The sequence below is a fragment of the Limanda limanda genome, chromosome 6, assembly GCF_963576545.1.
Source record: "Limanda limanda chromosome 6, fLimLim1.1, whole genome shotgun sequence".
In the NCBI taxonomy this organism is placed as follows: Eukaryota; Metazoa; Chordata; class Actinopteri; order Pleuronectiformes; family Pleuronectidae; genus Limanda; species Limanda limanda.
The window spans coordinates 25,899,884-26,044,062 of NC_083641.1; the positions used below are offsets into that span (position 1 = coordinate 25,899,884).

The window sequence follows — 144,179 nt, forward strand, 5'->3', positions numbered from 1 at the left end:
CCCGCACAGATGGACAGTAATTCTGCCGTCTCCAGCTCTGCAGAGCAAAGGACTCAAGCTGAGGATAATGAGCAGTGCAAAAAAAAAAAAAGAGAAGGAAGAAGAGGCCAGACTGGGAGTCCTGCCCATTAGAGGCAGAGAGACCCTCTGCACAGCTGCTTCCATATTCCTGTCGGAGGCTTGGAGGTTCGCACCTCCATTAATCTCTGACACTGATCACTATTAGTCCCCTTTGATTTCATATAGGCTCGAAAAGATACAGGGGAAGCATCATAAGCAAATCAATAGCATTAATTATACATGCACCGCAGACAACTTTAAGATCTTTGCTCAAAGCCAAATCCAATTCCAACAACTCCCAAAGACTCTGATGAAGCTTTTCCCTTCTATATTACCAGCCTTCTCTAAAGTAAAATCACTAGTGTGATATTCGGAGCCACAGGACATTATCTGTGTTCAAGTGTCTCCCAATACAAATCTTAAAGGAAGCCTGTTGATTTGGGGAAAGCAGAGAGGAGAGGATATTAAATACTGGGAAGAGATCCTGTCTTACCAATGTTCACCTCGTCGTCTGTCTCTGCATCACCAATGCACTCGAACTGGAACTCCTGCAGGGACTGGGAGAACTTCTGCACGGCAACAGAAAGATCTGGGAAATCAGAAGGGTTGAGAATTAGAATAAAGCATCACACAAATGAATCACACATTAAAGACATATTCAGACAACTGATTGAATGTATCCTCCTTTCTCCACGCACGTACGCTACAGAACTACTTCCTGTAAGTCACATGAAGACTTATCTAATGACTCAGATGTCTTATCCTAATACCAGCATGTCCGAGGAGCCTTAGCTTCACAAAACCCCTTCTCACTTACTGATGAGTTTGCAGCAGGATAATTAGAAACATCCCATCAGCGATCGATGGCTTCAATCTTGTCCAGCATACATGTAGATTTTGATATTGATCCTTCCTCCTTATGTCGAGCAAGTGATACCACAACGCAAGCATCTTCGCTAGTTTCCACCTGATGCAGCTGTAATTTCCCCATCCAGCACCCACATTGTATAAATAGCAAATGCACTCACTTCCATCCGAGCGCCCTTGAATGTGCACGTGGTCAAGTGCATCGTTGTTTATGTGCTACCTAGAGGAAGCAGCAAGCGGTTTGACCAACAAAGACTTGGTCTGGAGTCACCGGTGCAGTATTTTTGTGGCCACATTATGCATTGTCAAGCTGGTAAAATGCACCTTCTACGTAGGTGAGTGCACAATGCATTTACATTCTGTCACACACACCTGGTCACATTGTGCAGCAGCAGACCTGTTGGCTTTTTAGAGGGGATGGGAGATTGCACTCTGATTGGTTTATTCCATGTTAGGCCCAACTCACACCCATGATTAATTAATAAACTAAAAGTAGAACTAGTAAACGTGGATTTGCACAATAGCAAAGTGAGCCCTGCAGTTCTAGTGTTAAGGTTGCCATTTGTTATAGTCACAAGTTACAACAACAAACCAGTGGAACTTTAAAAAGACTATTGTCTGACAGCTTCTGGGAGCCAAGGAGCAGAAGAATGCACTTTTATGATCTGCTGACTGTCCAATTCCAAGCCCACTGACATTCATACAATAGCGGGTCTGTGACTGACTGCAATATCTGCAATATTTACTCCATCACTTGTCCATTAATCACAATACTCACATCTGTCCAGAAGAATTAAGCCCAGCTGAGCTGCCTAACCTTTATGTCAGAAGTGATAAAGTACACATAGGGAGGGAAAATCCACATCTGGACACCCCCATGCTGAAAGATATAAATTTGTGCTGTTTACTGCATTCCAGGATGTAAGAAAGTGCTGTCCTGATATTTCCAGTGACATTTGACAACCTCCAGAGAAAAGGCTTAAGCCTCATCTATTCCATAAATTTCCAGCTGAGAAAGCGCATCCTGCCTTTTATTAAAATATTCAGTAGAAACGATTATATCTCTGCAGCCTCAGACGTATTTTCCTTGCTGTAAATGTGCCTTTACTGACATCTGACTTTTAATGAAATTAAAGCTCTCTGGAGAGCAGCACTCTTCCAAAAGATATCCACCAAATTTAGAGTTTTCTTGCTGGTGAGCTGCTGTCTAATCAGTCTCCGAGCCCGATATATAAGCCCATGGAGGACACAGACAGTATTTTGGGGGCTTCCGGTGTAGACAGATATCGGGGCCAAGATTCTTCAGTTTGCCGTACATCATTTACTGACAGGTTTCTTTTATCACAACAACACAATGTTAACCTGCGGGCAACCGGAGCCTTATAATGATGGTGAAGCTAGAAATGAGAACCAGAAGGATCCTGACCCTGAAAATCTTGTCCCTAACCTACATATTCTATTTATAGAGATAACTTTCTGACATGTTGGTCTAAATCTTCCATTTCATACTCATCAAACCCTCCAGCGACCCCTCATGCCATAGGACTGGGGGCACTGACATTGTGGAAGGGACAGGACGGACACATATCACTGTGGGATAAAGGCGATCACTCAGAACAACACTTTTTATTGATTTGTCGTGACCCCTCGCTCCAAAAGGGGACAAGTGGACTAACTCCATGCCAGTAAAAATGCCCCAGACGGCAAAACAGAGCCAGCAGATCCTCTCCCTTCAGGGGTCAAGCACTCAGCTCTGTACAGCCCTTGGTGTAAACCACACATTACTATGGAGGCTTTTAGTACTCGGCCCCAACCCCAGAAACACTTCATCTAATGATATAGTTGGTCTAGATGGCATTGCCCTGGCCTCCGGCACTGCCGTGAGGAGTTATCGTTGCCCAGGGTATGTCCTTTGAAAAGGCAGTCCTTGAACTTCAGCTAATGCACCATCGCCATAAATCGGGCACATCCTGTCTGAAAAAGGTGTAGAAACACACGGTAATGCACTTGCTACTTGTAGGAGGGATTATTACAGTTCCTTTTTATCTGGTTGCCCCAAAACAGCTTTCAACCAGATGATCTAAATCATGTCAGGACGATACCGACAGAGAAAGATAAAACATAGATCCTGTTTTAACTGCTCTGCATTAACTCCCTTTGAAATATACGATAGAATTTTAACTCAATTGACAAGTATTTGCGAATAAAAGAACATGAAACTGTGAAAGGTCAGTGTATTAAATAAAAATGACATGCAATTAAATAAAAAACACAATTATTTAAAAGCAAGGTAATAAAAGTTAGGTCTTACGCCGAGCTTGTCTAATTTGTGCTGGGACTACATTCCAAATGTTTGGTGCATAAAAACAAACAAGGTTTTTCACATTAAGAATTTTACAGTTTGGTTTTGGAGTCGGAGATTCAAAACCTAAATAAACAACGATGTGGAACAGTCTTTAAACCTTTTGAACAAGTACAATTATTTCACAAAACCAAGCAGCAGAGACAGCTCCTGAAATAATGAACCGCATTCCTTGGTTTCTTGTTAAAACCCTGGCTGCGGTCACCATAGTACCCTGCACACTCCCACACTCCTAGAATACACAGCCTCCTTGTGGTTCCAGACAGACACTGGGAGGAAGAACCTTCATCTTCCGGCTTCGAAACATCTTCCAGTTTGTGTCTGGGAGGGAGATCATCCTCCACATTCTAAAGGTTTCAAACTTTTCTCCTTTCCAACTGTTCTGTGCTTAATCGTCTCTCTCCTGTTGCTGCAGTCTCGATCTGTGTATGCACCCCCCCACTGCTTCTACAATCCTACCGCAATTATTATTAGTCTTCTACTCATTATTACTATTAGTGTACATCTCCATGGGGAACCTGATTGTGCTCTATTCTCTTTCCTACGCTCCCTGCTCTCTCTCTCTATCTCTCTCCCAGCCAGAGCTCGACAGGTTTCTTCCACTCGTCCCCTTTCATATGGGGGGGAAAGTCGGGTCTCTGTAAATAATATTGCCAGGAGCTCGATCTAGACCTGCAGTGATTATTGTATTTTCACCACTGAACTCTCAAACGTGCATTCATATTGGCGATGAGGAGCTTTATGTGCTGCAGCCCTGCTACAGTATCCTATCTGTGTAATTGTAAATGACCGGATCTTGCTGACACAGTCTGATCACGAACCCGCATCGACTTTCTCCGCCCTTCGGGTTTTCACGAGCATCACGGTCATCAAACGTCTGCTGTTGACCACAATAAACGACCGTGTTTACAGATGTCTTTGTCTAAATGCAGGTGTAACATTAAAGTCACTGTTGTTATTGAATCACCGGCCAGTTGAGAAGTCTGAGCATCTGCTGCCGGTGCCCAGACAACGAACCCGCTGAGATCCAAGGTCTGTTCCTCTCGCTGTCTACACAGAAAATGAGAATGTGCTGAGCCTGCAGGTTTATACCGTCTATTCCACAGCATGTGTGGATGTTAACAGCTTCATCACATAGCATACAGTGCACCCCTGTGAAGGTTGCATTTGTTTTATTCCTTTAATTAGACCGATTTGGACTACACTACCCATGATGCCTCACCAGTCATTGCAGCGCAGAAGAAGCCGGCTCAATGTGCAAATCATTCCAAGTGTTTTCTTTACGGGTTTCAATGCAGCGATCACGAATGAATCCCTGCACCAACGCTGCTGAATTGATCCAAACATGATTAAAAAATCAGAGAGAATCGATTGAGCCGTTGAACGTATTTACCAGTTTCTACGCAGCTCGATATTTGCTCTCATCAGGCTGGTGGAGCCACGGGCGGCCAAGCTGAGAAGCAGAGAAGAATGTGTAGCAGGGAGCGGTATCTCACGTCTCCTGAGAAGCTGTGCACACGTGCGTCTGCCCACTTATCTGCAGCGAGCCAGAATTAGCCGAGAGCAAATGCTCATTGTTTGCAGTGATGAGTCAACCGCGGTGTTGCATGCCCATTCAAGATCCCAATAGGGTCTGTGGAAAAAAACTAAAACACAAAGTTTTCATTTCCTGAATCTTTTTCTCGTCTAAAGCTTCTCACTTTTTCCAGTATCCAAGAAAAACATCTCAAAAACAAAAAATGTGCCCAAGGATGTCAGATATCCTGACCTGGACTTCAAGGTTAGAAAGCAGAGTCGGTTAAATGCTTAAAGTCTAATATTGTGCTGCTACTTAATTTTTACTGAATGATTGTGTTATATTCCAATCTGCCTCGGTTTGAGCATTTTCCAAAAGTTTATGTGTGTAGTATTTAAAAAGCTCAAACTCCCTTATTAGCCAACATCAACACACAGCTGCCAAGCTGCTCTAAAAACAGATTTTTAGGCGCTCAGACCGTTTTATTCTGACACAACAGAATGTAAAAGCTCAATAAAATCACTAACCCTGAGCCCTGTAGCTATTTTGAGGCATTAAAAGGCAGATTCCCCTTTTTAAATAATTGAAAACTTTCGTATAACGGCCCATATTGAGTTATGCTGCCGAATATAGCTCCAAATACAAGACAAGACAAAAATAAACCTCGCTTAACACTACTTAAATATGCATTAATGATCATTAATGATTGAAAATATAGCAGGACTATAAAAGCAGAGTAGATGCAAGCAGTTTCCAACAATGTGTTTTCATTTTGGGAGCAAAACTAATGAAGCTGTATTCTAAGTCGAGAGGCAAAATAGCTGCAGTGCTGACCTGCGAATCTGACCCACTGCATGAACCCCTCGTAATTTGATTTACTTTTTTTAAGGATGCAATTGATTTAAATTTGTTCCATAATTCAGTAACATGAAGGTCAGTGAGTGGGTCTGAGTTTCTTCTTGCTGACGTGAAAGTTACCAATGTTTGTAAGTACATTTAAAGAGTGGGATGTTGCTTCAACACGTCCTGGAGGATTTAGGACTCGGATGAATTTATAATTAAAAAGGCAAAACAAGATATAGATTCTGAAAGACACAGAGATTTGAGTTGTTGGCCGACACACTTGTAAATATACACATTTTCTTCATTGTCACCTGTCGCCTGAACGTTGCAGACATTTTCCTGTTGTGAACGCGTCTGACTCGTACATTCTCCTGCTGCGCTCTTCAAAATGTCCACACCCGTCTAGTCCATGTCTGAAAACTGCTTCCATGAATTACTCTATTTGCTAAAGCTACAACAGAATGAAATATGTGACAGAGATGAAAGCAATAGCGCATGAGAATCGCAGCTAAGGCGAAATAATCAATAGAAATATGATTGAAATCAAAAAACGCAATGTCCAAATCGCATGGAGCTGAAATAATGTCTCGCAAATATATCAAATGAAGCCCTGAGGCGCTGTAGAGATGTCTGGCAGATAAATATTCTCCAGATGTACGGAAAAGTGCTTCTAGGATACAGACGCCAGCTAAAAATGTAATTTAATTAAAGTAAATATATGTGACTCATATCTAATGTGTTATCTGTCAGAATAGGATTTATTTTACATTTAATTCAGCTCAATATGCAACAAAACAAAATCTTCACCAGCTTCAGGGACAAGTCAACACGTGTCTTATCTTCCTACTCCAACAGTAGTTTACCTAACAGGAATTCAAAAGTACAAAATGGCCTTAAAAGCTCAGAGAAATCAATGCTCTCATCTCTGCAGGAGCATAAATAGCCAGATGTAAAGAAAAGAGTTTTATTCTTCAGTGAGCAGCTTTTTCTTTACCCGACCGTCGGCCTTGTTACATCGTACTTAAGTGCAGTTTAGTTATTGGAGTAACAGAAGAAGAAAACCGAAGATTGAAAAGCACTTACACACTTCAACAATATCTCAAACGAGTATTTGGGATCACGTGTGGGTGTCGCCGCCCCTCCGAGTGCCACTGAGTGGACCTTTTCAGAAGATGTATTGTGCCTGTGATGTGCTCATATCATTCCTGACTCTAACGCTGCTGATTTCAGATCAATACCGAGCTATAGTTGTCTGGAGATGCTCGCAGGACCATCAATAATGGATGATCTTTTGACTCTGACATTCAGACAGGCCGAAACCTCAAAATACAAAGGGAAAAAAGAGAATCCACGTGATAACAACAACATAATTCTGCTTTTAAGGAACAGAATCCAGTATAATGCACGGCTGGAAATGTGTCAATAGCACAAAAATGACAAATGTAGTTATTATTCAGTTAAAATCAGGTCCTAATGAGGTTTAAATTCCGAATATATTGTAGTGTATAAGATTTAAATTACTACTATATGGTAGTTCCTGGTTAAAACACATATTTTGCCAATGCTGTGGTAAAACAACCTTTTGTAGAATGAAAAATATAACATAGAAAAACACATTTTATCATATTACTGAGAGCAAGGCACTGAAACATTTGTATATGAACTGATATTTAAAATGAACAGAGGTGGGTTTCTCTCTTATCAGATTTAAAATGGTGTCTGATACCTTTGAAAAACCTGCTGTGACACATTTAAAGATCATAAACAGCCACATTTCTCAAAATGTAATTTCCAGACATTTTACCTTATAAAGATTCTCAGATGCCGCAGCCACACGGTCGGCAGATGTGTACAAAACACTCTCAAGCAACACATGCAACTTATTTACTTGCTAATTTAGACAAAAAAAAATCATTATTTTAGCATGTTTCTTTTAAATTAGAATTTCATGGTTACAGTTCCCATTAGGCTTTAAGAGCAGTCGTGTGTCGAGGGCTGGTGGGAGATGTGGTGGACACAGCTGCCCGAGAGGAAGGTCGCTCACAAGTGGGACAGCTTTGATTCTCTGCTCTCGAGTTAAATGCTACAACATCCCACAAGCTCTGAGTAGAGAGTCACTCACCTCACATGGAGAGTGATGGTGAGCGGTTAACGTGCTGTAACCAAAACTGACCTCACTGATCGGTCTCTGAAGCTGTCTGTGTGTCTGTCTGTGTGTCTGTGTGTCTGTCTGTCTGTCTGTGTGTGTGTCTGTGTGTCTGTGTGTCTGTCTGTCTGTGTGTCTGTGTGTCTGTGTGTCTGTCTGTGTGTCTGTGTGTCTGTCTGTCTGTGTGTCTGTCTGTGTGTCTGTGTGTCTGTCTGTCTGTCTGTCTGTCTGTGTGTCTGTCTGTGTGTCTGTGTGTCTGTGTGTCTGTCCGTCTGTGTGTCTGTCTGTGTGTCTGTCTGTGTGTCTGTGTGTCTGTCTGTCTGTGTGTCTGTCTGTCTGTGTGTCTGTCTGTGTGTCTGTGTGTCTGTCTGTGTGTCTGTGTGTGTTTGTGTGTCTGTGTGTCTGTGTGTGTGTCTGTGTGTCTGTGTGTCTGTGTGTCTGTCCGTCTGTGTGTCTGTCTGTGTGTCTGTCTGTGTGTCTGTGTGTCTGTCTGTCTGTCTGTCTGTCTGTCTGTCTGTCTGTCTGTGTGTCTGTCTGTGTGTCTGTCTGTCTGTCTGTCTGTCTGTCTGTCTGTCTGTGTGTCTGTGTGTCTGTCTGTCTGTCTGTCTGTCTGTCTGTCTGTCTGTCTGTCTGTGTGTCTGTCTGTGTGTCTGTCTGTGTGTCTGTCTGTCTGTGTGTCTGTGTGTGTGTCTGTGTGTCTGTCTGTCTGTCTGTGTGTCTGTGTGTCTGTCTGTGTGTCTGTGTGTCTGTGTGTCTGTGTGTCTGTCTGTCTGTCTGTCTGTGTGTCTGTGTGTCTGTGTGTCTGTCTGTGTGTCTGTCTGTGTGTCTGTCTGTCTGTCTCTTAGCTGAATAAAGGGGCAGTTTTTCACTTTCTTAATTGGGCCGTTAGAGAAAGCAGGACTCTACCAATGTTTCCACACCAACTTAGTTAACGCAGCAAAAATGGTCCTGCAGGTTTTGAGTACTGGACAGATTGCTTCGCATTTGTAAGTTGGGATCAAAATGCAGGAAGAGTTTGAAGATAGGTGCAATATTGTAATAAACATATCGATAGGCATTGTAGGTGTGTGATCTTATTGTGAACCCCCTCATGACTGAATACTGGGTTTGCAACTGGTGTGATCAATCTCAAGATGTAGTTTTTGAAATATTTCCTTTATTGATGATTGATTGTTTGAACTCAAAACTAATGTTTCTTATACCTTCTTATAAGTCCATGGTTGAATGATGAGGAAATCCCCCTCCTGAACTTGTGCATTTCTATAAAAATAATATTAATTTGGAAATGTGGTGTATTTTGAATATGTACAGTCATAACCCAAGAGCTAAGTTTTTGAACGAATGTATTTTTGCATCTTGACTGACTGAAAGTTAGTGTCCAGGCACCGTGTCTAATTCCAGTCGTTACAAACACTTGCAGAGTGAAAGTTTGCCAACATGTTGAGGCTCATTACCGCCGTCCTGCTGTGTCTGTACCTGAAGATATGCATGAATAAATATTTTAATCAGGGCAACGCTCCAAAAAACAAAACAAAAAAGACCTGCAACAACAATTCTGTTATTTCCTATTTATATGCATTATTTACAGAGTGACTTTGACCCATTAGCGGGAAGCACAGAGAATATTCCTCAAACCGCCTCACGTTAAGTGATCACACGGCCGAGCAGCAGAGATAAATGGGAAGAGAATCAGTGGAAAAGGAAGATAAATGAACGGATAGGTTTTTAACCTGAGGTAAGCAGTAAGGGCAGAAGCAGAGAAACACATTCCACACTGTGCATCTGGAAGTTTTGGTGAAAACACTGCAAACAAAGACCCTCGGCTGTGCGGTCGTTCATCAGCTTCAGTCTCTCTCTCTTCTGTGGTCGACTCCCAAACCCTGAAGTTTTAATAACGACGATTGTTAAGAGCTTTTGATGCAGTTTGCTCGACCATCAGATTAAAGTCTCACAAGCGGCAGAGCGAACAAAATAAGTTTTAAAAAAAGGTAAATCTGTTATTGTGTACACACATTGCGCCTGAGCACCCTACACAGTGCGTAGTGACGTTTACGAGGGCTGCTCCAGTTTTCATGTTTACGATGCTCTGCACAGACTTGTCATGTCGCAGCTACTTTACAATGATCAGAGTAAACAACACTTCACAAAGTCTGATGCAACGGCAGACGCACAACGGCAGCCGGCCGGGGTTCGCTTCTGCTGAGGAACAAAGGGAAGGACGTGAGAACCGAGAGACACAAGGAGAAGAAACACCTTTCGGAGGAAGTTGGAGCGCGTCACGGGTTCTCCACATTATTCTACCTTCACTCCGCCTCCTCTGCACAAAACAAACTCAACTTTGAGGATGTGGTGTGAAAACGAAGGAGCGAATCCGAGGATCTTGTTTGCGACATGAAGTGTGATGCTGAAATTAGAGAAGACAGCACGAAAGGAGCAGAAAAGCTCAAAAAGAAAACACATGGGGTCTAATTATTGGATTATTTCTGCTCCTCCTTTCATCACACACAGGCAACACGTCATCTGCCGCTGCATGCGAGAAGGAAACAGAGCGAACAGAAGTTAGACTGTGATCTCCTCCTGTGCAGGTTTCTAATCAAACAGCGCCGGGCTCTGACCACACAGCCGGGACACGAGCGCAGGGAGCAGCTAGCCCCGGTTAGCGCCCGGTGTGTGAGATGTGAAGGAGGACTGCGGCTGTCAGTCAGCGCACAGCAAAGCCCCCCGGGTACGGCCTTTATCTCGTCTCCAAGGCAACCACGTACTACCGAATTCCATCCGCTGACAAGCCTGACAAAACACAGACGACACTGCAGGAAAGTCTGCAGCTTTCTGGCAACAAAAGCTAAAGTAAATGTTTACTTCCGCAGCTACTGGGACATTAAATATAATTTGAGGACATGCTCAGAATTCTGGAGCACCTCTCGAGTGCAGTTCTGAGCTTCTAGCCAATGTAACACTTGATAAAAAAATGTGATCTTATTAAATAAAAAACATATTTTCAATCATGTAAAATGAAGAATATGGATAGGTAGTTACATTCATATCTTTCTAGTTGGAAAAACACTGATGCTTTACAGCACAAACTCTTAATTTGTGCCTAAATGTCACACATTTCCACAGCTATGATTCTAAACTACATATTACACGTAAAGATTAAAGAGTAAGACAGAGGAATATAGCAATAGCCATATCATCATAATGCCTTGTGTTATTATATTATGCATGCGCAACATTAAATATTAAAACTTGTGTATCTCTAAAATGCACTGCAAAGACAAAGGGTGCGTTATACTGAGTTCATTTCCAATAAGCACTTGAGGCTGAGTCGTGAGGCCATTGGTCAATAAAATCTGTTGTGAATAATATAAATAATCTTAAAAAAACAACACCAAAGGGAGAAAAAGTGTTGATGAAAAGAGACGGAATAAAGCTTAAAATAAACACATTATGATGTAAAAACTCAAATGTTAAAATTACCTTTAAAAAACATGAGGGGAAGTATTTCAAAAATGTCCTGTTGACTCACACATGTTGAAACACGCCAGAATATCAGTGCACAACACTTGCTGCATTCTGTGTTACACACTCGTCACAATGCTAATTACTGAGCAGCGTTCTCACTCCTCTGGTGTTTTAACGAAGTGCTTAAACACAAACCATCACAGACCCAATCCAGTGGAAAAGCAATATGAAGAAACCTGCACATTTTCCACGCTGAAAGCTTTTCCCTTTCACGAGCCATGTATGGAACCGGGCTTTGCCTTTTTGTCTTTTTGTCTTTTTGTCGAGCCAAACACACAAGAAACAGAAAGCGTCCTGCGACGGCGTGCAGCCTTAGTGGAGACGACGGCGGCCTGTCAGCCCGAACATCAGCGGCGTGGAGAGAAACGCCACGGCGCCGCTTTCTCTCAGCGAGGACGCCGCTGATTTCAGATTACAAGGTCTTCAAAGGGGAACGCTTCTCTGCGCCGAGCTTAACGAGACACGGGGAGATCTCTTTGATGCAACAGTGGGGCGCATTGTGCCACTTTGATTCCATTTGGGGGCGGGGGGGGGCAGCCCCTCAGGTAAGGCTCCCTTGCACCTGCTTACTCATACGTTCGCCTGTCAGTCGCCCCAGCGGGTGGTGGCGGGTGGTGGAGCGGCTGGGGTGCAGCCGTGTGAGGACACTTCTCACCACCAGCAGCAGTTGCCTGAAACAAAGCCTCATAAAATAAACCCAGCATCTCACTGACGTCTGTGGTTCTGTCAGTCGGTAACTTTCAGTGTCAGTCGGTCGACCTGAGTCTGGAGCGACAGATCAGGTCTGAATAAAACATGGAGGGAAGACGCTGCATCACAGGCACTGGTCTGTGGGGAGCAGTGAGACAGTCTGAAGACACACGGACTTTATGTACTTTACAATGAGTAATCCGGTTGATCAAGATGGTGTTCTGGTATTTGGACTGATTCAATTTAACCAGTAATCTATGGAACCAGGTTACAGCTACATGTATGCCGACCACTATTAGTGACAAGTGTCAGATTCCCTGTGTACATGCTGTATAAGCAGTGGTAACATTTTTATATTGTATATACATTTGATGTGGACTGCAAATGTTAATGTTCATATGATCAGAAATTATTTGCCGATCAATATAAGCACCGCACGTGCCCATAACTCTGTTACTGTATATATTTTTATTCTTTTTTCATTCTATTTTGTTATATATTGTTGTTTTTATATTGTTGTTTTATGTTCAGTGCACCAATAACACCAAGGCAATTTCCTGTATGTGCAAATATACTTGGCAAATAAAAGAATTCTGATTCTGATTCTGATAAGGTTGTATCTATAATCCTATAGGATGCAGAGGTACCTGGAAAAATACAGTTTTGAACTACGCATTCCGTCATATTATAGGTTTGTTAGTTATTTATGACGTGATGTGAAATGTGTTGATGATCAATATAAGCTTTAGATTTTCTTTCTAGGCCATTTTAAGGCGATATCGTGGAAAATTTGTTTTTTGGACCATATTTTTTTGTTGAGATCTGTTGACCATCGGTTCCAAAATTTAAGATACCAAGCAAAATAATACTCACCCCAAGTTTGGTGGAAGTTCGGCCACGCTATGTTGAGTAAATTGTACAAACACACACACACACACAAAGCTATCCTTTGCATTGACTCCCATTCATTGTGGACAGTCAAACTAAAGCCTTATCCCTTCACGCCTAACTCCAACATTAACATAACCACAACTCACATCTTAACTTTAGCCTAAACCATTACTCATCAGGCCGGGGTACTGGTCCTCATGAGGACAGTTTTTATACTGGGAAAGTACCTCACACACACACACAGGGGAAAATAAGCCTCCTAATTTAATCCATGACTCAAATGTGTAATTCACTGATGGTGAGATAACAACAGAGAGAATAAACCTTTAACATCCACCTATTCACTGGATCTGAATTAGTAAAGAGAACGATACCGCCTCTCTTTGATATGAAGCTGATGCAACGCTTCAGTCTATTCTTCAGCTCCACATAAAAATAAAAGATCCATTATTAGCTCCTGCGATTCAGCTGGAATGAAAGACGGCAGCCAAGGCCGGCCTCCACCATTTATCACCGAGTCCACAGCCTTTAGACTGAGTTGAGAGGTTTACCTCCAGTCGACACAAAGACAACACAACTGACAGAAGCTCTGAAGGAGATGAACCAGCCTTTGACACACAAAAAGACATTCAGATTTCACATCCCTGGTGGTGGTTGCCTCTGCTTTTCCCCAAATACATTTTTTGTGTGAAGCCGTCTTGCTCTTATCGAGGCAATGAGATGCTTCTTAGACAATTAGTAAAAACAAGAGGTGTGCAGGACTCATTTAAATTAAACACCCATTGTGCAAAGACTTTGTGATGAAACTTGGCAACACACAGGGCTGAAGAGTTTCTAACGTGCCAGGCAAAGTCTGCGTTTAGCTTCTGCGTAGGTTGACGTGCTAATTCACCAACTTCCACCAGAGAAACTTTTGGTGCATCACAGGGATGTAAATGATGAATATAGATTCCTGCAGTATATATTATATTATATCCACTCAAAGGAATCAACAAAGCCTCAGCTCTCCAGTGTATGTATTATAAATGGTTTTTCCGTTGATGTCAGGTAATCAAAGCAACATTTCTTTCCTTTAACAATATGTTTATTATTTGTTTTCAGTTAATTAAGTACAAACAGACAAGTACTAGGAGTAAGTAAGAAATCATGCCAAAATTAAAGGAAAAGAGAAAGAAAGAAAAAAGAGTCAATTGAAATTAAATAATATAAAGGCATAAAATTTTTTTAAAAACAGAACAAAAAAAATAAGACAAACAGACAAAACTAAAAAGTGCATCACTAGTATACAAAATAAATTGTGATCAGTTATCAGTCATTTTCATCTTAAAAGAGACTCACAATGCTAATATTTAAGTTAATTTGTAAATGTTTAAATGCTCTAATGTCCATTTTCCTCTTTTGGCCCCGGACAAGATGAAGCCCAGTCTGCTCTGATTGGTCAACCACTCTTTTTTGTGTGTGTGAGTAGGTGTGTGAGTTTGTGTGTGTGTGTGTGTGTGTATGCCAATGTGGAGCATGAATATCGAGCACAGAGTTTTCTGTTGGGGAGAGGAACTCCTGTATTTGGGGCTTTTTATCTTGCAGAGCGAAGAAAAAATCTTCAATGCAAAAGAGAAAAGAAAAACTGAAAAAAGGCAGCATAATGTCTCCTTTAATATGAACATTGCATAACATTGTGACAGCATTTAGCTCAGAAGTCTTTGCTTTCATCACACTATTAATGCACAATTCAACACCCGGCACGTGGGAGAGTGAGTTAATATTTCATCTCGCGGAGGAGAAACACGGTGCATCTTGTGATTCCTTTTCAGGCTGAAGAAGCAGGAGCAGAAAATCCCGGCTGTGGGCGCGAGAAGGATGTGCTCGCTGTGACAATCACTTTGACTGACAGAGTGACACTTCTGAGCAGACCTCAATCTGGAGTCAAACACATTTCCCTGCACAGTCTGAGGAGGAGAAGCAGCTTTTAGGAATACAATGTGTAATCCTTCTATCAAAATCTGTCCACAAAAACAAGCCAGTCCCTTCGCCGAGCAGGGGGGGGGGGGCCTGGCTGGGCTTTACCGCTCATCGAGTCACAGACTGTACCCCGGTATTTCACTTCTGTTACATGAGTTCAAATTTATCAAAGTAGTCATAGCAGCAGCAATACATTATATATGATATATTCCTGCAAGACACGGCCTGTTCTACAGTCACAGTCAGACACACACACACACACACACACACACACACACACACAGACACACACAGTGATGTCAGCCCAAATGCTATCTGAGAGGGAGGATGGGGGATGGTTACACAAGCATGTTTACAGGACATTTCCTGTGGCTGAGCCTTGGGAGCATCATCTGTCCTCAGACAAACAAACACTGCGAGTTTCCCAAAGCCGATCGTGAAATCACTTTTCACTGAGCGTCCACACGTCACGTCCTCCCTTCAGCAGAAACAACACTCGCTAATCACGTCTAGATTAAGTCGCATGAAAAGAGCCCTGAAGTACGCAGGCGTAGTCGGGACTTTTAAGAAAGGTGGCGTTTACAGACCGGCTAAACACTGTTCTTTCTATAATGACAACCTGCATGCGTGTCAGCCGTTCATTACAGCTCGTACAGTGAGGAGGAAGCAGCGTCGCTCTGAGGCTGGAGACAGACAGCTAATATAATTATGGTCTAAGGCCCCACTCAGATTTATGAAAACATCCTTTAAAATGGGGTTTTTGTGTAATAACTTTGCATAGAAATAACCTTTAAGTGCACAACTCCCCTTATATTTGAGAGCTTTTGCATAAAGAACAAGCAGTTACTTTCTGTTTTGCAAATTTGCACAAATTATGTGTGAAGGACGGACGCTGTCGTCCAAAAAGCTGCCCACCTCTCAGAGGGTCCTTCGCTGCACTGGGACCACCACTGGGACCCGCACTGGATCAGTGACTTTCCAATTTTTTTCATACACATTTACCAATGTCAAAACAACAACAACAGCTTTTATGGATGCTTGTTTTGCTAGTAACTCTGGTTTAAACCAAATCGATAGAAAACATAGATGCAGCGTCCGTGACGTCGGACTCTTGGCATCGAGCTCACACCCGAGGCAGCTGCACGCCTGCGTGAAAAAGTGACAAACGCCAAGGAAACAAGTGGCTGGTGAGAAAGGTCAAAACGTAAAGTGAGCCAAACAGTCTCAAATATTTTCCTTGGGAGCCGGCCAGTCAATCCACGGCTAAAAGTCTAATGAATATTGAACAGTACTTGACAGGTGGTGAGAGGAGAGGACTGCAAATGGGACGCACACGTGAACCGTGGTACGTGGTGGAAAAAAATAATAACAATGGAGGAATGGAGGAAAAAAAATCATTTTTCTCTTCCACGCCACGTATTAAGCATGTGTGGAATATCATCTGTTTTCTTTAACCTTTTCAGTTTAATGTCCCGTTTCATCTTCTGGAGCAGATGGATTTATCATGTTATGTTATAGAAGAGATATCTGTCAGCCAATAGGAAAAATACATTTTGTGTGGTAATGGTAATTAAAACCTATATTTGCTCTTATAAACCACAATCATATTGTTCTGTATTAGTTTCCTTGCTGTAGTTTAATTTATCTGGTTGCTATTAGAACTCTATACATGGGATGTTGGAGTATTTTCAAATGCTTCATATCACGACACTCTCTACAACCATAGCTAAAAGCATAAGTAAGTAAATAAACCATAACTGATGAGTAAAATATTGAGAAAATGGAAATTGAATACAAATATAACTTTGTGAGGAATCTTCATGTTTTAGTTTTTGTGAAGAGAGGGCAGATAGTGGAAATCCCCCGGTGGCGTCATCCACTGTGACGGAAAGTCAGAGGCCTGAGCTCCTCAATAAAACAAGAAAGAATGTCCTTCTTATCTCAGAGTGATTAAAACAAGGTCAGAAGAGGCTCACAAATTAAGTTGATGTAACACAAACCGGAAAAATGAAAAACACAAGTTGACTAAGGCCGTGTTTTGACCACGACAACTTTTCCCAGGAGCCTTTGCATGAACAGAGACCCGGGAGAAGGGAGAAGTTAGCCAGTGCACGTTGTTGTGGGGGTGTAGCGAGAGGGCTGATGGGTGGGGGTGGGAGGTTATTCATCCAAGAAAAACAATCCTAGCTTTAATTAAAAAATCGTCTTTAGTACAAAACGAAAGCACAGGAATCTTTGGGGGTGGGGCTTGAAGTGCTGAAGATGCCTGATTGGTCCAGAGCTCCAGGGTTTTGATTCAAATGGCCAAATCTCTACAGTAGCTTGCACTGTAAAATCTATTTTCAAACATTTATTTAATCTATACAGGTGTTCAAAAACACTTTTTACATCCTCTCGTCTCTTTTCCAACAGCGACACAATCTGAATCTCCTCCACTTTCACTCTTACACACAGTAAGTGACACTTAAGGCAACCTATGTCGGCAAATTACAAAAAATACAGCATTGAAAACATAATTATTAGCCTCACATCTGTAAGAAACACTCTAAAGAATCACTGAGTGCCTTTGCAGTTCAGCACAGGGACTAATAACAGTCGGTGGTTGTTATGGACAACAGGTGAGGACAGAAAACACCAGAAACAAATAGTTAGGGTAAAGCTATTTTTACAGCATCTGGAGATAGTTTCTGTTGTTGGGCAGAGATCTAAGTTTATAACTAACATGTGAACATTAGGACCATGAGCTTCATGAGCATTAATACATGAGATAATAATAAGAGGAACAAGTAGAAAAACCTATTTATAACCATTATTCAGGATTCATACACATTTTGACCAATGGATTTCCATGACTTTTCCATGACTTTAACAACTTTAAACCAAATTTCCATGTCCAAACATTTTTGCTAAATCTCGGTGTATACATGAAAAAGTAACAAAATGTAGTATATAAACTAGCAATGAGAATTCCAAGGCATACAGTATACCTTACCTTGCTTATATTTTGAGTGTATTTCTTTAAAAACGTATGAATTATTTAAAACTCAGCGTAAATGAACGACATGAAAATATGAATATAACACATTTCCATGACTTTTCCAAAACTTTTGGGATTTTATTTTTTTCCATGACTTTTCCAGGCCTGGAAATATACATTTTAAAATTCCATGACTTTTCCAGGTTTTTCATGACTGTAGGAACCCTGATTATTAAATTTAAAAAGAGGTAAAAAGATCAAATACACAATAAGTCTCTTAACTTCATTATTTCAGCAACAACCTGGAGTCTGCGCTCCATAATACTACACAATTAGTCCTTTAGGGAAGACAGAAATAACCAAAGCTCTGTTTCTAACGTACACACACGTCTTCAAACACAATCTTCCCATTCACATACATACCACACACACACACACACACACACACCAGGAACTGCTGCTCCGTGTGGTTTCGATATGTGTGCTCCCATTTCACAGGTAATCTATTAACATGAAGTCAACCTGGGCTCAACAGGCCTCATTCTCTCGGGCAGCTCAGGCAGAGACATCAATTATACGCTTCCATGTAGAAACTTGAGATGATTGCTATTAAAACGGGGTCCGCACCAGGTCTCCCAGTAATGTCCCCACTGATGGCAGGTCATAAAGGGTCATAAACCTCCACGGCGTCCCGAGCTAAAGACCATCAATAATTTACATCCGTCTCCTCGGCTTCCTGCCCCCGACTGAAACCGGGTATTCCAGTAAAAGGGCCTCACCCCCCTTCGTCACGACCGTGGAAAGACAAATAAAACGCAAAGTTCCTTCAAACCGGCTCCGCGCTGGAGTTTCAGACAGTTTACGCCTCAGGGTTCATCACCGGTTGATTAGCATTCCTGGGTTTTAATTTTTAATCTTCCGAGAGGCCGGCCACCTGGTGGGACAAGATGTTTCCCTGCATCAATAACCCAATCAAAGACAATCAGGGTCTCATTCCGCTCCGTATATGCAGAGCACAACCTGCAGCGTTGAGGTCTTACTTGGTATTAAACTGTTTGCACGGACCTTTGACATCGTGCCACTGAGTAACCTTCGCCGCCATGAATAAACCATTCAGCAGCTGATTCCTCTATTCCACCTGTGCTGCACAACTATTTCCCTGCAAATAAAAAGAAATGAAAAACCTTGATGGGAGATACGTTCGGCCTCCTCTGCCCTGAGAGACGATTCTTTTAAATATAGTATGAGACGATGATCCCTCGGCTAAGTGCAGCTCAGTGGTTGTTGACATCGAATGTAACCGTGATATCGAAACATAGATGTGAAAAAACTTAAAAAACCCACAGCATCATTTCGAAAAGACATTTAACGACAATTAAATATACAAATATACATGTCTGTACTTTTGTATACATGTTATTATTAGGGCCAGAGCACTTTTTGGGGGCCGACTCCAAACCTCACCAAATTTCCCTTGACTGTCCGTTCTGGTGAAAATTGACATATTTCAATGTGCTCGGGAAAGTGCATCGGAAAATGGCTCCATAGCGCCCCCTAGAACTGTTCACCGAGGGTCTTTCTATTCATGTACTTCCGCCCAGAGAAATACATTTTGGCATAGATGTGTTTCAAGCCAAGACACACACACACAACACAATCCTCTCACAACTTTCCTCCAGACCAGACAGGAAGTCAGACATTTTGGATTGAACGAATTCGGTTTGATATCTTGCATTTTCACACATGCTATTAAATCCTGCTGCTCCTTCAGATTCCTTCTGATCAACTTCAAATCAGGTTTAATTCTTGTCGGTGACTTTTTGATTTAAAAGTTGCATTACCGGTGAGTTTTCATCTGGGGGGGCGTGGCCGTTGTCTTGTCATGACACTTCTAGAAGCTGTGACTTCCATGTTTTTTCACTGCATAAATGTATATAAATATATATACATACACATCTATACGCAAATACGTATACTGTATAAACATATATAAATATATACACACATATATACTAAATGCTAGACTACCTGATAGGTGAGAGTGAAAAGTTAAAGTACATTCCAACCCTGCACTAATCTCTGAGTGTCACTTTAAGTTGAACTCCTTCATCTCAAGTGAGCAGCTCCGACTCTTCCTCAGTTAAAACAAGTCTGTGCACGTCAGAGAGTCTCAGAGAAAACAGGAGGACTCACTTCGGCCTCAGAACAACTGAAGAAAGTGGAGTTTATACAACTTTCATAGATCAGAGCTCGCTGTCCACAGGCTGCAGAGAAGCATCCTCTGCACCAGGACCTGGACCAGGACCAGGACCTGGACCTGGACCTGGACCTGCAGCCCAGAGGAGCCTCCACACACACACACACAGAGACACGCACACACACGCACACACACACATGCAACTCACTCTTGAGCGCGGTGATGAGCATGTTCCCATCCTTGATCAGGTCCTTGATGAACTTGTTGGTCCTCTCCAGCTCGATCTCATGACACTTGAGTCTCTCCCTGAAGTCCGGACTGTCCACGAAGGAGTCACTGAACTCCAGAGTGGGGAGTCCCATCCTAACGCACACACACACACACACACAGAGCCACACACACACACACACACACTCTCTTCAAACTCTGAGGTTATTAGGGATCGGACTTCTCATCCCGCTCGGCTCCGATGTGATTCAACCGTCTCCAACTTCTTCTTCTCCCCCCCTAAAAAAAAGTTTCCCCTCGCTCCTCTTGAGTTCCTCACTTCCGCTTTGGGTTCTCCCACTTCACAGAAAGCAGTGGAGTTGTGACTCCTGCTGGTTAGACTGGGTCAGGTGGAAACTGCTGCTGGGAGGAACCTGCTTCTTATCTCTGTCTCTAATGACTGATCCAATGTGCAAAGGTTGCATCTCAATAACAACCACAGGTATTTATATAACAGCAGCTACATATAATAAAATACATGCATGTGTTAATTATATATTTATAGGTTATATACTGTATATTTCCACACTTTTTCCTCTGTGATTTCATATTATTGAGTTAAGTTTTATAAGCAGTCAAAGCAGGGCCGGCTCTAAAGGTTTAAGGGGTCCCTTGAAATTCAAACATTAATTCAAACATACGGGGAAGTTAATATTTATTAATAATAATACTAGTGTTAAATTGTATAGCAACCCTCATACTAGAAATGCAGATCAAAGCGCTTCACATAGAATATAGATACAAATATGTTAATAAAAATAAAAACGTGGTCAAATGTAATTCGTAAAAGAGAACAGATATGAAGTAAAATAAGAACATGTTAACATGTTATAGAGGTGTAGTTTCACTGTGTGTCTCCCATCATCCCAATCTGAACTCCACAGTAAAGAAATTAAATACTCACAGGTATTATATAATGCATTTATCTAACAGCAGCTACATATAAATAAACATATGCATGTGTTAATTATATATTTATAGGTTATATAAATATAACTCTGTAATTTCACATTTTATTAGTTTACATGGTTTTAAAGCAGTTAAAGCAGGGCCGGCTCTAGAGGTTTGAGGGGTCCCTTGAATTTCAAACATTAATTCAAACGTTGGGGGAAGTTATTATGTATTATTAATAATAATAACAACAATAATCTTAATTTGTATAGCACCCCTCATACTAGAAAATACAGCTCAAAGTGCTTCACATAGAATATAGATACAAATATGTTAATAAAAATAAAAACTTGGTCAAATGTAATTCATATAAGAACATGTTAAATGTTATATAGGTGTAGTTACACTGTGTGTCTCCCCATCATCACAATCTGAACTCCACAATAAATAAATTAAATACTCACTGCATTATATGGTTGTCACTTTTATTTGAAATTCAAATAATCATTCACGGGGAAGGAAAAGTTCATGTTCAAACTGTAATAACTTGTTCAAATTTTTTAATCTCAACTTTTGGGCAGCTGTCACATCATCTCTTATTATGCAGAGACTGCACAAATAGCTTATTGTGCTTTTGTGACTAATTTCTGCTTCGAATCCATTTGTTTTTCACAAATTTACAAACTTTCTCATCCATTTAACAGACGACTCTATCGTCTATAACTCAGCCCAACTAAACTCTTCATTTAGTGCTGCAATACTACATTTAAAAGATGTATTTTTATTTGAACACCTCCTGAGTCGTGACTCTGCCTCCGTCTTGTTTTTTTTCCCGGTTAAATCGTGTCTGTGGGTTTTAAAGTTGTAGACGGTGCAGAAAGCCTGGATGACAATGCATCATTCTGGAATTAGTGAGGATTTGAGGGGAGGGGTCTAAGTTAATACTTCGGTAAAAGGAAGTAATTAAACGGGAGCCTAATTGGAGTCAGGGGAATTTGTCACATTCTCTTCATGCAGCAGGGACGGATAGTGATAATGATGTCGCGCCCCATGTAAGTATCTCAGCGGGCATGAAGCACCGGCTCTGTCACCGGTGGCACTAAGTCTTTTGGAGGACGCTTTCTACTTATGGGACCAGGAACAGGTTTTATCTGTGGAGAAAATAAGATACAAACATCTCCATGGAGAGGCGGATGTTGCAGCATTGGCTGAAACCAACACACACAAATGAAAATGCTTAAATAATTCAGTGCTTCGCTATCAAGAGCAAAACCATATAAGCTCTGTAAGTGTGGGGGGGGGGGGCTCTGGAGGGGAGGCTTGTACCTTCTCGTCCCTGATGACTAACCAGCAACTCTTTCTCCAGATAAGATAGTGGATTGGGCCGTAGGAGGCTGAGAGATAAATCTTCGGAGACAGATCCTCTTCCTGGGCTGCGTCACGTGACTCGGGCTCTGTTGTTAGTGTGTGTTAACGTCATGTTCCGGCGATGGCCACTAGGTCTGTGGTCAAAGTGGATTTTCACTGAATTACTTTATCACTTGGTGTCCTGGATATAAAAGTGCTTTGTAAAAACACAATCTCAGCAGCATGCCCGGAATGTTTTCCTTTAACAAGCGTGTCCTGCGTCACCCCAGGGTTCCCCAATTACATTATGGATCTGCCAGAGAGAGACGGCTGTGTGTCCTGCAGCTGAATGAGACACGACTGCAACTTCACTTTTCTGACTTCCAACTTATTAATATTACATAAACAGGACGGAGCCACTTGTCTCACGTCCCAGGAATCAATGGACGCTCACCGTGGGCCGTGGACGTGAGGAGCACACTGTTTAATTTAAGATCACACAGGCTCTTAACTCAAACTGATATCAGTGTCTGTCAACAGGTTCTACAGTGTTATCACATCTTTGACTCACCATCCATTATCTCCAGTGCTTATCCTGTGCTTAGAACCAAATCCAGGGATCAAGTCCAGTCAAACCCCAGATGAACAAAGTGCTGAACAGGCTTAGAAGACGGGAATAAAAGAATACTAACTAAACACAATAAAGAGGTAATACAAAAAAATTATGTTAACATCATGATATCAAGGTCTCAAACTTAACTCAAGTTAGGAGGATGCAACAATTTAACTTAAGTGGTGCCAGCGCATTTAAAATCTTAAATACAAGCAATAAAATCCGTCCTGATTTTGACAGGAAGCCAGTGGCGAGTGGCTTTAAACCAAGTCCAGACACGACTGAGCCATCACCAGCATTTCATTACCTCTTAAAGATTATTGTACTTCCCCATGAATTCAAATAATCTAACCAAGAGATAATAAAAGCCTGAACAACTCTCTCCAAATCTGGGAAAGTTTTAGGTGAATAAAAAAGCTTGTTTTGAAAGCTGAGCTAATTTGCTGGACTGTTTTGAAGTGAGCTTTCAAATATCACACCAGGGTTCTTCACAGAAGATCGATTGCAGGATGCAGTCCAGCACCATCGGGCCCCTGCAGCCAAAATAATGATCTCACTCTTCTTTTCATTGAGATTGAGAACATTTATATCCACTCAGGTTTTTATGTCTTTCAAACCGCCCAACAAGGCCTGGAAAGGGAGAATACGCAAACTTTAAATAACCTTTTTGCTCGGAGGCGATAGTGCTATCTCTATATTTTGGACTTTGTGCTTCTGTTCTTCGACAGTCAAACAGCTGTGAGGACACGAGAGCGCCCTCTGGCTGCAGCCGAGGAACCAGCGGCGGCGGCTGCATCTGTTTCCTGCCACATACCGGAACACATTCACCGTGATGAAATCTGTAAGCTGGTAATGAAACCTGAACAGAAGCCCGTGGTGATTCATTATGGGGCGACGTGACTCTCGCCGTGGTCACCGCTTTAAATGATATTAACCCAACATGTGACGATAACCAGACAGAGGATCCCAGTTTGCCTCAGGAGAAGTGATTATTGCCGTCGTAATGACGCCCTTTGCAGGAATTATCCATTTGCTGGGATATGAGCGTGGGAACAGCGACGGTTCAGTGGACGGCTAATTCTCTGAAAACAAACCTTAATGCGCGCTGCAGTCCAGCTGCATGCAGGAATCATGCAGGAGGGTTGTCTAGAAAAATACACACCAGCAGACAAGTGGACGCATGGGTAGCTGTATATGAAGCATGGCTAATTGCAATCTAAAATAGCTGCCTGTAGAGTATTTGAGGGGAATTTGGTTTAATTAAGATGATGCTCAATAGAGAAGCGTGTCCCCGAACTCCTCTCTCATAAAAAGGCGGCTGCACATTCGTATTAGTCATGCAAACATAATTCTACCGAGAGGCCGTTTCATGTCTTTCACTGTGACTGCACCTTCGGAGACCAACAACAAAAACAACACAAAGAGACTGCGTAGGAGCACACATGCTGCAAAGACATTGCACACACAGAGAGAGTGTGACATTTTTCTCGTATCGTATATACGTGTGGGGGAAGAAATTATACGGGACACACATCTGCCCACGTCCTCTTGTCCTCGCTGCATTGAACCGGGCCTGTCTTTAGCCGTCCCTGTCCCTGTCTTTCACAACAGATGTCAATAATCCATGCAGACTAAACATCGATTAGCTCTGCGATGAGCGATGCTGCAAGTCGGGCGACTTCTGATTAGATTCCCTCTGATATCGCTGCATCACGCAGTGGGGGCGCTCGGCGTGCGCTGGAGGAGATGTCTGGTGTCCTCCTCGCGGTGAGAGAGGCGGCGGGGGGGGGGGTTCGTTGGCTCCTAACATGCCCCTGTCAATTCCAGCTCCCGCGCCATCATTCTGCAGCAGCGGCCCTCGGGGGGGCAGTTTGTTACGTCGACGCGGCGAGCAGAGAAATGTGAGACATTAGCAGGAACCCTGTTGCTCCCAGTTAATTGCCGTGTGCACTCTGCAGAGCCCAACTGGGTTACTGGGGGAGAGATGATGACTGGGGAGACGGACAGCGAAGAATCGTTTCTGCTCGGTGCACAGCGGCTCTCAATCCTTCATCTGAAAGTGCAAAAATGATTGCGTTTAACATGTTGCTCTTGACATGTGTTATTATTGACGGAGATTTTGACTAACAGCTCGGAGTTTGCCAGAGGAAGACGCTGAGAATCACGCTGAGTTTCCCCCACGGCAGCACAGTGTAGGACTCCTTCTGATACTAGCTTCCTGTGTGGATGCTCCAGAGCCACTTCACTATTATTCCTTGTCATTAGTTAGTTCTACATCATAATGTCTATGGTGCAGAGTGATTCATAGAAAACGTTACGTTCTGCAGAGAAGATTTTACAGTCAATGTATTTTAAATCAAATGAAACTGAATTTGCTTTATAACTGTTCTCTTATGTGGTTTATATATACGTTTGAATGATTTACTCAACTGGTGCTATTTTCTTTTTCAAACATTGTATGTCGGCTATTTCAGAGGTCAACTCTGCAAAATAAAAGCTTTGCAATTCAGCTAAATACAAAGCATTGCAGCAACGAGGCAAACCTTGTGCTTTTACTTTGAAGACAACTCGCAAAAGAGGAAGTCATTATTTGAAGGAAATGGCGGGAGGGAAAATCAATCAATCCCCCCTGACGGCTACGGAGACGTCCGCCTTATTATTCACTTTTTATTGATCACATGTTCAAATCTCACCAGATTAAACACGTTTCTACACCTCCGGAGATTTGAGGAGTGATGCGCTCGATATCGATGTACATTAACGATTAAAAAAAAGATGCAACATAAAAAAAGACAGGATACATAACTAGAATTTTTGTGATGCTATACCTCTACATAATATGATGCCCCCCCCCCCCCCAATTAACAAGTGACACTGCCACACACACCCTTCATCTAAATCAGGTGTTATGGTAATTGCACAATTTCCGGGTGACACTCGACTTAGTTCCAGAGGAGAGCTTCTTGAGAACGGGACCTGTCACTGGTTTTTCCCCCAGCACATGATTAATGACCCTAATTTAGAAGGTTTTTTTTAATCCAATCATGCTCTGACATTCGGTATCAGACGAGTCCTCCTTCATTCTGTCCGTTGTTTACCTCCTGACAGTGCAATCTGCCAGAGAGACACGTGCCGGGCCTCTCGTTTATAACTCCCGTGTCCAGATGACGTTTCGGGCAGTTATGCGTGATCACCTCCTCTTAACGCAGAGAGGCGTCTCTGAAGCGTGCAAGTGTCCACTGGGGTTGCGTTTATTGCTTTTTACTGCATGGAGAAAATTGGGGTTGGTGAGCTTTTTATTTCTTCCCCCAAGCTTGAAAACGCCCTGACCACCGAGTGGAGGCTGGTGTCAGGTAGAGGACACACGGACGCCTCATCTGTTTCTCTGCGCTTCTTTCTCGGCTCCAGGTAAGACGGATTGTCCTCGGGACTAAAGAGTTTTTTTTTACTCTTTTGCCTCATTGACCTTCACAGAGGTGATACCAGTCCAGGTGGACCCCAGGCACGAATTTAAGCCGCAGTGATAAATTGCACACGCAGCTCTCCCGGCTTCGAAAGCAAACAGTTTGTGTGCTTTGCTGTGGGTCTCTGGCTCTAATTTGGAGCAGCAGAAACTCAAAAGGAGACCTTTCAACCGCGGCACACCCCTGTCGAGTAGAATAAAACACTCTCTGACACCTTCATCTGTTGGCCCCACACTGTGAGGATGCTCCGGTACATCACCAATCACGGCACCGGATGTGGAAGACTGAAACTGTGAAGCTGAGCACGACGCTTAAGAGATCCCAGTGAGGGAGGGAAGCCTTTGTTCTTATTTTTAAAACCAGACGTAGGATGCAGGTTCGTGCTTCAAGATCTGGCAGCTGCTCTGAACCTCAGACAAGACTTTGATTCAATTTTAGCTCAAAGGAGAAGATTTTCAAATCTAATGCAGCCTTGGATAATGATTGATAACCTTTCTCTTTATGGCTTAAAAAGTCTTCCCACATCTGCCCTTTGACAACAGGAATTACAGTTCTGTTTGGAAGAAATACAAAAGTTTACTTTCTTCATGGTTTGTTCTTATCTTCTTACGCTGAGAATAGCATGGACACAAATCTATGCAATCGTTTTTTTTTTGTTATTGTCCAACCCAACAACAAGCTGTCTGAGCAGAGAACCTCCCGCTGGGTTGTGCATGTGTGAAAGGTAAACTGCGGGTAAACTCCGTAGCCAATTCTCCAGATTCTACCCGCAGGTCATGTCTGAAAAAGGAGCTTCTGTTATTTAAAGAAGAACGTGCACGACATGAACTGAATATCAACTTGTTCCTTCTCGGTTTCCAAGCTGTGAACTCGCATAGGAAGGAGATTTTCACTGCAGTTTGTGTCTGTTTGTCAGCAGGATTACTCAGCTACTACAAAATAAATCTACATATAACCAAAAAGGTATAAGGTATAACTTATACCTTCAATTTGGTGCAGATCCAAAATAAAGAAGCTGGATCTCATAGATATAAATATGGTCGCTGTATGGAAATAAATTTAATATAATTGTCTTTGAGGTACCAACTTTATTCTGGTTTTAACTTAAGTTTTGAAGTACTACTACAGAACTACTCTTCTCATCTCATTATTATATACCAACCAACTGTCCATCCCTTTACTGGCTATAGTAGCCCCATGCACGGACTTTACCACTACATATTCTTATATATTTATATATTTATATATGTATATATTTTTGTTGTTTTATATTTTTTATTGTACTTTCCACTCCAGCAGCATAAGAACACTTCCCTACTGGACACTGACACTATCACATAATTGCATCTTATTCCTGTATCTGTATATATTCTCAGTATGTGATTTATGTATGTATGTCAGTGAGGTGTTTAAGTGTTTAAGTGTGTAAGCTACTGGATGATCTGAATTTCCCTCAGGATAAATAAAGTATCCATCTATCTATCTATCTATCTTCATATTAAAGGCCATACTATTGGTGTAAAAGTGCAGCAGAGACACAGTAAACAACAACAGAGATGTCACAGATATAAACGGAGGCGGATCAATAATCGCGCCCTCTTGCGATGTTGTTTGTGAAGCCTGAGTTCTTCACTCGGAGCCGAACGAGCCTCTTGCTTTGCTGCTTTATTAATATTCCTGCAGCGGACCTGAGAAAGTTGTTGAAACGCTCTTCATCTGATAAATCAGCATTAAGGGTTTTCATCAGAGAGAGAATTACACCGCTCCTCCACCGCGCCGCACTTCTCCTCCGGGAGGCTGAATAACAATTGTACATTCTCCAAAAAAAAAAAAAATAAAGTTTTTCCAATCATCCTCCCTTCTCATGGTGAAATTTAAAGCCCATTAATTTAATGTCACCTGAAGTTTCCGCATTCAATATATTTCCTCTGCTGACGGAGCGATGGAGCCAAAGAGATGAACTCCAAATCAGGCAAACAATTCAAAACTGTAACAGGTGCGATACTGCTGCTTCTCAGAGGCGAGTGGGGGGTTATTATGTTTCTAGAACCGTTTCCAGATGTGTCCTCCGCAGTTCTGAGTCTGGACTTTCTGCGGAGTTTGTCTTTTACTCGTTTAGAACACAGAAATCTTCAGGTTTAGGTTTAGGCCGAACGTCACAGATAAATTCTGAGCCTCCGCTTTGCCATCCTGAGATATTTGTGTTATTTTGTTTTTAAAATTTTTGCATCTGTCTTGTGTTAGAAATGTCATCTACACGACCACATCCGGTCCTCCCGACATTCTGAGGACTTCACACTCGAAGAACCTCTGCAGAAAGTCCGGAGGCATCACTCAGACATTTTCCGTCCTCCTTCGAAGGATCTTAAGACTTCAGCTCACGTCTGGAAGCAGCTGGAAGGATAAACTCCTCCTCTCATCGCCATCGGGCCTTCAGATGTTTTTCGGTGTAAATGTGAGTGAGCTGCTGTTGGTGGTATGTGTCACATTCAGTTTTTTCTGGCCACTGCTGATGGAACAAAACTCACTGTGGAGCTCAGGCTGAATAACTGTTGTTGGGTCCATTTCACGTTTGAAGAAATATGGGCGAGTGGAGGAAAGCTCCCTCAGAAGAGATCAGTGTTTCTCACAGAGGAACTTGCTTTGAAGGAAAGCCTTAATAACTGCGTAGCTTTGGATTTTAAGGGCCACATAAGTACGTGCCTGCACTGGTGGTGATCGAAGCTTTGTTTGCAGTCTCTGGGATCCCAACAGCTCTCGGCCAGGTAATTGAAAATAGAAAAAAAAAGGTCTCTGTTATGGTCATAGAACGCTGAAAGTCAATACTGTTTTTTGCTGTTCAACACCGATATTAATAGGGAATATCCTGCGCCTCCATGCTTATAATGTATTCAAATTAACCGAGGGTTTTCCCAGTCCGTCAGCATGATGTGTAGAATATCATCCGACAGGCGGAATGCTGCCACAGAGCAGAAAGAAAGACTAAATCCTGAGTTGGCTCCGACCAGAGACAACAAATCCATAACAGCAGCCGCCTCATCAGCACTTATAATTGTGACTGGGCTCAATAGACTCTGATGCCCCACAGACCTCAGTCGCTGCGCCTCTCAATCAAACTGCTCCGGACAGAGTGGAATGAGACGAGCTTATTGGCAGATGTGGTTTCACTCTCCCAGTGACTGCTGGTGCAAAAAAACACATGCAGGAAAAACAGGAAAAAACGAAAAACTGCCACAGCTGGAAAAAATACAGACGTGACAAAATCATTTCATAACCACTTATTTTCAATTCATTAAAGTGCAGACATCCATATTTATACATATATATGTATGTGCGTGTGTATTCAATTATTCATATGGAATCTTGTGTTTTATAAACATTTATTTGACATATTCAAACATGATGGAAGTACTTAAAATACAAATAAAGGTAATTACTCATTGTTATACATACACAAACACGTGCTTACCCTTTGCTGTGAAAATACTGGCTATTAAATGTATGTATTTATGAAGAAAATTTAGATAAATCAAAGAGCTAATTCTTTAATTGTCACAATGCCAAGAAATATAGAGTTTGACACAACTTTGCAGAGAAGACTCTGCTATTCTCAATTGGATGATGTAACTAAATAGCAACCATGTGGTCAAAAATATCACATCCAGACATTTCCCACAAATTATTTTAGGTCGTCATATGCCAAGAAATATAGAGTTTGACACAACTTTGCAGAGAAGACTCTGCTATTCTCAATTGGATGATGTAACTAAATAGCAACCATGTGGTCAAAAATATCACATCCAGACATTTCCCACAAATTATTTTAGGTCGTCATATTAGTGGTCAAATCTCCGGACTCCAGATCAAGATGGATGACACATTTCGACTACCTCCTACTGTACAAAAATGAAGCCACAAGTATTTTGGGGCGTGTGACGTTATTGGAAGCCGGTCTGAGTAGAAGTGACTGTGGAGACAGTAAATCAAGACATTTCAAACCCTTTGAATATCATCAACAAGTAGCAATAAATTATTTAACGTGTATTTTGACTTTTTTATTTGGTCCACTAATATGGAGAAGCTGGGTTTATGATCAATCATCATTTACAGATCTCTTCTTTGACTCTTCCAAGTGATTTTACTGTAAAAGCAGATCAATATTAGCAATTCATTAAACACTGTAACTTCAAGTGTCACCATTTATCAAATTAAAGAAATTCACGGTTTAATATTTGGAGATTTAGGACTTTTAACAGCATTAAGAGATTAAGAACAGCAGCTGTAACGTCAGTGAAGTAGGCAGAGGGACATTTGGACGCAGCCGGTTCTCACTGCTGTCCAAAACACCCCCCCCCCCACCCCTCCCCAAAATGGACGGACCCACATTCACACATCTCTCAGCAGCGAGCTCACTGTGCAGCAGATGCCGCTCGCAAATGTCAAGTTGTTATTTTCTCTCTGTCACAGACGTCGTGTTTTCACATCGTATAGTAGAGTGAGTCTCCCAGCGTCCGTCCGGGAGCAAGGTGAGGGGCGGGACTAATGACCGTCGAGGGCGCCTGATGAGACGCCATCGAAGCTGTCGCCCATCGTCACACAGAGCTGGTAAATAATCAGCGGGGACTGGGGGACTGCAGTTGACAGAAACTCAATAATCCAAGGTCGGGGCATTTAACAGGCAAAGACAAAAGGCTTATCTAACCACTTCTCGTTTGCGTCTCTTCGCCAAACGACGTCAATCAAAGCCGATGAGTGACAGTTCCCCACTTTAAAGATTTATGCTAATCTGAAAAGTTGCAATCGAAGCAGCGGACAAGTCGGCCGCTGACGAGGAATCAGGTCGTACGAACACGTCAGGAAAAAAGAAGATACTAAAAACAATCTGGTCTGGTGCAGTCAGATGCGTTGATAGGATCATCTGTGCCCGTTACGGACGAAGCAGCCGAGCGGCCGCCACATCGACACCTCACTCTCGAGCCGAGTGGTTCCAGATTTAGTGTTTTCTTGAAGGAGGATTAAACTCTTAGCTTTCATGTGACGTGTGCTTTGATGAGGTGCTGTGGTAAACGTGCTGCAGGAGGGAGAGGATGCTCAGGTGTGATCGACCGAGCAGCTGCAGAGAATAGAGGAGAGTGTGATTCTACATGTTTAATCCTGCTGGACGTCGTGATTCGGATTCAACAGAGAGTCTTTACACTAAGTTTTATCCTTATTTGACACTGAAGATGCTGGAGTCACTATATGTGTAACATAAAACCTTCCTTGTGTCAAACAACATATTCAGTTTACACTCTGACGTGAGGAAATAAAGGTTTTACCATAAAATACAGTGAAAATATTATTAAAAAGTACATGTTACAACTGCAGTTATGTGATGTATATGTTTTATAGTTTAATAGCATTCGATGTACAAACTGTAGATGATTAGATCCAAACATGGAATGACCCTTACCCTAACCAGTTCCTAAACAAAACCGTGAATCCTTCCTAAATTACCTTAGAATTAGATTACAATAAAATTATTTGGACACACACTGGGGTTTGATCAACCTCGGCTGGGCCTCCCTCAGGTGACGGTGTCTAGTCGTAATGGCCGAAACATCCAGTGATCCTGAGGTCAACTACTGATGATGTGTTCAATCAAACTAGGAAATCAAAATAGTGCCTATAGAAAAAAATAGTCCAACCAACTCCGTTTAAATTAAACAAACAACCACCTCGTTTTAAAAAAAAAAAACAATTTGGCAAAGGGAATATGTGAGAATGGGGGGTCTTAGACTGCATCAATCATGGCAAACAAGTACAAGTACAAGATATATATGTAGTACAGTTTAATCAGTACCATAGAGGATTTTAGACATTTTGAAGTTTTTCCACAGAAGAAAATAATATGTGGAAGTTGATCAGCATCATGAAGAAGTGAGACGTTTTCAGACATGAAAGTTTCTGTCGCGTTCACACCAGGAGAAATGTGTGAAACATTCAGATGAGGGTGAAGCAGCAGGAGCCAGGACATGATGAATAAATTCTACTGTGAAAAGAACATTGTTATTTACAGCACTTGATCGACTGCGGGCCCCAAAGCTCTCATGTCCCGTGGTCTTTCCAAGTCAACATCTTCGTCCGTGTCCTCTGTATGTACGGCCCCTCTTCTTCATCCTGGGGTATTTGCATTTTTTCCAGTTTTGCGTTCACTATTGTCTGGAAATGTTCCCACTGCTGCTGTATATTATCACATGGGCTCACTCGGACTCGGGGGGGCCTGACGGGAAAAGTTCCAGAAAGAGGCTCGAGCAACTGACTTGGGTATTCCAGCCCCTCTGGAGGATTTCAGGACAATGTGTGGACGTCAGTGGAGCAGGAGACGGAGAAAAAGGTTTAGAAACAAAGTCCCAAACCAGATTTCGTCTCTGCCCACTGAGGGATGATGACATTCTGCACCCACATGTTATTTGTTATGTTCCTACTAGATTATATTTAATGCAGCTTTCTGGAAATTCTCTTGCAGTCATAGTACAACTCTTCTTTATTATTGCTATTCCTTTTATTTTTTTTGATTTCAGCAGCCTGCTTGTTGCAGCTTCAGTCTCCATCCAACCTCTCAGCTTTTACTTTGTGATGGCAGAGTGAGTTATGAATAGCAGGCGAGCGGAGGGTGTGTGTGTGTGTGTGTGTGTGTGTGTGTGTGTGTGTGTGTGTGTGTGTGTGTGTGTGTGTGTGTGTGTGTGTGTGTGTGTGTGTGTGTGTGTGTGTGTGTGTGTGTGTGTGTGTGTGTGAGTGTTTAGATGTTTTGATAATTTCAGTGATGCAGTGAACACATACAAGATCAAGCTAATGCAGCTCTGATTCTGGAATCACCTGCCTGAAAATCATAGACTTAAGAAAAATTTACGACGCATCTCTTCTTCCTGCAACTGTACAAATTTAAAGGTTTCCATCGGGGAGTCGAGTCGCCGTATCGACGACCAATCAATAATCAATAATGATGTTTTACCCCATTATAAAAACATCAGATCACTAACGAGCATGAGAATCAGTATTGAATATAGAATCAATACATCTATTCATAAGTGATAATAATAAAAAACTCATAAATATCAGTCCAGATTTTTTCCCCATCAAGATCCATTCATTATTTCCTGTGAACTAATGAAAATTAATAGAGCTGATAAATAAACCAACGGACAGGAGTGAAAACAGAGTTTATTGAATCCATTTTATTTGGCCCATCTGCTAACATGGAGGAGGTGGTGTTTATGAGCTACACTGCAGGCAGCCACCAGGGGGCGATCAGGGCGTTTCACTGCCACTTTTGTGTTTGCTCTCCTCTTGTCCTGCATGTGTTCACTCTGCTTTTCATTTGAACATTCCCACTGCCTCTCATTTGAAGCCTCTGTTCTGCAGCCATGTTTATAAATGTATAGAGTTTTCACTGACGTCTGTAGAAAATGAATAAAACCGCGGTTGTGTTCACGCCAAAAGATCCGGGGCCTCGGGGACAATCCGGCGGGGGACCTCTTGAGCCGCAGCTTACATGTGCAAACTGCCTTCTCTGAAAGATGGAAGCCGGGGGCCATGTGTCATTGTTTCCACAAACGGCCTGATCTGAGGCTCGGAGTGGTCGGCCATTGTTTGAGTAAACACAAAGACAGCTTTTGTGTGAAAATGCTAAACTGAGATTAGCTCCTGCAGCCGAGCGGCCTGCGGGCGACGCCGCGGCGCCTCGGAAGAGCGCGTCGGTAATCACACAGTCCTGGAAACCGAAACCCAGTGAACTCAAACTGCGCCGACGGACGCCCGGAGGAAAACTATGAAGATTATCCAACAATTGCACAAGTTAAGAAATCCAGCGGGATCCTCTGAAGCCCATATTACATTGATTTTGTGCCAGCGTACGATATAGCAAACATATCAGCGGCTCTATTGATTTCAGCGGCGGTGTGTTTTCGGAGGATAAATGGCCAATTTGACATCAAGCACGAGCTCCACTTTATCCCCCGACCTCTGAGCTCCTCTCCATAGGTTGAGAAATGCCACGTTACAGCTGCACTTTATTACACTCATCTATCAGCACGTGTGTGTGCGTCCTGCGTTTCCGAGCGCCGCCTTTACAATAATTTCAATTTCACTACAGTATCAGATCATTTAGATTTTTTTACGAACACAAAAAGGATTCCCATAAATCATTCTGCTGGGTGCAAGTCAAATTGTTTTCCCCTCAGCCCCTGATAAGAATTCCCGCTTGTTAAAATGGATGAATGGCCTCTCGACAACACACTTATCTGCTCGTGTGCGGCGTCGAACATGTGTGCACGGCCGTCTTAAAACGAGACGCGTCTCATTTAATGCGAGGAGTTTACACGCTGTGATGTGTGAAGGCGACGGCGGCGACAGCTCCCGCCATTAATTGATGATTTATTGTAATTCTCTGGGTTTGGGCATCTGGTTTGGTTTCAGGTTTTGTTGCGTTGCCGCTCTACACCGACCAGGGAGGAGCCGTCGAACACGCAGATCAGAGTCCGAGACGACGTTAATCAAGACGACCTCCACGTCCACGCCACCTGCTGCTGTCTGCGGCTCTCACCCCAGCTGTTTGTTGTGCAGCTTCCGAAATGAATTTGGTTTCCCGGTTCTCCGGCCGTACAGGAAGGAATCACCCCGACTCCAATTTACCATCCACGGAAACAAGATCTGCACATGTGACACGCCGGTCTGAATGAAGGCTAAAGTGCAGCGCTCATGAGAGCAATTTCCTCATTTGAGCTCTAAGTCAATAAGGTCAAACACAGGACATTAATCACCGGCGCTAGAAAAAAGAAAAGGAGATCTCGACGTCTCGGTACAAAGGGAAGCGGCTCTCGGCTCAACCTGCGAGCGGAAAGCCAGATTTCCAGCCTACAGCTCATTAAATCTGAATTGAATTTCTTCTCAGTTGCCCCGTGCTGCAGATCTGTATTCACCTCGGGTGATGAACCTCTTCTGGCTACCAATTAAAGGGAAACATTTACATGTACGCACCAATTTAAATGCACCACCATCAGAGCAGACATGCTCAATCACCTCCGAGTCCGTGCCATTCATCAGGCTGTGAGTTACAGCGCCAGTCTCCCCGTGTATTGATCCTCCTGCACGCGTGTGTGTGTGTCTGTGTGTGTGTGTGTGTGTGTGTGTGAGTGTGTGTGTGTGTGTGTGTGTGTGTGTGTGTGTGTTTACCTGTTTTCACTCAACACGCTGCAGCTCGACTGGGACTACGCCTCGTTTTGCTGTCTGTCTCCACGGCGTGTAACTGTCATACAGAGAATACAAACGGTGTGAGACATCACAGGTGAATGATTTGAGCCCGGAGCGTATTGACCGTCTGTGTCTCATTGATGTCCACATTGATTCTACAAGTATCATTGTTGTCTCCTCCCTTTAGATGTTGGTTCCCTGCAGGGAATCTGAGGTTCACACAGACCTCACCACCCGCTGGAGCTGGTTTAGTACGATGAAGTGTTCCTCTGGTCCAGGAGACGGGAGTTTGGATTAAAAGGTTTTAAGAAACTAATGAATTCACCCAATTCATCATTTTCTTAGCTCTCACTGCATTATATATATGATCGTGCTTCTTTTTTTAGACCCAGAAGTCTTAGGGATGACATATCTGGGCTGGGGGTGGGGGGGTGGGGTCACTGCGTGAACAGGTGAGAGGGACGTCTGGAACACACTTCATTACCAGATACCTCCATGACCCGAGCTCGGATATGTTGAAAAACATAATCTAATGAAGGGATATTTCTTTTTTTTAACCATAACGCCTGAATGCAACAACACTAAATCGACATATTTACATGAACAGGGATATTTGGGTATTAAGCAGTTTAATAGTCAGACTAAAACACTGTGGAAATAATGAGTAGAAGAAAATAATCACTGGTATCCACAACTGTGATATTCTGAATCTTTAGTTTTTACTGTAATTACTTCTATCATATTACAACCGCTGCTTTGTTTAACTGCTATACACTACATCCTGTGAATGTACATAACGTTACTACCCATGAAGTATTTATACATTCTCAATCCATGTTTGCACTGTTCTGGTTTGAAGTACTCTCATCCTTTCCACCGTGTGTCTTATGACTGAATACTATGTCTTACTGTGTACTATGTTTTTAGCACTTAATATGTTCTGTCTTCACAGGTTTACACTGAGGATCAGAGAGAAACTGCATTTCAATCCCGTCTATGCTCTCTACTAATGTCTGAATCAATAAAGTTGACTTTGACTTGACTTGACTTGACATTTAAACCTGATATTATTACAATCTGCCACAGAATTGACTGGTTCAATATATTTTTCAAGCTCTTTTCTTATCTCTTAAGGTCAAAACTGTAAAACGTACATGCACAAACTCATTCCATACGTCTTGTTAGTGAGGACCATGTAAATAATGTAATAGAATGGGATGATTGTTTTTTTCCTCCCCACAATAAATCAAAGAGGAATCTCAGGGGTGAGTTGAAATAACTGTAAATACCGTAAATAGACACTTGTCGTCCCTTCTGCTTTTTAAAGCGAGAGCAGATGTAATGAGCGGTTTATCTTCCACAAATCTCACAGCGCCTGTCAGGTAAAGCTTCTGTGAGACGAGCGAGAGCGTCAGTGACTTATGTGAAAAGCTCCTTCAGCTCCTTTCAGCAGCATCTTCACCCCAAAGTCAGAAAGTAAATAAATACTGAAAGAAATACAGCTGTTGATTAATTACATTTGAAAAAACACAACACTTTTCAGTCACACTGAAACAAGAGCGAGCAAAAGTGAGAAAGTTCCCCAGAAGTTGTCGGATTTTGTCGGCTGCAGAGTGTGAAATCGGCAAATATGGGGCTTCCTAATAATAATCCGGCCAATTTAAATGTGTGAGATGAACAGAAAAGAGAAGCAGCGAGATGAGGAGAGCGCTCCCTCCTCACTGTTTTATTACTCAGTTTCACTTTGAAGGAACCTGCTTCTCCTGATCCAGGTTTTTACTGTGGCCCGCCACCCTGGGAATCTTTAAATCAGGCAATATGTCAGCGCCATGAAAGGTTCGCCGCACCTGGCTTTACTGTAGAGTAGGCAATGAAGCTGTAAAAGGCCACGCGATGAACTGGATGCTCCCTTGCACAGGCGGGCTCCAGACCACGGATAAACCCTGCACTTACCTCTCCCTCCTTCCTCCGTGGCAAATGGAGGCTGGGTGGGCTGCAGCGGGGGTCTTAGTGACGGGTCAGGGAGGTTTAATCCAGTGCATTGAAAGGAACTGATGAGACTTTGATTCTTCAGCATCTATACGGGCGATGAATAAAACATCAGGTGTCACCACCAGACCTGCTGGTTATTTAGATCTTGAAAAACTCACCAAAAATACAAAAAAGGTGCAGGAATAATGAAGCTGCAGAATTTATAGACAACAGGGGACGTTCGAGAAACACAAGCAGCTGCACAAGGTCACATGTGTGCCAGTGAAAAATGACCCAGTGAGAGTTGTTTTCAGGGAAGAAAATGGCCACACACACAGACACACACACGCGCAAAAACACACACACACACGGTGGTTAAATTCACTAAAAGGCAACATAAGACACAATTAGATGTGACAAACTGCCGGCGCTGTGCAACAGCTGGGATCCAGACAAATGTGAGAAATGTCAAAAACCTGTGTCTGTGACATCCTGGTGATGAACGTCTGTTTCCACATGATGCCGAGCTCGGTCACATTCTGCTTTAACTCTTAAGACTCTTGTTCTTCACTTCGCTGCAAAATATTTGAACTTCGATAGTCACCTTCAGATTCAAGTTTCCTGGAAATCAGTCCAGTAGTTTTTGCGTAATCCTGGAAACTAATTTCTTTACAAAATAACTCAGAAAATGATCGAGTGAATTCCTTCAAATGAATGCAAACATTTAAATTGGAGATTTAATGCCACAGACATCCACGTCTGAGCAAACCAGACGTGGAATATAAATACACTTACACACACACACCCACACACACATGGATCTTTTCCAAGAGTTAAATATAAGACGTGAAGATTTAGTGGATGAACTTTTGGGAAACTGAGGATTTAGCTCTTTGCTCTGTAGCAACAGTGAAAAGTTTGCAGTGATTAACAGAAACTCTCACTGAACTCAGAGTTAAGAAACATTTTCCAACTGTATAAAAAGTCAGACAGCCCCCCTGACCCCCGGCGCTATGGCTTAGTTGGTAAAGCGCCTGTCTAGTAAACAGGAGATCCTGGGTTCAATTCCCAGTGGTGCCTCATTTTATGGGAGAGGCGGTTGACTAGTGGCAGAGTCTGGGTGGGCAATGGGCTAAACTTGGAGTATGGGCAGAAAAGGTCTCTGGTTCGACTCCACGAAACAACAAAAAGACAAACCTGGATTGACCTGTCCAAAAATCCAAGAGGATTCTCCCTACCCTGTCTAGTGCCCCTGAGCAAGGCACCTTACTCCCCCAACATCTGCTCACCGGGCGCCGTACATGACTGCCCACTGCTCTGTGTGTCCTGCACCAGATGGGTTCAAAGCAGAGGTTAAATTTCCCTCCTTGCATGAGTGTGCTTGTGCATGTCTGTGCATGTGTTTGGGACAAATAAATGTATCTTAATCTTAATCTTTAAACAATAATGTAGCTTTGATAAAGTCCTTGCGTCCTCCTCCTCTTCCTCCTCCTGCTGCTCTCAGGTGAGACATGTTCACAAGGTGCACGCTGGGTAATTAGTGGAAGTGAACTGAACAGCAGGAAGTGCTTCCTTAAAGCAACAGGTTCCTACAATGCTTTGCAGATTAAATCATTGTAGCTGTTATGCTAACACGTCGGCTGGCTCCACATTAAATCCAGGGATTAGTGTTGAATCATGTTAACACAGCATCAGCCTCAGGCCAGTTTATTTGTGTGTAAATTATGAATGATAGATTTTTGGTCTTTTAAACGATTTAACTGAATTAAAATTGAAAATAAATTAGTCAAATTGCTTTAATCATGTTTGTTTTTAATCATGTTTAAATGAACTGAACCAAGAAAAAACGATGTCGGCGTAATCCAGATATCGTTAAATTTAAAATCTGCCCCTTAATCTTGCGCCACCATCAGGCTGAATTTATATCTGCTCCCACATTGTTCACATCAGGGAGAAACCTGCTCCTTGACTTTTTACGCCTCTGTCACCAGGTCGTATTTCGTGCAGCTGCACATCATCGCTCAGGCGTCTGCGTGGAACAATATTGACTTTGGGAAGAGCAGGTAACCGGGCAGATTATAAGGTCTTGGCTGAGCTCTGCACTTTGCTGACTACTTTTTCCTGCCTGACCTTTAAATCTCCCTACGCAGCCCCCAGATTTAGAAATCCATCCCGTGATATTTCCTCACACAATAGGTTCAGCAGGAAAGTCGCTTGGATCTTAAAATTGAATCACCCCCCCTTTAATCTGTGGGGATTCGGCTGAATTCCAAATGTCTCTATAAACAAATCACCGAATGTGACTTTTATGTCCTGGAAGGAATTACACCTGCAGGGGAAGTTCTTGCAAGTGATTTATTTTTGAGCAGCATGACGCATCACATCTTTTTTGGAAAACATAGAAATTAGACATCATGTGGCAGCGTCGAGCATCTGATACCCCGGCAATAACAATTGGCTTCATGAGGCTTTCAGTATTCAGCTTTTAGTTCAGACCGTGACTGTGGACTGTTAATTCTTCTCTATAGGAACAGATCTGTGTGTGCAGCTACACCCCATCGCTCCCGTATCAAATATGGCAAATGTCTGGGGCTAGAAACAACACAAGGCCCGAACTACAAGGGACGGAAAAATGTAATCAACAACATTTGTCCTCCTTCGTCTCAGATTTACTCTTAAATGTGTCGCACTAATGAGGCCTCTCAGCAGGGGGCTCTCACTTTAATTTCTTACGAGGGGACGGCTCGCAGTTTATCAAATTAGCCGCTGTTCCTTGAAAACTTTCCCTCTAATTGTGGACCATCTGCCATTACACATGCAACAGTATTAGTTTAATACATAACAAATCCAACTTCTACAACTAGTGGATTGTTCAATTTAACTTTAAATCATGGATTTGTTTGATGGAGACTGCGTTTTAAATTCCTGGCTCAATACAATTATCATAACATGCAAATGAAGAAATAAACCAATGCTAATTGCTCATGCTAACCATGTCGGTATGAAAGGAGGCAGTTCTTTATTTTCTTTCAAACACATAAATACTGTTTCAGAGAAAACATAAAACATACGATGTGCTGAAAGTTGTCCCACTCCTCAAAGGTGAAGCCAAAATCTGTGGATTTTCCCCTAGTGGCTGGTTGCAGTATTGGTCATAAACCCACTCTCTTCCACGTTAGCAGATAAGACGAGGACCAAACTAAACCATCATAAGAGATGATTCTTTGTATTTAAGATGGTTTTCTGTTATTTTAGGTAGTTCTTATCACACTGGTGGATCATCCAGGATATCTTGACTTTATTTTGTACAAGAGGAGGAATTGGAGACACGTCGTTCGTTTTTATAAACAAAGTGTAATGCTGAGTTTGATCTAGTTCTAAATACTTGAGTTTAAATTGCTGCAGCACAAGATGGCTGCACCGGTGTCCTGGATACTTTGGCTTCATTTGAGTTTTACAGTGGGAGAAAATTAACGTCCATCTTTAAACTTATGTTATTGACAATGTTGGTTTTCTGACTCTCCTACTCGTCTTTAATTACCATTTACAGTCCATATTTATGATAGTCACAGTGTAGAGAGGATGTTTGAGAATGTGGAGCTATTTGAGTCTCTGGTTCATCCTCTTGGGAGCTTAAATAATAATGCAATCGCAAAACAGCTCATTAAATGTGTATATTTCTTGAGTAGAACTTTAATTTCTTTTCTTGGTGTGGTGCAGCAATTCAACCTTTGGGAACATGAATTCTTAAACAGTAGCAACGTTATTTTTGAGATCTTGACCAAGGTGACCTCATCATCATTTAGCAGCTCACAGGAGAGAAACAGAGAAAAACAGTCTGAGGAACAAGTTTAAATTATTATTCTGTAAACAAAGCCAAAGAAAAGACATGATTATTTATTTTCTTATGTCCTGAGAAGCTCTGCAGAACAACACTTTGTGCACCGTGACTTCCCGACGCTACTCCTCCACCACAGCTGCTTTTTAGAGGTCAGGAGACAACTTCAATTATAACTTCAATAATTACTGGACTGGTGCAATACAATGCTGGATGTTGACTCTCTCTGCAAAGCTGCTCCTTTAATCCCTCTGTTCACTGTCTTCAGCAGGAACATGGCACACTTCCCCTAATTCTCATTCTCTGCCATCCCCGCCTGCGCCGCTGGGAACCATCAGGCCGAAAATCCAAACATCCCAGAAACGTCCAAGAGCAAACACAAATTAGCTGGCTCCATCAGAATACCCACTAGTTATATATATAATATATATTTTTATATATAGCCTCTATGAAACTGGATGTTTGTACAGCGGCTTAGAAATTAGGGAATAACTCGGATGACATGCATGTTTCATTACCACTGGTTTCATATCATACATTATATTTTAATTATGCTCTGTGACTGATATTCAGACACACATATATATAAACTGAGAACAATTGAAAGTAAAATTAAATTAGGGTGAAACCATAATTATCTGAATCTGTCAGAGAATGAGAAAAAGAGAATTTCAAATGTAAAGGATCATTAGACATCGTTTCAAACATTTTTATTAGACTACCTTAAAGTTTTCAAAACCCACACAAAAATCACTTAAAACTCTGATAACATCCCATGATATCAAATGTTCTTGTACAAAATTTCCGCTCCTCTGCGTGACACGAGCCGTAAAGTACACCAATCTAAAACTTTGTTGGTTTGAAGCAACACACATTAGCCCTAAAATAATCATAACCATCTAACATACAGTAGTGGTAGTAGTAGAGTACAGTAGAGCACACACTCACTCACTCTGACATGATCCTGCAGGGAGTCGGTGTTTTAACTGCTGACACGAGAGCTTCTGGCTCTGCGAACCAAATGGGTCCCCTTGCAGTATACATAATCCATTATCATAAATCAGATGCGCCAACACAGACAGGTGCTGCATGAATAATTAAAGGTCGGTACATTAGCACTTGTGTGTGGAGGTATGTGCTGGGGCCGACGTCACTGAACGGACTAAAAGGGCCGCGAGACCCCGTCCGTCCCCATTAAACAGCCGACTGCTTTGCACTCTGCCGGCGGGATGACGCACAAAGTGAAGAAGAGGAGGCCGACCTCACATCCTCCTCCTCTGAGTGGAGCCAAAACACAAGGGGGCTAAATCCGTGGGATAGACGCAGCTCGGAGCGGCATCCGTCCTCCTTCCTCCTCCACCTCTTCCACCTCCTCCTCCTCTTCCTCCTGTGTGGGTCTATATCTGATGTGCTCGAGCCGGTTCCCCTCGTCTGAACCTGAGCGGGAGAGCCTGTTTTGCCCTGACTCTGTAATGGGAGAGTTCGGGGAGCTGGAGGCAGAGCCGGGCGAAAGGTCTGCTGGAGTGAGCAGGCTGTATGGGACCACAGACCCCCCCCCCCCATCTAACATTAATTACACTTGAGGCAAATTCATTTGGATTTCTGCCCAGCGAGCGATAAGGTTTTTTTTTTACAGCAGACAAGGCGAGAGGAGCCTGAGAGGACGATGCTCTTGGATCTGCAGCGGTGCTTTTATCACAGGAAAAAAAGTTTCTGCGGCCTTTAATGCCACGTGTGCAGAATTCAATCAACTGGAGCTTTTACATAAGACACGGGATGACCTCTCCGAGTGAAGAGCCGTCTGATGCAGCTGCGTTCAGATCAGTCAGAGAAGAAAAGGGAATTTCAAGTGATGTATTTTAGAGCTAAAGTTCAACGGTTTAAATTATTATCAAACTCTTGTGTTATCTTCTTCTCAAATGTGAGAATTTTACGCTTTTCTTAGTTTTATTTGATTGTAGAGTGAAAATCTTTGGACCCCGAACTTTTCTTTGTTTTCTAACATTGTAAAGACACAATTATATATTTTTTACCATAATAACATTCGGTTAAATGTAGAAAATTCTCCTGCTTATGTTTCTCATTCTTTTTTTCTTTCTTACTACTTGTTAGAAAACCAAATTTGAATAAAACCGAACAATAATCATCTGTAAACCCTCGTGCATTCGTCACCAATATCTAAAGCGCCAGAAATTACAAACACCAAGTATTTAAAAATATACATCACATTTATTCGTACTGACACCAAGAGTCCGTACAGAGTTTGTCTTTGTCTATTCGTGTGTGTTCGGGGCATGACAGGTGAGTCAGCACCTGTCGCTCGCCTCCATACATCCAACAGTCAACCAACTGTATCACCGGGCACCGCTACCAAAACACAGAGTTCGACATAGCGGACACACACCACTGGTTCTTCGTCTCTAAAGGTAACACAATGTACAAAAAGCAAGTCTGGAAATAGTAAGATTCTTGGTTCCATAAAAAACTTTTTTTTTTCTCCCTCCTCCTCCTCAACGTGTGAATAAGAAAACAATGCACTTATCTCTACTGAGCTTCTGCTTCGTTGCTTGTTAGGCAGCCAAGGGGTAAATTGATGCAGATAAGTAATGAGAAGAAACAGGCCGGCTGATCCCTGTATTACTACCACAGCAGCTTTCCAGGAATTGTTCACGCTCTGTGGAGCCCCAGAGCTGCAGGAGCCGTCTGGAAGTGGTTTGATGCCAGTCAAAGGCGAGGAACACATGATGTTAAAAGAAAGGAAATGACTAAACAAATCTTTTCCGCACAATGTACACTACAGTACAACACTAACCGTCGATGTCGATGACAACAAAGCTTATCAGAAAAAACGTTCCGGGGCCCTGGAAAGCAACGAGGGGGAACTGAAACAGAAAAAGGTGGATGAACTCGGAAGAGCTGAACGTCAACTGGCAGACTCGACCCCCTTCGGCCAAAGCAAGCAGGCAGTCAGAGGGGGAATGAGGGAGCGGAGACCGGTGGCTCCCTCCGTGGAGATGAGGACGGAGGACGCGGTGGCCTCACCAGGACGCTGAAGGCACCAGGAGAACCAGGAGCAGAGCCGTCCAGGCCAGGCTGTGAGGCACACGGTGCACCGAGCACTGGCTGCTCTTTGCTCGAACACCTGAGAGGAGCGAGAGAGAGAGAGAGAGAGAGAGAGAGAGAGAGAGAGAGAGAGAGAGAGGAGAGAGAGAGAGAGAGAGAGAGAGAGAGAACAAGTCAAAACCAGAGAAAACAAAGATGCAAAAAATGTTATTTATGAATTCTGAATAACTACATTTACACTTGGGGGGTTTGGAGCTATAAATAAATTTCCTTTTCTTTCTTGCGAGGAAGAACAACAAAATGGGTGGTGAAGGAGGAGGAGGAGGAGGACGACGAGGGCGAGGACGAGGACGAGGAAGAGGAGGAGGAGAGGAAAAGGAGGAGGAGGAGGCTGACGAGAAGGAGGAGGAGGAAGAGGACGAGGAGGACGAGGAGGAGGAAGAGGAGGACGAGGAGGACGAGGAAGAGGAGGAGGAGGAAGAGGAGGAGGAAGAGTAGGAGGAGGAAGAGGAGGAAGAGGAGGAGGAGGACGAGGAGGAGGTGGACGAGAAGGAGGAGGAGGAAGAGGAGGAGGACGAGGAGAAGGAGGACGAGAAGTAGGACGAGGAGGAGAAGGAGGACGAGGAGGAGGAAGAGGAGGGGGAGGACGAGGAGGAGGACGAGGAGGAGGACAAGGAGAAGGAGGAGGAAGAGGAGGAGGAGGAGGAAGAGGAGGAAGAGGAGGAGGACGAGAAGGAGAGGAGGAAGAGGAGGAGGAGCAGGAGGACAAGGAGGAGGAAGAGGGGATGAGGAAGAGGAGGAGGAGGAGGAGGAGGAGGAGGAGGAGGAGGAGGAGGAGGAGGAGGAGGAGGAGGAGGAGGAGGAAGGAAGAGGAGGAGGAGGAGGAGGAGGAGGAGAAGGAGGATGAGAAGGACGAGGATGAGGAAGAGGAGGAGGAGGACGAGAAGGAGGACGAGGACGAGGACGAGGAGGACGAGGAGAAGGAGGAGAAGGAGGAGAAGGACGAGGACGAGGAGGAGGAGAAGGAGAAGGAGGACGAGAAGTAAGACGAGGAGGAGAAGGAGGACGAGGGGGAGGAAGAGGAGGAGGAGGAGGATGAGTAGGAGGAGGACGAGGAGGAGGACAAGGAGAAGGAGGAGGAGGAGAGGAGGAGGAAGGAGAGGAGGATGAGGAGGACGAGGAGGAGGAAGAGGAGGAGGAGGACGAGAAGGAGGAGGAGGAAGAGAAGACGAGGAGGACGAGGAGAAGGAGGAGGAGCAGGAGGAGGAGGAGGAGAAGTAGGATGAGGAGGACGAGGAGGAGGAAGAGGAGGAGGAGGAGGTAGACGAGAAGGAGGAGGAGGAGGAGGAGGAGGAGGAGGAAGAGGACGAGAAGGAGGATGAGGAGGACGAGGAGGAGGAAGAGGAGGAGGAGGAAGAGGAGGGAAAACAACAACCCGTCGCCCGGAGGAGTTTGGTGGTGTTGCACATTGAACTTCCTGCCTGTCCTGTTGCCTAGGAGTTAATTGGCTGTGCAGGAGCAGGACGGTTTGTGTGGGTGAGGTAATTAAAACAGTATTAGCAAAGGAAAACTTGGCTCACACAACAGCTGCGGTGACTCAATTAAGGGCAGAACACAAGATCTCTACAAAGAGAAAACAGCCTGAGCTCGGAGATTGGATTTCAGTGGTCATGGAAAGAAGAGAGAGAGAGAGAGATGGGGAGGAGGTAACAAATACTATGAAGCTTACCGGAGGAGGTGACGACTCGAACCTGGGAGCTGACGGCTCCTTCTCCTCCTTCGCTGAGGGCTCGCACCTCCATGATGTAGGTGCCTCCCTCCGGCAGTGAGAGCATGGTGGACGGGTTGATGGTTCGGGTCACCTGGTTGTGACCTCTGCCCTCCTGCTTGAGCAACACCTGCAGGACACAAGCACAGAGTCACTCCAGGTTCACACCGGGTCAACAGCTCAGATCATTAAACACCTGCTGGGGTCAGATTCAAGTTATAACTGTTGTAAAGAAAAGTGACATTTGAGGTGATGAGATGTTTCTGTTTTCCAAAATGTTCATATTCAAATGTTGAATTACTATCATCATCAATTATTAACAAATGAGTTGGAACGCAACAGTTTGATTGACATTGAAGTCTTACTTTTAAACCAATGGAGTGTTTTGGTATAAATCATTACGTCATTAAATAGATTGTTAATTAAGCTCAGCCTTAAACCAATCCAACACTTCTGGATCGCCCCCTAGTGGCTGTCTGCAGTAAAGGTCATAAACCCTGCCTCCTCCATGTTAGCAGATGGGACATGGACCAACCTAAAAAGTAAAAGTGCACATTAAATAAAGATGGTTGCTCCCATTTCAGGTAGATCTAGTTCCAGTAAGTTAGACTTTAATTAACTCTAACCCTAACCCTAACCATAACCCTTTAATTATTCAAAGCTATAAAAATAGGGTCAGTTGAGCAGCTCCACCTTACGATCACCAGGGGGCAGACTCCAAATAACCAGCAGCACCTGAATCCAGGATATTCTGGATTCATTCTTGTACAGTGAAAGGAAGTAGAGACCTGTTGTCCATCTTTATTTACAGTCTTAAATAAAAACAGATACTGGGACATACACATTTAATCAGGAGACTCCTGTGGATCTATATTTCTGACAAGGACAAGAAAACTTTCAATTTAGGAATTTAGATTTATAAAAATAAGTAAAAGTGTTCCCACTCCACCACTACCGTTGAGTTTCATGAATGCTTTTCCTGTCTTTTCAAACTGAGCAGACGTGACTTTAGAAACGGCTCATTACCATGTAACCAATGACATCAGATTCATTGTCGTTGGCCTTCACCGGGTCCCAGCTCAAAGACACGTTGTTGCCCTCCTGAATCCACATGAGGTTGGCAGGAGGTTGAGCCGGAGCTGAGGAGAGAATGCAAAACTCTTGGAAAATCGAATTCAAAACAGCGTTCTCGGACCAATGAGGTCAACCGCCACACTTTTTTACAGAGATATATTCGCAGCCATCTTATCAGAAAGCCTCTGTGCTATATATAGCAGAACACGATTAGAGCCAGAGCTGCACTCACGGGCTTTCCTGGTTTTGGCCGAGACGGCGGCGCTGGCAGGACCCTGGCCGATGCTGTTGAACCCTTTCACGATGATGAGATACACACTGTTGCCGTCCAGGCGCGTCAACACCATGGATGTTTCGTTTTTCACGGTTCTCTGTTTCTTTCCCGACTCTTCCTGCTCCATGTCTTTCCAGTAGCTGACCTTTAAACAGAAATTGACGACTTTGACTTGAAAAACGTGCACAAAGGTTTACTAGGCTGCACGCAAAATGTCACACACCGTATGTAGATGTGCACGTGTTGCATACAAACACAACCCCGGAGTAACGAATATACACAAACCTCGTATCCTCTCGGTCTCCCGGGGCCGGGGTTGGGGGGTTTCCAGGTGACCCGGATTTCAGATGAAGAAAAGCTCTGAGCCTTCACATCGGTTGGTGCTTCCCTCGGTTCTGAGAAACAAGACGTTAAATCATTAAACATTAAAAACCTGTAAGTAACTTCCCTTTTTCCCTTTTTAAATCTACACAATCACACATGTCCACTCACCCCCCTCAGCCGAGTGGATGACAACGACTTTGCTGAAGGGCCCGTCTCCCTTGTTGTTGTACACGCCGACCTTCACCTCGAACGGCGTGAGGGGGGGGAAGGTCTCGTCTCGGTACTTGTACGTGGTGGAGTCGGCCGAAGTCACCATCTTCTCCTTCCAGCCTCGGGTCCCGTTGGCGCGGAAAGCCACGATGTAGCCGAAGCCTTCGCCGTTCTGGAACTCCTCAGACACCGGCTGGAGGAATCAGAAGAAGAGAGGAAGAGCGATCACTCGAGCGTAAGAGCAAAACCTGGCTCAGTCACTTCCTCATTTGAGCAGCGTATTCATTTCAAACAAGGTTTTCATTGAAGAGAAACCAAAAAGCAGGGTTAGGGTTTCTCCTCCGGGGTACAGACCCATATAACGTATTTTCAATTTCCTACTCATTTACTGTATCTGTCAGCCGGTGTTGATGAAGATGCCGTCACTCCTGAGTAATGGAAACAAATAATTACTGGCTCAGCCGCGCCCATTATGTTGCTATTTATCTTCCCATGTCTGACGGGAGGATTCCTGGGACCCGGCATCTGTGTGTGTGTGTGACGGGTGCGAAGTTAATCCGTGGTCCTTCCTGAAGTGGGCAAACCGGGAGCTGCCTTTCCACAGCTGCTCTGCTGCTTAATCAAATCAAATGCCAATTCATTAAGTGGGCTGGAATCTAATTAAAAAAAGAGCTGCAGTGATTCAATCTTTGGTGAAATTTAATAAATGGCAAACACCTGTACACCTGTTTTTTGGCAACTAGGCTGCGGCTGGCACTCTAATGTGCTGATTTGCATTCGGGCATGAAGGGAATATCGTCCCCTGAAGGCATCGCCCCAAACGATGCCATCCAGTCTGCAGAGGCAGCGGGCGGGGGTGTAGTTCACGTTTCGTTCAACGACGACCAATCGGCACGTCTCCCTGATTACAGAGATGATAAGTGGGAATTAATTAGCTAGCATCGAAGATATAATCAGAGCGGGAAAAATGCTTTTAAAGGCGTGCCAAGGAAGATGGATCTTTTGGAAAAAACAGCATGAACACATTAGCTTGTTTAATGTAGAAGCACTTGTGGGTTTGGGCGTCTTGATCGTCCCGGATAAGTGAGGAGACTGTGACGGCTGCTCTGACTGAGGTGAATCTGCTGGAGGGGCCCGCTGAGCCCCCCCCCACCCCGGAATGGCTCCCCGAGAAGAGAGCGGGTGTCTGAGCGCCAGCCATCTAATGAGACGGCTGAATGAAGCTGCGGCGACTGTCGAGTCATTCATCCTGCTTAATAACCCGGCCCACCGCGGCCGCCCGGGCTCTGACAACTCTTCACAGGCGACCGGAGAGGCGCTCACATGCCGCGACTGCCAGAAGAGGGTGAACATTCCTGCGCCGTCTCCTTTAATATCCATCTGCATTGATCACCGGCCGGCTCCTGATTTATTTCCAAAAGCACTTAGCAGAAAGGAGAAGAAATAGGGCAGAACTAAAACGACGTAAAAATGCCAAGTACCAAAAAGAGGACAGAGCGTCTAAATAGAACATCACAGCAGGTCCCAGTGATCCTGACTCACACGTATCGATGGGAGACTATTTCCTGTTCCATACAATGGTCTCAGAGGAGGCATTAAGAGGTACTTTGATTCCTCAGGTAAAAAGCCTGAACTTCAGTGAAGTGAATAAAAACAGAGCAGACTGAGAAATGTTTACGCTTAGTCTTGTGTTGAGGCTCTTTCACGTTCATATCCATCATACCACCTTAAAACACTATTATAGTATATTAGTATTATTGTTATTTACCATACTTATCTATGCCAGTCACTTTACTGCTATTGTTTCCTCTTTGCATCCTCTTTACCTCGACTTCCTTATATTTAAATGAGGAACTTTATATTATACTTTTGCTTTTATTCCATTAAATAGATGTTTATTTGTTTTCTTTGTCTATTTCTTCTGTAGACAGGCACAATTTGATTTATGTAAAATATCTTGACTGTTCCAATGATGGAGGTTTGTATCACTAAAGCTGCAGATTCATGAATCTCATCGAGACAGTATTTTAATCATTCTGAGTGATAAACTTATAATTGTAACAATAACTTTAATTGTACCATGTAAAACCAAGTTACAAAGTGCTTTACAATAAAAACAAAACAAATGAATCGAGTAATCAAATCCAAAACATAAAGTATGACAAGATAAAAAACAACAAATCCTTTCAGATTTCAACCATACCAGTAATTAAGAATAAATCATACATTAAAGTGAGTTAGATCCAGGCCCCTTGCACACCTGCTACTAACATCTGTCCTGAGAGATCCGATCACAAGTGGCCAGCGTGATGTACGTGTGTTCACACCCGACATTAAAACCTGTCCTGCGTGTGTCTCCTGTGACCACGTGTGATCACATCTCACTCCTCCGATCCACATCCAAATTAACACATATTTCTGATGTGTTAAGACTAATTTATGCAGTTGTTTCACCCAATCTGAGTTTCCAGATGTGTGAGATGACTGCTTTCTGATCTGAGCGTGTTCACACCGTGTTCACACCCTGTTCACACCGTGTTCACACGCACGGATCGGATCACAACAAAAAAACATGTTAATACCAGATGTGTGTACGGGCCCGGAGATACAGGAAGGAGCCCGACTGTTCAAGGCTTTAAAAACAAGCAGACATGTAAGTTGAAGGGAGAATGTCCCTCATCCTATCTTATCCTAGGAAAAAGAAAAATCTTATCTGCACCAACAATGAAGGGGTTAGTATTTGCCCGTACCCGAAACCTTCTACCAAGTTTCATTATAATCAGTAAAGTAGTTTTTGTGCATCCACAGCCAGGGTTAAAAACATCACCTCTTTGGTGGAGGCCATCATTTGAATTGACTCTATTTCTGCAGGTTTTATATCAAACGTATCTCCAGAGGCTGCTTTGTGTAACTGGAATAAAGAGACCCCCCCTTTTATTGTTCCCCAACATTGGGGTCCTGTATTTATTTACAAAGAGGTCGTGCACTGTGTCATTCTCGTCACGCCTAATGACCCTCTTGAGTTATAAATAGGAAACGGTCCACCACCAAACACCATCCCATCTGGAAAGGACATTATCCTCCATAATGTGCCACCGAGGTGCACTTCTGCTTGTGTGAAGGTTATCTTCCCAGTGGCAGTTGGGCTCCCATACTTAATAACTACAAGAATAACTGTCAGTTGCTTCCACATCTGTTCAGCGCTCCCCTGTTAATATATCCTTCCACCGATCTCCATTGCAAATTCTCCGGGCTTTGCTCATAGTAATTCTGAACATGCTGCACCCCTGGACCTGGCCGAGGGCCAAGCTGTCCACTTGGAAACGATTCACACTAATATCCTCTTTACTTAGCCGGAGATTTATTACACTTTGTACAATCATTGTCAAGACGGAGAGTACAAACGGATATTCATAAACACCCCCTGGATTTATTAGGAACGACTCCGCGACTCAAGGTTAATCATCGTTGTTGGTCTCTCGTGGGACCAGATTTTAAATTCACTACATCTTAATCACTTGGCCGGCTGCTGCGGCTCTGGGTAATATACGGCGTCGCTGGCCTACTTTGAGCTGTGTCAGCAAGTTCTTTAATTGCGACGAAGTTGTGCCCTCGAACTCTGACACCCTGGATGGTTAAGTAAATTTCCAACACAGTAAAAACATGAACCTGTTTAAAATGCAAGGAGCTATGATCTTGAGGTTGTGCTACTGTTACTGATAAAGGAGACGCTTGTGTCCACAGTCAACAACACGTGCACATGTGTTCCATAACTTAAAATAATGAGAGCCAATTAGGAGACCCTGAGATGTTATAGAATCACAGGGTCAATTACTCTCTCTTAGTTCTACTTGAACGGGTTCTATTTCACGTATGGCCCTGAGAGTTCAACAACATAGGAAAACATGCAGATATTTGTCTTTAACCTGATAATTCAAGTGATCTGATATAAACACACTCAAGTAAATGCTAACCTTGTGTTTTTCAGATCAACAAGTATCATCCCTACTGTGGTCGACATAAGGTCAAATCTGTTTCACAATTAACTAAGTGTATTTAGAGACACTACTTGAATTTGAGGAATAATAATACCAACAAGATGCTAACAAATCCCAATGTTAAAATAAGCATTTAAGTCATTTTATAGCTGATAACTTCACGAGTTCCACAGCAAGCGTGTTTCAACCATCATCACTATTTTGTGTCTCCTGGAAACACTTGTGTTGTAAACATTCGCAGCACGTTTTCCATTTGTCGGCGAGTATGTTGTCAGATTGATGAATGTGTTTGCTGTCGTTTTATATGTGTGTTTCCTTAAGTTGCATTGCCGCCGTACTGTTTGTTATAAAATATTCATATTGAATTATTTATTGCTGTTGTGACTTAAATCCATTTGGGACCAGTTTAATTTTCCTCGTCCCTCTGCAGCTGCTTCCTTTTTACAATAAGCCCTTCAACCTCTGCTCTGGTGGAAAACCACTCTTGCCCCAGTGAACACTCTCTAATCTATCGGTGGAGATTCTCAGTCTTCCGGGGTCATAGTTAACCAAGAGGCGCTGAATTGAGGGCAAATCAATTCAGCGCCTCTTGGATCTTTCTCATCTGGTTTGTTCCGTGGTGGAGCAGCTGAAGCCGGCTCCACCTGATCGAATCCTCCAGCGAGGAGTTCAGATTCAGTAAAACCCCCAGTCCGAGAAAATCCTGTGGAATGCTGCAGCAGATGGGTCTGTACCCTCTCTGCTGTCTGAAATGGAAGAAGGTCACCCTGCCCTAATGACGGGTGCTCACCTGAGCCCTCTCACGACTCACGGACCCTCTCCTCCACAGACCACCTCCGCACCTCGGTGTTATTCCACTGGATTGAATGCACGGGTCACGATTCCCCTGGGAGCTGAGTGCATCCTCACCGGTGATATTTTATCTTTGTCTCTGCAGCTGTGGTGCTGGGCAGCTCGTCTGCTACGACTTCCACAGTATTAGAAATCTCAGTGGGAGCTTTCTTTTATAAAAAAATTGATATTTTTCGACATTAGTACGGACACAGTTTGCAGAAAAATCCTCCAGCAGCACATTAAGCTTTCCCAGGGGACGGTGACTGAAGCGACCTTTAAGCTTAAATCTCAAACAGCTCACTACGCTAAATACAACCATTTATAATGTTGCAAGTTTAAAGGTGCAGTGTGTAGAGTTTAGAGACATCTGATGGTGAGGTTGCATGTTGCAGTTTACACACTGAACCTTTAAGACTTAATTTGGAACTTGTTTTACCTAAATCTGTGTGAATTAATTTGTCTTTGGATAAAATCTTAAACGAGACATATTCAGGCTCCTAATTAAAATGTGGGTTTGTCACTTGAAAAGGTTCAGAATCCTGTAATGTACAGAAAACCTTTCCTGACGGCGTCCTTGGCTGCAGCTCGAGCACGTGTATGAAATGTTGGCCTCCGCTCTCACTCTACCTGGTTTTGAAAGGGAGCGTGCATGACTAGCTGCCAGCCGTGCATTATGCAAATGTGGTTTTTTTTGTGCAAAAAGTATATGTTGGACTACTGATGAGAAGTTCTGGAGGAAGATTTTCTATAGCGGAGAGGAGCACCATGAACTTTGGGCTTTCTTTACTTTGCTTTTACATTCACAAGCAACCTATAAAACGCACGAGAGGAAAGAAAGACTGGAAACAAGCGTCTCCATTAATCTGAAATTTTCTGACTAATTCGATCAATAACGTTTCTGCTTGAATTTAAGCTTCAGCTCTTTTTTCTACTAGATAAAAATAAAGCGTCCAATTTAAGCAAAACTAAGTTCACCACAGAAATTCCTCTGCCACAGCCGTCGACCTCCTCCGCTGGGTTATTTAAATTCTGCTGAAAATCCCACCGAACATCTTTCTTCTCCCGTTTTAAGAACATCTCCCGACTCCTCTCATCAATTTCTCACTCGAGCTGCTGAAAACGACTCCTCTATGTTTTAATTAGATCCCACTTTGACGGTTCAGGGAATAGGAAAGGAAAGAAAACGCAGGTCCCCAGCACACACTGAGTGAAACTACAGCCCCTCCCCATCATTTCCCACTGAAAGCGAATGCAACTGACTGTAAACTAACACAGTCAATCACCTGAATCAGAAAATCATCAGAGCGTTAGTTTTTTCCTCAGAACCCACAAGAACGAGTGTCGTCCATCAACCGTGTTTTATTCCCTTTAATAATGTCTGACAAGAATTCCCAGGCAGGAGAAAGTGACGCTGTTTAATGAATGCCACATGCAGCAGCAACCGCTACGTGATTATTAAGTTATACAGGATTTTTATTATTTAGTGACAGATGAAATCCTGTAGGAAGGTGGTGAAGCTGTGGTTTCAGTGCAGATGTTTAAAGGGGAACGTTGCTTGTTGTCCCTCCTGGATCAAGCTGCAGGAATGTTCTGAGCAGCGGGGGGGTGATGATACATTTTCCCCTCGCTACAAATTAATTGTCATGTTTAAATTTTTTATGCCCAATAAGTTTCTTTCCATATTTTATTGAGTAAATACACTTTAATCCCTGGTGATTTCAGTACTGGAGGCCGGGCTTTGTTCCAGAGGGTCACAAGCAGGAAGGGTTTAGAGGAACTGGCTTATAAAGTGAATTTAATAAGAATAAACTCATCTGAATCAACATTTATATTTATCTTGTTGTTTGTTAACTTCATTGGGCAAACATTTTGTGATAATCAGTTATTGAGCCTCAGCAAATAAAGACCCACTGCTGTCGTCATGATGGAGTCCACTGCTACAGAGCCTGTTTGTTCAAAGTCTTATATTATTTAACTGTTTTTTTAATTTTTACATATAAATGTTTAGTTTAGACCATCAATCAATCAATCAATTAATCAATTTCCTATTTGTAAAGCCCATATTTACAAATTATAATTTGTCTCAGAGGGCTGAAATCACATTAACAGCATAAAAATAAAACATCTACTCTTATAGCCACCCAACATGGCTCATTAAATATAATCACTAGAAACAATATTAAACTATAGATAATTATTCATCAATACAACTCAATTCTAGTCATTCTAATGCTGTTGATTGATAATGGAAATAGTTCATCCGTCACACTTGAGGCGAATAGATGCTCATACCACCTTATCCATTTATTTGAGACTAAGTAAGTGTCTGTTTGAAATGGCAACACATTTTGAAATTAATCGCATTCAAATTATACAGGACACTTTGGTTGAACTCTAGTTTATTTTTGAATTCCAGGTTTTTTTCAGCCTCTATTAGAAAGCACCTTGGATTTCAAGGCCTCTCACTCATACGTACTGAAGATATTATAATTATGTGAAAATCTGAGTTTCTCTTGAGTTTTGAAAACACTTCACGGTTTGAATGTCAAGTCGTTGACGTTCCTCGATACAACAGGAAGCTGCTAAGATGATGTTTGAGTGAGAGGAGACGAAATAAAAAGCTTCAATTAACCCCTGTTTATTCAACAAAAGTGAAAATTGCAGTTTGCTGAAACACCACTGTGACATTTGTGTGTTTTTTTTTCTGTCATGCTCGTACTACAGAGAGACTTTGGCAAAGGACCTACCTCCCATGAGATCACCAGTTCGTGCCTGCGGCCGTTTCCACCACTAACATTCGCTGGTGCCACTGCTGGGACTGTGTGGAAGAGGAAAGAAAGGTTAACACTGCAAAACTCACTCCCCCACTAAACTCTTTACAGGCTGTGATCATTTATCCTACATTTCATTGATGATTGGAATGTTTATGAAGATTATAAAATGGATCTTGTGTGTAAAACAGATATTTAACTGAACCAGAAAACAAAAGGAACGTGGTTATTGTGCAGTTTTTTCGTGGTTTTGAATTTTACACCCTTTTTCTGGCGAGTGGATCATTGCTGTAAATTCTAGGACAGATTAACGCGACTGTGCGGAGATACAGTAATTAGTCTGTTAATTATGATGAAGGAGATTAAACATATAAAATACAGCCACTTCTGATTGACCGCCGCCCTTTGTAATTATTACATATTAGAGGAGAAACAAGCAGCAGCAGATCCAGGATGTGTCGGTGAATTCTGAGTTGCTTTAAATGGTTGATTCTGCTGAGTCTCTGCCTTGGGGCGTTAAAGGAGATGCTGCATTAACAGAAACACTAAACTTCTTGAAATTCATGAAAGCATCTTATTGATTTGTAACGTCTCAACCAATTAAAATTGAGCTCATTGACGAGGGGAACATGACTTGCACTGATGGATTTACCTGCTTCTTTAGTCCTCACTCCCCTGGAAGGAGCACTGGGATCTCCGGTCCCGATCGCGTTGCTCGCCACGACCCGGAACTCGTACTCCACCCAGGGGTTGAGCTCCACAGCAATGGCCGACTCCATGTTCCCGGTCACTGGGTCTGGGTCTGCACACGAGAGGGTTTGCTTGTGTATTTATTTATTCGGGACAAGCGCCACATCACAACAGCTGCACTTTTCTTCAACTTTAAGCCTGTTTGAACGGAGGTCTCATCCGCATCGAGTGCTGAACAGTGTTAGAATCACAGACTATAAACGTAAAGTCCCCCTGAAGAACAATCAGGCAGGAAAATGATGCTGATCGTGGTGAAAAGGCGAACAGGGAGTTATTTTTATGGCGGTCACCTGATCTCAATCAGGCAACAGCAGGTGTTTCATTGAAGGAAGCCAACACAAGGAGTGTGGAGCTGCAAATCCAAACTGTCTGTGAATGTCTGTGGGCTGGAGCCCGGAGGCTATCTTTACCAACAAAGTATTTCATATGATTAACCACGAGGACTTTATATGATCACTTGGAGGCAGTGTCCCCTGAAATTGAGGAATAACTCCTGCTCTGTTTATACGATAGGTTGTAAATAAAGCTGGACTGTGCATCTCCACTTCCTACCACTATCCAGAAATGAGCCAAAAAAACCAAAACGCTGCCATCTTGCTTCAATCGTATCATTTGGAGTCTTTGGGGGTGGAGCCACGGTAGCAAGGTCCCGCCCATGCCAGTGTCAGCTGTCAATCCTCGTTACTTAACACGATCAGAGAGGTGTGCAAATTAAAATGATTCTGGATTCACTTTTAAAACGTTATTTGATGTTATTTATGTGGTTAAACTTACTTCACTATTAACTTTTGTCTTATCTTATCTCCTCTACCTTTTAAACATAACACTTACTTCCCATCTGCTAACATGGAGGAGGCAGGATTAATGACCTATACTGCAGCCAGCCACCAGGGGGCAACCGAGACACGTTGGCTTCACTATTGCTCCTGTCGTCCATCTTTCAAACACAATCTAGCCGAGAGTCGACACTTCAACCTTGTCTTTGGTTTCATTTTAAAATCAAATCTGGTTGAATACGGAGCCAGAAAACTGGAAAACCCTGTTTTTGTTGGTTTGGACTCAACCGTTAAGCACCTTCCCTCCAGATACTCTGTTATTTGGCATATTCCTAAAAGAGCTTTCTCCTGAAACCTGGCACATGATGTTTTGATGCCTGAGCAGCGACTCACTGGCAGCTTCAGGACACATTTGGACGTCTAACACGTCACATAGGAGGGAAGCTGATTTCAGAGCTGAGTAGCTACAAACTACATCCTGGAAAAAGAAAAACTCCAGTTCATGAATGTGTTTTCAACCATTACCCAACTAATCTAATTTCTCCAGGGACGCCGTGATCAACCTTTTGTCAACGTTGACTCTGCAGCAGCAAGACAAACATTGACTGAAAGCATATCCATGTCACAAATGAACCAGGGGTCTCTCTCTATGCTAACTCCAGCGACGCTGGGGCGAAGCGGCAGAGCTCACGTCTCTTATCATCCGACGCAGCTCACAATGAGACCACTCAGTCAAGCAAGCTGCTATTCAAACAGCGGCTGATAACTGTGTTTGCAGGGAGTGGGAGCTAAACGCGCTATCTGCTTTATGCTAATCTTAACAAGTTCAACACATCGCAAAAAACATCACACGGGCCTAATTGTGCTTTGTCGAATTAAGTGCGGTTGAGGAGACATGATGCCAGAGGAATGTACACAAAGTATGATTTATAAATCAGTGGGGATGAATCGTTATCACACCTTCAACTCTGCTTTTATTACCAAACGGCATATTAAGACGGATTATACACAACGCTTAGCGAGCCTTCATCCCTTAATGCTAACTGATGGTTTTTTTTACTGTCAAGGTACAGAAAGAGAGGGAGAAAGTGCATTTACGCCAAATGGACAAAGATAAAGTGTCATAATTCACACCTGAAAGGTTAATTTCACACTAACGGATACGAGGCGGAATAAAATTAAAACCAATGACATTTGAAATGGGCTTAAATTACTTTCTGTTATAAGCTCCTCCGAACAATAGTTCAAATGTAAAAAAACTGAAATAAGGACGGAGAACTTGGATTTTAACTTCAGGCGTCAGAGAGTTTTTTGGTCCAGATTGAAACAAGCTACTTTCTGGATTGGATTTAAAAGACTGATGGTGATAATATATAGAAGTAAATTGCAACTAGAGAGTTTGATCCCGTGTGTTGGAAACAGCAGCTCTGATTCACAGTCCCTGGACATGACTGTGGGCCGGATTAAAGTCTCTACGTGGCCCCACCTTCACCTTCCAGATTGAGGGGGGCTGCAATTTTCTCCTTATTGATTACCTGTTTTGACAGTTTGCCAGCCTAATGAAAATGGGCTGCGGGCCTGTAAATTATAGGTGCTGATAGGGCTGTGGTTGTCGAGGCCACGGGTCCAGGACAGGGTGGCTGTGGTGTCTGTGATCTCCTCCACGATCACCACTCCGGGGGGGCCGGGAGGACCTGGAGAAAAACGAGAGGGGACACAGACAAGGAATCACAGGTGTGTGGATGGATGATGCACGAAGGAGGAAAAGAGAAAAAAGACAGTTGTTTGAATTCATCCTAAACTGGATGATATTGTGACGTCTTCATCATAAAAACCATGTATCACTGATGGATGCAGCCATGTGAGATTTAAAAAAGGATTCAGAGTTGTGTGCATATGGTGACAACACAGATTCCCTGTTGTAATCTTTGTGCAAACAAACAGCCGACAAGAAACACGTCATCCTAAACCGAACCAGGATGTGAGTCCGACACGGTTCTGCTGCCAACGGTTTCCTGCTGATGAAGGGATACTAACTGGTGCTGTCTTTTTTGGAAGGGTGGGATTCAGACGGCAGTTTGCCAGTTCTGCTGAGCGTGACTGTGCCGCAGACCTTCCGATGTTTCAATACGGCCGAACATATGTTTACCGCGCTATTCAATAGTAAACGTAATCTGCAAGTACAGCAAATGTCTAAGGACTCTGGGGGGGAACAGCTGTAAATGAAAGAGTGGGCAGCTGGTACGCTCCATGAAAACCAATCTACTGTGTCGCCCAAAAAGTGCCCGTTAGAAGGTGACGCTGAAAAGGGGCATTTGCATCATGGGAAGTTAAGACGACTTTTGTGTCACCATGGAAACAAAACCCTCTTTGTTATGACTCTGTATATGAGCTAATTTGAAATGACAATCATTGAATATGAGATTGTGGAGAAGGGATGACACGACTGAAATATTTCCTTTTTTACGATATACATTCATCAGTTGGCTGATAAAAAGAATAAATAACTAAATAAGATAGATAAATAAGAATAACAGAAACTGAGAGGCAATTTGAGGTTAAAGGAGCAAACCAATTTCTAATGAATTAATTTAATTTAAACTAATCATAAAAAAGGATTGTAAATAGATAGATAAACAAAACAAAAAGAAAAAGAAATAATCTGTATTCTGGATGAAATGTACAATAACATAATACTGAATTATTGCCTGACCAGGAAGTTTTGGTTTAAAGAACATAACATCTTATCTTTAACGATCCACACATATACATTCATACACAGGAGCAAGATCAATTCATCAGGTGGCTGATTAAGAGTGGCCGATTTTAATAGAATAACATAAACTAAGTGTTCATTTAATAAAACTATTAATACAAAATTATGGAAAATAGATAAATAAACAAAACAAAAACAAAAGAAAACAACCTGTATTCCTGAATGAAATATACGACAGTTCAGAAAAAAACAAACTCATGTTAAAGTTTTGGTTTACAGAACCTAACATCTTATCTCAAACTATCTAAAGCTGCGTCACCCACAGACGACACGCTGCTCAGATAAAGATCCACACGTTACATTATCAGCCGCACTCAGACGCTGCCACTCGATCAGATCACGAGACAGTTCATCTGCTCGACAGCTCGTATGAAACTTGCTCAAGCAGACACGACCGTCTGTCCGGCCATATTCACAGTGACCGTAAAAATTAGTCAGGATGATCAAACGGTTCCAACAATGTGGAAATGGTCTCTAATGTCTAATTGGTCGACTCCTCCGACCTGCTGCAGTAAAAACACATTTGTGGCTAATTTCCTTGATTCACAGTAACTGCTCTACAGAATAGTTTCACTGACTTTGTCTTTAAACAATAGTGAGGATCCCATATGTGCACTAGGGACGGGAATGGGCAGGGACCTCCCTATAAGATACTATCACGATACTTAGGTGGCGATACGATATGTATTGCGATTTCTGTGGGTATTGCGATTCTATAAGTATTGCGATTCGATATTACGATTTCCTGGGATTTCTTTTGGTTATTTTTTTTTTTAAATACTGGACCATGGAAAAATGTTGAATCATACCTTCAAATACATCACAGTCAAATTCACTTAGAGCTTTACCAGTTTTATTTCAAATATTAACATTAACTTAATGACTGCTGGGCAGCCAATAGAGAAAATAAATAAAAATGTGCCCTATTATTGTAAAGCCCCTGTCAACTGCACAGAAACTGACAGATTAAGAAATGTATGCCACTTAGGCTACTTTTAAACAATAAATAAAAGGTAAATTAAATAGAATGAATAAAAGTTTACCTAAAATATAAACTTTGAAATAAACAAAAAGTAGGCTATTGTTGTTTGCAGGTAGGCGATGCAAAGCTAGTGCTTGGGTATGTTTAGATTCTTGTGCAAAAACAAGAGCTGGTCAACATGCTCTGGTGTGATGTTGCTCCCCCCATATATCCCCCCCATTATAAACCAATAAATATGTTTTAAAATTTTTTTTTTTTTTTTTTTTAAATCGATTTGGGAGGCAGCATGGCGATTTAAAATCGTCATTCACAAGAATCGCGATTTGTAACTGAATCGATTTTTTCCCCCATCCCTAATGTGCACTGACTGAGTCCAGCATCTTGTTATTATTCCTCTTCACCCCCAAAAAACTCCTCCTCAGAGCGTCCTGGAGTAAAAAACTTCAAAATAAATTTTGTGAATTCTGCTATAGGGAGCTGATTCAATTCAAGGGGGGTGGAGGGGGGGTAGTGAGTCACCTCCTCCAGCAAAGATGTTGCATTGCAGACAGACAGATAACAAGCTCACCTCGCACAAGAAGCTCAGCCTCGGCAAACACCGTGTCAGCGCTGGTCTGGGCCCGGCACCCGTACTTCCCAGCATGCTTCAGCAGTATGCTCCTAATCATCAGGTCCACCGTGGAGGACTGCTGCAATTTGTAAAGAGCAAAGCATGGGAGAAGGAGTTAGGTATTTAGAAGAGCAAAGTGTATCTGTGTTTAGCAAGAGAGAGAGGGATTCCTCTACATCCTGTCGAGGCTCACGCAGCTTCAGAGCTTCCTGTTTAATTCAGGTGCTCGCTCGCTGCTACATTCTTCAGTCGCCCGTATTTCCTCTGTCGAAATGAGAAACGCCCGAGGCAAAACTGGGAATAATTCAAGGTCTACAGGCAGCTGTTTAGTACGAAACCTGATTAAAATTACAAACCATGCATCAAGCCAGGAATCTGTGCAGCCTGTAAAAGGGATGTCACTGCAAATACTTTCCCTCCAGAGCTCGGGCGCTAGCAGAGGACACATCCAGGCAGATGTGAGTTTAACACCCACTGCCAGAGAGAGAGAGACGTTACTAACTCGTCCTCGTCGCTGGCGATTTCTTTCTTATGTCAGGGGAGGGGAAATCTAAAATGTAAAACTAAATTAATCTTACAGACTCATAAGGCTCTCCAGGAATATCTATTGACTGGGAATAAAATCTGAATCTTTGCCTGAGTTCAATTTACTTCTTTTGTTTTTAAAGTTGAATCCATCTAAACCTGAAAAAGAGTCAGTTAAACAAATAATAACTGTGTCTCAACAAATGAGTCCTTCTGTTCCCGAGGCATTAAACAACGTATCCCAGGATTCATTGCATGCTGGGGACGAAGCTAACCAACAGTTGATCATGCAAACCAGCTAGTGCGGTATATCGCTAATCATTCTAGGCACTGCAGAGTAGATGGTGGATAATTTTCTGAATAAAGTCATGTGACCTTGATGTCAAAGGCGGAGAAAAGGTTTAAATGCTTTGTCCGGTTTCTATATATTTCACTTTTGTCTGGATCATTTCTATGACTCCTTCCTCAGAAGACCTTCAATCTCTCCAACTTTTCAAACCTTTAAGTCAAACAGAAAGTTTCAGCAGGAATGACTGTGCAGTCGTCGAGAATTGATTGATAACGATGTTTTATACAATGCCATAATTTAATGATTCAATGAAAAATAATAATAATCCTTACAATTTCAATAGGGTCTCACCAGACACCTTTGATGTCTGTGCTCGGGCCCTAATAAGAAAGATGAGCGTAGACAATGTTATACGTCTACAAACGTTGTTATATTCATTCACCTTGAAAAGTTTCACATTATTAGTATTCTCTTAATTAATTATATTCATTCCTACTTCATATTCTAAATCATCCCCGACCTTGTTTCGACCTTTATATTCTTTCAGGGACATTCAAAAAAAACATCTAGTCTTTGATATATAGTGTATGACTGTGGGATTCAATAAAGTTCTGACCTTCAGTGTCAATAATTATCTTCTTATCTGTGGGTGTGTGGTGCAATTAGTAGAAAACATTAACTACATAAAATCAATCATTTTAAATCAAAGAGGTTGATTCACAATATCAGCGAGTTTGGTGCAACAAGACAATAACGTGAAAACCAACAGATGGAAAACGGACTCTTAGTTTGCTCTTACTCTTGCTCTTACGGTTTGGATGTATTCAAAGTGGCCGCCGTCCTGCTGGAAGTTGATGGGTCTCTGGTTGAAGAGCCACTGGAAGGCCACGTCCAGCGATGTGTCATGTGTCGCCTTGCAGCTCAGCACCACGCTCTCGCCCACGGTGACCTCCACCCGGACCGGGCTAAGCTCCACACGCATGGCCTCTGGAAGCACAAAGCTGCTGCACTGTCACCTCAGGCTAACCCGGCGCGGCTGCGTTCAACCGAGACATCACCGCCACAGCGATCACCAGAACCCGACGCCGGCATCGACCCTGTGCTTGGGTTGTGGTGACACTCACCTTCGCCAGAGAGGAAGTCCCAAATACCCTGAACTAGATCTGTGTACCGTGAATCTGTGGCTCTGCTCAGACCTGCCATAAACATCTTGTGTAATCTGATCACAAGTAGGCGTCAGTTGAAACCTGGCATTAGAATGCGTCTCCATGTGCATCTGCAGTGACCACTTCCTCGCTCTATATGCAAATACAACTGTCCATCATTTCTGTTCGCAAAGACCAAATTATGTTCTTGAATCTCGCTGTCTTTCAAATTTGACATTTTTGCCTCTAAGTTTATGGCTCCTCAGTAGGGTTGCAAAGGGGCGGAAAGTTTCCAGTAAATTTCCGGAAACTTTCCATGGGAAGTTAAGCTCGGGAATTTGGGGAATTTTAAAAATAATATCAATGATATAACTGGGGAAAAATATATTAGCATGCTGATTGAGTATTGTTCATCTGTTCATCTAACCTATTTCCATACATTTATCCATCAATTATAAAATATTTTTACAGACGATTCCAATTGTTTGGCTAACTATTTATATCTCTGGCATTGCATTAGTGTTTTTTTACAAACTTTTTTCTCATCTTATTCTACAGAACAATGCCACGTGCACTATCTCATGTGTGGAGGCATTTCACCCCATCCAATGTAGAAGGAAAGGCTGTGTACATTTGCAAATACTGTGCAAAGACCTATGTTAAGAATGACACAATGATGCAGAAGCATATAGTCAAGTGCCCAAAGTTTCCTCAGGGCTCAAATCAGCCTATGACAAAACAATATGTTTATATTTATGTCTGTATATGACAAGGTAAATACAGTTAGTATAAATTATCCACAACATTTCCAGTTTATTCCCGTTAATTCCCGTTAATTCCCGTTAATTCCCGTTAATTCCCGTTAATTCCCATGGAAAGTTTCCAACTTTGAAAATTCCCGGAATTTTGCAACCCTACTCCTCAGAGATTCTTCCTCCTGCCTCACGTCTGCCACGTGTTGGAAACGTCTTCAAAACGCCCAATCGCTCGCTGAGGGTTATACTTGGATATGATCTCACATTGGCTCACGCAGACATGTTCCTGGCAGGATAACTTCCAGTAAACGTCGGGAGCTGTGGAGCCAGAGGACGTCAGATGACAAGTCGGTCCAGGACACTGTCACGCTCAGAAAGAATTCACACTTGAATTCGGTCTGAGCGATCGGATCTCAAATTGCGTCCTCAATGCATCCTGGCTGCGTTTTTCACGTGTACTTAGAGCTGTCCACTTATGATGGAATCACTCGAGACAGAAGTTAATACCCGGTGTGAACAGGGGCCGATGAGACAGAAGCCTCTACACTGCGAAAGTGTGTCCTTGTAATATGATTCGTGGAATGTGAGGGCCCTTGGTTCACGGTTGAGCAAGCACGATAAATTTCCTGGCACAGGAGCAGAGGTGGGAGGGAAAAATGACACCGGGGACTGTTTACTCGTGGCCGACTTGTGCTAATTTGGCAGAAAATAAAGGCCCCCGGGGCATCACTTACCTTTTACCCACAGCATGGCCGTCATCTCTGCCGAGCCGAACTGATTCTCTGCCAGGCACGCGTAGTTGCCCTCGTCCGCTCGGCTGGAGTTAACAATTCTCAGAGTGTTGTTCCGCAACAACATAATCCTGTGACAGAGGACACACAAATCGATACGGGGAATGAGAAACAAATTCACGTACGAACAGTTGCAGAGCGAGTTGAAGGGTGATACTGTATGTTTGTGGTTGTGTCACGGTACAATAATAGCAACGTTCACTGGGGATGAGACTAAGAACTGCTCAGATATTCTTGAATTAAACATTCATTAGATACCGGTGGGAAATCTAAAATAAAACTGTTTACAGCAGAATTGTTACTATCACTGCGTTTGAGGACGAAAAAAAAAACATCTGAGTTGTTTGTGTTGTGAAAAAAAGCTCAGAGGACCGAGGGATGTGGAGTCAGGAGCCGTGGTTGCATCTGTTGTGCAACCTTGAACAAAAAAACATGGAAATATGCTTATTTTTTCAGGATCAATCAATAATTTAAACGTGTCGAATGAATCTGATCAAAACACATGTTATTCAAGATACTGACAATACACGACACCACGTTGTCGATTCAGAGAACAAACAAATTCTTCCTCTTGACTTTCAATGCGGTTACACGGATGCACCACGTCTCATCTTGTGCCTTTAAGAGAACACAACAGGTGTAGCCAGTTCCGTAATTATAGAAAATTGTCAAAAACGTTTGTGGAGAACACAACATTAAACCGGGATGACACTCAGTGGAGCGCACCCCCCACGCCAAGGCCCAACAGTCCCCTGAAATTCAATTAAGCTGCACCAAATTTCACACACTCACAGAAATCCGTTCCCCCTTAATGTGTAAATGTGTTTTTATTCCCTCAAAATCCATGAATTATTCCCTGACAATGAAATTGTAGATCAACTTATTTCTCAAGAATGTTGAAGAAAGTGACAAAACCCAAAATTGAATGATCCATCCTTCAACTGAGTTTAATGCTAATCCGTTCAATAGTTTTATTTGCAATTCAACTAACTAATAAACCAAAAAAAACAAACATTTCATTCTAGCTGACACTTTTATCCAAAGCGACTTACAATAAGTGCATTCAACCCTGAGGGTACAGACCATGGACAACAAGAATCAAGAGAGTACCATTTCTTCAAAATAAAGCAAAACTACAAAGTGCTACAACAAACAAACTAACCAACCAACCAACCAACCAACCAACCAACCAACCAACTAACTATTTAACAAACTAACAAGCTAACTAACTAACTAACTAACTAACTAACTAACTAACTAACTAACTAACTAACTAACTAACTAACTAACTAACTAAGAACTAACTAACCAACCAACCAACTAACCAACCAACCAACTAACCAACTAACTAACTAAGTATTAACTAACTAACTGACTAACTGACTAACTGACTAACTAACTAACGAACTAACTAACTAACTAACTAACTAACTAACTAACTAACCAACCAACCAACCAACTAACTAACTAACCATCTAACTAACTAACTAACTAACTAACTAACTAACTAACTAACTAACTAACTAACTAACTAACAAACAGGGGTGATAAACATAACCTCCTTGGCAGCGATAATATAAACATTGTTATGATTCTTTGCTCCTCAGCATCAATCTTTCCATCAATCTAAACAGACGCTCATGAATCCACCTGACAAACCGCTAAGTGTTGCTGCGTTCAATGATTCTCAAGCAAAAAAAATGTGACAAAGAGCAAAGATGTGCAGATCAGCGCTGCGTCCTCCTGGGAAACACGAGTGTAACGGAGAGGAAAACACGACCCCGGCTCATTCGTTGAAGTCGCCTCTAAGGACACGAGCATCGCTGTATTTACATTTTCATCGAGTCTGACTCGTACTTAACAGCCGGACAATTAAGAGCAAGATGTAACAACACTATAGAAGCAGGTGTGTGAGCATATGGCCGCCCTGAGGAGAAATCATGTTTAAGTATAGTATTGTGACTTATGTGGAAGCGAGGATTTAACCTCACTGTGCAAGTCACAGAATATAAATATTTATATGATTTCAGCTTGGCTAACTGAGGTGGGGGTGCACGTTTACGAAGTTATTCTTTATATTAGGAAATCAATTTAATCTCAAATCAGACAATCAGATTGGTCGGGCTGGGGCGTGAAGCACTGCTTGATGTTGTTGGGTATTTATTTTTATTTATATGAACACCAAGCTCTTTCATCACGGGCAAAGGTGATTGAAATTTGCAAAGAGGAATTTGTGAGGGCGTGACAAAATCTCGCCACCCGTTCACAATTCAGAGGCAATCTGCAGCCGGGAGACATTTTTCAAATTAGGGAGGAAATTCACATCTGACAAGGACACTGAGGCAGAAAGGACAAGATAGGGACTGATGGGAATAACACACAATATGCAAAACGATTCAACCTTAGGAAAATTTAAAGGGAAACATTAAAAGATTACAGCGAACCTGCAGCATGTCAACATATATTCAAAGTGAAGGTTTCTGGGGTGAAGTTGGGTGAAGTGCAACTGAATTCTTCCTATTTTTCTTATAGTGGAAAATCATTCAGCAATAAAAAAACGTTTTTCCATTTCGGAATGAAAATTGCCAAATTATTCACCTATTGTCCCCGAAACCGTGGGAGTCGATTGAGTCGACCACGTACTTTCAGACTCGTGGCACTAATACTTTCTATTTAAAAGACAAAAGCCCCAAACATTAGTGGAAATCCATGTTAATTACAAACCTTCATTAAGTCAGCACAGCTGTCAATGCCAGATAAACGTGAGGCCGCTGAGTTCGATTCCTCCCCCGCTTCCTCCAAGAATAGAGCTGCTCTCCATCCATAAACTCTTTACTTCACTACAAGGTAACGGCAGGAAACGTGTGCAGGAGTCAACCGGGTCAAAACCAGGAAATGCACGACTTTGCTCTGATTTAGATTCTTTTCAGATTCTTTAAGTTAGAGATCATTCATTTACAAGGCGGAGCTGAGATACTGTGTGTTGCAGGTCATCCATCTGCTTTAGTAAAGTTCATATAAAAAACAAATATCCTGTTTGAGTTTCAGACGATGAAACCACAGAGTTTCTGAGGGAATTTGTGAGAAGTTAAAAATTACACAAAAGGAAGTTAATTACTTTAATGGTGAATGATATTTCACACCGAGGGAGGAGATTAAGTAACTGCTTTATCAATAATATTATTTGTGAACAATTCTCTGCTTTAAAGTCACAACAACATCTGAAATCGCATTTGATTAGGGGATTTGAAGCTAAGGAAACAATTAGATTTGAAAGTTATTGGCTCCAGACGCAAGTCAGGACCCAATAATCAACATTTTAGGACAACAAACTCAACAACTCTATCCCCATGAATCAGACCTAAACCAGGTCTTAAAATGAGCTGTATAGGAAATTATAGATATGCACCGATCTCCAAAATCACCATAATTACACTAAACTATGAATTATCTGCTTTTATCCAACTGTAAGAGGTCTGACGATTGTGTTTTTGAAGAAGAGAGGATCTGACTATCAACTGGCTGCCCTTGCTGTTGAAAAGACTGCTGAATCTCTCTCCCTCTCTCTCCCTCTCTCCCCCTCTCTCTCTCTCTCTCTCCCTCTCTCTCCCTCTCTCTCCCTCTCTCTCTCTGCAGACCAGGGACTCTAAGCAGTGACTGATAACTTCAGCGGTGTCGCTCAGTTTGATTGATGGACCCCTCGCCCCTGCTCGGCCCCCCTCTAGGTGCAACCGAGAGATGTTCCCTCATAACAGATGATGCATCAAACTGCATGTGAATTCCAAATGCAATTGTGCGGGCCTAAATTGTCGGCATCTGCGAGAGGGAGGTGGGGCCGCGGCTGCATCTCCAGAGCTTCCCCGGTACCTGAGGTGTTTTATTCTTGCAGTGACACTTAATTTCAGTTACAGTAATGAAACTGTGATGTGCTACAACAAGACACGTATATATATGTTCCCTCAAAAGGCCTGAGCCGGGATGATAAGGCTCCAATTTATGCTGCAAAACTACGACGGAAAACAATATAGAGATACCGAGGGAGACAAAGCTTTTTACGGCTTCATACATATTTTACAGGGGAATTAAGTTCCTCTAACAGTTTTCTGTACTTTAAGCTGTGCAGAGGAAGAAGCAGATCTGGGGCTATTTATAACTGCGAACGGGTAAATCTACCACTGTCTTCAAAGAAAACGTACACAATCTGTCCCAGTGACGGCAGCAGAAATTAATCCTCGCTCTAAAATATATAAAAGTACTTGAAGGGGGTTTATTTCAGAGAGTGAAACAAGCCCCTTTTTGCACAATAAAGGTCTTAAGGCAGATCCCTACATCAGTGGTATTTTTCCTTTTGCATTTTAATATCACAATTTGTAACAGGCTCCGGGGCTCTGACAGTTTATCGTTCATTTCTAAAACAGTAGGAGTCTGCTGCACTCCAAGTATATATTACTTTAATATCTTTGTTATATTAAATCCTTACAGACATTCAAATAAATAACCAGGAAAAGATTAATGACAAAAATGCACTTATTCACTCCCCTAACTCCCGTTTTGATGTTCTATCTATTATGTCAATTCTAATCCCATGTGTCACCATAGGCAGTGTGGGGTTTGAATCCCTGCTCTACTGAGATGTCCTTGAGCGCAACACTGGATCCCCGACAGCTTCCCACAAACTGTAAGTGAACAGAGACTTTGTTCTCACAGAGATCAATAACCCCGGAGTACTTCTCGTTATTTCATACACTCTCTAACCAACACGATCAAAACGAGATATCCAGTTTGTGAAAAAAGCTCCAGAGTGAAACTCGACGCCTCCGAAGAGCTGCTCTACCTTCTATTGGGTTGTATCCGTCTGTCTCCTCTCTTCCAGGTTATCCGCGGCTTGGGCGACGCTCTGGGTTTGCACTCGAGCGACACGTCTTTGCCGAGCGTAGCGATGACCCGGACGGGGTTCGGGACGAAGACAGGAGCCGACGCTGTGAGAGACAAACACAGAGGATTTTTACATAAATGAAAAAGTGTAATATAACTTTTGCTCTTGTCAAAATAAAGACTTTAAATACAATCTTTACTCAACTAAATGAAGATATATTCAGTTTTAAACCTGTACTTCTATTTAAAGCTAATTTCCGTACATTTGCTTTGCATATTGTTCTGCCCCCTAGTGGTGAAAGAACAATATCCCGATGCCGTTTGAATCCCTGTGCTGCAGCTAAAACGTAACAGAAATGAAAACGTGATTAAACTTTCCAGCTCCAGCATTCAAAGATAATTATTCCCACATTGCTGGCGGGTTCAGTATTTGATCAACATACTAATAACCACATTTTCCATAAAACATTTCAAAGCATGCACACCCATAAAAACGCAGATTTAAACATGTTGTCAACACTGTATAATGTTCCATACTTTGTCTTAATTCTGTGTTTATTCACCATTATATGAATCTGTGTTGTGGAGTCTGCTCAGTAACTGATGTCATCACGTTAATGATGACATGGCTCGGTGGTTTCCTCCGCTTTTGGGGCGAAATAGTTTTAACCCGTGTCTAACCGAGCTCCCCGAGTGAATAATAAACACACAACATCAACATTTTTTATAATTATTACTTGCTCAAGAGAACGAATTAAGCAGTAACGGTCTAAATGGGGCTGGAGGCAGGAGAGTTGATGTGGTCCTGGTACCGAGCTGTGTCACACATCAAGGCCGTCTACTGGCTCCGAGGCTTTGTCAGCCTTGATTATTCAAATCCTGAATGACGCTTTATACGTGACATTACACACAATGACAATTCAATCCCATCTGTAGCTACAGGCTGACCCCTCTCTCCCCGCAACACTTGTGTCTTTGAGCCTGAGTAGCTGCCTGAGTGGCAGAGGTCCCTGCAGACAGGAACAGAAAACACAGCAGAGAACAGAGCAGTTGCTGTGAGTATTTGTTTTAATCAAAATAAGAAACAGGCCTGCAGCTGGTGGCAGCGCTACTCTTATTGCTTCACCTGCTCCCCTCCCAGAAGAGCTGCATCTGGGACAAGATCGCCGACACGAGGGCGGCCGCTGCCCCCCCCAGTAGCCTCCAGTGATCACTCATCTTCAGGCTGTTATTAGCCGTGTAATGTGTCCTGATAGTGTTTGCTTGTGGACATCTCCCACAGAGCACAGGTCACCGGGAAGAGATGCCTTGGGGGGGTCACGCTATGAAAACATTCATCACGCGCTTCCAAATATCATCATTGTGACTGAGACTGGAAGAAGAGGCAGAGAGCAACTCCTCGTCAGCGCAGAGGAGGATTATTAAAATCTGTAACTCGGCCTCTTACGAAACAAGTGGATATTCGCACTGATTTTAAACTGGAAGGAAAACCATCAATTTAAGGACAATGTAGAAAACGAACTTTGTCCTGTTGGAGGATTTATTTTTAAATGCCACAGATTCCCCTTCATAAAAGGGCACGCCATGCAGACAGTAAATCAAACTGTCCCTCAGGGAAACACGGGAGGGGAATGGGTGTCACCAGATGTGTCCCAGTATAGAAGATGACAAGGAGAACACAGAACAGTGAACAGCCACTGACTGTTGTGCTTTCAGCCTGAAGCCTTAAAAAGCCGGAGAAGTTTTCCTCGGCTGTTAACGTCCTTAAACTCACAAGTGCAATTTTTGGCTGTGTACAAAAACACTAGAAATACTTTATTCTAAATCTGTTATTTGGCAATTACGAGTTATAATTGAAATTTAGCTCCGACTAATACACATCGGATGAAAGTCACGTGTCAAAGTGAAGGTTTGTTGGGATCCACGTGTGGTCGGTGCTTTGATGACCAACAATAGAGCGGAGAGATAAGACCCTGATGGAGTCATTAAACTCCATCAAAGAAACCATTGATGTCTCCCTTCTCGAGTTTGCTCCCATTAGTATAAATCTATAGCTACAAGTCATTGTTTTTTCCATTCTGCTCAGAACAATGTGCGACTGCTCCGCTCTCCCCTCGACCTGATGTGTGTGTGGACACCTCAGTGAATACAACCATAAGGATCCTTCTTTTATTCATGGCGTCAAAATCAGGGCCCATTGATTGGCAATCAGCACATCTCACAGTTCAGCGTCGCCCCGTCCCCCCCCACACACACTTGAATTTCAATCTCCCTTACCTATCATCTGCTACCTCATTCAGATGCCAATACTCTGTCTGCAATTCAATTCATGCAGAGGATCAAGAAACGTGCCCGGCTGGAGCTCTGAGGTAACCGCATCAAACCTTTTGTTTAGTATATTACTTAGGGCTGGGCAAGTTAACTCGTTTTAATCGAGTTAACTCATCACTTATTTAACTCAGACAATTATTTTATCTCGCATTAACTCAGGTTTGATTATTTATTGTTTTATTGTGAAAGTCAGGCTTTTATTTTGTGAAAGTCTGTTGCTGACTGCTGCGGAACCGGAAAAAAGAAAATAATTGGCGGATAAACAACCATGGATAAGGGTACGGAGCTTTTACATGGCCATTTTCATTTTAAAGTCCTTCCAGACGGCGGAGTCGACAGAACCAAAGTTATTTGTAGCCACTGCCAAGGTGAATTTTCTTATCACCGGAGTACTTCCAGTCTAAAATATCACCTGAATGCAAAACACACAGTTGATATCAGCAAATCACTCAACGAAACAGCGAGCGGAGCGAGGCTTCGGCAGACTACGTTAGACGCAGGGAGGAGTATACATTTTTCATAACGAAGAGGATAACATTAATGCCCTGGCAGTGGCATTGACCTTTAATTTTGTATTTGCTTTGATAACATTGTTAAGTTGAGATTTACACTGAATATTTTATTTAACTGCTACTGTATTAAATGCTGATGTTAAAAGTGTTTGCACAACAAATGTTATGGCACTTTCGTTCATATGGCAGAACATTGAAAATAAAATTGCGCTTTCCTCACTTTTTAATTCATTATTGGATTTTGCGTATACAAATGCGATTAATCGTGATTAATCAGGGAAATCATGCGATTAATCGCTATTAAAACTTTTAATCGTTGCCCAGCCCTAATATTACTATATCATTATTTGTAATTTTATCAATAAGTGTCAAGCTGTGATATACAAACATAAAATACCTAAAATCGTCAGCTCAGCACTGGAGTAGATGGTCCCGTATTTGTTCTCTGCGACACACTGGTACATCCCCGAGTCCGTCCGCTGCACGTTGTGAATCGTCAGGTCTCCGTTCATAATCACAACATGACCCTGAACACAGAAGAAGAAAAAGAACAACGTGCATAAAAGGAAGCTGAAGTCTGAATAAACTAAAGATGTTTACTCTACAGGTGTAGTGTCATGGGAATGATTCAGACGTGGTGACGTACCTGGGGGGTCAAGGGCAAACCGTCGCGGAGCCAGAGGTAGGTGGGCCGGGGCCTCCCTGTGGCCTTGCACTCCCAATGGAGCTTCTCTCCACTATCCATCTGGGTGTTATTAATCATTCTGACCCACTGAGGGAAGGCTGGAACAACAGAAACACATACAAGAATATTACATCCTTGAAAAAAACACACACAAAGAGTGGATATAGTAATCAGGAGACATGTATAAAGGTATTGTCAACACACAATGCGAGAGGCTGTATTTAAAGCCGACAGTGAAATAGACCAAACCTCTTTTTTATATAATCCCTTAATGCCACCGGGGCTAAAAGAAGCTCACGTATGTTTAAATTATTTATTTTTCTAAATCAACTTCAGCACCTTCTGTGTGTTTTCTCTGTAAGTGTTTGCTTTTTTTTAGTCTTTTGATGTCACTTTACATTAAAATCCTTGAATCCTTTACGACACCGACATTCACAGCTTCTCTATTTCTGCCTCCTGGACAAACTTCAAAATCACACTTTACTTCCAGTAATTAGACATCTTCCTTTTTCTGATCCTCTGCTCTTTCATCTTGAAGTAAAAACTCACACACGTATCTATTCTAATGAGGCGCTGGCTCACCGGTGCAGTAGACAGCAACACAAGGGAGGAGGGGTGTTTTAAAATGATGTGCAACATATCCAGGATTAAGAGGAAGCATTGTTTTCACCAAAGAATCTTTGAAATCATTTTGTCAGACTTATGAGGATCAAATTAACTGAACTTGGTTCCTGATGGAATATCAAGTTATTCCAAATTAGACCATATTAAAATCTGAAAGGTGTGGTATGTATGGCTATGTTGTTAAACTGTGATTGTTGTGGCTGTGATGATGAGAATAAAGACATTATTTTGGTAGCGTGGAGATATTTTGGATATTAAAAGTCGGACAAGAAGCAAATTGTGGCTAAAGCATGTTCCCCAAAAGAGAGAGGTAATAATCTGTTTCACCATTTGAAGCAGAAATGACAGAAATAGGTATTTGATTCATATCGTCATATATATCAACATTGACTGATTATCGTGATACAGTTGAGCATTCATAAATAACACGGGTGAGTCCTGTGTAAACGATCCTGAGGCCAGACTCACACTGTCTCTGCTGGTACGACCACTGGTGAATCTGTTCTAATGTTCAAGCTGTATGTTTCGTGGTTGAAACACGAAACCTCAAGTTAAGATAATTTTTCCACCAACAACCAAACAAAGAGTTTCTGACAGAATCCAACCGACACAAGTTTCTGATCAAAGCAACTTCTCCGACGCTTTTGTTTGAACATAAGAAAATACAGACGGGATTTTCACTGATGGGACCCAGAGTTAGACTGGTGTCAAAATAAAGAATCCTCCTCCTCCCCTCTTCTCTCCTTCTCCTTCTAGTCCCTACCCTCCTCCTCTCCTCCCCTCCTCTCCCCTCCTCATCCTCTCCTCATCCCCTCCTGTCCTCTTCTCCTCCTCCCCTGCTCCACTCCTTTCCCCTTCTCATACTATCCTATCCTCTTCCTCCTCATGTCTTCCCCTCCTCCTCATGTCCTATTCCTCTTTCCTCCTCTCCCTCTCCTCCTCCTCTCCCTCTCTCCTCACCTCTCCCTCTCCCCTCCTCAACGTTTCCTCTCCCCTATTCTTCCTCTACTACTCCTCTCCTTCTCCTTCTCCTTCTTCTTCTCCTTCTCCTTCTCCTTCTCCTTCTCCTTCTCCTTCTCCTTCTCCTTCTCCTTCTCCTTCTCCTTCTCCTTCTCCTTCTCCTTCTCCTTCTCCTTCTCCATCCCTCTCCTCTCCTCCTCCTCCTCTCCGCAGTCCTAGTGAATCATGTTTTTGAACACAGTGTTTCCTCTCCTCTCCTCTCCTCCTCTCCTCCTCCTCCTCTCCTCTCCTCTCCTCTCCTCTCCTCTCCTCCTCCTCAGTCCAAGTGAATCATGTTTTTGAACACAGTGTTTTCTCTCCCTCCACTGCCTTCTCCCTTGGGCCCCTTAACCATTAAGCTTCTGTTCTTTTCTTTCCTCCTCTTTCCTTGTTCTTGTTTCAGCAGCATTTCCAAGCTGCCATGTGAGTTCCTGTCCGACTCCACATGCTACTGAGAGTATCTGTCACACCTTCAGATAGACACACTGCACACATTCCTCTTCTCTATTCTGCAGTTTATTTTTGTCGATACTGAATCTGATCTGAGGTTGTAAATATTTAAATTTTTGCACATTCACAAGAATAAAACATTTAAAAGATGTTTTCACTGGGACTGGATCCTTCTGTCAGTCTCTTGTCAATCACTGTCAAACTCTTTTTATTTTAACCTCCTATATTTGCATAAACTCTTAAATTAGATTCTCACTCGGTTACATCACAAATGTAAATGTTCCCACCAATATGTGATTCAGTTTGAACCTACAGAGATCAAACAGAGCAGAGCATGAGTGAATCTTATATCACGTTGCCAGTTGCGGACAAATGCTTTTGTAAATGTGATTTAATTGAATTGTTATGTTCAGGAAAGGCTCCCTCACCATGAAAGTTCAAACAACCAGCTCACCTGTGTAAATTACATTTAGTGTGAAGCTGCTATAAATTGAGACCCTCTGTTCTCCTTGTGATGGCAACAGAATGGGGGTTGCCAAGAAGCGCACGGCCTTGGAAATGTGTCCTACCGGGGCCGAGGGACTCTATTATCTGGGGACCGAGCACATGGCTCAGACAGAGAAGAATAAAGGACACGGGGGCAGAGGCAGTAATTTGAAAAGCTCACAGGTATCTAACGCTGGCTAGAATACTGAAAACTGAGCTTCATCCTAATGCAAAACATAAAGGTGATCATTTGATGTTTAAAGATGAATATTTGCGGTAACAAAACTAAATTTATAACTGCTTTACTCTTCCTGAAACTGTGAAACAGACAATTATAACGTCCTGAGTGTCTTTTAAATCTCTTGAACATTTTTAATACAAATATTTAATGAATGTTTGACATGATTGTGGGTAACTTTCTTTCTAAACTTTATTATTTTGTCTACTTCATTATTATCCATACACCTGAAATAGATTTTAGATGAGAGTATAGATACGTTATGGTCCTTGGTTTTCTAGCCAACAGATTATTTTATGTTTAATAAGGTTTAAAAAGAAAACAACAAAATCCACAAAATCATAAAAGGTTTCTCAGACAAATTCCGAGAAAGAATTGGATGAATAAAAGTACCAGAAAAAATGGTTTTACAGAAAATAATTACTTTATAAAAGATTTCAGAAAGACTTCAGAAAATGTTTGCTCTGAAAACAACAACAACATCAGAGTGAAAACGAGTTTGTTCGAGAGAGAGAGAGAAACATCTTGTTCATTTAGCTGAGGAACCCTTGTTATTGGATTATCTCTGATGGTCGTACGATTAGTCCAAGGACCGGTCAGCAAGTCCACGGCCACCACTTCCTCATTGAATCAGAGAAAAGTGTAACCGCATCATTAAAAATCTGCAGGAAACCATGTGGATGAAACAGCTCATCAAAAATTCAACAGTAGTTTGAACTCCTTGCACCGCTGTGCCCCCTGGAACACAACACATTCTCCCACTGCACATTGTTTGATTTTTTTAAAAAAGGAAAAAGAAATCACAGGAATGAGAATGTGCTCCAACTCACTGTAGACCTGCAGCTGTCCTTTGAAAGACGTGCCGCCTCTCGGGTTCTCCGCTTTGCACTCGTACGTCCCCGAGTCGTCCAGCTGGATGTTGGGGATCTCCAGCACGGCCTGCGACTTGCGAAGCCGAGCCTTCTTGGGGATGTTTCCATTTATCTTCCTCCATGTGATCGTCGGCACTGGGCTGTGAGGGGGGGGGGGGGCAGAGTGATGTATAGATACAGTCAGTGATAGAGTCTGGGAGAGAAGACAGGCTGTGAGCTGCAATGATGATGTGATTTAGATGTTTTTCTTTTGTTTTCTTTAAAGTAAGAACATTAACCCGACATCTCAAAAAGACCTTTTAATAATTAACTAAAGTTACTAATTATATTTGAAGGTATGTTTGTGAATTTATAATTTATATATTATTGGCACTATCACCAATCTCTGCACCTTAGCACCGCACGTGCCCATAACTCTGTTACTGTATATATTTCATTATATTTTGTTCTATATTGTTGTTTCTATTTTTGTTTTATGTTCAGTGCACCAATGACAGCAAGGCAATTTCCTGTATGTGCAAACATACTTGGCAAATAAAAGAATTCTGATTCTGATTCTGATATAGCTTGTGAATGTAGTTATTAAAAGTTGGCTGAAGTTTGACTCGGTGCACAGAACCCTGAACTTGGGAATTAGTCGCCGTTGTGGTGAACGTGCTGTTGTCATGATCGACAAGGTCACTCACGTTGACGAGTCCCAGACACCACGGCCACAGAGAGCCGGTCGTCTTCTCAATAGTTGTATTAATATTCAAAGCATCACAAGTCCAAAATACATGTAAATCCTTCCTGCACCTCCTTGGGCCCTAAACAGCCAACGTGAGGTCACAACATCAACGATTCTCCAGCCACAAGCTAGAGACAGACTGAGACTTCTTTCTTAACACAAGATAGAAAATCAAAAAAAATAACCTTGATAGATTCTTTCCAGCTATTTCTTGTTTTCCTCTGCACGAGAAAAATGTAAATAATTTATATTTCTGACTTTTTACAATCCTAATACTTTTTAGATGTTAAAACTCGCGATTATTGCATCAATCTATTATTTATAAATCATGTTATCTGAGCTTTGGACAGCTCGTTGAAAATAAAAGAAGAGAACGAGCCTTTGGAAAATCGTTGAGGGCATTTACGTCTCCATGATTAATTAAAATATTAATAATCAAATCAATAAGCAATGAGAGATCCCAGAAGCCCTTATCTTGGCTTTAACCACTGACACGCCACGACACCTATTTAATATTGGTTCTTCTCCACATGTGAGTCATTAACCTTTTGATCACTCATGATATATTTACTGTAGCAAATGCCCCCCCGCGTTAGACCCCAGCTCCCCCGAGGGACACAGACAATACTCCACGGATCTTTATGATTAGTGTGTGAGCGCCGCCATCTATCCTTGTTTATCCACGGCTTGCCCTATAGGCTCTCGTGATAGATGACTCGCACGCCCGGCAGGAAGACGTCTGACTAGGAGCTCGCCATCAGTGGCGTTCTCTTGTACGACAACGAGAACAGACGTGTCTCTGAGAGATGGAAATCTGACGCCACACAAAACCTCCAGCGAACCCATCAGTCATTTAGCCGGAGATGGAAACGTTACATCCCTGAGCTTTTTTGATCTGTTCCAAATTTTCACAAGGACATCCAAGCGCTCTTGGCGGCAATGAGCTCAAATTAGGATTCAGAGCTTGTTTTATATTAAACAAAGTGTTATTCCTTTTCATTTTTGAAGGAAGTTTTATGTCACATTCTTTCCTTTCTTTCTTTTTGGACTAATGGTTTAAATTTTGTTCTTTTGAATTGCTAGCTCATTACCTCACAGCACACATTTAGGCTTCCTCACATCACCGGGAGTGTGAAGCTAAGTAATGAAAAATAGTCGGTGGATTCAAACACACTTCAGTCACAAGGGTCCAGGGACAAAGTTCTGTCAGTTTGTCTTGAGACCAAGTTTTGATTAATGTTTAATTTATATCCCAAACGTGGAATAAAAGGTAGATTAGTTTCTTAATAGAAGATATATTACGATGTACAAAGACTAAAACATGGAAAGTTGAGCTTTTCTACATTCGATATTTATGTCTCGTGAATTCCAGTTAATCCCTCAGATGAGGAAGAAATGTAATTTTACCTAAGAAGATGATGTTCTCACCTCTGTCTGTTTCTTTGTCAGGAGGATTACGCAAAAACTACATAAAGGATTAACATGGAAAGTAGTGGAACAATGAACCTGGGCCAAGAAATAAGTCTTTACATTTTGGCACAGATGTGGACAAAGGGGCAGATTTCGGATTGTATATTCAACTTTCTTCAATAATGAGAGATATGAAAAGAAAAATCTGATATTGCAAGGGAGTTGAATTAAAGGAAACTGTGAGGCGAAGGTGTGAACATTATTCTAATTAAAGATTGTACATCATTACTAGTATCACCTCACCACTATGGGTATATTATATACTGTAATAGTGAGTTAACTAAACAATAAAAGTCTTATGCAAATTTACTATCTGGGGCCATATTTTTAGTGCTTGGCATTTTCATTTTAATGCCTCTGTGGCGAGTAAGAACATATAAATTACATACATTCTAATAAAGGGAGGACAGATTGAATCGGTACTTGTGAACATTACGTGCAGTTGTCCTTATATGTGAGGAAAAAGTTTGCCGAGACCTTTGGCTCCGAGTAAACTCCTGATAAGTTAGAGAACACAGCGATTCTACAGGGACCTGGAGGGACCCGAGCATCAGGGCTGAATCTTCCTGAGTCTACGGCAGCATTTCCCTTCGGAGGCAGAGTAATGAGCTGTATGTGTTCACAGGACTGGGGGCGGGCGGCAGAGAATAGACTCATTCAGTTTGGAAATAAGAAACTCTGCCAGTCAGAGTCTTCTGCATGAAGCAGTCGATAAAAAACGACCAAAGAATGAAAGAAAACATCTTAGTCGCTTAGTCGGTTTAACCTAAGAGGTGAAATGTCTTAAAGAAACACAAGTAAGTCCACGTACATTTGGACAACTTCTGAAAAAGCTCTGCAAGGTAGATTTTCAACAAAGCGGTCACATTGAGTATTATATCCCCTCTTTATTGTGAATGTCTTGCATACAGTTTATTTTTAAGTGTTACAGTTTTCCATTCGAGAACGCACCCACAGGCAAGCGCCGTAGATTACATCTTAATTAACTTTCCACACATTTGTTGTGCACCTCATCAAGACTAGCTCCATAGAAAAGGTTCAGAATTAAAACTAATACTGAGAATTTACTGGAGAATAGGTTTGTTTTTAGCTTATTAACATCTGAATAATATCCCAGGATTTAGCTTGTTTGCTCAGCTCTGGGATTTATTTGGCCCCTTCAGGAGGTTCTATAGCTGTTTGAAGAGGAATCTACCTGAAACACAAAAGCCACATTTATACCCGTATGACCGGAGCACAACAACTGTCTCTCAAAGACATTAGCCGCTGTGGTATGAGATGTGCCGTCATTAAGAGGCACTCTCTTCTGCCGCTGTCAGCGAGGTCCTTGTGGTCCTGTGCAGCTCAAAAAGGAAACTGTAAGGGTTTGGAGAGTTTGATTCCCTCTGGGGTCACAGAAACTAAAAGTATATCCACTACACCGAGGCAATTTGGATGAAAGCATCCACCGCATGCTCCATATTATATTTTAAGTGGAAACGAGTGGGAGAATGTGTAACCCATCAAACGTACAAGGCTTTTGAACTATACAGCGAACTTCAAACTGCAGTATCCTTTGAAATGAACGCAGCCAACAACACTGTCCGCTGCTTCGTATGAATCACACTGAGAAAAGCCATGGGTTTGAATTGGATTTGGATTGTTTGGAAATTTGCAAGTAGCATATACCATCATCAATATGTGGCTATATTCACTTCAGCTTGTCCTCACAGCAGCTTCGCATTAACTGGAAATAAAGGGAGAGCAGAAATAGATCTGCATACTGAGCTACTCTGTTAAACAGCTAGAAGCTACAAGCCCGAGGCTGTGATAGAAGCTAATGGGAATCGTGCAAAAGGAAAACATTGACTATATGCTGGGAGACAGACAAACCAGCAAACGAGCGGTGGGGATGATGACAGTGAGCAGTGACATGTTTGGTTTGCAACACTGACTGCTCTGAGAAATGAGCTAATTACCCCGAGCAGAGATTCATGTTCTCACCCTGTCGATTTGTTTTGTTGCCTGATGTGTTCGACGGTTGGATTAAAACTACGGAATCAATTTCCATGAAACCTGGAGGAAGAGATGGAATTTGGAAATACACAAAGAGGTGGATCCTCAACTGTTTACATGGTGCTACACTCAAACTGTTTATTTAAATAGGTGTCTCTCTTGTCTTTATTATAGATTCATTTTTGCGAGACTTCTCACACAATCACATCGATGGAAACGACTACGCAAAAGCCACACAACAGAAAAACAACCACAACAGAAGAAGAGGATAAAAAAGGATATTGACAATAAAAACAAGATTTTGGCACAAATGCAGGATTTTGCCATTGTGTTGTGATTTTTGAATTAATATTGTGCCTTTTGTTGTTGTGTTGCGGCTTTTGTGTTCCTGTTTTCGGCCAATGTGCTTGTGTGAGACATCTCAACCTCCATAACCTGGGTCTGGAGCGGAGGTATGCACCTTACTAGTTGGCTAGAAAGCAACTTTAGTCGATGTCTACAAACAAAAATAAAATAAAATGCCAGATGAACCTTGCTGCAGAATTCCTTTTGTGTCCTGTTCACGTAAACGATGCAATGAGCCCTTTTAGGAAAGTATTAACAATTCCCCTTTCCAGTATGTGGTTATAAATTTCTCTTTTTATTTATATGAAATAACTCCAAACATCAGAAGCACAGTGGTGGTCCGGTCCACAACAGTAAACAGTTATTATCACTTTACGCAGGATTTCTTTCCACGTACCCACCAGCTACAAACCCGTGATGAATAATCACTCTTTGCAGGCACTGCTAAAAATAACACAACAACCCGTGAATGTGAAAACTCATTAAAACTAAGGAGGGCTGTGTTTTTATGGGTCTCTCTTTCATTTTCATCATCTCATTGTTCTCTTTGCCCTTGACTGTGGCCTACAAAGTACTGTCACAAATATCAGGAGAGAGAATCACATCAAGGAGCGCCGGCGTTCACGCACAAAGAGCCGCTCTGCCCCGGCTGAGCTCGCCGTGCCATCATACATATTGATCAACAGGAGAACAAAACCTATTTTAACTTCGTTCTCCACAGCTATATAAAGACGGGCGGTTTCTTAATAGGGTGCGCTGATAAATCATTCATCTCTACGCACGAGGGTAAGTCACCGGCTGACTGAGAGCCATCAGCCGCAAATTACTTCATTGAGAGAATCACAGGAGCAAAAGAAAAAAAAGAACTAAAGCTGTTTGGCTGTTCTACATTTATTTAAAAACTTCGCCCCGGCTTCATAAGGAAACCAAGAGGTGTGAGATTAGAACCCAGTGTCTATATATTTAGGAAATGACTCACCGTAATGTGGATAATTAATTGAAATGAAGGTAAACAATTATGAGGTCCTTACTCATCTCGAGATTAGAGACTGTTTGCACTCAAGATAGAAGTCAGCGATGAATAATTCGTGGTGAACATTTATAAACAGGATGGAGAAAGGATGATACATGACTAATGGGTCTGATGTCAAATTATTTAACGTAAAGTCAAACCCCAGTTCACCAGAGAACAGAGTGACAATGTTTTGCAGTAATTTTCAAATTACTGCAAAAATTCAAATTTTTGGGTCAAGTCGACCCGAACTTTATCTTAAATTCATTTTTAAAGTGAAGCAGCTTCGTGAACCGTGAAGCTAACTTCAGCCAAGGAGGTAAGTGCTCTGGGTTTTAGTCTCCGTGGACAAAAGCATCGCTGTCCCTCCTGGCAGACGACTGTTACCGATTTCATTTCCCTCCCACAGACATAACCTCGGCTTCCTACATTCACAACAGCCCCTGAAAGCACCCAGGAAACACAGATACATTAGAGCTCTCAATTACGAGAACACATGGGCCCCCAGGGCAGAATTCCCCATTGAGTCTTCCCCCTCCGTGCACTAACATGTCATCTAACAGCTGAGCCACGATGCCGCACTTCTCTACACTCACTTAACATCCCGCCTGAGGACCAGATATGTTCCCACTCAGGTACCGGGATGATCTAATTTAAACACGAGACAAAGAAAAAAAACACAGGGAGCATTATCCCAAGGATCTCTCTCGGCAACAGAGCGGCGATAGGCTGCGGTTTATTGTGCCTGGTGATTAATTTTATATTGCTGTAATAAACTGCTACCTGTATTTGTGCAATATGCCGTTGTTTACTTACTTCCCCAGAGCAAAGCATTCCAGCCTGACAGTAACTCCTTTGGCAGCCAGAACAGATGTAGGGAAATGCACTTCAATTTTGGGCTCATATTCACCCATGACACCTGGAAAAGGTTAGGAAAGAGAAATTGCAGACATTAGAGGGAGGCAGATTGAAACACTCGCCCATTTGCCATTATCATCATCTTTTCGTGCAGTGTGCGACCCAGAGACAGGGCACAGTCATTTCAAAATAAAGGGCAATGTCCACTTTATATAACTTTTTATTCTTGTTCAGTATTGTATCATATGTAACCAACAAACTGGGGGGAAAACATGAAGCAGCATATCTTAAGTATTCCTCGTATTTATACCCCTGGAAGTACACACAGTACATTAAATAATGCAGTGACGGCACATTATGCACGCCATCTGGTACATTGTTCCACTATTCACTTTAACATTACACACAGTTTATTAATAGGGCATGTGGCAGCGATGATGAAATACATAGCATGCGACTGAATAATCATTAGTTTTCAAAAACAGACATAAAAAAGTGGATTTAACATACCCTGTGTGTGTGTGTTTGTGTGGAAAATTACTCAACATTGCATTGATGTGTTTTAACAGAACCTGACATGAATGCTTGAAAAGCCTCAGACGCCTCACTATCACAAAAACAAATCACCAAGACGATGCTCTCCGGTGTCAACATGGTGCCTTGGTGCATTGTCCCCAGGAATTAGTAAACCACTCCACAATTCCCCAAAACGCTATGAAGGATACAAAGGTTGTTGTTTTTTGTATCCTACTTTGCTAAGTGCCACCAAGACTCACACCTCCGCCGCTCTCACAGCCAGAGGATGTGTTGTCTTTGTTTACTCATCCGTACGTTAAGGCGGCCATTTGTAACCATTTGCCGGGAGTGACACGTCGGATGACATTGAGCAAATTCGCCGGAGCAAAGGAAAAGCACCTTCACCTGGGATCTCATTACTATTATCTGTCTTGTTAAGCAGGAGCTTTGCGATATGAATATCACATGAGCGTTTGTTCTCTTCACCACGCGGCGTTACATACAAACACAATCACAAGTGAGCGCCGCTGACAGCTGCACCCCCGACCCCACCCCCCGCGCCCAAGTTCACAAGAAAACCATACGAGAGCATATGCAGCGCTCCTCCAGATGTGCGGTGATGTAGATAATCAGTGAGACCAATGCCTGGCACTGCATATGATAAACAATAATTACCCCCCCACACACACACACGTGTACCTGACACTTGTTGTGTGTGATAAAATGGCTGCTGCAAAAAAGAAGGAGTGAGGTTGTTGAGCTGTGCTGCTCGATGTAAGAGAAAGGAGTTTTATGATATTTGTTCCGAAGGACTTTTCAATTTCAATCTCATTCCCAACATTTACGGCTCCAAAGCAGCCCTTCACATATAATGAATTTTCAATATTTCATTGGCCACAGTACATTCAACATTAAATTCAGCCTCAGTGGCTGGACGAGAAGGAAGTGAGATAAATAATGTCCAGGCCTGATGTGCTAAAATGTTACTGACCCTCATTTCTCACATAGCATTTTATTTTTTTGATACGTCTCAACTTTATTTATTTATTAAATGAAAATGACTTTTTTCTATCGTGCTTTGTTCTTCTTCAAACCAATTTCCAAGCATGTCCTAAAAAAACTTCCAGGGCTCCAGGCTAATGGCGTAGAGAGCAGAGAAGTGCTTTATCCGCTTTATCAGCTCTCTGATCCTGGAATAGATGAGTGTTTGGAGTTGTCATGCCTCTCACAGGCACTAATGCAGTGCAACCTTTGAACTTTTGAAAATATAGACAAAAACAGGCTTCGTAGATTTGAATGTTTTGACAAACTCATTTTTTAATATTCATATTCAAATATAATTTTTGTATTTCCCCTTTGCACTTCCTGTATCGCCATATATTTGAATTGGTTCAGGCGATTCCTGGACAGCTGGACACTTATCGTGATCGGATTGTCACACCTCGATGTCTTCATAGAGAAACGAATGATTCTCCATCTATACTGCATCATCGGTTCAGCAGAGCCTCATGCACGGAGTTTAATATTTTAGATGATTTAGTTTTGTCTAGAGCATGTGAAGCAGTTTATTTCCAACTGCTGCATGTTCCCAATGATCACAACATATATAACATACAATTCAATTTGTTTCGAATGCACTAAAAGCAACGACCCCATTAGCCTGGACAGATTCAGTGTGCTGCTCTTCAAAGAATAATATGTGTATGATAGTGGAAAGCAGAATGTGTATGTTGAGGGTAACGCAGAACGAGTTGTTTTGACTGCACCACTAAAAAATATGTGGGTTGGTAAAAAATCATGCTGACATCCAATATGGCTGTGGGCCTAAGGTCGTCAATAATCATTTACCGTGAAGTACCAGCACACATGCCCATGTGGAGATGACATGTGCCGGCAAATATTGTGTTATACTGATACTAGTGTCGGTGTGGAGAGAGAAAATGGCTTTCGGCGGCAACAACAACACCAGTGATGCTCCAGTGCCACTGTAACCTCCACCACTTCTCTGTAGGGAAAAGCAATAGGTTAGGCTAGGTAACTTTATTGAAGAGAAGGCATATCCATCCAAAAAACAGTACAACATTATAACACAACTACAAGAGAGGACCATAAAAACAGAAAAACAGAAAAAACATGAAAAACCATGACAAAAGGGCTAAAATGCATCACTATCAATAGAAAGACTGGATAGGGACAAATGTGCAAATGTGGCTACAGCCCGTTGAGAAGTGCAATACAGTGGGCAATACATAGTCCATTACATTACATTACATAACATTACATTTAATTTAGCTGACGCTTTTATCCAAAGCGACTCACCATCAGTGCATCAACCCCGAGGGTACAAACCCAGAACAACAAGAATCAAGAAAGTAGAATTTCTTCAAAAATAAAGCAAAACTACAAAGTGCTATAAGTTAGTGACATTTAAGTGCTACATAATTGTAAGTTTCAAAAATTGTTGGTGTTTTTATTTATTTATTATTGTTTTGATGCGGATTTAAAAATGGATGGTGAGCCGCAGTTGGGCCGCGGGCCGTAGTTTGGACACCCCTGGTTTAAAGGCAGGTGACCAAACCACGACACCAAAGTTAATGATAAAACAGACTCAATAAAAGAATCATAAAATAGTGTCAATATTAAAATAAGACATTTTCCTTGTTTTGCACGAAGCTTCGCAGGTTGCTTTAAAGTTCAGTTTGGAGCCAGCCAAGGGTGGAATCTGTGATGACATGAATTTTCTTCCAAATAGAAGAGTTTTTAGTTGTAGATGGATAATTCAAAAAATACTCGTCCAAAAATAAATGGAAACCACATCAGAATGAAATACTCTGGGGACAGAAACACACGCCCGCTACACACCAGCAGTGGAATCGTGGTTTTAAAGTAACAGATGAATACATCTCCTGGCTCAAGGAATATTTTCATTTACAGTAGAATAAATATTTGCTATTGCGGATTTTTGTATTTTAGACTCTAACCCTTGATAAACACACAGATCAGCTAGTGTAAAGCATGGCTGAGGTCAAGAGCTGATTGTGATCTTGACAAGGAAACGTCCTTGGTAGCGGTCTTTCTCACTGTAGCCAATGTTTTCTCCGTATGCTTTGCACTCGATGCGGAGCTCCTGGTCCAGAGCGAGGTTGGCAAACTGGATGGCCACCAGAGGCTGCAGGTACTGAGGATGCAGCAGTTTGCCGTAGTACGGGTAGTACTGGAGAGGAAAGCCTCCATCGAAGCCGAAGTACTTGATCTCTCCAATCTTGTCTGCATCCTCTTTTCTCCGATTCTTGCAGTGAATAGGGATCAGGTTGGGCATTAGTTTGCCCTGAAGAGCTTCTGGGACTGACTGATTTAAGGGAACTATTGGCCTGAAGTTGACTATCCTGTTGAGCTTGACAATAAGGCAGGGCTTTCCCTCCTTGAAGCCGAAGGTGGCGTCGCTGACCCCTGAGCAGTCGCCGAGCCAGGTCTTGAGGAAGCGACAGGCTTTCCTCTGTCCGGCGTCGCTCACCAGAGGTCCACGGTCCTTGTACGTCTGAGAGGAACTTCCACAGTCTTCGAATTTCATCAGAGTAGTCTGTCGTTCCTCCTCGTACTGTTCAAGGAAAGTCGCCACGCTGTTGACGTACTTCCTATACGAGGCCTCATCCGACTTGTTGAAAGCAATTTCAAATTTCAGCGAGCGTGGGGTGTGTGACAGACCTGGGGGAGTAACTTTGTCCTGGTAGGTGGGTTTGTAGTCACTTATAGTGAGCAGCAAAACCTGAATGGTCATCGTAAAAAATCCAGCAAGGAATGAGTAGAATAACACGTAAAACAAGAGGATCTTAAACCAGCTGCAGCCCGTTCGTCCCATAAACTCCTTCTTCTCTGAATTCCAAACCAAAGTCCTCCAGCCGCCGGCCCTGTGTACATATCCCGACATGTTAGCTCCTCGGTTAGTGCCCTCCATTGGCCTAACTTGAGTGCGACTTCACGGCTGTGGTTATGGTGCTTCTAGCTCAGAATGTTGTTGACTGTTCCGCACAGGAAATGGGAAAGGACTGATTCGTAAGCCTGCAGGTTCATCCAAGGTGAGAGGTCGTATCAAAGAGCGTTTTTATTCCTTTCATATTTGACATTAAATATTTCCTTTGATTTATGTTTTGTTTTTTTTGTCTTTATTGCCATTTTTTTTATCTGCATTTTTATTGCTATGATCTTTTTGGAAATGTATTATATTTTTTTATGTCTATGCCAATTTTATTTATACAGCACATTTAAAACCACTTGGTTGATCAAAGTGCTTTACAAGTGTAACGGTACAACGAGAGGACAGTAACATGTGCAAGTAGGTCAAATAATTAAAGTAAGAGAAAATAAAATATGAGATATACGATACAATAAATTAAATGAAAACCTACTTAACTCGAGGAGAAAGCCAAGGAGAACAGATGCGTTTTAGGTTGGATTGAAAGTGTTTTAGCGTTGAATAGAGGATTGGTCTAAGCCAGGGGTGTCCAAACTACGGCCCGCGGGCCAACTGCGGCCCGCCATCCGTTTTTAATTGGCCCGCATCAATGTATAAAAATATAATGTATAAAAAAAAAATTATTTTTTTTTTTTTTTTTTTTTGAAACTCAAAATTTAGTAGGGCTCAGAGGGGGCACGCAAGCACGCAAGAGCCCCTTGCGTGCTTGCGTGCGTTCACCAATTTTTGTAACTCTACGCCAAAGCTACGCAAGCCTAACGCAGCCCGTAAGGCTGTGATTGGTCCGCTAACTACATCCTTTCCAGAGTCATATTTCCGGTTTCATGCCCCATAATACCGGCAGAAACCAAGGAAGACTTAGAAGAACGGATATGGACCAAATAGAAGAGCACTTGGCAGAAGAGATCTGAAAGTCTGACCACTTGTATAACCCGTCACTGACTAAATACAATGACACGCAGATGACCTGCAATTCCTGGAAGGAGATCGCGGCTGACGTCGGTTTGCAGGTCGACGAGTGTACGAAGCTGTGTAGAAAGATCAGGGACAAATTTGTCCTCCAGAAAAAGTAATAAACAGTCGACAAAGACTGCCACACACAAAGAAGGTGTCTCTAAGGTTGTCTTTGACAAAAAACGTTCCTCCACCTAGTGGTCTGGCGGTGAATTGCTTTGCTGACTTGCTAGCTGTCCCTCAGAACGCCACCACGCCACGCTGCCACGCCCTCCCCGCCCTGAGCGATGCGACTGTCAACAGTCCACTCCAGGGCAGGGGGGCGTGGCGGCGTGAGTGGCCCAGTCCTTGGTATTTTTTTCTGTATGTGGCCCTCGAGACAAAAAGTTTGGACACCCCTGGTCTAAGCCCACAAACAGGGAATTGCAATATTCAAGACGGGAGGTTATAAAGGCATGGATCCCCCTCTCTAGGTCTTTTTGTGGGAGATAGGCCTTTACTTTGGCTCGGAGTCCTAGTTGGAAAAAGGTATTTAATTCGAGGACGTTTGAATCCATCCATTATTCAAACAGGGGCTGCAGTGAAGTCTTAGTTTTAAGGTTCAGGGGCAAGTATATTTGAATGTCATGTGCATAGCAATGAAAAACGACATTACATTTTTCAAAAATTGATGCTACGAGCAGCATATATAGGGAGAATAGGACAGGGCCTAGAACGGATCCTTGAGGTACCCCAGATGTAAGTGGGGTCTTCCAAGAGGAGTAGTCACCCAGGTCCTACCTGTTAAATGTGACTGAAACGACCTGAGTGCTGTAGGGTTTAATTTAATTTTAATTTAATTTAATTTAATGAATGTAATGTCTTTGTATTGTAATGTATTTACCAACATTTCTGATTTAAACAGACCATGTATAAATGTGATAACTCAGAATCAGCATCTGTTCAATGTTGCTTCACGTATTAAATTACCTGTCAATCAGTTTGAGGATGAATCGTTAAAATAATTTCATAATAAATAACTGCCATCCAAAGAAAGCATCTTGCTAGTGGTAAATAAATAATCATGAATAGTGGTAATTTTGCATCTGATCTGTGGTCACTATAAACAAAACTGTATCCTCACATGAATAAAACACATGTTCACTCCTGCACAGCTAGACCCGGGTGTAGAATGTTCAACCTCATTTGAGATTGTGTTCCAATGTTATTAGAACTGATAGACAACTGCAAAGTATAAACAACAGATGATGGGGGGAAAAACAACAAAACTACGCTACGGCCATCTGCAGTAATATGATGCATTTGCTTTTATTACGGCAAAGTGAAAAATCAAAGGGAGGGCGTTTCCGAGTTAAATTGTACATCTGTTTAAAAGCAGTGCATCGTTAAAGACTCCGGTCTCGCTCTGCTCCGCTCAAGGTGGATTGCAGAGTGACGATCAATGGCCCCCAGCCTGGTATAATGGAGCCCAGATGCTTGTTGTGATTAAGAGCGTCAGGGCTGCAGCTGAGAGACGGTGGCGAGCTGCACACAGATCTAGCTTGAACCGTCTACCATATAATGATCACCCACTTTCACCGAGGCACAGATTGCGGCGTCTGATTGGTCAGACTCCAGCGACTGAGGGGAGCGTGCGGTGCCAGAACATTTTGTGTGTCTGCAGTGACGTGTGCCAGACATTTTAGCCCCAACAACAACACTGAAGGCTGCTGAGCGTCGTGAGGTTTGCAGAGCAGGAGGTGCCAAGATGTTCTATGGGCTCAAAGCTGCACAGACTTGATTGGGTCTGTTTTGTTGCAGGTGAGAGAAATGTGCAGCCACATGTCACAATATGGATTCGCAAAATCAATTCATTTATATCTCATTTAAACTCATTTATATCAGACCTCTAAATATCCCTGATGTTTTTCATCAAGATCCATGAAGTAGTCTCTGATAAATCAGCTAAAATCCTAACCAGCCATATCTCACAATGTTTATGAAAGTGTTTAAACAACTCTACATCTGCCCCTGATCCGAATCCACCGCATAATTCAACGGTTTGTTTCCTGACCCCAACAACATCCATCCACCAGGTTTCATGCTAATCCAGCCAGTAGTTCATGTGTAATCCTGCTGACCTCACAGACAAATAAACAAAAACATAATCTCCCTGGAGGTAATAAAACGCTGATAGCAGATTGACCACACGCCCTTCTGCCCATATTTTGTATCTTGGTTAACGAGAGAGACAAACCAATTAAGCACGGTTATGTGCTAAGTATTATGCGGGTCTCTCTGGGCCTTTTGATGCTAAGTTATGCAGGAATCTTGCTGGAAGGGATGTAAACCGTAAGAGGTGAATTCCTGCTGCAGCATTCGGATCAAACCTGGTTCCGAGGCCCAGAGGCCCCCCCCCCTTTTGCACGGCTTCACCGGGGATGTGATCTCTGTGGCTCTTTGAAAGCGCCGACAATGACAGGCACCTGACTGAAGTGACGGGCACTTCTCTCTGTAGTCAGAAGCAAAAGAGCCTGTAGGTGAAATCCACACCTGATCCGACAAGCGGCTCGGCAGCACGGCTCCGGAGAGGCTAGTATAAAAGAGCCAAATCCCATCCACAGCAAGGGCCATTGATTCAGTTAATTTTATGCTGGAAAATGATTTCCCTGATGGCCAGTTTCACCAAAGCACAATGAGAGTGAAGAGGGCTCCCCACACTAATGTTAAAGCAATGCTGGCCATCTATTTACAGTGTGTATGGAATTCATAACGCCCTCCGCTAACACAAGGCTCAGTGGAAAGCAGAGGACCGCCTGCTTTTATTAACCTATCTGATCCCATCTTTTTTTTTATTCCATCCAAACGCATTACGATACAATTGAAATGCCCCAGTAGAATGTAAAATATGCTTTTAGATTTCCATCTGTGCAGCGAGAGGAAGCAGTGTGATAGATCAAAAGAAGAAAAAAAAACATTTTGAAACTTTCAGATGAACTTTCAGAGGTGTCTTCCTAGGGCATTCATACAAATCAGGTACCCGTCATGTGTGAGAGGTGCCATAAATCTGAGAGGCTCACCGTCGGTCTTCAGTGTCAGCGGTGTGGGGGGGCTCAGAACTCGTGCATTCGTCACCGTGTTCTTCACCAGGCAGATGTAGCTCCCTACGTCAGAGGGCTGCACCTTGGAGATGTACAGGTTCCCCGTGTCCTGGGAGATGAAGCGCCGACTGTCCTCGGCCACGAAGGAGGGGAACTCGTTGAACACCCAGCTGTAGATGATCTCTGCGAGAACAAGGGGAGAAACCACAGTCTGAATAAGTACATCCTTATGGGATAGCAATCGAGGTTGAGGACTAGGTTTGTGGCAGAAAGAATGTCAAATAATAAGCGCCCACATAGCTCGGTACTCCCACTGCACTGGGAGAATGTAAAGAGGCATCTAATCTGATGGTAAGTTGACTGTGTCAGAGCTTTCCATGCACGCAGGCTGCCTGACAAGCAGCACGGCACTCATTGAAGTCCAGCTCAGCTACTTTATCAGATTAATTTCTGATTCTAATCAAATCGCTTGAGATTCGCTAAGCGTGCACAGTTTACGACCACTGGCCTCCACTTCAGACGTGCCTGTCTGTCTGCACCGGGCACGCCCCCCCTCCCCGTGCTCTATATGAATATGTGCCTTTAGTTGTGTGTGCGGCGTGAGGTTGTGTCGCATTCGGTCTTTCACAAATTTGAGAGAAGTAATTGATGACAGAATGCATCGTGGGTTGCACTGATTGCACAGACAGGGGAGATCCTCATTAGAAGTGATAGGACGGAAAAAACAGCGGCGGCGGCGAGTAGGCGAGTGCACGGTCAGCATTAAAAATTCCTGTGAAAGCATTTTCTGTTCATAACACACAGACGTTAATGTGCTAAATGAATGAATGCATGAATGGTATTCAGTTCCATTTAGATTTTGTTTACAGAAAAGATATGCAAACACACTACAGCAGCTAATGTTCTCATAGTAATCTGTTGTATGAGATAAAATGTTTATCTAAGATTTACTATTAAATATCCTGCAATGCATTTGTGTTTTCTGCAAATATATAGAAATAAAATAAAATATGATGCAAGGGAACTTTTATCCACGGTTTGCAATTGGGGTTTTTCACAATATACTTTAAGAATAACTACGCTCTGAAGTATATTTACTTAATTCGTGACACACTGCCAGTAGAATACTGTGTATACTCTATGAACCCATGTAAAGCAACGGAACATAAGGTCAATTATTAATCATTCGTAATGACTTCTTGGTAAAAAGCAATAATAATTTAAAGATGTAATGTTTATGATATTTCTCCAGCCACAACGGAAGTATAAAATAACTGCTGCTGCCCCTAAAGATGGAAAAATATCAATTTAAAAGGGTTTTATTGAGTCTGTTATTTGCAGCAAGGTTATGTTTAATTGATTGGTGGCAACATCAGAAGGGAAAAGAAAACTGACATATACTGATTATTCCGAGTCAGTTAAGTCGTGTGAGTGCAGATGTGTCACGAGTTTCCTTCTAATGACAAGAGTACAAACAAGAAAGACACAGAACGACATGTCTCTGACTCTACGCGTAATAATCTTTGTTGTTTTTATATTTTATTCATGAATTACAGTGCGTGATATGTTGAGCATTATTTCAAATGCATCCTGACATTCCACACGGTTGCTTATATGAAAATATGAAGATAAAAAACAATAAGAGGAAGAAATAAATAGTTGTCAAAATGACCCTGAAGATGAATAAGTGGGTAATAAACTGGATGGATGGGTATGAAATGCCTGTGATGAACATAGAGCCGACTTTTGACAGCATGATGTTTGCTTTGTCTATTGTGCATAGTTCTACACGGCCTCATCCATCATTATGTTAGAGGAGAAAACAGGACTGTCACATTCAGGGACAAATTAATCTATTCAACGTTGTCACGCAATATTTCACAAGTCTTTTGATTCCGCATCCATAATATGTTTGCACTGGAGTAAAAAAAAAGAAAATGACACTATCAGAGGCGTCTTGGTAAATAATGGACGGCTGCTGATTTCGGGTTTTGTGCAAATGTAGAGCTGGACAAACTGAGAACAGGAACATTTAAAAATATTTTTACATCAGACCCTGATCTTGCAGAGTCAGCATCGTTTGTTGAATCCACTGAGAGGACAACTTCATAAAGAGAGGACACACAGTTACAGCTCCGATAGGTTTTATTCAAAGATCATCACACTGGAGTTTCATCTCAGTAAAACACTGTTTACCACGGACGCATAAAAAACTGATGGCAAGCGCTCAAAGCCATGAAACTTTTCACATCTCACTGACTCCAAATTATTTTTCCACTCTTGAGACTTTTTCTAATGTAAGTGTCATTTTAATGTCTTTAAATCCTCCCACATCCAATTGAACCCAAATTTTGTTTAAACACTCCCTACACACTGTGAAATTCAATTGTAACATGCTCTGGCTCAATGGAAAATCCATCAGACGGGCAAATTTAATGACTGTGGATTTTTTCTTTGCTTATTTATTTGTCGGAGATCATCTTTCATTTAATGTTAGCGCTGCTGAAGACATAAATCATAACCGTACCCGTGTTTTTGTGCGTAATCTTGAAACACGCACACAGCACCCATTCATATCGAGGTAATCTGATGATATCTGAGGTAAATCTCATTGTTCTGTGCTTTCAATGCTTGAGTGATTACATATAAATATAATAAAATATATATTGATCAAATGTGTTGCTCTGATACAAGGATTGGGAAAGTCTGTAACAGAATGTCATGATGACTGAGACCTGGGTCAATTTTACAGCGTATTGCAGCAAACCTTAAATGACAGAAAATCACTTTTTCCATTATTCTGACCTCAGTCCACATCATCTCTAATTTGATCTCAATCACACTTTCACCCTTTCAACAGAAAACCTTTGTAAAAGCTGGAAAATCGAGAACCAACATCGTGCGGTTGAGCGCCGGCCGACCAGTGCAGGTTCAGTCCAAATATCACCAGACTCGTGTGAGGTCACTGTGACCTTTGACCCCTGGAATTGAACCCATTAATCTTTGTGTCCAAGTGACACCTGATCAATTTGGTATAAATTAACATTTGTGCCAAATATGTTCACAAGGCCAAAAAATCTTTGTGCCCAAGTGAAAATTTGTGCCTGATGAAATGAAATGTGTGATCATGATGAATCGCATTCACAAGAACATGAGGTCAGTACGTCGCTGACCTTTAACCTTTCTCCACCTTATCCTAATCGGTAAGTCCAAATGAACATTTGTACCTTTATTCCCGAGAGCTGTTCCTGAATTATCATGTTCACAAGGCAAATGTCATTATGAGGTCACAACTATAATTTTCTATTCTCTGATGTATTTGACCTGTGATCACAAATATCTAATCAGTTGAGTCAAAGGTTTTTACCAAATTTGAAGACATGTCCCTAACGGCCTTCTTGAGACATAAGACAACCCGAGAACATAAAGTCTCAGACCACTGGCTGTCGTCGCAGAGGCAAAGTAAAACCACGTATGTTCGGTTTCCCCTGAAATTGTAGTTTGAAATGTGAAAAAGATCAAATAAGCCAAAGCAAAAGCAGAGCGGTGATTGATAGAAGCATTTAGGGCTGAGTATCATCTGCACTCGACTTTAATGCGTCAAAAATAAAGGATCAATAATCATAAATGATGTCTTTTATCAAAAACCAGCAGTTCAGCAATGACTCCCTGGTTGATATCAGTGAAACTAATAAGTTCCACTAACAGTCTTCTTGAGGTGCGCTTGGCAAACATTCCCGTGGCTGCAGCCCTGGCGCAAACAAACAGAAAGCCTGGATGATTCACGGCCCACATAATATCTAACATTAGAGGACAACTGCAGAGAGGGATATTCAATGAATGCCATTAAAGTCTCGGTGCCTATGTTCTGCCGATATGCGAAATAATTGGCGGAGCGACATTTCTTTTTCATTTCTAATGATCCGGCAAATTTGATCCCTGAGAAATCTGCGTCGCCGCTCTGTTGTTGACTAACTCTCATCGTTTGAACCGCTTGGATGGACGGACAGGGGAGAATAGATGGGGTAACGAAAGAAAACAACAACAACAACAACAACACAACACATAAATAAACGATGAGAACATTCATTCACTTGGCAACAGCAACAACACTATTTGGTGTCGTGGATGAATAGAGAGGATTTTATTGATCCGGCCCCTAAAGCTCGGGTTGTGACCGGAGGTGCAGATAATGTCTTACCTGGTGAATGAGGAGGGGGGGTGCACATGAGCACCACGCCTTGGCCTTCACGCACGGAGACCCCCCCTCTGGTCTTCCCGCTGAAAGCTCCCAGATCTGAAACACAGTCAATTAGTTCATGGTTAATGTCGGATCAATCTGAAGAGTTGTCCCTGCAGCCGGCCTCGACTTCACAGTATCATGAAGGGATGTGAAAGAACAACTCACCAAGCAATAACTGACTTGAATTTTAAGTTGGTGTTGCAAGGTTAAAATTTACATCCACTCTTCAGTTGCTGCCAACTTCTATTGTTTTTCAGTCTGGTTGCAAATACAGATTATTAAAGTTATATTTTCACCCCTGAACATTTGTTTGTTTGTAGATTACTAAGAAACTACAGGACGGAAAACGACAAAACCCGGTGGAAAGATCGGGTATTGGTCAGGAAAGAAGCCATTAAACTTTGGTGTGGATCCGGATCAGGAGGAGGATCCAGAACAACAATAATATCGTGAGATAGGATGTTTTTTTCCCAGATTTCCCAGATAATTATTCATGGATTCCTGAAGAATTGCACTTCAGTCGATGTAGAACTAAATAATTCACATCTAATATCAGCGTCTCTCAAAGCAATCCTTCCCCAACATTATTTAAGATCAGTATTATTGTTTTCGTCTTTTTCCGTGGAAGTAGAACCAAGCAGGTTTAATCTGAAATCCCTGAGCCGCTGCAGCAGCCTTCTGGAACCTAATGCTGCCCGTTTGATTTTTTATTTGAGGCAACGCCAGAATTGTGGAAATCAAGCGACAGCCGCTGACCCAGGGCCGCTCTCTGTGTCTGCACCACTTTCATTCCGTCGCTCTGAGGGACATTGTTTACTGCTCACCTGAAAGTGCCGGATAATTACGCCTCCAAGTGACATGAGAAACTTGATTTCTTCCCATATTCTAATAATGATTATAGTTCAAGACCTTTATCTTTGAATGTAGCACAAAGAAGTTTGTCCCTTCAATTTATATTTCTTTAACTTTCAGGACAGAGTGTGGCTACTTGTCCCTTTTCTCCTCAGAGAAGCAGTCAGTTATATTTCATGTTATAAACGTATGAAAACAGAAGGTTAGTTTTGAACCAGAGCACATCCCATAATAACTAGTTAATCAGCTGCAGACTGTGCTCAATGCTGGAAGGGCATCTACCATCAGAAATGAGGACGACTGAAGACACCTTCTCTTGGCTCTATAGGAAATGGTCCTCGTGGGTCACAATGTTCCCTATTGATTCGTCTTTTCTGTTTTTTGTCCGAGTCACTTCCTTCTACCTCTTTCTCATTTTTTGTATGGATCCGACATGGATCACGACCAGGTGCCGATCAGTGTCCTTTACTTTAGCTTCAATGAGCCAACGGAAGTGAAATAGATTTCTCAGGGAAACAAATGAAAGAAACGAACGAGTAAATAAGTAACACAAAGACGGAAACGCTCGCCGTCTAAGGACTATTGACCAGGGCTCTCCACATCCGACGGCTGAAGAACAACAACAGTAATTGCTAAAGTACAACATGACTCGTACGCGGCAGGATCCAAATGTGAGCGGGCGTTTGTGTAGATTCTCTTCTCCTCTTCAATTATTCACCGACGCTGTTGCAAGTCGTCTTGTGCTTTTCTAGATTACCCGCTGCTGCGGAGTGGCAGCAATTTACCCTGCAGTGCATCGTTTCCAGTTTAAGAGCATTACGTAGGTGCATGGACAATTAGGTAATATAATTGCAGGCAGAAGCAGCAACCCTGGTTGTTTGGAATAAATCAGCCATGGGTAGCTTGAGCAGTAAAAGCCACCACGGTGGAGAAAGAGAAAATAAAAATCAGGGGGTTCTTTTATAAACCCATCGATTTTCCACTTCCTCTCACGATCCAGAAATGATTTCAACAACCCTGACGCTGATTTGAGAGCAAGAGTCTGTGCAGCAGCTGGGAGATGGAGCCGTGGTATTGGACGTCCAGCTGATACATGCTCGACCAATCAGTTGTCAGTCTCAGCTGTCAATCACAATGTTTCCCCCCATTTTCTGACATCGTACCTTCACGGCCCTGTCATGCCGTCCATCTTTATATAAAGTCAGACAATATAAACCTATAGTACCGAGTGTATGGTGAGAAGTGCAAAGCAGAAACTCTGCAAAAATGATCACTTTTTAGTCCTTAAAAAATAAGGCATGAATTTTAGAGGCGTTCATATTTTATTGAACCGTGAAACGAGGTTCAAAAGGAAACTTGTGAATCATTTCCCTTTGCAACTACAGTTATGTAATCAAATCAATATTGACATTTCAACAGGTTTTATCAACGTAAACATGGTAATTACAACGTCCTCGAAAACCCCCACATCAACGTACAGTACGTCTGCATTAATGTTTAAAATCCAGAAATGCGCAGAGGAAATTAGCAGCCAGCGCTGGAGCTCGTGTTCAATGCAAATTAGTTATTTCAAGATCGGTATAATTCGATCAATGGGCATTAACTGGCGCCGATATCAGATTTGTAGAACATTTCAGAGTGGGGTGTGTGTGTGTGTGGATCTTCAAAAGCCGAAGTCAAAGCAGTGCATTAATTTCATTACTAGCGAGTTGCTCACAGAGGCTCGATACCTGAGCCTCAGCCAGACTCTCATCTGCAAAGAGAGAGAGAGAGAGAGAGAGGGAGAAGAAATCTTTGGGGAGAAAGATCAGAGGCCTCCTTTCTGCCTGCTGCCTTCAAAGTCACGCCTGAAAAACACAGCCCAAGTGTGAGTTCAGCAGCTCAGAATTTCAAAACAAAGAGAACGAGAGCGAGAGAGGGAGAGAGAGAGAGAGAGAGAGAGAGAGAGAGAGAGAGAGAGAGAGAGAGAGAGAGAGAGAGAGAGAGAGAGAGAGAGAGAGAGAGAGAGAGAGAGAGAGAGAGAGAGAGAGGAAAACACATCCAGCTGAAGCATCTTTGGAGCAGAGAACACGACCAGTAGATAGAATGTGGACAGCCTTGACTGAACCTTTCCTCCTGCACTCTCTGGCTGGTCCACTCCACCTCTCCCCTGGTTCCCCCCCCGAAAAGAAACAGAGCCGGGTTCAGTCCGGCGGCTTGACATAACAACCCTCTGGACCACAGAGGCTACGGTGCTGCACAGGCACGTCACTTAGCCGCTTGCCCGACCAGGCAGGACTCAGTGAAGCCCAGCAAGGTCCAAATTAGTTAACAGAAGAAAATGTGCAGTTTTTTCAACTTATTTTAGCTAAAAGCTTAAACTCTGCTCGTACGTGTATTCTGGTAAAAACACCTTTACGTAATCACGAAGCAGAAACAGCGAACAACCCCACAAACAACTCATTGTTGTCATGTTCCAGTTACAGAAACTATTCAGGTCAGTTGGCTCACAGGACCAGACCTTCCACTGGTTTATTAGGAGGACGACTCGCTGCCGTGTCTGAGCCGGCGCTCTGCCAGCAGAAATAATTACATATTTATAAACTGTAATATTTGCCTTTGCTGATTATTCTCAGCCTGAATCTGCAGTTTGTCTATAAATACAGACAGTCGCACTCGAGACAAATCACAGGCCTCCAGGTTTTTAGTGTCATTTCAGATTCAAGTCTTCACAACAACTAACAACCTGTAATCGCTTTAAAACATCCAATTTATAAAGGAAATATTTCCATGTTCATCTGAAAGACTTGAAGTGGATGTAGCACAACCTCAGTGCAGTGCACAAACAGCTGTGTGTGTCTGTGTGTGTGTGTGTGTGTGTCTGTGTGTGTGTGCAGTGCAAACATGAAAAGAAGAGGAAAAGTTGCGCTCCACACTGAGTGATAAATTCTGTCTATTTGTTATGCTGAGGGAGAGAGGGAAGGTTCTGCATCCAAATGTGTGCTGCAGGGCACCGGTCTTTGTTTCCGTGGCAAGCTTTTCTGAAGGGTCCCATTTTAAAGAAATGTTGACTGGGTTTGAGACCATTACCCACTGATGGTGCTGCGTATACGCCGTGAGCTCCATGAACCTGAGGAAACACACACGTGTCACTTCCCCTTCTGAACAGACGTGGATGGAATTAGAGAAAAAAGAGATTTTGTCATCGGATGAAACGACTAGAGATGTTCTCTGAATCCAGCTTAGTAAAGGTTTAAACCATATTAGATAGATTCTGGATGATCCTGTGTATTTTCTGACATTATAAATATTATTTTTATTACACATTGCCTCTATCAAAGTGAACAAATGTACAGTGCATATGTGCTTTTAGTGTTTAGTCTTGTCTGCATATTTCTGTTTCCATGTCCTCTACTTACAGCCTCTTACAGCCTCTTACAGTTTTAGGAATGCCTCATTATTCCAGTTTATTTTTTAAATGTTTACATTTCGATTCCAATGCAAAACTGTAGATTCAGAGTAAAGGTTTAGAAATTGCTTAACTTTTTATTTTTCCACGGCGATAAATACAAATTAAGCCTCAATTCCTACTGGTGCAATATTTGTATACAAATATAGTAAAGCAACAAACTGCTATTACACCCAATACCTCATTAGTGTACTTTATAGGTTATGATATCTTGAACTCCATCGAGATGGTTTTGAATTAGCGAGAGAACTTTCCGTAAATGTTCCTACGCATTTCTGAATATGTGAATATATATAAAAGTATGTTTTTGATTATATTTAATCAAATTCTATTGCTTAAAGATATTTGAGTCTTCATTAAGAACAGCCTTTATCCACAAACAGAACAAATATCTCTTTCAGTGTCTGTTTAACTGATGATACAACTGTTTGTGCCACCATTACACAGATATCCATTCATTCCTCCCACTTGGACATTTGTGACTGGTTCCTCAGATCCCAGCACAACAACAGTTGGTGAGATGTGGAATCTGTTGCTGACTCAATGGTCCAACTGAGACCGTCGCACATGTTTATCCACTGAGATGTCGAGGCTGTGGCGCCGAACCCTCTAAGTCACCGGCAATTTGCTGCTGGAACCGACTGCAAGGCAATAATGTCAATTAGCAGAAAGAGCTGAATGATAATAGCCTCGTAATTATTGGGTATTTTATAGGCTACAATCCATTGGAGTTGCTTCATCCTGTCTGCGCTGCATCGTTGCACATTACTGCCTGTCGTGCCGTCAACAACAGGATGCTGACTGTTCAGTTACTGGAACGACAGAAATCCAGTTCTGTCAAAGACAAACATGTGGCCATCGTCTCAACTTACACACCTGCCAGTCCGAATGAGACAACTTCAAACACGCACTTTGCTTTTGAGACTACATGCAGCTACAGAGACCAACTCAACCAGATGTAAGTACACGTCTCTGTGGAACATCTCAAAGCACTGCACTACATCCTGGTACCCATGTTGGTTGCTATGTGAGGTCATCTCTTATTGTACTGTAGTATTGTTGCTCGGGGTTTAATGATTTAAATGAAGCAACAGTAAACAACAACAAATAAAAACCCTGTAAACCACTCACATTAAACTGATATATCTACGTTTCATTTAGCTTTGTGTGGAAAATTAACAACCACAGTCATCTATAGCAGGAAAAACAATTTCATAAACCCCTTAACCAAATAAAAAAAAACAATTTCAAGAAAAAAAAACAATTAGCAAAATACTCTAGAGGAGAAAATTGCAAATATATAAAACAATTACAAGCCAATGCACAACCAAGTGTCCACATCTCAGCTTGAAGCCTGTACACTAATAAACAAGGGCCTACGAGTTGCATTGCTCATTTTCAGGCATGTTTTTCTTTAACCTCCTGATTTGGCTGTGGAGTGGAGAGGAGGGGGGGGGGGGGATCTGGGCAGTAGAGAGGACAGATGAGGGTTCATGTTGAGGTGCAGCTTCTGTCCTTCACAAATTAGCAGCACTCGTTTTAAATTGAGTCTGCGCGTCGCCATCTGGACATTTTGGCCTGCCAACGAAGACGGCCTTATATTTAATTAAGGACTGTACTTTTTACTTTACTTTTTTGATCACACTAAAAGAAATGAAACAAAAGAGTAAAGGAAACACATGGTTGCATTGGCCTGAAGAACAGAACAAGAGTCTTTATTCAATTTGGCAAAGTTACTGGTTGTTTCCACCACCTGTTTCGTCTAGGAAAGAACGAGTCCTTAAATAGATAGATAGATAGATAGACAGACAGACAGACAGACAGACAGACAGACAGACAGACAGACAGACAGACAGACAGACAGACAGACAGACAGACAGACAGACAGACAGACAGACAGACAGACAGACAGACAGACAGACAGACAGACAGACAGACAGACAGACAGACAGACAGACAGACAGACAGACAGACAGACAGACAGACAGACAGACAGACAGACAGACAGACAGACAGACAGACAGACAGACAGACAGACAGACAGACAGACAGACAGACAGACAGACAGACAGACAGACAGACAGACAGACAGACAGACAGACAGACAGAGAGATAGACAGATAGATAAATATATAGATAGATAGATAGATAGATAGATAGATAGATAGATAGATAGATAGATAGATAGATAGATAGATAGATAGATAGATAGATAGATAGATAGATAGATAGATAGATAGATAGATAGATAGATAGATAGATAGATAGATAGATAGATAGATAGATAGATAGATAGATAGATAGATAGATAGATAGATAGATAGATAGATAGATAGATAGATAGATCAATTGACTCTGCTTCCCCAGCGTTGTTCGAATTATACTGACACACTTTAAGTATTACTTAATTTCTAGGGCTGTTTTCAGAACTATGGAAGAAGTCTGGAAAACTGGGATTGGGATTGGGAGTTTGCCTTTCAGATCTGAAGAAAGCAGCAGAAGATTCTCCAGCTCAGGCGCTTGCCCAACAACAAGAAAATGCTTCTCACGGAAGAAACTAACAAAATGCAGCAGTACCACCTGAACCTTTGGATGGCAGTGTAGCCGATACTTCAAACAAGAAAAGGCCAATTGGCTTTGTGTTGTGGGAACCAGGGTAATGCTAACTTCCAGGTTGGCCTATGCAACAGACATAACATCTACTACTCTAGCAAAGACCTTTAAAAATAACAAGATATGAGACCATATACTTAGCAGCAACCACAGAGAACAGTAAGCTCCCAGCAGACATGCCAATAAAGCTATTATGCTCTTTGCCCCTGAGGAAACTGTAAAGAAAACCAGTGATGCACTTTCGTTCTGTCACCGTCTGACCGGACTTTGCCTCTGATGACGTTTGGGAGGTTGTCCAGGGGAGTAGTTTGAAAAGTAATGTGTATTTTTTCGTATTAATTCGCCATAACATTGTGGCATTTGAGAAAAAATAACTTGTTAGCAGCGTGACGCAAAAGAATCAGATGGAACCAGTGAAAACTGAACTCAGCGAAACCTAACTGCAGAGAGTAGAGGTGTTTATTTGGCCTGGAACTAAACAGGTTTACTTTGGACTCAAAGAGCTTGAAGCAAACAGACCTTAAAAAAGTACATTCATACATTTTGCCAACACAGACACCTGCAGCTAAAAGCTACAGATGCTGCTACTGAGACCTTTTCTTAGCAGAATTGTAAAAGATGGTTGAATAAGTAAAAAGGTCGACTTACATGCGAACTGCAGCAGAGCGTCTCGACTGAAAACGCTCCCGAAGCGGTTTACTGCTTTACACTGGTACTTCCCGTAGTCAGAGATCTCACTCGCGTTGGTGATGATCAAGTTTCCGTCAATGAGGCTGTAGCGGTAATCCGCCTCCTCCACCACCTCCGTCCCGTTGATGAACCAACTTAAGAGCACGAGACAAAACAGGGGATGTTAGAGACAAGTAATGAATGAAAGGGAGATTACATTTTAGGGGATGGAAGAAAAACAAGTCCTACCTGTACGTGGGCGGCGGATTTCCCCGTGCGTCACATTGCATCACCACTTTCTTCTCGGTAGAATCCAGAGGGAAAATGACATCATCCGGCTCCAGGAAGAAAACAGGCCCGAACTCTTCACTTTCTGTGAGAGAGACAAAAAAGAGATAGAGACGAGGATGATCGCAATTGTCCTCCATTCACTTCAGTGTGTCTTCACGCCAACTTCCGAGTGATGGAACTGTTAAAAAGCCAAAACAGAAGTATAACAACAACAGGCAGCCGTGTTCTTCTGGCCGAACGCTGACACTTGACATATTGTATAACTGATGCAGCTGCTCGGCAGTAAGAAGGTATTAAGAAATCCTCGGAGTGAGAAAAGTGAAAAATGTGTTTACAATGAGAAACCTTGAGGCTAGAGCCGCTCTGAAGTAGCTTCAACAATTTAATGAGATGGAAGTGACCCTTTGTATTCATACAAATAACCGGGTTGGATGTAATACTTATAATAAAAATGTCACACGCCATAATTCCATCAGTTTAACACCTTGTGAGGTGGTAGTCATTCTTGTCTCTTGCTTTCTTCAGCTGAGGTTGTTCACACTGGTCTGAACCACAGACTGAATAGACAGCTCCCAAAAGTGAAGCCAAAGCCTCTTGGTCGCCCCCTAGTGGCTGGCTACTGTATAGGTTAAAAAATCCTGCCTCGTCTTTGTCAATGACTAGGACAAATGAATAAGTCAAACATAACTTTTTTTATTATCTGTATTGTATTTATTACTACACATATACTTATAGATATATAGGAAGCTAGATAATTATTAATTAATGACGGATATAGAAGGGGGAGATTAAATAAGTTTGTACTTCTTCTCGCTCCTTTTTGAACAATGTAGATTAATTGTATGATTCTTTTTCATCATCACAGTTTTTTATTCACTTGTTTGTATAATTTCTCATAAAATTAATAAAGATGAATAAATGAAAAAAAGTCAATGTTTTCTTCTTGAAGATGATTTCTGTCATTTCAGCCTGATGTGTTTTCACACGTTCATTTTTACAGGAAGCTTCGGTTTTTGTCCGTTTGTTTGATGCTGTGTAAACAGGGTGAAGCGTGATTGACAACCGACACTGACTCACGGAGGAGGGTTTCTCGACTGTTCCACATCTTCAGTCTCCGAGGTTTGTTTCCCACTATGATCTAAATTCACTTCTCACATTAAAAGAACAGAATCCAGTGGAACCAAAATCCAGGAGGTGTTTTTTTTACGATAACAACCTTTTTACAAAGCAAAATTACCAGAAATAAATAAGTCTGTGTTAAAAATGTTGTCCTCAAAAAAAACCAAATGTCCCATCTGGAATTCAGACACTTAATTCTGTGCAACAAATAGAGATTATAATTATATCAATGGAATGGAATTAATTGCAATATACAAGGAATTAATTAAAGCCTTTTCATCCTCATTTCCAGAACTTATTTCAAATGTGTAGGACTTTTTGTTCTCATCCCTCACATAGTCACTGACTGCACCATCCTTCGCTTCCGATCTAAATCAATATTGCACATGTAACGATATAAAAAATGTATAAATAAGATTTATATTGCTGCTCACGTCACAGCAGAGTGCTGGTATCCCAAAAGTATAAAAATCTGACAGAGCAGATGATCTGTCATCGAATGTGCTGTTCTCTTTGTGTCGTACAAACGGGAAGGCTTTGATTGTTTTTCCTGGCTGGCACAGCGAGCTACACTTGAGGCTCTCGTGAAAATAGGTTGCGATTCATTATCAGAAGTTCGAGACGACAATCGTGGACGTAAAATGTGGAATCAGAGCTTGAAAAGAAAGTCGGCTTTAAGGGAGGTTTGGTGTTTTAGAGAAGATAAATCATGCAGATGCTCAGATGAATGATTTGCAGAGATGTTTATAAATTAATAACATCACCAGTCAGTTTCTTACATCAATATGAGTTAAGACATTATAAGAAATGTTATTTATGACAAACAAATGTTAAACACAACATATAGACCCCAGAGGAAGCGAGTAAATATGATCAAATAACTTTAAATTGAAAAAAGGTGATCTAAAAATAAACATAATGGGATTTACTTAATGTCCAGCGATAAATCCTGAACAACAGGACATGAGGTTGTGTTACACAGAAATTAAATTAATACCAGAAGTATTTAACATTGGGATATTATTTGTGTTTTTTCCAGTAAGGAGTCCACTTAAGCTTGAATTACAAATGCTTATGCATTGTCAAATTTGCGAAATGCCATTTAATACCTACATGACGATGCTCAGCCCACAGCTTCCTGATCTATCGAGCTCCTGTTGGTGATATGAATTGTCTCCTGTAAAAATGTGAACCCTCCACGGCACAAATACCCCCACAAATCAATGTGCTCTCTCGCTTAATGTTGTCTGCTTGACAGTCTCTGCTGCAATTCTCATCTGTTCCCTCGCAGCGCTCTGCTCTTTGATCAGGCCGTCTGCTCACACACAAGTGGATGCACTCACTGCAGACGCTTCCCTACGTATAGTGCACCTCGGAATTCAAGACTTTTCAAAGACGGAGGAGGACTCCTCTGTTCTCCAGGAGTTTCTCTGATAATGAATTTATGAGGCCAGGTAAACACACGGTCTTTGTTTTAACACAACAAAGTAAACACATTTCTTACAGTATGATGTATAGAAATCCATGTTTAAAGAGTCATAGTACAGGAATAATACAACAGTGCATGTCACCGATGTTAAGCAACCTCCTTCTATTTAGGAATGATCTAAAGATAGATAAGAATCATGGCTTCTTTCTCTGCGTTTGTATAATCACCCTTTGTCAGCAATTTACTGCTCCACAGGGAAATAAAAAGCTCTTGAAGAAAAATACTCTAATCAGTGGAGGAAAATGAATCAATATTAAGTTTGAAATGTTGCTGTGAATATAAAACGTGCCGTGTTGCTGGTGTGCAAACAAGACGGAAGCAAAGACGTGTCTCTACATCCATCCATACCATTACTCCTCAGTGCTAGCATGCAGCAGCAGCCTTGTGGAGTGGGGCAGGGTGTGTGATGAAATGATTTCTATTTCACATGAAAACAGAACATTTCTGGTTTCGTATTTCAGCTGAAACAAGCTAGAAATGAAATTGGACAATATTATGGCCCAGCAGTGAATCCTCCCTAGGGGATTCTGCTGGTGTCTGCTGGACATAAGGACACGTCATGAACTGCAAGGAATGCATATCATTAAATATGACTGTATACCATGACTGTGTTCATTCTCCAAATTTACCTTTTGTCCCCTAAAATTGAGAGATGATACCCAAAAAGGGACACAACTCCCCCGGTGTCCATCTAATGTGGACAGAGACACTCTCAGCTCATACTTATTGTTTTGTTTTTATTCCCACTGGGTTTTAACCAAGAACCAAAATAACAAAGGAAGAGTGTTCTCGTCCTTCCTGACTGCTCTGTACTGTAATTATGGTCAAAAGTGGAGCCTGACCTGAATCAGAACATAATGCATATTATACTGCAGAGAGTCGTTAAATGTTCCACTCAGGCTCACAGGTGAAACTAACCTTGACTTTGACTAACTTTAAAATATTCAATAAATGGTTAAATGAGCCAGAAATGTCTTGTTCTATTATGCACAGCAAATAAAGATTGAAGACGCGTCTCCTCTTCGTCCCGTTGCACGGAAATTAAGCTTAACCATCTCACATATGGGCGCTGCCGCTGTCATTAGGAGGCAGAGTCTGTAGTGTGGTGGTTGTGTTGTGGAGAAGCAGTGAGGATACACAAGCTCGACCAATTAAAAGTTTTGTAGGATCAAAAAACTAATTTGAACAAAACACGGCAGAAGAATTTGCACCTTCTTCCGACTTTATAGTTTGTTCCACGTCCAGTCCGCTAACAAGGAGGAGACAGGGTTTATGACCTACACTGATAAAGATGGTTATGTTTATAAACTGTAAATAAGCTGTGAAGATACACAAGCTCGACCAATTAAGAGTTTTATTGGATCAAAAAACAAATTTAAACGAAACAAGAAGAATTTGCACCAAAAGAAACATCGGTGTGATAAAAACTTAAATGACCGGATCCATCTTTAAGTTAAATGTATTCAACATGTCTTCTGACATTTTAACTTGTCCCACGTCCAATCTGCTAACACGGAGGAGACAGGGTTTATTACCTACACTGATCAAAATTGTTGTGTTTATAAACTGTGTATAAAGATGGACAACACTTCTCCACTTGTTCCCACTTTCCCAAATTTTTTTAATGTATTTTGACTTTTTAGTTTCGCACCATCATAACATAGGTAAGTCAGGCTCATGAACCGTCCACCAGGCAGCCACAAGGGGGCGATAAAGATGTTTTGGCCATCCCATTTGGGGAAGTGTCATCGTCCGTCTTTATATTCACATATTTATGATCCGACATGAAAGAAAAGTGCCTCAACAAAATCAGGGAGAGTTTTCCTTTATGCTTCGGGGACGCTATAGCTCAGCGACTGGAACTGGGCTCATTTACATGTTTGTGACCATATGAAAACATTAAAGAGATGGATGGAGACCATATGTCTGTGTGTGTCTGTGTGTGTGTGGGAAACACAAACACACACACACGCTTAGAAGTTGTTTAAATCACTCAACTTCAAGTGCCGTGGCCATCTGTCAGTCACACAGCCAAAAAGCAATATCCCCCTTTAAGCCAGCAAAGGTGCAGCACTTTTTGGCATCCGATTCATTCACTGAACATCAATCCGGTGCAGCGGTACAATGCTCGTGTCATCGCCGACAATGGAGCCATTACTCTCACCTTGGTAGTAGAGATGTACAGTAAGTTATCGTACGGCGACGTAGTGAAAACGTCAGAAATAATGCAAGTGGAAGTAAGAAAAGAGACAGAAAATCATTGGCTGAGACGCACAAAGAAAGAAACACACATAAAAGATCAGGTAAAAAAAGAGCTAACGCAGAAGACGAAGAAAGAGAAGAGTTGTTATTCCTGCTTCCTGCTCGTATTTAATGTGACAGTCTTCATTCATAGTAAGTACCAACATGCAGAGAGGTCCTCTTTGCCCATTCAGCAGCTACTTCCTATTTCCTTTAATGAGGCACTCCAGATGCAAAAAGCATGACGTGATTAATCATAAATTAAAGCATCAATGTGCCGTCATGTCCTCTGAAATTATTCATACTGTAAGTCGGGACAGCGAGTGACCCGTGTAGATTTATGGCAGCCTGTTTGCTGTGTTTCAGGTCTTAAATCTTCCCCTTTGACAAAGATATCCATCACATCTATAGCTTGTGTGCTGACAGGAACACAGAGAGAGGTGGATATTGCCATGATCCCACTTCAATTTCACAGAGGGCACGACCCCGGTCACTGCAGACCATACCACGGCGATGATGGATAGGTGAGATTCGTTTCTACACCGGATCTGAGCGGGCAGGAAGCCGGCCCGTCTGAAGTGACACCAGAGATGGGAGACGGCTGAGTGAGGACACACCAATCACGTTCGGAGGAGTTTATTCAAACTCTGGAGTGTCCAGCCTCTGGTTCAGCTCGCCAGGTGAGAGTAAAGTCATCTGAACTCATGTGGCCCCTCCTGTTTGCACCAAGACCACCTGACGATTCAAGTCCTTCATGATGCGGCGACAAGACAGAGAGCGAGACGGCACAAGGAGACAGATGGTGCCACCAAAAAATACACACAAAACCCCCCCCACTATTTACAGATAATCATATTTATTTATGCAGCCTCATCTCCCAGTCTTCAGAACTAATGAACACCACAGAGTGTGAATTATGTCAAAGTGTACACAAGCAGTCGTTATCCTCGGCTTAAATTGTGGGTGTAATTCAGGCGACAAGAAAATCACAACATTCAGGAAGCTATTTGTGAGGTGACGTGACTTTCTAGTACAGTTTGTTTGTGATGGTGAACTTGAACAACAAAGCTAAACTTTTCATGTTATTTCTCTTCAGACGAGAGTTTAATAAACAAGGTTTGACTCCAGCGTTAGTTGTACCTTCACTCTGGTAGTCCTCCTGAGAGCTGAGCAGACTCAGGGCTGACAGGGGGTGACTGGAGAAAGGAGGCCAGTCAGGAGTCGCCAGCCCCCCCCCGCCGCCGCCGCCGCCGTGCTGTCGAGGTCGGCTGCGCGAGTTGAGCCCTGACGAAGAGCTGTCTTGTTTCATTCGCAGTAGAGCGGCGTATGAAATCGGCCGCGCTGCAACAGCTCTTGCAAAATCTGCAGGAAAAGAAAAAGGGCAAAGAGTTACTTCATTTATTGACTGTGAGTGAAACTGATCCAAACTACTCCACGATGACATATTTGATGATATGAATGTTCAACCAATGTCGACACGGAGGGAAACAATCTGACATATGTTGATTTTGTTCTTTAAAATTGACACAGTAGAGTAGTTATTCCTCAAATTACAGTGTGAGGAATGATATGCCACAGATGATAGTTTCCTACAAGACATCCTGCAGAACTGGGAACCAAGAAAAACAGCAGAGTGCAGCCGGCAGAGTGAGGAGGTGTCACCAGGCGGAGACAGCTCCGAGTGAAATCGGTGGAAGAAAACCTTGAGTGCATTTCCTTCAGTCTGCACAAAAAATACACACGCTGTCTAAAAAACATGAGCAGAGTATCAGTGATGCAATGGGTGTCTGGACGCTTTGGCAACAAGGTGCAGATTCGGGAGGTCTGACGCCCGAGTGCCCAAAACAACCAGGACCTGCAGCTTCGTCTGTGGAAACCTAATTGTTTCTATTTTAGAACAACGCTGGCAGTCTTTCCCCTCTGACTTCCCGCTGTCACTCTTTCTCTGGAGCAGCATCTATCAGCCATTAGAGGCACTCTGCAAAGGCAAGTTGCGACGCCTTAGGTCAAAGCGTGCACTTCTTAAGACGCACCGCGGATACGTTGCATACTCGGGAAAATCGCTGTCATCAAAGTTTAAAATTGAATAAAACGGTAAGTGTAACGGAGGCGGAGAGAGAAACTGCTCTCTTTCAAAGTAAAAGAGTCCATGGGGGTTCAGAATAATATCCTCACTAAAAAGAGTAAACTGCAGCTGAGGCTGTCACTAGTCATTTCTGTCACCGCGGCTTTCCACTTACGTTTTGAGGAATTCAATCTACTTTATGGGGAGTAATTTGCCTCAGTGTTGACTTTTACGATGCTATAAATATCACAACGCAAGATTACACACACCTAGTTTCCCCCGTGACAGCTGATTGTCCATACATGTTTCCCAAAGCAACTGTACAATCAAGCAAACGGATGAGATTCATGGTAATATGGAAGCATAGCTGCGCAGGTATGGGGCTAAAAAAAACTTAAAAATGCAAAAAGATTGGAAGCCCAGCAAGACTCTAATCAGAGCTCTGCAAAAATTGGGTGTAGTGGGAGTGTTTTGCACTGCGTGATAAAGTGCCATGAAAGAACTGAACAAAACTGAGAAATAATTATGTGCCTTTGGGGACTTGTCAGCTGCAAAAACACAGCTATCTGCAAATGGAGAGTGGGCAATTACTGTGTCACATATTCCGGGGGAGAGGCAGGATGTGGAACCCCGTCTGAAATTAAAGGTATTGTGAGTTGGAAAATTGATAAGCAAAGCAATTAGCAGCTGCTCGGCCGTCAGTTAAATCGTCTATCCGGTGGAGAATCAGCTCCGTGGAGGTGTAAACTATATTCGTCACTGCTGATGCCCAAAGAACAAAGCCTCTCAAAATGTGCCTTTTAAAGCTGGAAAAGTTAAATCACCTATTTGGGGTATTTTTAGCTCCTATGATTTAAAACCATTCAATTTGTGGCAATTTTTGTACATTTTTGTGACGTTTAACATCCATTTAATGTGCTATAGAAATGGTTATTTTTGATCGTCAGAAGTGAAACAATGGTTTTGCTGAACAATTGGTTTTCTCACATTTGATTAGCATTTGAAGGTGCATAGGAATTTTATATGATATCTCATTATATCTTGTATTTTTGAAAGAGCCTTTTTATTTCCGAGGCCAGAGCCTCTTCTTTCAAACCATTGTGTCCTATTGGCGATGTTTTATTGATTTGTCTGATTCGTGAATATTTATTTATTTATTTACTTGAATGCTTTTGTAAATCCAGTTCCTGTAAACATATTTGTTCCTCTTTGAAAACAAACAGTAAATTAAAGAATGTAATAAATGTCTTCTATAGATATAATGTTCATTGAACCAATCAAAGCTGAGCGTCGACTCCCTGGTGACGAATCCTTTGCTCTGTGCTTCATCACGGACATTTTAATTATCAATTTGATCCAATTAATTCTACTGTATTGGTGAATAAATCCTTGATTATTAAAACATTAAACTTCAAAAAGCCATTATTTAAAACTAAAGCCTGATTTAACAGCTTGTTGCTTTTATAAAATAGTTATACGCCTGCCAAGGTTTCATGAAATAAACACACAGCAAAACAAAGCGCAGTAATTAATTGATAAAGAATAAGCGTTGTTCTGTAAAGCTCCTGAGCGACAGCAGAACTTAGACGCATGTGGAACCTTCACGCTTCACCTCCGAGTCATTATTAACATTTATGTGGATGTCTCTATTAACAATGCAATTCGTTGAAGTCATGTTGAATTATATTATTATTTTTCTCCGTTGATACTGGAGGATTTTTGTCTCTGGACATGTGTGTTTTAATTGCAGCCAACAGCAAGGACGATGAAGAACTTCTCTAATTGTGGAAACAGGTAAAGTTTCAGGGACGAATCATCACAGACATGAATGATGAAGCAAAATTCACAACACAATCTGACACGTGGAAACCGTTTCTTTGATGCATTCCGGGGATGTAATGTGTTTCACATTCCTTTGAACACATCTAAGCCGTGGACATTTGGACAGTGACGACATCTCACACTGATTATTTCTCGAATGAAAGCAGATTTAAGAACAGAATCTGGAACTTTTCACCCGACGGGACAGAGCTGTCAGCAGTTTGTTCTTTAACCAGTTTGTATCCTATATCTATGTTCGACTGAGAACAACTCGGCATCTCCGTGACTGACACCTGTGCTGTGACAATTTGCCGAGCAGTGGAGAAAAGCAGAGCGATGACAAGGAAACAGCTTGTTGGAGAAGAAGTGGATCCTGTTTAAAGACGACATCTGCTCAAACTTGCTTTTTTAATAAAGGCTCAAAACACTGACAAGACAAACGCCTAAATTGGCTTTGAATACATGTAGACACATCATGTCAGTGCCTTTCAGGAGACTTCTGTCACCGTAATGCGCACAAAGACATAAGACTTACATTCATGTTTGATGTTAATGACTGTGATTGAGCATTTGGTTGTATAACAATAAATGGAAACCATAGTTTACAGCACTGCTGAGTCCGACTGAGCCAGAGCCAGATAGAAATCCACAGGATTTTCACTATGTGACAAACTATATAGAAAGCACTTTAATTTAATAATCAAAGTACTTGATAGTACAATGCTGTTCAATACAATCTTTGTGATGTTGTAGTTAATGTATTGCAGCTCTGTGTCCCTTTAGTAATACACTTGAAGGACAGAAACAAATATTAATGGCAAAGGTTGACTCTCTTTAAAGAAACTGGTGACGAGGGAATATTTGGAAAGATTTTCCGACATTTTTCGTTTGGTTGTTGACTCATAAATTAAACTTGTATATGTTGAATGCAAATGTGTCAATTAAATGTCAATAAAAAAAACAAATGATATCAATTAAATGAACGACAGAAATCCAGAAGAACCGTATAGAACCTCAAAGGAAGCATCTGGCGCGTTTTTCTCTTTCCTCTTGTGTGTTATACAGGGTTTTTTTTCTGGATGTAAAAAGCAGTTTGAGGAAAGTGATGTGTTTCTGATCATTAAAGCACCTGAAACTTTGAAGTGAATATGAGTTTGCCATACATCCATCCTTATGCTAGTGAAGAATAACAAATAGGTAACAAGGATATTCTGTAAAAAAGAGAGTCTACATTTCACAAACTCTTCTGTCAATAGCGATTCACGAGAAGCCAGATTCCCTTTTCCTGTGAAAATAACATTTCCGACTGACAAAATCCTGACAAATGCAGCACAAACACGAAAGAAAAAAAAAGTCCCTTTTGTTTGTCTGACTACTGAAGCAGACAGGCACTTGCTTTTGTCAGCTGTCACCTTCATCTGATAAATGCACTGACCCTTACAGATCCCTCTGATCTCTATCTTTCCCAGGAAGGGAAATCAGAAACACTCATTGTGGTTGAGAGGGCCGGGCCGGCAGCTTCTCAGCGAGCTCCGGAGCGATGACACCCGCCGCAGGTCTTAACACCGCGATCACGATAACGTCAACAAAGGAGACAATGGCCATTTGATACTTGAACAAAGAACAAAAAAGCCCAACGCTGTCGTTACCTTGTCCTTCCTATCATATGTGTGGCACACGGAGGGTTTATATAGATGGAATCCAGCTCTCGGTGTGTTACATACATTCTGCATTAAACTTTGACCCCTGCGTCGCATTTTCCTCTATTAGTCAAGTTGCAGTTAATATCCACATGTGTCCAGATAGATTTGAAATATATGTTTTGGCAGGACAAGCAGAAAACCTGCAAGAAGGCGACACCCATACCCGTGATATTTCGGCTTCATTCATGTTCAGAGTGACAAGAAGATGCTGTATCCATCTCTATAGTCTTTTGTCTACATTCATATGAAGTGTTTTGTATATATGCTTGTGAAATCTGGCGTTATGATGGAAATAGTGTTTTGTGAGCTCCCTTGACCTTTGACCCCCGCACGCTAATCCCTTCATCCTCGAGCCAAAGTGCAGATACAGTTTGTGCCAGATATAATGAAATTCTCCGCAGGCGTTCCCTGATATATTGCGTTTACAAGAATGCGATGGATGTGAGGTCACGGCGACCTTGACGTTTGACAACCCAAATCTAATCAGTTCATCCTCGAGTCCGAATGGACGCTCGGGCCAAATCTGAATAAATTCCCCCGAGGCGTTTCTGAGACATCACACAGTCGTGAGGACGGGCGTGATGGACGGGCGACCTGGAGACATATCGCTGTCGCCGGCGCGGAGGCGTAATAAAGTTCAACTTAATATGCAGCTTGTCCAACTGGGAGAGAAAAGAGCTCACAGCGGAGGTAAAGGTGAGGCTAAAGGAGGAAGACAGAGGGATGATGGGGAAAAGGCAGATGGGCGCGACTAATAAACTCACCTGCTTTGTCTCAGATCTACTTCTACTGGGTCATTGTGCTGCTGCTGCTGCACAGGAGACAAGTGAGCGTGAGTCTCGGGCTTTTTTCCCCGGCAGCCTCCAGACGGAGCGGTGAGAATTAATTAGAATAACATACAGTAAGTAGGTGAGACGCTTGTGGGGGGGCTCAAGTAGACGGACATGATTAGCCATAGCCTGCAAGATTAATGAAGACCTTCACAGGGAGATTATATTGACTGAAGCTGATTAGGCTTGAGACCATTTATTCAGTGGAATATCATTACAGATAGAGCAATCCATACATCATATGCAACCTCACCTCACCTCCTCCATCACTACGCGGACTACTTACCAAAACCAGGTCTTTCCCCCCCCCCCCTTCCTGATCCCTTGTACGCTGGGAGGGTATTGTGAGTTCCTTCAACCTTGCCAGAGCGATGATGGAGCTGGCGTGTGTTTGCATGATGTGTGGTATTAATTCTATCACTGGCATATCATTTGAAATCGAATCTCTGCCCAGCCTTTTCATTTAACACCCTTATTAGACGTATCACACAATTCGTTGTACATGTTTTATGCGTTTAAATTATCCAGCATATTGCAACAAACTTTTCTAATTGGCTTGAGGGGATCTGGCACATGATGGGAAGGTTCCATTTCATACAATGTTGGCGTCGCCACACAACCCTCGTTTTGTGTACTTGTGTACTCTGAAAATTTCAAATCCCCAGGTGCTAATCATAGTCTTGATCACTGAACGTACCAAACAAGCACGGCCGCCAAGACTCGAACGCCGGGTCCAACTTGTCACGCTAAATAAACAATGACTTTATTGTTTTTTTTTTACTTTTTCAAACGTTATTTCCTGGCGTGTAAGAGAAGCTGTCACTGCTCAGGTTCCCTTGCTGCCAGTTGGAGAAAGTCCACATGCTCCCTGATGGTGGGACCAGAAATAGATCCCCCCCCCCACTTCTTGTTTTCAGGACGGTTAAGCTCCGCGAAAAAGTAATAACCTGCCGGATCGCGAGTGGTGATTATTGCTTTGTGCTTGCAGGGACAGGCAAATGCCATATTTAGGTTAGTGGGAAATTGGGACATTGGGGGAATGCGGTTGACCTCTGGTGGCTCCGGGGTGACTTTTAACAAAGCTCTGTATTTTAATGTTTATTTGTCGAGGTATGCAATCAGAGCAATAAAGTCACTGCATGGTCCGGCGCGGTGTAATGAATGCAAATATTCCATTTCCCCATACACAACCAAGATTCTGGTGCACGACTCTTTTGCCCTTGGTGAAAATGACTTCATGCATCACTTATACAGCACCGCACATCTATATTCTCTGCAACCACTTTTAATATTGAGATACCTCAGAGTGAGCCGAGACACAGCTGCATTACTATTCCACGCTTAGCACTCGGAGCAGCATTGTATTTCAATCAGAGGCGGACTGAAGAGAGCGGGGGGGACAAATGGCCTCAGACATCATGCCTGCCAAGTCCACTTTTCAACATAAGAGAAACCTAATTGTGCTATAACCTCCTTGCTGCCAGGTGATTTAAATAAATATATATATACGGGTGTGAAAAAAGGCTCTGGACAGTGGAGACAGGTGCGGAGGGAAATGAAACCGAACACAGGGAACCGTTGTCTTCAAAGTGAGCATTTTCAGGATATTCAGAGATAACAGTAGGTCAATAATCCATTACGCAAGCCATCATGTCAAAAGTGTCATAATAGACAAAGACCGCAACGCACCCCTGGGAGAAGCCGCTCACAGCTCCTGCTGCTGATAATATTGAAAAGCTGTTTGAAGTGCAGCACTCGGAGAGAAAATGTGAAATCTTTTTCTGGTAGTTGTGCTAAAAGCTCGGCTCTCAGCACTGTTTGGACTAAAGTGGGAAAACCTTTCACTTTCACACATTTTCTTTGTGGTCCATCAATTGTCGAGTAACTGATGAGGAAATGAGCAATTCTCCATTTCCCCAAAAAAAAAGTAACGTCCAACACGAGAGACGTTTAGAATTTATTTATCACATTTTGAAAATCGACACCTCGATGATATGACAGCTGCACAACACTAATTCATCTAATGTGATCTCAGTTATTGATACGGCGATGCTCGGCAGCTAATGTGCAGATGGATGAGGACGGGAAATACAAGTTCCTTCAGGAGATCAGATAGTAAGTCCACAGAGAGTCGTCCTTCTAAAGTGGCCGAGCAGGAACCAGTTCAAAAATTTCTCCCAAGGCTGAAGAACAAAGCGAGCAAACAAAAGGAAAGACCTGTCATCGCTCGGCATTAGAAAACAACAGGCCTGAGGACACCACTGATATATAGTGTGTGTCTTCATCTCAAGGTTTTCGGTTGGTGCCCATAAAATTTTCATTTTTCTACACTGTGCTATATTGCCTTCAACTGATGGACTTTATAAAAGAATAAAAACCCAGACCTGAACTGTATATGTGGACAAATGGAATAATGCAATATGAACAGGAAATGTTGTGATCATTAAAGTGGACGGGGTTTCATAATGGAACTGTAATAACCAGTTTAAAATCAAAATATTCTCAAAGGGCATCGGTCCATCTAAAGCGGTCGTCACCAACCTTTTCAAGCCCAAGGTCACTTTTTAATTCCAAACATAAACCGAGATCTACAACTTTAATATCTTCCAAAAGAAATCCCACTTAGGAGGGTCATATATAATATTTTTGCAATTTCAATATAAGAGCATAAAAATACACAAAGAACTGCAACTTTATGTATTCAATGCATAATATTCACATTGACATCAATTCATATTTACGGCATCTCTTCAGACACAATATTCAGCTTCTGTTCAACAATATGTTCTGCAGAGGAGCTGCTTCAAATAAATACCGACACTTTACAGAATGAAGTTGTGCGTATTCCACTCCTGCAAATATTTCACAACAAAATAAAACTTTTTTAAAACGAACGGAAAGTGTTGCAACCATTTGTGTTTGTGACATAAATTCAACAGATAAACATGAAAACTCAGGTGAAAGATCGTTTCCACTGTCGAGTGTTTCATCTGTCGGGTTTGTCCACAATGATTTTCAGTTCTACAAAGTAGACGGAAAAATAATGATGCTACAACACATCCGTGGGCTCACCTGTTGGTGGCAGGAGGGGAGGAGCCACGTCAAGTGTGTGAACTCGAGAAAAAGGGAGAATAAATGTAAGAAGACAGAGTAAAGTGTGTATTTATAACTATTATTATGTGTCTACTGTACTTTGAGTGAGGAAACAAACTGGGCCACCACATAAACCTTGTGGTGGCCCAGTTTCTTGGTCAGGAATATACAATATGCTAATGTGAATCAAATGTGTGACTGTAATTTAATGTTCATTTAGTGGAAGTGATTCTGTGACACCGTCATTACCGAAAGGTTAATGACTTGCAGTTAGTGGCATTTGCATATTATCACATTTGAGTGAAAGTAACAAAAAAACAGATTCTTCCTGTTTGCTCTCAAGTCATTAGGACACAAAGTCACTAAACAGGAGGCTGACTTCACAAGCTTCTCCTCAGTTTGTCTGAAGCACATCACATCTTAACTGGATGTGATGCCGGCAGTTTAAGTATTGTTCCCTGTGATGGAGGAGATGGCAACGTTGGTTAAGACAGAAGCAGACGTGGTCACATATTTCTCTCTAAATGAGAAAGGAACGTAAAGGTGATAGAAAAAGAAAAATCAATTTCCCAGTTAAGTCTTATTCTGCCTAAAGAGAAAGAGCCTTCACTGTATTTGGGAGAGGCAATTATTTTCTGCAAAGTAGTGAGACAACAGGAGTCTGTTGGGCTGAGGTACCTATAATGAACCAGCAGAATACATTTAAACCCAACTGTATCCAGCCAAGGTTCAGAGCAACCAAATCCCGAGATCAAAAATCAATGGGCGGAATAGACTTCAACAAATTAACTGCACCAGCCGCTAAGTCCCTGTTTGTAAACTTGATAAACTAGTTTAAGTCTTGGCAACAAAACAAAAAACCCATCCACCTTTACTGGAACTGCTTCTTTTCTAATGTGATGTTTAGTTTGTCTAATATTAAAATGTACAGCTCATGCCACACGTTCCCATTCTTTTTTATCTAAGTTGTTTTGAAGTAATTACGTTTTTAATAATGATCTGTAAATACACACAATAAACGCTAAATGCACTACCTTTTATAGTATTTTTTATTGCCATTTAAGCAGCACTAAGACTTTGCAGCCATACACGGTGGTAAATTAATTTGAACTGAACTGAACACACAACTGACCGGTGGATATTCCACTTCGCATTTAAGAAAAATGTCCCGGCTGAATATATCAGAGATAAAAACCTGGTGACTTACTGACTTCCAAGTCTTTTTAACTGCTCCACAGTTCCGCATCACTCTTCAACCTGCTGGACCTGATTCTATCAGTCCCCCTCCCCCTACCAAAGTCACAGAGCAAGAACAGACGAGTGTACAAGTCAGCGTACCTTAAATAAAACTATAAAAATGCTATTTTAAGGAGGTAAAGTAGTTGTAGTGTTGATTTAACCAACACTGAAAGAGCTTACAATTCCAGTTCACATTCATTCATTCATTCATTCAAGCAGCACTTATGTATCGAACGCTTTGTCGGCCACTTATGAATCTAATTCATTCACTACAGATCAGCTGGAGGACACTTCACGAGTATCGACCACAGGAGCTGGGAATCGAACCAGCAAAACTCCAAAAGTGCAGTTTGAAAATGATCTATTCAGATCATGTTACCAGCCTTATACAAATATCAAGAATATACTGTATACGGTTATAAAATACTGATAACCCACTGTATAGCTTTATGTAGCAGAGTCTGTTTATCACGTTTTTGCTTCTCTTTTCATGATGTTTGCAACAACAACAACAACAGCAGCACCAACTGTAGCAGGCTGCAGGTGGAAGTTTTTGTTTTAGCATCCTTGACTGTTTCCCTTGGAGATATTATTCAATCTCAATGACTCGGACTGACTCCTCTTTCATTTCTTTCTCCTTGAAACCCTGAGAGAGGAAGTCAGTGCAGTGTGTGACAAGCACATAATGAAGGTGTCTTTAGTTTCTCCTTGAGGAATTTAATTTCACACCATCATCAGGACCTTGATCTGCTCGAAGAACTCCTCAGGACCCAGAAGTTGAATCGTCAGATTAATGTACTAACATCCAGCGCACTGTCTCGTCCTCTACTGTGTGGCAAAGAACAAAAAAAAAGTCTTGTGATGGAAAGGTGATGATGGGAGGAGGGAGTTAATTACATTTACCCACTGCTGCGTGCTGCTTTTGCATTACTGCAGAACAATGATGAATGTGCAGCACGCTCAACACTGACAGGCCAGCAGGACAAATACCTGTTAGTTAACTGTGGTTAGTTAACTCACTCACTCACTGTGACCAATGTCTCGTCAGATCCTTCTCAGACATTCTGCACAAATGGAAATTAGTGTAAGCATCCACCAAGGTGAGATACTTGGAGACAGGAGCAGAATCCAGGCTCTAAATACACAGAGAAGAACACAGGACACCTTGATCTCTGAGGCTGGGTTAATTCATTAAGCCCGGGAGTGACCTCTGCAGACTTCTTCCATTAGTGGCCAGATGAAAGGTGTCACTTGGCATGTGACTGATGAAATACACTGTTTTTCGCTGAAATACGCATGGGCAAGGCAAAATGCACTCTGGGTAATGTAGTTTGTGTGTCTGTTAGTCTTCCCAGGCTGCAAAAAAGTGTTTTTAAGAAGCGTAAAGCCACACGAGCACAAAGGAAAGTCTTTGTATTCTTGCTGCAGTTCTTTAAGACAAAATAACTCTTCAACATCCATCGGCTCCAACAAGATCTGCTCAGTAACATTCGCCATTGTTCTGAAGTAAACAGAGACGCCAGAGAACTAGTAAATAAGGGCACCAGAAACCAGAAGACACTCAAAATCAGCATAGAAACTCTACCGCCACTAAAGTTTCGGCCGTGTAATTGCAGCACGACTCACATTTACCTACGCACAACCATGAATGCTCGGCCCCGTGCGTAGGCTACGTACACACCTATGGCGTAGCTTCAACGCAGAAGCATGGATCAGCCTTTATAGACAAGACGCTGAAGAACCAAGTGACGAAAGCGATATTGAAGCAGATTACTCCAGTGACAAAAACAACAATGAAAACAACAATGAAGAAGGTTTAGACTCAGATGAGATGCCTCCTCACCTACTAACCAAGGAGCAGTCAGTAGGAATGGCCAAAAATATCAGGTCTCTATTTGCCTCAGAGGCTGAAAAATGTCAGTTCTCTTCAGAAAGCCAACAGGTTTTATCAAGTTGTTTTCGAGCAATGATTTGGTTAATAGAGTTGTTATTCGGCACCTTAGGTCTTAATGGGTTAATTTGACCCTATTATCCTTAACTAATGTCCTGAAAACAGATTTCACGTGGACACAAGACTGAGCCTACATATTCTCCATTCATCTACAAAAACATTCAGCATAGTGTCAGCGGCCTACAGGCTAACTAGCCAACACAAGAATAAAATCCAGCACGTAGACCGCCCCATTAAACAGCTGACTTAACGTCTCATTTTCTTTTGCTTTCATCATCGGGCTGCGACCGTAGAAACCAATTAAACAGTCGTACAACGTTTCTCTGTGTGTTTGATGTTGTTTCCGGATGGTTTTATGTCGCTACTAGTAAAGAGCAGCGAGTCGATGTAAAGGGTGGTTTCCTTTTCAGCAGTAATTTGCTCCATGAGCCAGAACGGCACCGGACTCATCGACGTTGGTCCTTCGTGGATTCACAGCTAATTACCGCAACCTAGTGACATAACAAGGGCATGACATGACAAGAGACGAACCACCAGAGAAACAAAAAAAAGAACGGATTCCGTGCTATAGGAAGCCTGCTCTGATTTTGTGCTATAAAATCATATATCCTTCTACATTGTCCTCAAACGCGACCTTTCTGGAATCGAACTGATATAAATCCATCGTAGCAACGGAGAACTTAAAAGTCTACTCATCTTTAAATCATCAAAACCTATTAATGGGTATGAATTTTAGGTTGAATGTTGAATGTTGAGTAGAGGTGGCATAAAAAGATAGATCATCACAGAATTGTAAACAAAGTGGAGATGGAATACTCTTGTTAGAGGAGCACGGAGACAAAGTGCATTGAATAGGGACAAGCTATAACAATATGGGAAACATGCTCCAAATACCAAAACACATTCAAGTGTGAAATAACAAAAATCCAGGGACATATCCTCTTAAATCCAGAAATGCTACAAATATACAATACAACATTCAAAAGGAATTACAGCAGCAGAGCCACATTACAAATACGTCTGCCTGCCCGTCAGACTTTGTGTACCCAACCCAACCTTTAATTAGGTTTAGATATTTCAAATAAGGGGTCAGTTTATTCAAATAATGCTTGTCTGGGGAAGTTTGCTCTGACAATTTCAGGGGACGTGAGGATTATTTTGTCACAGGAGATGAAGGGCAGTGTTGAAGAGCAATCACCAGAGGCCGGATGAGCTGCCGAGCATTAACTCCTGAGGACAGTCGGCCGCTCGGTGACATCCACGGCTCAGCCTGGCTTTTTGGTAAACAGACTTTTTCAGGGCGGAGAGAAAATCAAGTGAAGTGGAATATATACCTGCTATTAAAGCTGGGATGTATTTCAAAAACATAAAGCAAACTTTTATATACAACAGAACCTCTGCTGACTTTATTTATATGTGTTGGTTTTTATGTTAATTTGGTGATTTGTACGTAGAAAACTAAAAGTCCACAGACGCAGATGCTGTTGTTCAACTGTGCAATAAAACATGTATGCATATTATGTATTCAGCATTTACGCCAGGCAAACTTCTTTTTATTTGTTGCAGTTTGCATATAAAAACCCAATATTTCTCCTCTAAAAAGTCCACAATGTATTCAGAGTCAAACAGCTCTGAGTATCAAGGCTCTGAAGTTAAGAAACAGTTGTTCCCAGTGAGGCTGGTGCCGTGTGTGCGTGTGTGTTCGACTCCCAGAAACTGAACTGAGCCACAGAGTGAACCCTTCTCTGGTGGGTTGAAAGGACGATTAAATGAAGAAGCAGCCGAATCCATTAGACCGGCGAACACACGCTCTGGGCTTACCGAGGGAGACGAGAACTTCAAATTGTGCACTTACTGCTAATCGCACAAGTCAAGATATGCTACGAGGAAAAGCTCTGACACGTTGAGATTCTGATTCTTATAGGTCACTAAAGCCAGAGGGATGCTGAGGTGGTGCCTTGGATAAGCATGTCCACTAAATTGAGTTTTTTAAATGTTTTATTTAATTCAGATGGAAAGTATTCATAAAGTAAAAATTTGTCAGCCCAGCAAACCCTGCCTTTCAAATTCAATTCTGTTTTATTTTAATAGTCCCAAATCATTACATACATTATCTAAAGACACTTTAGATAGAAGGTCCATTTAAGTCACGCAACTATAGAATATGTCGGAAAACAAAGTGAAATCCCAGAGACTCTAAACTCCGAACAGAAATCCTCACTGAGCCGTAGCGTCTCCACCTTTCTGCTCAGATGTGAATTCAAAATTAAACATTTCAAAGATTTTCAAAGGATTCCGTGGATCTTACGAGTGAAGAACGCTTCCACCCACTCACATCCATAAATGATAATTCTCCCGGCTGTGTCACATTTTACCACTGCCACATCACAGCAGGAGATTTCCGTGTGCACTTTACCATTTCTCCCCTAATACCAGTGCTCCAGAAGATTATTATCTACAACTACTTCCGACCATTATACTCAAACACCACCTTTTTAAATTTCTTACCTGAAAGGCCACTGATGATAGACAGGAGGAGAAGTGGTTTCCATGGTGACCCCATACTTGTTGACGAGGGTCCCTTCTGCGGGGGTGTCAGCAGGGTCGCTTCTTCATTAAAGCTGAGTCTACAAACAGAGGAAAACACATCAGCACCTCTGGTATTCATAGACATTAAAAGGTCCAGTGTGTACAATGTAGGTGAAAGGGATCTGTTGGCAGAAATGTTATATGAAATAATTCAACTCATGTTTTTCACTAGTGTGTTTTCATCTTAATTGTACGAATTGTTGTTTTCTTTACCGTACAATGGACCTTTTATATCTAAATTCTTAACATTTACATCCGGTCCTCTCTACTGAGGCGGCCATGTTTTTTTTTACAGTAGCCCAAACTGGAAAAACTAAACACTTTGGAGTTTTTATGACAACTGAACTCTACCACAGTTTATTGTTTGACGAACTTAATCTTTACCTCTAGCTCTCGTATACACTAATATGGAAATCTTTTTCACTAGTTCCTCCCCCTATGGTTTTAGTTCATATCAAAGTTATTTGAAAACTCAGCGTTACCTTAATAACCACAAATCCCCAGGTTACACTTTTTGTTTTGTGACCTCATTGTGTTTTTCATACTTCCTGTGGTAGAAAAGCTGTAGCACTCAAAACAAAACTTCTATACATACAACCAGGTCGACTGTGATACAATTTTGTCAGTAATGTCGCTTTGAAAACACTCAATTGTCAATATCTGTCACTCGTTTTCAATGGATTTACAAACTGTACACGCAAAAACTGAAGTATTCCGTGTTCCTCCGGTGCTCCAGGTACACAGAGTGAAGAGTTTGTGAATATGCATCTTGAGGAGAATGCTCCGGCTCCGGCTGCCGCTGCTCATGTGAATAAACACCTCTGCACAAATCTAGATATCCGGCCTAGATGAATACAGTCATCTACATAAACGTTTAAACACAACAAGGTGACCGAAAAACAACGGGCAAGTCTGAGCGCCGTGCAAAGTGGAATTGTCTTTTCCTCCCTTCACTGACTTTGTTATTTCCTTCGTGCATAATCGTATGCTCTGACCATACAGATGCTCTGTTGTCAAACACATCAAACACGGCACACTGAGTCAGAATGCATGGTTTTTCTTTTTCTCCTCCTTCACTGAATAACGCACAGGAGGATGAAGCCGCGCTGACCAGATCCTACACACAGCCTGAACACAGTAGGACACGCTTGTGCAATGAGAAGGAATTGATCTACTACTGACTTAATATATGTTGACAGTTGCTTTATGCACCTATTAACTATCCGCCTACCAAGTGTCCATGCATAATAACCCCAATGCCAGTTAATGCTCCAACAGCCATGAAGATGTGAACATAAAAGCCGCGTTGCAATAAATCTCCTGACGTTGAGGCTTTCACCAGAATTTACTACTATAAACTTTACACAGTTTATAAGTTCAGCATCCAAACTTGACCATAAGAACAAGTAGAGTGGGAGTCAGTAGAGCGCATACTACCGCCAAGGGTATTTTGTCCAGAACCATCTTGGATTTCTTGAAACCATATTAGGACGACTGGGGGTTCGGTCTAACTGAGAGCTTGAGCCCTACGACCTACGGTGCTAGCAGTCAATCCCAAATTCTATCACAGTCTTCTATAAGTTGAGTCGCCCTCTGTGGGTCGTTTGGGAGAATACAGGCTGCAGTCATGTCCGCATTGGCTTAACTTTCCAGACTTGGGGTCTATCTCTATTTTTGTGTAAAGTCTTTCATCAAACCGCAGCAAATCATAGAGTAAAAATCATGAATGTTCAAGAGAGTGAAATGAAATTCCCCTGTTTTCCATATCCTACACACAGCCTGAACACAGTAGGACACGCGTGTGCAATGAGAATGAATTGATCTATTGCTGACTTAATATATGTTGACAGTTGCTTTATGCACCTATTAACTATCCGCCTACCAAGTGTCCATGTATTATAACCCCAATGCCAGTTAATGCTCCAACAGCCATGAAGATGTGAACATAAAAGCCGCGTTGCAATAAATCTCCTGACGTTGATGCTTTCACCAGAATTTACTACTATAAACTTTACACAGTTTATAAGTTCAGCATCCAAACTTGACCATAAGAACAAGTAGAGTGGGAGTCAGTAGAGCGCATACTAACGCCAAGGGCCAACAGTCTCCTCAAACCTCGAGGTAACCCATTGGTTTGTGAGCTGCAGTTTTGTACCCTTAGGTTTGGTATTTTGTCCAGAACCATCTTGGATTTTTTGAAACCATATTTGGACGAGTGGGGGTTCGGTCTAACTGAGAGCTTGAGGCCTATGACCTGGACGGTGCTAGCAGTCAATCCCAAATTCTATCACAGTCTTCTATCAGTTGAGTCGCCCTCTGTGGGTCGTTTGGGAGAACACAGGTTGCAGGCACGTCCGCATTGGCTTCACTTTCCAGACTTGGGGTCTATCTCTATTTTTGTAAAGTCTTTCATCAAACCGCAGCAAATCAAATCGTGAATGTTCAAGAGAGTGAAATGAAATGCCCCTGTTTACCATATCCCCACCAAAATAAAATGGGTTCTTTGTTTGCTCCCTCCACCAAATCTGTTCGGCAGTTTTATTTAAAATCCAACCAAGAAACAAACAAACCGACAGGGTCGAAATCATAACCTCCTTGGCGCAGGTAATGATTGAAGAGAAAATGATGGATAAATCACTGCACTCCTGCTTGTGGATGCAATTCCATTTGCAAACAGTGATAATGGGATCCACTGCCGATGGTTTGCAGGCTTGAAGAATAAAGAGTAAGGCGCACTGACCTTGGTGTTTTCCCTCTGTGCCATTCATCTTCACACCAAAGCAGAGTTTCTGCATTTATCTGATATTTTCTGACTCTCTGTCAACCTGTTTGAGTGCTCACTCCCTCTGCTTGTTTCTCTCCTCCTCTTCCTCCTCTTCCTCCTCCTCCTCCTCGTCTTCTCTTATCTCGCTAACAGTCTCTCTCATCTTCATTTAAGTTGTCTGTGTCATTTAGATTATTAATGCAACAGCACAGACAGCTCTGAGGGTTGAGGGAGGCACAACCAGATCCGGCAGGAATCGTCTTACATTAATCGTTTATGCCTCCTTGTCGGTGCCTCACCTCATTTACTCCCCTCCCTCCCTCCCTCCTCCCCCAGAATGCATCAGCAGTTATACTCGTGGGTTGAACAATTAGTCACTTAGCACTTAGGCTATCTGTTATTTAGAAACAGAAAGAAATGAAGAGCGAGAGAGGAAGTCAGATAAACACAATGATCCATTTCCTTCCTCGTAATGTGAGCTGTTAGTGTTTTGGCTGTTTGTTTTGCCGCGGCTGCCGAGCTCGGCTGTAAACTCAATCCTTTCCTCTACGGCTGGAAATAAATACATTTAGAAAAACCTCAAACTTGGGACTGCCACTTAATTTGGCTGTTTCTTGGGTTTCACTCTGTTTTCTCACTGATTTAAAGAAATCAAATCGCTGAGGGCTGATTGTCTAGACAACTTTCTGCAGAGGCTGGTTTTAAATCTGTTTTTGCCACTTTCGGATAAGTTTCGCCCCCTCCCTCACCTCCTTTTGACCTTTCTTGAATCTCCCTTGCAAACAAAAATTTGAGAGTGAACATGTGCAGAAGCCCACACACATCCCCTCAGGAAACAGAAGCTTTCTCTGTCCCTGCTTTCAGAACTTCACTTTATTTTTGGCTGCATAATTCCGTCTGTTGTCGTACCAAACCCCCTCGGTCCATGTTGGACTGGACAACTTCCACATGAGCCCCCAGTTGGTAGCTGGAGTCAGAGGATCACGTTTCCCTCAAGAAAATCCATCAGCAAATTCTGCTTCATCCCAGTTGGTGCCATTTGTCATAAAACTTCAGATTCTAAACTTTTGGTTTGGGTTAGTTTTGGCAAGTGGGACAATACCACATTCATTTCAATTGAGATTATAATCCAATAATATCCCAGGAGAAACATTCCAAAAGATGGATTATGTTGGAAAGTGTATGATGCAAGTGAATATTGTCAAACATCCCGGACAAAGATTATCATATGATGTTATTTCATAATTCATTCCTAAATGAAAGACCACCTAAAAGTCCCACATAAATAAAAAATGTGAGAACTAAATATTTTGTAAATTTGTACTTGTACAATTTAGTCTCTGTTCTCTTCTATTCCAGCAGAGTGCAGTTCTCCCACAGCTCATCTGTTACAATGCTCTGCTCTTTGTCTTGCAAACCCTCTGGACAGTTCAATGTCGTGTTAACAGAAGTGCGGCACACTGAGCCTAAATGGTTCAGCGTGCACACACATGCATAAGTGGATATAGAAGGAAGAAGACGAGGAAGTAACAAGCATTAGCATGTATCGTTATTGAAAATGAAGAAGTGTGATCAAAAACTCAAAATGAAATCAAGTTACAAAAGAGATACGAGTACAGGATGAATGGATGACATGACAATTAGGCTGAAAATCCCATTTATTGAAGTAGTTTTACAGTAACTTGGTGTAAGGGTATGAATATGTCTTGTCTTACTGTCAAGTGCTTATCAGCCTGAGAGAACATGGGTCCCCGGTGTAGCTCAGATAAAGTGAGTCGACACTCCGACAAACTAAAGTTCACCCCACTTGACTGCTCCGCGTCTCACAGAACTCAGCCAGACATGTCATCAGTGGAAAAGCTTTCACTTTCGAGTCAGCCATTCACCGAGTATATAGGCCTGTGAGAAATATGTTGAACTGCTTTCAATGCACAAGAGAAAAAACCTAAAGCCCAGACAATTAGCTGCACAGCATGAGGGCAGGAGTATGAAATGTTACAATTCAACAAAGCTATGAATAAATGACAGTAAAGAGAAGACAAAAAAAACATAAAAGCTCATATAATGTGGAATCGCAAGGTTAAATCGCAAGTTGATATCACTTAAAAAAATCTAAAAAACAGATTGCCTTAACTAAGTTAACTAAGATAACTAAGTTAATATTGACTTTATATCTTTATATCCTCTGGCATCTTTTTAATTTCCACTTTAAATGTAGTCATCTTTTACTTTTGTCAAGTCTTTCCAGCTAAAATATGGCTGAAATGAAATTTAATTGTTATTTCCAAGTTCCTCAGTTTAAATAGAACAAGTTTGTCTGACTTAAATAATTGTCAACACAACTTTACTCACTCTACAAAAACATTGTCCCAGTGCATGCTGGGTGGCTCCACCCGTCTCCCCTCTCGTGAATATTTCATTACTCTTTTAGGCGTAACAAGTAAATTACATGAGTTCCCAGACTCTTATGCAGAACCTGTCATATCAAGTCATCATATCCCCGTGAGATTCTAACCTTTCATGTGATTCCTTGAAAGAGGAGCCTCCTCTGCGACTTGTCCCCGTAACTTTAACAGCTGTCGGGTCGGTTGGAACCTAGATTCCGTCTCACTTCTGTCCAGGCGATCGCAGCCCAGCCAGATGATTATTAATGAGGCAACGAGCAGGGAGATGAACCGACCAGTAATGAAGACGCTGCCTCTGCTCGGCCTCGCCGCTGTCAGGTCACGCAGACGTAGAAAATCCCAGGCTGAGGTTCAACAAACCCAGTCACCAACATGGCCTGATAATGTTCCCACTCTCTCACCAGACAGTCGCTGTGTGTAATTTCCAGATAACACAGGACAGGGTCGTGGTAATGTGCCTCTGACGGCCTTATAAAAACTTGTTTGACTGATGGGTTCAATTACTTTGCAGCGTGAGATTCTATTATGTACTTTTGCAGGCCCGGTTGCAGTAAATGTACGCTGTTTGTCAGCACTGACATTTTGTGTGTTATTGACGAAATTTGCCAAATCTATTATAGATTATTTAATAACTATTCCTCTGTACCCACTCACACACGAGATGTCATGGATCTATCTAACACTTTTGTTTTCTGCAAAACGTAGCGCAAAAAAGGCTGAGGCATAAATGTAATTGAGAATGTACGGCTTTATTTATAGCAGTTTTTAAAAGTAAAGACGCACAATATATATAATTGAATAATGAAATCAATTCATAAAGTATTATATAAAGCACAGCACACAGGGAGACAGGCCTAATTAAAACACATCAACATATAAGACAGATATAAGGGTCTATTAAAAGCTGATGTGAGCAGGAATGTGACTGAGGGGAAGGTAACATGTGCCTGCAGCCTGGTGGATGCATTATAATCCAACTCTTAACGATTCAGGTCAGCTTCACTTCTTTTACTGTAAAAAACCTTGGAATTTGTTCATCCTTGGAATCAAAATGTCATTCGTTAAACAAGAAGGACGAGACGCTGAGGAAATAATGTGTTGGGTCAAGTCTCAGCAGCTATCAGCAAGTACTACAAATGCATTTTCCGAAAAAAAAACAGATTTGGGATTATGAAGTTGTGAAAACACCCGACATTACTTGGATGTGTTGTTGTGCGTCAGCCAATACAAGCTGCTAAGCTCTTTAGAATAAGTCTCATTACACACACTGAAGGTCTTAATCCAAAAAGCAAGAGGATGGAGTTAAAACAAGATAAAACACGGATTACTCTCAGCACAGTTTCACTCTTTTGACCGACGCAGGCCCTTTGTTGGGAAGACATCTTTTTTTTTCCAGATTAGCCTTAAACTAAATTGTGTTAAAGCCACAGCAAACCCTTTAAAAAACATAAAGAAGGGAGCAGGTGCAACAGGGGATGATGCTGAATGCTTGAGAGGTGAGCTTCTGTTGAACTTCAATCATCGTTGGTCCCTGGAGTGTCAAGGGGAATGTGTTGGAACCACGTAGAGGAGGAGCTTTGACTGAGTTCTACAAACACCTCTGACGTTACCCTTGAGAAAAGCTCCTCCCTACTTTGTGCTAATGGTTCTGCTTAACTGCCACCAGTAAAGAAAGACAAGGAGAAGGCTACAGCGTGTTCTAGATGTTCATGGAAAAGGGTAAAACACATTGAAGGCAATGCTTTGCCATATAAATGTGTGTTTTTCTGTGTGTTGGCAGGTAGTATCATCTGTCCCACTATCCACCCCCTCAGCTGGTCAAGCTGCCATTTCTTCACCTGTCACTCATCTTGATGAGCTGTCTGCTTAGAGAAGGCACGTAGCCAGTGGCTGAGGTAAACAGCATCTATAAAGCCATCAAAGGTTTTATTGAAGCAGCTGGCACACGCAGCCAACGCAGCCAATCTGCAAGAAACGTCATTTTTAGAAAAGGTCTGCTTCACATTTCCAGATTCTGTTCTGTTGTGCGTTTACATTTCTACAATTGTCGTCGATTCTGTGGACAATGAAGTGTCCTTGATTGTGCCAATATCAGAAACTGGCCCTCAGAAAATGAAATGCAAACACATCTTTGGAATATCCATTTTAGGTCAGAAACTAAATTGATTTGTTATCTAATTTATTTGCTGAGAGAGGTTATATTGAGCCTGCAATTGCTAGTCCAAGCCCGGGTGAGAAGAATGGAGGGTTGCATGAGGGGGTAGCTGCCCATGTGGTTACAGATACATCAACAAGAATAAAAAGATAAAATCTCAGGACTGGATTCTTAAAGAACCTAGGCCATCAAAATGAGTTTATTTTTCGTAATCTCAACCTCCTGCTTATGTCTGACTGGGGTCCAGCGTATTGATTAAACATCCCACAATCTCCCTGTCATCTACATTCATTATTTTTTTATTATTACACCCACGGCCGGTCCAGTGTCACCACCTCCTGCTATTAAAAGACGGCCCTGCCACCTCACACTGCACTGGGACCAGAGAGACCTGTGGGAGCCGCGCCTCCTTCCAAACCTTCCATCACAGTTCATCACACTAACTTCTCAATGAAACATCTGAGGACAGTTTCCTGCAACGGCCTTGTTCAGTGCACTACGCAGTGTGTGTGTCTGTGTCGGGGAGGGATGACTCATTCAGGATTTAATGTCATGTTTACATGCTGCTATTCTTGGAACAAGCTCTTTATGTGGATAAAAAAGAACTGAAAGTTTGTTGTGGTTAAAAGATCGAGATTATTATATATGAAGATATGTTCTCTGTCAAAGATGCTTTGTCTGTTCAATATTTGAATCTTGTTTTCAAAGCATGTGGCTAAGGGACGATATAAGCTTATGGTTTTTGGAGTAGACCAAACATCTTTAATCAATCAATCAATCTAGGGACACGTGTGTATGATCATTTAATGCTCTACTGAGCAACTGATTATGAATAATATTTAAGAAAAAAGAGTAAACGGATAAAGTAAAACGTTTATTCTTAAAATGCTGGTCTATATGTGCAACTTATACGAACATATCATTATTTGTATCCCTGCTTTATAATATGCAAAATACACAATAAAATCTATGTTTTGTCCCAAAAAAAATAACCCAGAGGACAGAACAACATATGGAGAAGGCTTTGCTGGCATCGGGCTTTCTGCAACCATAAAAAAATGTTTGACTACAATAGCTCTCAGTCCCAACAGCACAATTAAATCCCATCAAGCTGCAGCACATTGCAGACACAAATAGATATCAGGCCCCTTGCGTGAGTTTTTATTTTTTTCAAGATCCATGATGTGGGAAGTTGGTGAAAGAATAATAACCAGAACTGTGCCAGAATTGGATCGGCTCCTCCTTGGCCCACGTTGTGTCCTTCAACCAGGATTAACTGGAAATCAGGTCGGTGGGTTTTGCCTCATCTTGCTGACGACCAAACAAACAGACACGAAAACCAAACACCTCATTGCTAATAAACCTGGATGATTAAATATGTTTTTTACATCATAACAGACTGGCACAGAAATCCCTTAATTAACTTAATTGATCACTTAAAAGAACAAAAACACCGACATATTATCTTTGTTGATGGGCTCCTCAGATTAATAATGTGAAACCAGACTCTTAACGGAGAAGCACCGAGTCAGACTGGGTGATGACGTCATCCACAGACAAATCCTGGCGCTTCTTCTCAGACAGTAAATAATGACACAGCTCCTGGGACACTCAGACAGCACCCATGGTGGTTTTACAGGGACATGGGGACGTCTGCTGAATCACCGCTGAAAGCCCCACATTAGAAGAAAACTCATTTGGATGCAATATTTACAAGAAAAATCCTCAGAGCCTCACAGCATCATTTATTAATTCAGCCTCACTGGCTCAGTTCTTAAAAAGGTCACCTGATTACATCACCATTCAGGTCTTGATGCATAGATCCACAGCTTAAGGAGAAACTCTGTTGAGCTGATAATGAATTTGCTGTAAAAACAAATAATCCCAATGTGCAAAAGTGAAGTTGTGCTTCGAGAGGAATTCTCCTTCAGGAATGTCTTAGTTGACATTTGAATACTTTTTGCAAGCAGTCTTCATCAGAGGTATTCAACAGCTGCTTTTCCAACAATCTCTTCACCCTCTTGAGTCTTAATTACGATTCAGTCTGACGTCGGTGGCACAAGATGAAGGATACACAGCCGAGTCCTTCAAGACTAACAAGAGCGATGTGAACGCTCCTGATTAGTGCCTCTTTGTCTTTGAGGAGGTTTGCAGACATACGGACAACGTATGGAACAATGGAGGTTATCAGCGTTGCCAAGAGAGTTGACATCTTCCACGTTTGAAGCCTTTTTAGCGAGTCGCAACAATTCTCCAGCGAGTTTGAAGAGAGAGAGAGAGAGAGAGAGAGAGACGCTGCTCCCTCTAACTATACTGAAACCAACTACAGGGACGGTCTCTATTAAATCAGGGTCACTGATGGTCATCAAAATGGGTAATGAAACTCTAATTGGGGGTAAAACCCTTCGCTAATTACTTGGTTTCTAAGGAAATGTGCAGTGTGATTGCCACGTCCTAAAGCCTCAGTGAGCTGCTATCAATTGGTATTTTCATGAATCGGCTCACTGATACTTTGCATGCTCAACCATCCATTCAGCTGAAAAATGATTTCTAGAAGTTTGTGTCACATCATGCCCCAAAAACACTAAAAGAAAAGCAAGACAAATGATTGCTGCCACTTTCTAAAGCAGAGACAATTAGGGTTATTTCTTTTGTAGCTTCACAATAAGTCTCCACAACAGGAGGACGGCAAAACTTCAATTTTTAATGTGTATTATTACAGATCCACCACCGTCTCCCACACCGTGTCAGAGGAGACGACTTTGTTCTGCCCACGCTTCACTGGTACAGGCATTCACACAGAATGTAGATGGAAACAAAATATAAAATGTGTCACACAGTACAGGAGGTATTCCTGGGGATCTTTTCAATCTCTGGCCTCAGACCTGACATTCAACCGACAGTTAGAGTCGAGACAAACGATGTGTGAATGCTCAGAAACACTTTCCTCTTCTTTATTTGAACACTTTATCCGGCTCCATCTCCTCCTGCCACCAGCGACATCCTAGAAACTACTGACCCGATTTTTTATTTTGTACAGAAAACTTGGCTGAGTGATGTGTTTTATTTTTAAGAACTAGCGTTTTGACAAAATAACACAGATTCGCCAAAGGGGGTTTCAAAGCAAATCAGTGAAACCATATCTGCAGTTTTTGTTTGATGTAACTTTATGATTTGCTTTTTTGAAGAGATGTAATTCGTCATGAGAAGTTTCCTCCAAAAAACTGACACAACCAGCTGGTTTGTGAAGATTGTAGGGACAAGGTGGATCTCGCCATCTTTGGGTCCGTGACTGGATCTACTTCTACAGGTTGTTTTCACCTGTTTATTAAAAACTGTATTAATATCGAACATGTCACTCACAAAGTTTTAAGTAGAGCAGATGAATGTTTTTTCTAGATTTTAAGGTTAATTATAAACATTCTTACAAACTTCTATCCACAGGCAGAGATTATTCAGAATCAGGTTTATGCATAGAAGGAATTTGCTGTATGTATAAATAAGAGGAAAAATAGGGAATAAAAATACTATACGCACCAGGGGAGGGATTGTGCAATGTGCTCCTAGTTAGTCACATGATTTTCATTCATTATTAAGTACAATGCTATCTTACAATTTGTTTTAAGGTTAATTAATTCCTTTACTCACACACGTGACTTCTTAGAAACAGAGGATTCAACCTCTACGATCACCAGTGACACTCTCCTGTCACAAGATCGTTGAATTGTAATTAATACACTGATGAGTGTGTGCAGTTAAACCGTTTCTGTATCGTCTCCCACCAGGACTTCAGTGGGACCACCCCCCCACCCCCCCACACACAGAACATATTATCCCTCCCGTACGTTCCCCTTGTCCATTTTACCACAAAGCATTGCCGCCTCAAGTCTCTCGCTTCCTCTTTTCACCCCTCAATGGTTTTAATTGTCCTGATGACCTCAATCAAAAGACAATTACCAGAGGGAAGAGTAGCACAGGCAATTACTGTGTTCACCACGAGCCCGAGCACACCTGAATGGAGCGAGCACCTTTTCAGAGACGAGTAAAATGACACGTTGCCGCCCTGCGATGCCTGTCGGGATCAAGACGTGAGCGTGATGTGTGTGCACGGAATGGTTACGTGTCCTCGGAGGAGAGACGCTGGCACTTCAAAGCCCGGTGAGCAAGGTGCTGCGGTTTGAAGTGGCACACATACGTGTTAGTTAGGTGGAAGAATTCAGGGCAAGCAGAGATCAGTTGGAAAAATAGGTTAAGAGGGACTGTGAGCACGGAGACGCTTTTTTCTTTTTTACGTCAACACGACTCTGAGAGTTGCAGCCTGATGATTATGGATCGCTCGGCTGGTGTTTGCAGCGAAAATGAGGAACGTTGCATAAACCATATGCTATTATGAACTTGTCATTGTTAAAAAGCCGTCATTGTTTCGTGAAGCAGTGCAGGGCTGCACACTGAGGCTGGTGGAATGACTGTCATTTCCTGGACTGAAGGAGGGGGGGGGGGGGGGGCGAGCCACAAAGTGTTTTTCATCCCCCGCAGCTATTGGGGATCAGGAGAAGGGCAAACTGTTGTTTTGGGGGATTTATGGGGACATCACAAATCCTTCGCGCAATATAACGAATATGTGGAGAGTTAATTCATCATAATATATCATCATGCTATAAATAAAAAAGCCAGGCCCACATGTAAAACAACAACACTGTACAATTAAGTTAAAAGCAAAACGTGGTGTTTTTGTGTGTTTGATTAATTTGCACATTTGCACACACTTTGTTTTTTGTCATAGTTTCACACAGAGAAAGAAAACTGTGTCAGGGGAAAGTGGTTCTGCCCCCAAATCAAGTCATTATCAATTGTCACTGTACCAGATGATATGTTCTACAACATGTAACATGCTTCAGCAGACCTCAAACTGCATCTACATAAATCACCGTTTCTTAATTCTGTAAACGTCAATCGAGCTGAAACTCTTTATTGAAATAATTGCTCTCTGAATAAACACTTTGGGTGTAACCTGTTATTCACGGTGGACTCTGCCACTTGCTCGATGTCAGCGTCACGGTGTTGACTTAATTCCTCCCGACGACCCTGATGTTGTGCCGCTAACTGACGGATATTCACAGAAGAGCATTTCTTTTGTTTACTGTGTCAAACCCCTGGTGTGTAAAAGCCTTGAAATATCCCTCCTCTTCTCATCACTTCAGAATATTCATCAGTCATCTCTGCCACCAAGTCTTTTATAGATGATTAAATGAGATGTAGACGGCAAGTAAATACAAAAAATAAATAAAAAACTAAAAAACTGTTTATTCTTAATGATGCATTGAACACTCACTCCTTTCTGTGGATTAATGGATGCAAACTAAAGTATGACGGCTTCACCACAACTCACCATCATGACAAGTTAAAAAATAACGTATCTAAATATTTGACCAGTCCCAAGTTTCTTTCTGAGCTTGTCATACCAAACTTTAACGGCATATTTGATGGACATAGATTTACTCAATGTCTTCAAAGGGAACATCTGGCCTTTACTGTCAGTATAAGTTCTAGAGGAGTAATAGTTTCTACAGCAGGCAGCAGTATGTTAACTTCCCAGAGTAACAACAAGTGATGCAAAACCACCGCTTCAAATTGCAGGATTAGGTTCGAGTGTTGGATTCTACACCGTCAGCTTAACATCAATTTACATCTCTGCAGTCTGTTTTCATCAAAGAACCTATGAAATGTGATATTTATTCATAAGCAAGTAAACAGATCTGGTTCTATACTTCTATTCAAAGTGCATTTACCAAAAAAAGGAGTCCACTCAATAAACCTGAGATGAAAAGTTTCTTTCAAACTGAGTCATGCTGGTACACACAACCCACTCCATGTTGTCGTGGCCGGGCAATGTTTTGTATTTTCCTGTTATTTCCTCTTTAAAAGGACCAGATAACAGTTTCACCGAAATATCAAGGCTTGTTTTGTTATTGTAGATATTTGGTCCTGAAAGACTTTTGGATTGATATTCACAAAAGAAAAAGAAAAACACTTCTTCTGTGCACGATGTACTGTAAAGCATGGAGAGTCTGCTAGCATCTCTGCAAACAGCACTTTGCCTTCCCACTGTCATCTGCTTGTTTCTCTTCAAAGCCGTCATTAGTCAAAATGTACAGAAACCTGTTTTCAGAGATCACACAACACATCAGCTGTTACTTTCTTTTTGTCCTTTGGCCAATATACACAGTTAATTAGCTGGACCCTGATTATAGTTAGAGCCTTGTGGTTTGATACCAGCGCCAACCAGTGAGGTTGCACCTTACATCCATGCCTGAAGACTCAATATAATAAAATGATGAATGTATCTATCAATTAATTTCAGAATTTCTATCAAAAACATATATTCTTGGTAACCTTGACCTATGACAATGAAAAACCTCATCAGTTTACGAATTAAATCCAGTTTTTCCAGATGCCGTGAAATTCCCTCCTGGCCTTCACGAGAGTGGGAAACCTGCAAGGTTACAGCGACCTTGACCTTTTAATAACAAACTCTCATCAGTTCACTCATCTGAGTCCAAGTGAATGTGTGTAAGTTGTTGAGATATCACGTTTTCGAGGAAAAGGGGCAGACACACGTTCAGACTTTAAGGACAACCTGAAAAGTTAATGCCTCTGGGCAAAGCTGCATGAAAATAAACTGTCTGGCTCGGTATTCGCTGACACTGGGACGACACTAAAAAAAGAAACTGAACTTTCCAAAATGAAAAAATACCCACAACAGTGCTTAAAATACTATAATAGCCACATTGGCGGCCCAGGCTTGGTGACAGTGGCGTCAGAGGAAAGGCCACGCTGCACCTGGAGGATTCCTGCAGCAGAACACCTGGACGTAAAAACACCTGCCCTACATCTCTGAAGGTAGTAGTGCTGTTTAAAACAAGGTCATAGAAACTGTGTGGCATATTTAATGAACTATAACCGATCAAAATGTTATTTAATTTCTTCTAATAACTAATCGTGACGTATTTACATGTGGAGGGACAAGGGCGCTTCAGAGAAAGAACCTTGAGTGCTGACAATGACACGTGTTTACTTCCAACAACAACACAATCCACCTCCTCTGGAGCTAATCAAGAAGAAAACCTCAGTGTGGTTCAAATGAGCAGCTGCTGATTTGTTGTTCTGTTTAAAACATGAATTTTGAGGAGTTTGTCTTTGTCTATGATGATTTATTTGTAGGAATATTTTCATTATTCTTAAAACTGTCTTCATTATATCAACCTCTTCAATTATACAAATACTACAAGATGGATTCTTACCAAACTTTTTTGAGGGATGTGGTTCACGGTTCCGGGAAGAACTTGTTAAATTTGGGTGTAGATCTGGATCAGGGGGCGGATCCAGGAATTTCGCTTTCTGTAGAATTTTTTTCAGCATTGTGACCTTTTCACGGATTTTCTATAGGGAATCAATCTGGCATATTCAAATTAATAAAATTAAATGAAATAAACAAATAAATAAACCAAAAATAAATAGATGGATTGATGGATGAATAGATTGGAAAATTATTGTGTTACAGCAGCATGTCAAGGGTATAACACATAGCGTGAAGTATCAATAAAACAGACATGAAGAATTAAAATATCTCAAAATAAAATGTAATAAACATAAAATGTACTAAAAACTGCACATACTCCCTAAGTAGAAGATACACAATAAAATACTGGAATACGAAGTACAGTACTAAATATAACAGGACAACAAATAAGAATATAAAAGAGAGACAAGAGATGACAAAGAATAAACAAGAGACAAGTAAGCAAAGTAGTTTTTTGCATTTAGATACAAAGTGATGATGTATCTATGCGTCTGCAGCTTAATTGAATTTAAAGGGAACATTGATATTTGACGACTCTACTGACGAATGTTCCAGTTCCGCAATAAACCAAAGAGCTCAGATTCAAACGTGTGTCTGATCACAATGAGCACGTTGCTTCTACTTCTAACACCGGTGGGTTTCAGAGCCCGACAGAAGAATGTAGGTTAATGGTTTCCATTTAGTTTCTATATTTTCCAAAAAAAACGGTCTATACTCTCCGTGTGCCTGCTCGCACACATTTGTTAAGTCAAAGATGTTCTCCTGGGAGGATGCACCACTCTGCTCTTCCACCGTTTGTCATTTACGAGCGGAGCATATTTCCCTCGGGACCTCTGAGCATGTGACGCTTACAAGCTTCCGGAGGATAAACAGAGGGCTCGTCTTCTATTTATCTTTGTTTTTTAACTCCAGTTGTAGCAGATTGTGAGAAAAAAAACTGTTTCTTTGCTGCAAGAACACTGTTGTGAGCTGAGAATGTCTCAAACCGATTCAATCTGGCTTGTTGGACAAAGTGATAAGAGATTCTTTCTTTGGATTACTAGGAAGAACGTAAACAAGAACGATTCAGTCCATTGAGCACAAGTAAACATTTTTGTGGTTATTGTAAATCTCACTGATTATATTGAGTTAAAAGTACATAAACGAGCTGAAAACACCGACAGCCACTGATGCAAGTGATGTGTAACTAAAGCCCAGGGGTAAATATGAGCAAAGGCTCCAGAGAAATTTTCAATCCCCCAAAGGACACATCACATCCCAAATTCAACAAATACAGTAAAACAAACAATCCAAACATCTGTCTGCAAGCCGTCTCAGAAGCTCCCCAACAAATACTGTTTGTTAGTAGCTGGGAACAATCTATTGTTTGATAAAACCAGGTCAACTTCGGTTGCTTTATGCATGACACAAATTTTAACACACTTCTTAAGTTTATTTTCTCCCCTAAAGGAGGTTATGTTTTCGGTGAGTTTGTTTGTTGGCCAAGAAAGAACAAATTACATTGTGGTGCGGGTGAGGACAAAAGGGCAAATCCAGTAACTTTCTTTAACATGGTTTTTCACGTTTTATTTCCCAGGGAGTAATTTATGGATTTGGATCTCACGGATGTAAATGTTTCATATGGGGGAGACTTTAATTCACTTTCCCTTTCACCAACCTGTCGTTCTTCTGCAATGGAGATTAAGATTTCATGATCTGCAATGTTTAGTTTGCTGAGCTGTCCGTCTTGTTTGAATTTACGGGAACTGAACGGCCTCTAGTATAAATCTAGCTTTGACAGCCGATTCGTTTTCTTTTGGCCCCTTGATAATAATAAAACAACCCACACTCATTATGTGAATGAAAAAAAAACAACAGAAGTAAAAGAAAGCACTTGTTAGAGAGCGGATGTGTGAAGAAAGGAGCGAGTGAAGGCTGCTGGGATTAATTGCTGACCCACTGTGATGCTGGTGCGCTGTTAATAGAAACTACAACATTAACACTTCCTGCACCTGCTTCGCGGTAAAAGTCAGCCTCTCTCCAGACTCTGCATGAAAACATGGCTGTGCTGTGTGTTGTCCCAGGCGCTGGATCTCATTATAGGCTAGTTGTTGGTGAAACTCTGGAACCAAAACACTGCCAAAAAACAACTGCTGCTTATCTTTAATATTCACCGTTTTACCTTTATCTCATCTGGTTGAATATGTACATCAGTTTAGAGAACCCACTTTTCTGGAGTGGAACCGCTCACACAGTAAAAAAACTCCAAATGAATGAACCTGAACAAATAATGTCAAGTTGCATTTCAAGTTTAATTATCGGTTATTGCCGGTTATCATCTATGTGTGTTAATGGTGCCGGGTGGTAGTGGTTGTGTGTCCCAGCAAAAAAACTACAACTGGTGTGGCAGTGGTCAACCACAGATAATGACAGATGGCCCAGGGACACCTGATATCGACGTTCTGGACTGTGGTGAAGTGGACTGGGGTCCTAATCTCTTCACAAAGCTGACTGCACCTTCAATAAAGACTTTTTTTTCCATTTGTCCTATCAGAGGAGAGTGTGTGTGTGTGTGTGTGTGTGTGGGAGGGGGGCAGACAGGTCTCATAATGAGTTAAAGTTACTGGCTGGCTTGTGTGGCCATTTCGGCCCATGCTCAATAAAATGCTAAGCCTAATTTGTAAATTATGCAATGTAGCATGATGTGAATTACATTTCTCAGGTGCTTAACTTTCGGAGTTAGAGCCCTTTTGTCTCATCACACCAAGGAAACACATCCACTCCACCCGAGTCTGCCAGAGGACACAAATCCCTGAATACATCTGGTTATTTTAAGGTCTTGGACCATTTCTTTCCTCGGAGAATAAACATGAATTTATCAATTCATTCTGACCTTAAAACAATGACAAACCCTGCTTCACGACAGGCACAGACTAAATAACCCATCAACCCAGAAATATACCTCTTTAATATTCATCAGTGTTGACTAAACTTGGCTTTTTGCTGAAAGACACCTTCTCCAAAGAGTCTGTGTTTGACTCCTGCACAAACGTATGATGGACGCATTTTAAAGACCACATTTACATACACACAATGACAGCTTCTTTACGTCTTTGCACACCGTACACAGCATTCTGCAGACTCACAATGCTGACCGTCCCCGGCTGCTGCACACACACACACACACACACACACACACACACACACACACACAATCTGAGGAGCTGAGCACGTCAATTTGTCCACGTTCACAGGAAACAGCAGAACACGGGTTCCGTGTGTCACACAATTATGTTTTAAATTAGCTCTGCTGAAAATTGAGATTTAATGAGCATGTGATCGGGCACATAAGGAGCCTGTCTCCGGCTCGTTGTGGGAGCTCGACACCTCAGGTCAGCGCAGTTAGGACAAGTACCTGTGCAGGAATGTTACACTGACTTTTAATAGTTAGATCTGAATCCAGACAACGGCAATGATTATCCATTCCGTAGAAGAAGTCGAACAGGCAACGGCGAGAAAGAACGTGTCATGGATCACGTAGTGGAAGATACCTGGGATTTAAAAGTCAGTGATAATGTCAAATTCCAAATTGGAAAACATCAGAGATATCAGAGTGTCTGTGCCTGAGGTTGTTTCTTTGGTCAGAGCCACAGTTGGAAATTAAAGGAGAACTTATTACATAGCAACACTGTCAGCTACTCAGTTATTTCTCAAACACATCCACCTCTCTGCAGGAAATTATAGGCTGCTCACAATACATCTGAATAGCACATGTTTACGGCTCTATTAATAGCATGCTGGTGTTATATACCCCCACGTATCAGTCCATTTAATAATGAAATTGGAGCAAAGTGGCACCTGATGGCTCACTGAGAGCTCAGAGAGACGACAAGGGAATAGCACACACATACTTTTAAAACTTACTTTTTTTAAAGTCTTGCTTTGATGGTAAAAATCCCTCTGAATGAACCAAGATGCTTTTAATCCTGATTAAAATTTCATGTTTTTGGATTATGTCGATACCTGACTGAATGCAGGCAATTATGGTTAAGAAGCAGTGAGCATTGGGAAGAGGAAACCAACCATTAGATCTGTGGCGGGGTAAAGGTCGCATCTAAACACGAGCAATAATGTGCTGCGCAAATCAAGGTGTCACGTTGCTATGGTAACTCCAGTATGGCCCATGGAATTAAAGGGAAGAGGTTGCGGTCGCCCTCCTCCACCCCCTTAAAATCCTGTGTGGTCAGTGTTGAACAGACTGAAAAGTGGAACACTAGCAGCCTGTGAAAATTGTATTCCCCGTGCAGTTCTGTGAAGTCCCCTGGTGCATGTGTGGCAGTGAGAGATAAATATATATATATATATATAGCGTAGAGCTAATTCTCCATTTATCTAAGTGGGATCTGCTCGGCTCCCTGAGTGATCACTTACTGTGATCTGTTCCATGGAGAATACAGAGATGCTACTTGTTGTTAACATTCGCAACCAAATTAGGGACGTGCATCGTAAATAATGTCTTGCTTGAACATTGGTTGACAGGAAACAAATTTGCAGATTAGTTTTATTATGGTGCACTCATACAAATTGTAATCAATGCATCTTAATCCTTTACTCTGAAGTTAGTGGTTTTCACTCCCTCAAAATGCATTGAGAGAAAAACAACACAATCGATAGAGGATTTAACATATTTGACAGCTCATGAGGATTTGAGTTGGAGGAACTTTAAAACACTCATTAAAAAGGGAACAGAATGTACAATGAGGGAATGTGTGAGTGAATTAGGTTAAGGTTAGGCACTTCCTATGCCATCTCTCTATATGTTTAGATATGATTGGGCTGCTGGTATACAGTGGAACATCTGATACATTAACATAATGTCCCAGAAAACAAA

The 144,179-nt window shown here is 42.0% G+C and overlaps 3 protein-coding genes and 1 non-coding gene across 4 annotated transcripts in view; 1 reads left to right on the top strand and 3 right to left on the bottom strand.

Annotated features, from left to right (window-relative positions):
• LOC133003351 (rho GTPase-activating protein 42) overlaps window positions 1-20,397 on the bottom strand; it is a 74,249-nt gene extending 53,852 nt beyond the window's left edge. The window contains exons 1-2 of the mRNA XM_061073059.1: window positions 20,239-20,397; window positions 554-649 (exon numbers count right to left, since the gene is read on the bottom strand). Coding sequence (XP_060929042.1) covers window positions 554-649; window positions 20,239-20,392 — 250 coding nt within the window. The 5' untranslated portion in view covers window positions 20,393-20,397. The remainder of the gene's footprint in view (window positions 1-553; window positions 650-20,238) is intronic.
• Window positions 20,398-38,821: 18,424 nt separating this feature from the next.
• trnat-agu (transfer RNA threonine (anticodon AGU)) lies at window positions 38,822-38,894 on the top strand. The gene has a single exon. It is a non-coding gene; the product is annotated as a tRNA-Thr (tRNA).
• Window positions 38,895-44,690: 5,796 nt separating this feature from the next.
• Window positions 44,691-110,658, bottom strand: cntn5 (contactin 5). Its single transcript, XM_061072674.1, has 22 exons — window positions 110,475-110,658; window positions 104,444-104,567; window positions 104,174-104,349; window positions 96,571-96,666; window positions 92,349-92,552; window positions 83,805-83,907; window positions 77,398-77,579; window positions 73,732-73,868; window positions 73,483-73,612; window positions 70,202-70,346; window positions 65,311-65,438; window positions 63,488-63,663; window positions 61,821-61,941; window positions 59,030-59,188; window positions 56,621-56,770; window positions 55,945-56,015; window positions 48,324-48,558; window positions 48,117-48,226; window positions 47,790-47,976; window positions 47,510-47,622; window positions 46,445-46,613; window positions 44,691-44,794 (listed from the first exon to the last, which is right to left on the bottom strand). Exons 1-22 carry the CDS (start codon window positions 110,641-110,643, stop codon window positions 44,691-44,693), a joined length of 3,189 nt encoding a protein of 1,062 aa, XP_060928657.1. The 5' UTR covers window positions 110,644-110,658.
• LOC133003086 (sodium/potassium-transporting ATPase subunit beta-233-like) lies at window positions 87,388-88,290 on the bottom strand. Its single transcript, XM_061072679.1, has one exon. It carries the CDS (start codon window positions 88,288-88,290, stop codon window positions 87,388-87,390), a length of 903 nt encoding a protein of 300 aa, XP_060928662.1.
• Window positions 110,659-144,179: the final 33,521 nt, after the last annotated feature.

Bases quoted from the DNA above. Each gene is read 5' to 3' on its own strand.
- LOC133003086 (XM_061072679.1), bottom strand. From the start codon at position 88,290: ATGTCGGGATATGTACACAGGGCCGGCGGCTGGAGGACTTTGGTTTGG.
- cntn5 (XM_061072674.1), bottom strand. From the start codon at position 110,643: ATGAAACAAGACAGCTCTTCGTCAGGGCTCAACTCGCGCAGCCGACCT. The intron at 104,568-110,474 runs GTACAACTAACG...TCTCTCTCACAG, and splicing joins GGAGGACTACCAGAGTGAAG to AAAGTGAAGAGTTCGGGCCT. The intron at 104,350-104,443 runs GTAGGACTTGTT...CGTGCTCTTAAG, and splicing joins AATCCGCCGCCCACGTACAG to TTGGTTCATCAACGGGACGG.